Below are 137,951 nucleotides of genomic sequence, written 5' to 3'. Positions count from 1 at the left end.
CTTGTGGTCCTCACCCCTTCCTCCCACCAGGCTTAGTCCCAGAAAGTTCTTGTGACTTCTAAGCTTTGTTCTCCTTGTCATTCTCTCTCTGACTTTACTCATAGTATCACAATGGGAATGGCAGGTTTATGAAAATCACTCTGTTTCCCATTTTAAGGCTCTGTGGTCGGGGAAGGACTGGCCAGTCCCTGTGGATGTGACGCGGAGGCTCTGGCTGTCCCTGGACCTGGCCGTTCAGCCTGATTATCTGACTCCTCTTTGCCCAGGGGCATCACCATGGGTTTTAGAAATTGCCCAGCCTCGGGCCCGGCGCGGTGGCGCAAGTGGTTAAGGTCCTCGCCTTGAACGCCCGGGATCCCATATGGGCGCCGGTTCTAATCCCGGCAGCCCCGCTTCCCTTCCAGCTCCCTGCCTGTGGCCTGGGAAAGCAGTCGAGGACAGCCCAAAGCTTTGGGAACCTGCACCCGCGTGGGAGACCCGGAAGAGGCTCCTGGCTTCGGATCGGCATAGTATCGGCCCGTTGCGGCTCACTTGGGGAGTGAATCATCGGACGGAAGATCTTCCTCTCTGTCTCTCCTCTCTCTGTATATCCGCCTTTCCAATGAAAAAATAATAAAAATAAATCTTTAAAAAAAAAAATAAAAGAAATTGCCCAGCCTCCACCTAAGCTGCCCCATAGAGCTTTTCCTGTCTTTTTGGTGCACACTGATTGCCGACCATCCTTCTGAACCATGGAGATGGCACCTCAGCCTGTACAGTTGTCCAGGTTCTGGCTGAACTGACTCAGGTAGAAAGATCTGGAAGGTTTCACATCTGCCAAACAAAAATTAGCACTTGGTGGAGAAGAGGGAATCGCATGATTTATGGAGGTGTATGTTGTTTTACTGTAGCTGTTTTAGCTGTTTGAAAGGCAGATAGAGAAAAGGAGCAAGAGCTGCATCCGTGGTTTCCCCTTCAGGCCCTCGTGAGCTGGGGGCTGGGCCGGCTCTTTCTCTCTCCATATTTTTGTAAACCTGCCTTTCCAATAAAAATAAATAAATCTTTTTAAAAATCTTGAAATTTATCGTGCACAGCTGAGTCCCATTCTAGGCCTGGCCCTCCAATGTCCAACGTTGGTTAAAACAAGGCGCTCGCTGCCTGTATACGGGAGCAGGTTTTGCGTCCCTCATCACACACCCAGTCATTTCTGTTTCTCTGATTGTTAGGCACATTGCTTTTAGAGACTTTAACGTTCCCCCTTGCAAAATTTTAAAATCAGTTTCATCAACTTGTAGATCCCTTGGTTCCTGTCAGGGAACTGTGTTAATTAATTAATAACCTCATTAATTAATGCATCCAATAATTAATATAACCCAAAGCTCCTGTGGAGAGGCAAGCAGGCGAGTCAGCCCTGCCAGTCCAAGGCTGGGGCCCTTGGCCTGAGCGTTGGCCCTGCTGCCAGCTGCTGCCACGTGCTACCACCTGCCACGCACTGAACTTCAGAACTCAGAGTGGGCTGGCCAGCAGCTGCTGCAGATATTGGCTCATGTTGCCTCTATGGAGGTGTGTGGATTGCTGCCGCCCTCATCACGGACTTGTGTTCCATTGCGTGGGTGATTTTGTTTGCCCAGTCACCTGTGGAAGGACCTCGTGGCTGTGTAGTTTGTAGAGTTAAGGAGGAGGCTGCACTAAGACTGGCATGCAGGCCAGGAGATGTGCTTGTTCAGATTAACTGACATCACCATGCGTCCCAGATTGCCTGGGAAGACAGCCTTTAGCTTCTTAGGAAATCCCTACCTCTACTCCATCTTCCAAAGGGATCTGTGAGTGAGAGCTGGTGCCGGCCAGCAATGGGGATTTTGTCTGATTTTTGGACTTGAGACATTCTAAAAGGCACCTAATTAATGCTTTCATTGGCCTTTCTGTAACGATAAACGACTGCATCTTTTCACATGTCTTTTCCAGATCCTTTGCCCTTTGATTGCTTACGATTGCACGTTAAGAGTTCTCTACGCAGAAGTCAGGGGTGTGGGTCACAGCATCTTCCAGTCCAGGACTGGTGTCTTCTCCCTCCTAAATGCCTTTCACAGCTTTCTGAACATTTCAATGAAGTCCAAGCTATTAAGTGAGAACTCATCACCCAAACCAAGGAAGTTTCCTTGTAGAATTTTCACAGCTTTGTATTGTTTGTTAGGCCTATATGAGGATACAATACAGTATGCATCTCTACTTCCAGATCAAAGATGGACTCCCAATGAGACTGTTTACTGTATCTTGACAACAGGATGCTGGACCCTCTGCCATTGTCCATGCCTGCAATGATGGACATGTGACTGTTTATGAAGAACTATATTATAGTAATAATATAGGGAAACTCAGTGGTGGGGGAGACTTAAGGAGGGGGAAGAGAAATCCTAGGGCCTATGGAATTGTATTATAAAATGATAATGATAATAATAATAATAATGAAGTAATATATATATGAACCATTACATCGATTATATGTTCAATGAGATGTGATTTTGCTTTTTAAAAAGTCTTTTAAATTTTTTATTTGGTTGAAAAGGCTGGAGGGAACTGGACCTTCCATTTGCCAGTTCACTCCCCAAATGCCTGCACATACCAAGTCTAGGCCAGGCCAAGTCGGGGACCGGGAACTCCGTGTGGGTCTGTCGCATACATGGACCATCGCCTGCTGCCTCCTGGGGGTGTGCCTTAGCAGTGCTGGATCAGAAGGGGCAGGTGGGACTTGGCCCTCTGCACTGCCTGTATGGGCTGTGGGCATCACAGCCAGTACCTTCCTTGCCTTTGGTTCACCTCACTGCACAGGCACCAATGGGTGAACGCTGGCCCTGCCACCCTGAGCTGCTTGTCTTCTGAGTCAATTCTGCTCCCATGTGAGTCAGTGCCCTCTTCTGCAGTGCGGCTATGCTGACCTTGACCCAGGGAAGAGTTCTGATGACCTGTTCTGCTTGCCTTACAGCCAGACCGCTGGTGCAGACCCTGCCTCTCAGAACCACCATCAACAATGGTGCTGTGCTACCAAAGAAACCAAGTGGCTCCCTGCCGTCACCCTCGGGCGCCAGGAAGGACCCCGCTGTGCCAGCAACCAAAAGGTGGGCCGAGGGAAGAGCCTACAGACAGCCCTCTGCGACTGACTGTGCAGGAAGCATTGCCTGCTTACCTGACCTCTCCTGGTTTTTAATCTGCGTGAAAGCTTGCTAAAGTCCCACATTGCTATGTTGCCATGCTGGGAGCTATATTCATTTGTTATGCTTCTGTGTTGCCTTTGAAATCTCCTGGGCTCCAAGCGCCTTGTGCTGTTTCAGAGTTAAGCTGTACTTTGCAGTGGAGTTCTGGGTGCTGCTGTTGTGCAGTGGACAAAGCTTAGGTAGCAAACGCTTCACTTCTCAGTGGGTTTCCCAGTTGTTCTATTGGCATGTTTATGTTTTATAGCCACTAAGGGTTTAGGCACTGGAAAATGGGAACCCCAAGAGTCTTAAGGAAACTCTACAGCTGCTCCTCAGGAGCTGGTTAAAGAACACGGCAGGCCCTGTGGGGTCGAGACGCTGCCCACCATCTGTGTGTTGGGAAGGCCGGCTGTGTGTGCAGAAGAGCCCACAGGGCTCAGGGGTTACTGCTCTTCCCAGGGTTGGTATAGCATCCAGCCACCACACCTTTCTCTGCTGTGGCATTTTTCCTCTGCTTTGGTCTTGGGTTCCCTCTCTGGAACGCCACCACCAGCTGCAGCCCTGCCCACTGGGTATGTTTGAGGTGGTACACGGCATTTCTTTATCTGGGCAGTCAGCCCAACACCCAGGTGTCCCTCCTGTGTCATCCCCAGGACGCTGGCTAATACTGGCACATACTGTGGTTCTGGTCTAACCTGTACCGGTTTGTTCTGACCACAGTCTCTAGGCGCCATGGCAAGAGGAGAGTGGGCACAGGTGCGTGGGTCAGGTAAGATGCAGAGGAGACCACTGGGCAAGGCACAGGCCAGCACAGAACTTCTTCCCACCTCTGGATCCCACAGAGAAGAGCAGCAGGTGGAGAGTGAGCAGAAAGGAGAGGACTGGAGGGGCCCTGGGTGCTGTTGCTTGGGTGGTCCCAAGGTGGCTGTGCATTGACTGATTCGAAGCAAACACGGCCAAGGTAGGAAACTCTTCGGTGTGATTCTGTCATTAACCGTGAGGTTCCCTCTGGGCAGCTGGGTGGTGTGCGGGGCTCAGGATCCACGGGCCGAGGAGTAGGCATGGCCATAGTGCATGGGGAAGATTGAACCAGGCCAGAGGCGAGGGCTGCAGCTGGCTTTGACACCACTTTTGTCAGGCCTAAAAATAGGTGCAGAGTTAGTCACCACATCAAACAAATTCCCAGCGTATTTTAAATATGTTCAGCATTTATTCGGAAGAGTCTACCCTTCACCAAGTCTATCCTTCACTGCGCTTCACCAGGTAAGAGGTTTATGGATTCACCATTTATGGCTCTAGGGAATTTTGCTTTAGGGCGGTTGTTCAAACCTGAGATGCACTTGCTGGCCTTGCTTCCTATTGGTCAGTTCTGGTATAAATTGTTTGTATTCATGATCACAGTAAATGACCATCTGAATTCCAACGGTCAGCAGTAGCTGTGACTTTCATTCATCTGGGTCCTCCAAGGCTGCCGAGCTGGACCGGCTTCCGTCTGTTCGGGTTGTGTCACACTGTACCTCATGCCATCTCCGTGTGCACAGGGGCCACTTGTGTAGTATCTTCTTCGGAGAAAGGCCTGTTTAAGCCCTCGCCCATTTCCGGTTGTTGTTGAGTTGCAGGTGTTCCTCTGAGTTCTGGAGAAGTGCTCGTCAGATGGTGATTTCTGCTTCTCCTCTCTTTGTCCAGGTCGCTTTCTCAGTCTGTTGCGTGTCTTCTGCGACACCCAGGAGCCTTTAAATTCGATGCAGTCCCCTTTGTTTATTTCTACTTTTATTTTTGTTTCTGCTTTTCTCATCATGGTCTTGCCCCCTCTGAACACTGTGGCCCACAGATGTGACGGTTTGTCTCGGGGCCCTGTGCCGTTGGGCTTGCATCTTCCGTGCTGTCACGCGGAATCACACCCTCTTGCTTGCTGGTGCTGGGCAGTGTGGTTTGTCACCAGGACTCCAAGGCCTCCTGCCACACACTTCTTTTCCAGGATGATTCCAACTCTGCAATCCCTTCAGATGCCATAGGAGTATTAGGATTTATTTTCTGTTAAAAAAAATCCCATTTTATTTTTATTGGAGAGTCAGATATACCAAGAGGAAGAGAGACAGAGAGGAAGATCTTCCATCCATTGATTCACTCCCCAAGCGGCCGCAATAGCTGGAGCTGTGCCGATGGGAAGCCAGGAGCCTGGAGCCTCTTCTGGGTGCAGGGTCCCAAGGCTTTGGGCCGTCCTCCACTGCTTTTCCAGGCCACAGGCAGGGAACTGGATGGGAAGCAGACAGCCAGGACATAAAGCAGCATGCACATGGGACCCCAGGGCTTGCAAGGGGAGGATGTTAGCTGATTGAACCATTGCATCCCTGGTATAAGTTACGTGAAGTCATCTTTTCCTGCTTTTTTTTTCCCCTTTGGTGGAAGGTTTTACAAATTGATTTAAAGTAATTACTTGCTGTAGATCTGCTGTTACTATCTTTTGCTTCTGTATCATTCAGCCTTGGTAGGTTATGTATTTCTAGAAGTTGGTCTGTTTCCTCTAGTTTGTCTAATCTGTTGCTGTATAATTATCCGTAGTGGTGCGTTACAGTCCTCAGTATTTTAAAGCAGCAGTTTTTGCCTTTTTAAAATTTATTTGAAAGGCAGAGAGAAGAGCGAGACCTTCAGCCATTGGTTCACTCCCTGAACGTCCACAGGCTGAGGACTGGCCACCAGAGCCAGGAACTCCCTGCAGGTGTCCCGCTTGGGGACAGGGCCCAAGCACTTGGCCCTTGCTCTGCCGCCTCCTGGGGTGCTGGACGGGAAGCCAAAGACTCATTTCAGAGCTGTGGGTGTCCTAGGCGGTGGCTTAAACCACTGCCCCACATCCACCCTCATTTCTAGTTAAATAGTCTCAGGTGTTTTTTCTTTGCGCATCTAGCTAAGGGTTTTTTCAATTGTGTTGATCATTTTCTTTAAAAAGCTCAACATGTGGCTTTATTTGTTTTTAGTCCCAGTGATTTCGTTTTGTCTGCTGTAATCTTTGTTATTTCCTTCTGAAAGCTTCTGGTTTCATTTGTTCTTCTCCCTGTGGGTTCCTGAGGTGTGGCCAGGCGATTGGAGATCTCTCCTTATGCAGGCTCTTACCACTGCTGAGCGCCTTTCTGGTTCTGCATACTCTGACCTGCAAGGTCGGGTATATTGTATTTCCTTTTCATTTGTCTTCAGATATTTTATTTATTTTTAAAAGATATTTATTTGTAAGGCAATGTTGCCAAGAGAGAGAGCATGATCTTCTGTCCTATGGTTCATCTCCTAGGTGGCTACCAACAGCAAGGGCTAGGCAGACCAAGGCCAGGAGCCAGGAGCTTCTTCCAGGTCTCCCAGATGGGTTACAGGGACTCAAGAACCCCCAGGCCACGGTCGGGAAGTGGAGCAGCTGGGGCTCGCCCAGGAGCCCGTAGGAGACACTGGTGCCACCTGTGGGGCTTTGGCGGCCATGCAGGGCCCTCCTTCCTTCACCGGAGTGTCTGTTGTGGGAGCGTCCCTTTGTGGCGCAGGGTAACTGACGGGGCTCGCCATGCTCCGAAGTCAGCCCACAGCCTGTGGTGTCCTTGGAGAGCCTAGGTGCTCAGTGACTGCAGGGGCTGCACTGCAAGACAGAGCTTGTGCTGTGTGCTGTGGTCAGGGGCCTGGGGCTTCTGCCCCAAGCCCCATCTCCCTTGGAGGGAAGGCACCTGGGCCCTGGTTCCTCTCAGGAGCAAGCAAAAGGAGCCAAAATTATAGTCAGTAGCCATCAGGTTATCTGTGTGCACAAGCGCTTTCAACAGGAAATCTCCTTCCGGTAGCATCCTAGGCTTCCCTAGACTTACAAAGCGCTGTCCTCAGTTGGTCTAACCAGCTCCCGCGAGCTCGTCACCGCCATCCAGGAATCCATGGCCTCCCGCCTGGGGGCCTGAGATGCCAGGCTGGACGCATCTATAGAGCCAAACCCTGGCTTTGTTTCCTCTATTTTGGAGCTTTGGGGGATGGGAAGTCGGAAACCTCACTGTGACTTGCAGAGGGAAGGCTCTGCAGAGCTCTCCACTCGAGAGTTTTGAAAACACAACAGCAGGCCGGGAGTTCTGAATATTAGGATTAAAATAACTTCCAAGTCATTTCGATTCTGTGGTAATTCTTGTGCTGAGTTCCCAATGAGTGGGGTGTCTGGGGTGTGTGGATGCCTCTCTGTTTGTTTTCTTCTCTTGGGGTCTTTCAGTCTGGTGCTGAAGAACAAAATCCCCCCTGGAAACGGTCCAGCACCCAGCGCTTGTGCTTTGTGCTGCCAATTAAGACTTCGTTTGGGATGGAGGTTCAATCTGGAGTCCTTGGAAAAGCTTTGTTCCCACCCGTCAAAGAAAAAAAGACAGCAAATCCAGGGAAGACATTGTAGGTCACACCTTGCTCAGTGGGATGCTGCCTGTGACAACAGAGGGACATTTGCACAGCCCCCAAGCCGGACAATCCTCCTTCTCTCAGCACACAAGTGGAGCAGCACAATGGGGAGAGACCAAAAGAACAAAACCAGCACGAAAAGCACGACTGTGGGGGTGCCCTTGCCAAGCGCAGCGGCCCCTCGGAAAAATAGCTCCACTTGTCGGTTGGTCTGCACCGGCAGGGGCTCCGAAGCCAGGGCCAGGCACAATTTGGTTTAAAGTCCAGAAAACACAGGATCTGACCCGACGTGATTTTTATTCAGATCCACGCCATGCAGGCTCCCTGGCACGAGGGCATTCTTGGTAGCGGCTACAGCTGGAATCTGATGCTGTGCAGCCAAGAAGGCCTGTGGACACTGGCCCTGTTAACACAAGTGTCATGGCTCCAGGACCAGGGAGCTGTCCCTCTGGAATTCACCCAGAGTCTTCAAGACCAGCAGCCTGGGAAGCGACCTGGATCTCGGCACAAGGACGTGTTTGAGACAGTGGTAGACGAGTGCATTTCTTAGTTACTGATGTCTGCCGTGCTCTGTCCTTTCACTGGTGTTATCTGTCTTGTAATTTGCAGGACTAAAGCCATTTGGGTTGTGAGCCCCTGTTGACTCCCAGAGCACAGGGATGGGTGATATCTGCTCGGTATTTGCTGAGTGGCTGTCATGACGAATGAGATCTCTGATTATGCATTAGAGCAACCAGTTGGGCTTCTGGGATTTTTTTTTGGTAGGATCTCTCTGCCAGAGTTTTGAAAAACAAGTTTTGAAAAACAAGTCCTTGACCCCAAATCAATACCACTCCTCTGCACACACTAGCTTCCATGAGATGTTGAGTATAAGCCCCAGTCTCCCAGCCTCCCGCCTTCAACGTAAACTATCCTTACCCAGCAAATCAACCTATTCCCAAAATGAACTCATTGAACTGAATAAGCAATGCCGCCGACCCTGCTGTGCCCCAGATCAAGAGCCTCACCAGGTCACTCCACTCCCCTGTGGGTGCGATCTTGATGCTTTGTCCTGTCTTGAGGGTTTCCTTTCTGGGGACCCCAGATCCTGAACAAAATGTAGTTACCCCCTGCACCTGGCCCCCAGACTGGCTGGAACCCACTTTGCAATTATCGTAACTCCCTAAGGCTCAGGATATTCCAACATGGCAGAGGAGGTCCCCGAGCACTGAGGACCAGCAGGGACTTGGCACAGATCCTTCAGTCTGCAAGAACCCTCACCCTCACCTCAGGAACTTGGGCACCAGGGATCATGCCAGCTCCATGATGAACCCCTCTTTTCTCCCAGTTCCCCAGAGCCTGGGACTGGCTGGCTGCACAGTGGGAGAGCATGTCCAGTTTTGGGGTGTTCTAGCCCACCAGATGAAAGGAGGGCTCAATGCTCATTTCTTGACGTTGTTATCTAACCGGGAGAAGATACGCTGCTATTGGTCAGCAGACTCCCCGTTGAAATGTCGTGCTGCAGAGCTAGGGTTTCTAATGCATAGCTCTCAGGCGCATGCCTAACAAGATGCAAGGACCTGCTTTATTTTCAGAACAGTGAAGGTCTGAGACTGGAGTGTGGGAGCAGAGAACAGAAGGGGGAAGCAGAACTGATGGTGCCCGTGTGTTTCTGAACCAGAAATCCAGCTCCTGCGCTCAGCTGTGCTGTGCTGCTGTGCAGCCTCTTGAGGTCCCCAGTGGCCTCTATGCAGCCCCCCACTTGCTGTCCCAGGCTGCCCAGCCTCGTCGGAGGGTCTGACTGCCTGGCTGCCCCTATCGCTGCATGTGTCTTATCCTGGAGCTTTGTTTGCTGTCCTTCGCACAGATGGAGTCCTTAGTAAATCCTCTTTAATTAGTAAGGACTCTCAGGCTCTCAAAAGAAAACATCTTTTTTTTTTTTTTCCTTCAGTGCCCAGAGACAGCAATAGGAATTTTTTTTCATTTAACATTTTTATGCAAACATGGGAAAGACAGACTTGTTGAGGAGCAGTGAGAGATTAGCCCCAAGTTTGGACGCAAACCATGGGGCCGCTTCAGTGCATCCCTTCTTGCCCTCTGTGACCTCATGCCTGCCTCCTGCCTGTGCGTGCCTCGGGTGGCGAGGCTTCTCAGTGCTGACTGACTGAACACAGCAGCACCGTGCCGAGGGAACTCGGATTTCCTTCAGCAGCTTCGGCACCCTTTGAAAGAAATTGTTGATCTGTTTGAAATGCATTGGGAGTTCCCATCCATCACTTCACTCCCTAGTTGCGCACAATGGCCAGGGCTGGACTGGGATGAAGCCAGGATCCCAGAACTCAACCCAGGCCTCTGTGGGAGTAACAGCAGTCTGATTGCTTGAGCCAAACCCCATGCCTCCCCAGGCGTGCACTAACAGGGACCTGGAGCTGAGAGCAAGACCTGGATTGGAAGCCAGGCACTTACATGGGATGCACGCATTCCACCTGGTGTGGGATACCAGTGGTCATCCCTGCTTGACAGCCACTCCTTGCCTCTCTTTGAATACGGTAGCTTCAAGCTATTGTCCAGTGCCTACCACTGCTCAAATCCTACACCACAGTCACATTAATTATCAACATTTATCAAATGATAACAACATACTCAATATACTCAAATCAAGTTAGTGTTCTTGGGTATTTCATAAATTGCTGATTGTCTTAATTAGGTGACCCAGTGAGGAGAGCAAGGGCTGACATCATGAGCCTGACCCCTGGCCATGGCCTCAGATCACTTGCTTCCTGTCCCTAAGCATGTCACTTTACCTGGAAAATGAAGATAACAGTATTTTCTGGGAGCACTCATCAGGCTCAGATGAACTCCTGTTGCGACCACTGCCGTCACCTCCAGCCCTAGGCCGAGAGCTGATGTTAAGGTCGGTTCATGTTTGCTGGAATCCATCAAGAGCTGTGGCTTTCCAGCTCTGGAAGGATGCCCTGTGCAGTTCCTCCCACAGCCATGACCTTGCTATGACTTGCCCCCAGGGCACATGGTAGGCAGAGCTGTGGAAGTCCCAGGGCCCCAGCCCTGGGTGGGCACGGGGTACTGGCTGCTCGCCAGGGCGGGTGGCGCTGGTGAAATGAGCCTGGTGTATTTCATCACTGGGACCTCGAGCACAAACAGTATGTGGACTTTGTTCCGCATTGCAGACACGCTGCTCTCCTGAGGTGTGTCAGCTCCTTGCCCTAATAGGAGCCCAGGGAAGATCCTTGGGCTGCAGGTCCACTTCCGTGGTCACTGGGCTGGCCGTGCAGGGAACGTGCTCGAATCCAGTGGCTGAGCTCGGGTCTTTGCTCATGCTTGCTGGGAGAGCCAGGTGGTTTTCAGAGTTCTTAGTAGACCCACTGGAAGTCACAGAGAAAATGAACTGAAGATCTGGCTGAGGGCAGAGAAGAGAAGGGGGCTTGGAAGGGGTGGGGCTTGTGCTTGGCTGCGGAAAGCCAGGTGGTAGCCATGGTCTTGCTGTCCTGGTGCCTCAGTTCCCGTGCACTGCTGTGGGGACTTGCTCCCTGCCCCACCCTGGGATTCTGTACTCCTTGTAGCTGCAGAAATGACCTTGCCTTCCCTGGCACCCCATGCCCATTGCCAGCCCTGCACAGCTCCCCGACCTCTGCCCACTGCTCTCTCACTCCCTGCTGGCATCTCTCTGCCCTCCCACTTCTCAGCCAGTATGTGTCCAGCCCACCCAGCCCTTGGCCTGTCACGGCCCCCTCCCTGGCCCTTCCTCCTGGCTGTGGCTGTAACCAGGCCCACGTGTGAGGCCTCCATTGTGCCAGGCTCCTGGAGGAAGTTCGGGGAAACGTCCTACAAGACGTGAAGTGACATCTCAAGAAACGTGTGGCCTGAGGGTGATGATGGTGATGGTGTTTGGACGCTGTACTGGCTTAGGTCTTGGCCAGTTTGGGGCTTCTGCCACCCAGCATTGAGTGACCAAGGGACTCATAATCAACAGAAACATCTCTTGAGGTTCTGGAAGGCCAAAGTCCAGGAGCAGGCTGCCAGCGGGCGCCAGGTACAGGCTGCACAGACTGTGTCTTCTGTCCTTCTGTGGCAGAACAAGAGTGGGAGAGCCACCCGGGGTCCCCTGTAGGAGGATGCCAAAAGAACAGAATCCAGGTGTCCCCCACATGACTGGCAGGGGCCCCAGTCACTTGAGCCATGCCCCGTTGCCTCCCAAGATACACATTAATGGGAAGCTGGATTAGACGTGGAAGAGCCATCCTGGCAACAGATACACTTAGCTCTGGCCTTTGTGGCCATTTGGGGAGTGTGCCAGTGAATGGAAGGTCTTTCTCTCTGTCTCTTTTCATAAATCTGCCTTTTCAATTAATTTAAACAAACAAATAAAAGAAGTGGAGGAGCCAGAAACTCTGGGCCAGGATTCAGGGGTCCCAACAGGGGACTAACCACCATACCTCGACGCCTGCCCGGTAGCTAGGATTTTAGAGTCTTTAAACCCCATGAGGACGTGTGGTGTCCTGGGCATGCGCATGCCAGCGGAGTTAAAGCGGCATTAAGCATTGCCTTGTGGTCTGCCTCCCACTTTCAGCACCATCAAGAGGACTAGCTCCTCCGAGCGCGTGTCTCCGGGCGGCCGGCGGGAGAGCTACGGGGATTCCAGAGGCAACCGGAATCGCACGGGTTCCACCAGCAGCTCCTCCAGCGGCAAGAAGAACAGTGAAAGGTAAGGCCACCTCCGGCCGCGGTGACCGCTGCGCAGGCGCCTGGTTTCCGGAGATGGAGCCCTCCCTGCAGGCCAGCCAGCAGCGCGCGAGGCACCCCGGGTCCCTCAGCCCATGGCCAGAGCGGCTGCCCAAGCCTCTGGGCCCAGCTGCAGCCCCGACGTGCAGGAAGGCAGCTCCTGGGAGCCGGCATGCTGCCGGCCGCCCCACCACGTCCAGCTGGGCTTCGCTGGGGGAAACCCAAGGGAGCACCACGCCATGATAAAGTGGGTTCTAGTGAACTTCATTCCACCCGTCAGTAGTATTTCCTGACAAAATTGTCATTTTATGATTCATCAGAGGCTTTTCAATACCGAGCTAGCGTCCCTAAAGTGAAGCGTCCTCTCTAGTTCTGTGGTGTACTCTCACTCGTGTTGAATTGTTCTAGAAGGTTCATTGACACGGGTTTGGCATAAATGCCCGTGGCGCTCCGGTGGGTAGAGGGGGTGAGTTGGGTTCTTGTCTCCACACGAGAAGTCCAAATATGGGACGCGCGAGCTGCAGGCAGCGAGGGTCTGATGGGGTATGGCACCTCTCCAGACAGTGTGAGAGAGAATGCCCACTCACTCACTCCGGGGTAAGCGAAGTGCCATGGTGTCAAGGAGAGAAGACACCTGCCAGGCCGGCAGCACTGCCAGAGGGGGCTCAGATCGTGGGGCTGGCAGGGGGTGGGGTCCAGTTCTTCCCCTCCCCTCTCTCCTGGGTGGGAATAGGCTACACTGCTCCCCCAGGGCTGTTGGCTGGGCGCCTCCCCCTAGGGTGACCCGGGTGAAGGGGCCTGCCCTGGGTGGTGGGGATGAGGCTGGGCGCCTCCCCCTAGGGTGACCCGGGTGAAGGGACCTGCCCTGGGTGGTGGGGATGAGGCTGGGAGCCTCTCCCTAGGGTGACCCGGGTGAAGGGGTCCCTGGGTGGTGGGGATGAGGCTGAGTGCCTCCCCCTAGGGTGACCCGGGTGAAGGGACCTGCCCTGGGTGGTGGGGATGAAGCTGGGTGCCTCCCCCTAGGGTGACCCGGGTGAAGGGGCCTGCCCTGGGTGGTGGGGATGAAGCTGGGTGCCTCCCCCTAGGGTGACCCGGGTGAAGGGGTCCCTGGGTGGTGGGGGGGAAGGCCATTGTGCTGTCAGGTACTGGTTTTTGCCTGTGTTCCTCGCACACTAACTTCTAACTTCGGACCTTCCACCAAGAGTCACATTTTACCAAAGCTTCATGGGAGAGCTCCCTTCCAGTGCTTCAACAGCCTGTTGCAGGGTTGAGTGTATTACTCAGGCGCATTTCTCTGTGTGTCTTTACCCAGCAGGGTCCTTTATTCTAGCCTTAAGCATGGCACCTTTCTCTAACCTGCTCCTACCCCGGTGCTGGTGGGGCGGGGTGGGGGAGGCTTAGTCATAAGACACCCCCAAGGCATTGTGGCAGTTCCAGGTCCCTAAATCCTGCCCCTCAGCTATGCGGGATTCCTTTTTTCCATTTTACTCCTAAAAGATGCCTTTTGTGGAAGTGGTCTGGTTCCGGGTCACCTCCCCAAAGCAGGTCAAGTTCTTAGTCAATTAACACTTCCAAAGCCTTGCTTGTGGGTTCTGGCTTCTCATTTCAGCAGTGGGTGCTTCTTATCACGAGATTATGCTAATTGGGTGATAATATCTTGGAAATCGGGCGAGGCAGTTACAGTGGCAGCAAAGTGTATGTGTGCCCCTGTGCACAGTGTGTGCGTGGGGGGTGGGTGCCACAGGGCCCACAACCCTGGGCTTCTCCGCATTCAGGGCGAGCTTGGAAGTGTCTGGATCTTGGCAGCTCTTCAACCCACGGCTCCTCCTCTGCACATCTGATTTCTATTAAGAATTTCCAGAAAGAATCCGCATTGTGTCAACTCCAGTTCTGCGTTATCTCCTCGGTCTCACAGCTTGAATAACGTGCTGGGGAAAGACTTCATCAAGGATGTTTACAGGGGGTTTGTGAAAAATGCCGTGGTAGGAAACTTTGATAAGGAAGAGGGAAATCCACTAATCATTTTCTAAAAATAATGCAGGCCACTAAGTCTTTCCGTTTGGGAGTAAATCCTTGTCTCCCTGGAACCTGGGGTGGTGGCGGGGGCGTCCTGCTCCTGGGGTTCCCATGGAACGTGGCTGCCTTTATAAGGGGAAGTGCTGGTGCTGACCCCTCTAGCAGCGGTCACCAGCAAGCAGCCACGGTCAGAGCCAAGGTTGTTGCTGGTGCTGGCACAGCCTGGACCCTCTATTCTATTCTTTCCTCCTTCCTGCGGGAGCACTAACGTGTTTCAGGCACTTGCACGTGAGGGAGAAGCTTTGGAGAGGCCCCTCTCTCCCCCGGGCTCCTTCTATTGCATGCCGCCTGTGTTCGGTGGTTTTCCCGGGTCACTGGCTGGCTGGCATTCGCCGTTCCCATGCGGTCTCCATCAGGAGCTGGGGGTGTTCAGCTCTGCGCATGGCTGGACTGCAGAGAGAGGAGCACTGGGAGGATCTGGCTTGTCCGCAGCCCTGACTTCCAGTCTCCTCTGTACAAAGGGCTGTTTTTAGCTGGTTCCCTGGAAGTTGCCAGCTCAGCTGCCAGAAGGCCTGAGCACGGTGCTGGGCAAGTGCGGCATGGACGTCGCAGTGATGCTGGGCACAGTGACTGTGCAGAGCACAGGAAAATCCTCTGTGCGTTTGCTGAACTCCGAGCTACGTGTTCCTCACCTGCGGAGTGAGGGTGCCCCGTGACTCCTGCAGTCGCTAGCATGTTTGCTGGTCTGATGCACGCTGAGTTAGGTCCACCTGAAGGTCACGGTCCTTGGCGTGCCCCAGTCCTGACAACACTTAGGGAAGTAAAGCACCACCATTCCTTCGTCCCTGCGGCTTCCACACCCACGGGCAAAGCTGTCTGCAGAGCAGAGCCCTCTGTGCTGGTATGCTAGTGAAGTGCCCACTCTTTTCTCATCATAATCCCTCAAATCGTGCAGTGTCACAACTGTTTTCATCGCAGTCACAGCATGCTGGGCATTGTAGTCCACAGACGACTTGCATAGTCATTTCTTCTTGAATTTTACTTATGTATTTGAAAGGCAGAGGGAGAAATATTCCATTCACTGTTGCACTTCCCCAAAGCCCGTAATAGCCAGGGCTGGGCCAGTCTGGATTGATTCCAAGAACTCTGAAATGGGACAAAGGTAACAGCTTAACCCACATGCTCACCCCTGGAGGTGACTTAAGGTATATGGGGTGTGTGTGTGTGTGGGCCTTGTGATATAAAGGACTTCACATTGTGGTCGCACACATTTGTGGCTGTCTTGGAACAAGTCCCCCAGCATCCTTGAGGACAATTGAACCCATTATAAACCTCACGAGGCTGAAGACAGCAGCAGGCCACACTGCTTCCCAGCCTGCCTCTGCTATGGGAGGAATCCTTTCTTGCCGTTGGGGGCTCCTCAGCATGCGAGCAGCGCACACCGACATCACAGCTCTGGGCCGCCTCCAGATGGGCCCTGGTGTGCAGAGGCAGCAGGTCGTCCCTCCACAGAGCGCTTGCACGGTGCCAGCTGTGGGTCGCGGCTCCCCAGGGCACCCCTGTCCCCACCGTGGGCGAAGCTGCTGGCTGCTGCACAAAGGCACAAGGAGCCGCCCTTGCCCACAAGAAGCAGTGCACTCCAGCGTGTGCAGAAAACTCCCGCAGAGCACCAACCCCAGGAAGCAGTGTCATTTTGTACTTTTGTTGTTATTGATTGTAAATGAATATTAACAATCATAGTGATTCGTATCATCATGAAGTAGTTATTTAAATATGGGGCCGGCAACAATCTTGCAAGGATTGTTTTGTGTGATATAGCCACCATACTAGTCCTTTAGAGGATCTTTCTATATTAAAAAAAAAAAGAACTGTTGGTGTTGGACAAAGACATGGCTCATTAACAGCACAGTTTGTGTTAGCTGTTGCTGGCTGGTGGGACGTTCCGGTTTTTAACGGCCGTTCCGTGCCCTCCCCTCAACACCACCCCTGCTGCCCCACAGTCCTGGGGAGCCCAGGCAACCCCGGTTCTGTAAAGGAGACACTGACTTGTGATGGGCTGGTCTGTTGGCACAAACAACCTTTCCACTGGCTTTAGCGGGGCTTTGTTGTGACCCGCAGAAATGCCCATATGTTTTCACACCAAAAGAAACTTGGCTTTTAATCTCATTTCCCACAAACTTTTGAAGTGCCCAGTCCTGACCCTTGTGCCAGTCGGGGTCCCAGGGGCTGAGCTCTAAGTGCCTGCCTCTCTGGAGCCCTGGCCTTCCCCGACTGTGGCCCTGGGCTCCTGGAGGCTGGGCCCATGTGGCTGCCTGCATCCAATCCTCAGTCCAGGGGTCCTGGGCCTCCGCCCGCCCCGTGCCTGTCCCCAGCGAGAGCACGTCCGATTTTGTAGGTTCTGGTTATGGAAGGAGGTACTCCAGGGAGCAGAGCCTCCTGCGACCTCCCTGCCTGGCTGCCATGCCTGTCGGTGTGACCCCCCACGTGACTGTGACCCCCGTTGCTCTGGTCTGTGTGATCACGTCCCTGGCTCGGCCACTGCACTCCCACAGTGACCATCCACAGGCTGCCTCTCTGCGTCCACCTCTCCCTAGACTTGCAGTACCAGCTGCTCGGGGTAACTTAGGCTCCCCCTACTTGAAAAAGGAGGAACAAGAAACTCAGGACATTTCTGGAACCTGCCTCGTGTCACCGCCCTGCTCATCTCCCCGAGCGCCTGCAGGCACACAGCACAGCAGAGGCATGGCGGGAGGAACAGGAGGGAGGTAGGTAGAAAGATCCCACTGCCAGCAGCAGGTGTCAGGCCCACAAGGCTCAGCAGTCATCCTGAGGCATTCAGTAAGGGGAGGGCGCCCCTCCCCAGTGACAGAGTGTCTGGAATCTGGGGGTTGATCGAGTGAACTCCTACGCACCCTTCAAGACCCAGCCTGAGCCGCCCTGTCCCTCTCATCCCAGAGAGCTGCTTTCTTACACCTCACCCCTGCCTCCCCGTATCGTCCCACCGACCCTGTGCCCGCCCCAAAACTGACAGGTGCACACTTTGTAACTTCTCATTCTTTATATCTCCAGCACTTTCCAGGGGCATTGGTATACAGAAACGGAGCAAATATTTCTTGAATGAAGGGATAGTACATAGTGACATGCGGCCAATTAGGAACTAAGTAAACAGCACCACCTATGGGTAGATAGTTTAAACACCGCCTCTCCGATGGAAATAGTTTACACTAGAAATGAAGCGATTTCAGCCAAGCATCTTTTTTTTTTTAAGATTTATTTTATTTTTATTGCAAAGCCAGATATACAGAAAGGAGGAGAAACAGAAAGGAAGATCTTCCGTCCTTTGATTCACTCCCTAAGTGACCACAACGGCCGGTGCTGCGTGGATGCGAAGCCTGGAGCCATGAACCCCCTCCAGGTCTCCCACGCGGGTGCAGCGTCCCAAGGCTTTGGGACGTCCTTGACTGTTTCCCAGGGCACAAGCAGGGAGCTGGATGGGAAGTGGAGCCGCTGGGATTAGAACCGGTGCCTGTAGGGGATTTCAGCGTGTACAAGGCAAGGACTCTAGCCACTATGCCATGGTGCCAGGCCCCCAGTCAAGCATCTTTTTTTGCCAAACATATTGTATTACTTATCTCTATTCATCTTTTTAATGAACAGGGTAATTACCTTTATTTTATTTTTGATTTATTTATTTTACTTTGAAAATCATAGTTTATAGGGAAAGAGGAAGAGACAGAAATAAAGATGCATCTGCTGGTTCCCTCCCCAAACGGCTGCCGTGGTCAAGGCAGAGCCGGTCCAAAGACAGGAGCCAGGAGCCAGGAGCCAGGAGCTTCTTCCTGGCCTCCCAAGGCCATGGGTCCTCTTATGCTGCTTTCCAAGGTCATGGAGCAGGAAGCTGGGTGGGAAATGGCGCATGTGGGACACAGCCCAGTGCCCTTATGGGATGGCGGCAGCGCAGGGGGAGGGGTGGTGCGATGTGCTGCACCGGCACTCGGCCATTTTTATCTTAATAAATGTAAATGCAAACGTTCTTTGTTTATTTGAGACTACTGAGTGAGTAGCTCAGAAACGCGTTAGTTCTTTGTAAAACAGGAGGAAGCGGGAAGCAGTGTGGCTGAGTAGGGCCGGGTTGGGCATCTTATTACAAGTGTCAGATGTTTTCAATGTTCAGACTTTATGTGTATTCACTCCCCAAATGGCAGATTTTCCAGTGGGGTGCTTGCCCCCAGGAATGGCCTTGAAGCCACTGGGGCTTTGATTTCCTAGGTGCAGAGTGCCTGGCGTGGCACCTGGGGCCCCAAGGTCAGCGGCAGTGTCCCCACGTGTCTGGGGGGATGGAGACCCTGCTCCGTGTCTTGCCCTCCCTTCCCGCCTGCCTGCCACTAGGGGTGTAGCACGCGGGGAGCCCACCCACCTTGCGGCAGTGGGTAGGTTGAGTAAGTTGTTACCATAACTCGCTGGAACAGTTTTCTCCTGAGCACATGGCTTCTTTTCCTTGTACACGCGTGACGCGCAGTACTGTGCCCGGGGTACGCTCTAACTGCTGTTTCTGGTTTCTTTTCACAGCAAACCCAAGGAGCCCGTGTTCAGTGCAGGTAAGCCCAACTGCGTTCTCGGATGGGGCCCCGGGGCCAGCTCTGTGTGGGGAGGGCTCCTGCTGCTGGCACATGGAGCTAGATGGCTTGGGTGGCAGCAAGGAGGTGCCCGCCAAGCAGTGGCAAGGGAACTCAGCCGTCTCCTTCCCCTTCCGAAACTCGCTGCAGATAGAGAGGGGAGGTTTCTCTTGCCTTTGTTGCTCCTCCCTCCTTTCTTGGACTTGTGCCACTAACGTGTGCGTTTCTCTTAAAGGGGCACTCTCTGATACATCCAGTTCCTTAACTTCCTCTAAAACGGGCTCGTCTTCCTCTGCCGACAGCATCCTAAACCACTCGCGAGTAGTTCAGCCACCTTCCCATAGCTCTACTCAAATAGAGCGCAGCAAGGAAGATGCTGTTTTTAACTGCATTAGCTGTATTTTTAAGTGCATTGGAAATACAAATTAAAAAAAAAAAAGGCAGGGCAACTGTGGAATTAGTTTCACAAATTCACTTAAATGTTAGTTTTTCCATTTTTCCTCCTTAAATATGCAATCGGGGTTTAAGAGTTGTAGTGCTGTGTGAGCATGCGCTGTTGTGTTCATTTCACGTTCGGGGAATGGGACGTGAGGCCCAGTGCTCAGTCAGGAGCGCCCTGGGGGCCCTGGAGCGTGTCCAGGCCTGGGGTGGCAAGTCCAGGGTGGCATCCCGGGCAGGCCAGCCACACCCACGCCGCAGTCCTTGCCGTGTCTTTATCTAGCCCTTCTGTCTCTGTCTCCGAAATCCCAAGGGAAGCGGCGCGTGACGCACTGCAAAGGTAGGCGGAGCGTCAGGAGCAAAGCGCAGCAGCCCCAGGGGACCTGGAGCCCCGCCCGGTCCTCCTCCGCTTCTGCGCAGACGAGCTTTGATTCTAGAACCCCCGCGAGCCCCTGAGAGCTGTCCTCTGCTCCTGGACGCCCCACTGCCTGCCGTGGTCCCTGCACTGCTGCTGGCCTGTCCCCGTTCCTGCCATTACTCTAACACGCCTGTGAAGACACCACTTTCCCTAGCTGTTGCTTAGATTTTAGGTGCCGGGGCTAAATTCAGTCCTTTTTTATTTTCAACCAAATCATGGAACCTTTTACTTTAAATTTAAAACTCTGCCGTGATAACCAGCACCCAACTGTGAGGTACTTGGGTGGTGCTGCCGCCCCGCCCGCTGGCTGTATCCTCCCGCTGTGGATGCTATGGACATGACCTTCCTTAGATGGAGTTCCTGGCCTGCGTGCTGTGAGCTTGAAGCCTGCCCGCTTCCCATTGATGCTGGCCTGCCCACACAGCTCCTCTGCAGTGTCCACCACCCAGTCTGAGGAGCCAGAGCTGGGGGAGGGGCCAGTGTGAGTAGAGGTGCAGGGACAGGGCGCAATGTGGAGTGGTAAAGGCAGTCTGGCTGCAGAGGGCTACTCCTCAGGCTGCGCGAGGGAGATGAGGCTGTCAGGCGAGAGCCCAGCAGGGCAGTTAGACCTGCTGGGCCAGGGAAGTCAGGGGGAAAGGCAGGGAGAGAGGCAGGGGGAGGAGAAGAATTTTCTGTAGAGGAATGACTCCCTGACATCCACTTGGGGCCTGAGGGTCCTGGCCACGATACTGGAGCAGGTGCACCAGGGGAGCCATCGGAGGGCTCAGGGATGGCCTGGGTGGACCAAGCCCTGCGCAGCTGGGAGCAGTGGCGACCCCCAGAAACATTGTAGCAGGAAGACTAGCAGGAAGCAGAGGCTGCCCGGAGGTGCCGGATGAGTGTGTGCGTGGCCTTGTCTCGAGGTGCAGAGTGAAGAGTGTGTTACCTGCATGCCTTGAAGGATGGGGTGCATGCTGCAGTGACAGACCATCGGGCTGACCTCTTGATGTGTGAGCAAAACCGCATGTGGCGTTGTTTGAGAATCCTTAGGAATGAGACTAACTCTTAGATATGACACAGCGCTGTGCTTATCTCACACCTGTCCCTCACCACTGTCCCCTCTGTCAAGCGGTGACTAGATGCACCTGTTCCCCAGTGCCCAGTGTAGAGCCCGTTCAGGCCAGCCCCTTGGATCCACAGTGAAGCCTCGGAATTCAGCAAGCTCCGGGCTTGAAGGGACCCACGGGAGTGTACCAGCTGCTCTCTTTGCCCTGGCAGACCGAGGCCTCGAGGCTCAGCACCCCACACTGGTTTTGTTCAAGTTTAGGAAGCTCCATGTGTCACTGTATTTTGTCCTTCTAGTTTGTGAAAAACTCAGAAGTCATTTTATTAAAGAAGTGTTTCTTGCAGAGTGTTGGTGCCTGCTTCTCTCTCTTGGGTCTTTGTTCTTGTAGTCTCGATTCCTGGGCATCCCTCGAGCGTTTTCCTTTTTGCGCACATCCTAGCCGGTGCATGTGCACTTTACGCTCTACATTTGAAAGACTTGTTCAATTTAAAAGATAGAAATATGTATTTTTAATTGCGATATAAGAAGTCAGCTTAAATATTAAAGCTATATGAATTTTGCTATTGAAACTGTGCAATGAATTCAATTAAAAAAAAATCAAGTGGGTTTCCTGTCTTAGTTGCAGTGTTTTGGGGTGCTAGATTTCCCTCCTCCTGCTAGCACAGGAAGCATGAGCATGGACTCTCCTGGAGGGGAGTTGCTGCAATCCAAAGCCTGCCTGCCTCTCCGCCACTGGGTGCCCTCCAGTCAGCGGGGTGCCAGAGGTAAACAGGAGGCCACAGTTTGCTTCAAACTAACTTTAGGCTAGTTATTCTCTCCCAGGATAGTGTGCACCTGTTCATTACAGAGGGTGTGCCAGCCACCGAGGGATCCTGCTGACTTCTCTGTTCTTTTTCTAGAGGAAGGATACGTAAAGATGTTTCTTCGCGGGCGCCCGGTGACCATGTACATGCCCAAAGAGCAAGTGGACTCCTACAGTTTGGAAGCCAAAGTGGAACTGCCGGCCAAGAGACTCAAGCTGGAGTGGGTGTATCCTTCGGCCTCACAGTGCCTGACAGCTTCAAGGGTCCATTACGTTAAAGATTTGTTTCCTTTATTTCAAGGTGATAAAGAGGGAAGGATGGAAAGAGAGGGAGAGGGAGAAATCTCCCAGCTGCTGGTTCACTCCCCAGAGGGCCACGACAGCCCGGACTGGGCAAGTGGAAGACAGCAGCACAGAATTCCATCTGGGGCTTTCACATGCATGGCAAGGACCCAAGCACTTGAGCCATCCTCTGTTGATTTCACAGGCCCTTTAGCAGGGAGCTAGATCAGAAGTGGAGTGGCAAGGATTCAAATAGACATTCCATGTTAATCCACTGTGCCACAATGCTAGTCCCTGCATGTTGAAAATTTAAAACAAAAACAAAATGATAAAACTTCAGTCCCAGGCTCGGTGCGGTGGCCTAGTGGCTAAAGTCCTTGCCTTGCATGTGTCCAGATCCCATATGGGTGCCAGTTCTAATCCTGGCAGCTCCACTTCCCATCCTGCTCCCTGCTTGTGGCCTGCGAAAGCAGTTGAGGATGGCCCAAAGCCTTGGGACCCTGCACCCATGTGGGAGACCTGGAGGGGGTTCCTGGCTCTAGGCTTCAGATCAACACAGCACTGGCTGTTGTGGTCATTTCAGGAGTGAATCATCAGACAGAAAATCTTCCTCTCTATTTCTCCTCCTTTCTGTATATCTGGCTTTGCAATAAAAATAAATAAATCTTTTAAAAATTTTTCAGTGCTTTAAACATTTATGAAGCAAATTATTTTGCTCCTTTAAAAAATTTTGCTATTGAGTGATCTGAGAGATAGAAACGGGCGGGCAGACAGAGCCCTGTCCACTGGCTAACTCAGACACCTGCAGCAGCCAGGGTTGACATGGGTCAGACTGCAGCTGAGGGCCAGGAACTTCGTGCAGGTCTCCTTCGTGGATGATACGGAACCAAGGACTTGAACCATCACCGGCTGCCTCCCAGGGTGCATAGCACCGGGAAGCCGGAGTGGGGAGCAGAGCTGGAACCTGGCCGCAGGACTCCCATCCAGTGGAATAATGGGTTGGCCAAACACCTGTGCCATTCTCACTGTTTAAAAGATTAACTTAAGCAAGTGGCCAAACTGTAGAAGCCAGTACTGTATCCTAGGAAAGAAGGTATTCGAAAGACCTGTGATCGTGAAGCAAAGCAGCCCATGCTTCCTTCCTGGGCGAGAGACCAGGGGCTCTCCAAATACTTACGTGGCAGTGTCCTGAGCAGAAAATATTAGTGTCAGAGAATTGGGTGACTTTTTAAGGTTGGGGAAAAGCAGTTGCCATTTCTGACCTGAATTTCAGTCTTTCCAAAAGGACAAAATCAGGTAAAAAGTGGCTGTTTCCGACATGACTGCTCAGGTGCAAGCCAGGTCGGGGCTGAAGAGGTCAGATGTATTTGGCATTGAATATGCAACTTAATGTAGTTTAAATTCATGAAATTCATGGCAAGGGGTCCTAGGCCTCTCACTGCTTGTGTCTATTGAATGAAGCTAATGTCTTGTTAGCTCTTAAAGGAAAAGTGTTACCTTGACTTGCACAAAGCTACGGGTACCGAGGTCGAGACTGTCGGAATAACCTCTACCTGCTGCCGACGGGGGAGACTGTGTACTTCATCGCATCTGTGGTGGTGCTGTACAACGTGGAGGAGCAGCTGCAGAGGCACTACGCTGGCCACAACGATGATGTGAAGTGGTAAGGCCCGGGACTGGCATGCCAGCAGGCCAGGACACAGGTGCAGTCATGAACACGAGGAAGTCCATGCTGGGACAGGATGAAAAGAAAAGTGGGATAGTTGGAAAAGCCCTCCTCATCTTCTCTGGGCTGTCTGCCAGCTCCCTGCCCCGTAGGACCACTCTCCCCTCTGGTTTTCCATGCTCACGACCTGCAGGGACAGCGCCAAGACAAGCCTCCTTGGAGGGTATCTTAACATGTTACCTGCTGAAGGCGTCTAGCTTGGGTCTTTTATTTTTCTGTTATGAGGAATATATTTTGCCTTGTGTTAATGGCTGGGTCTGCTAAGCTCATCATTTGGTTACAGCTTTTGGCAAGGGATTTGGGGAGAAGAGATAAAAACCCTGCTAGTAAAGGTTTGGTCTTTGCTGCCCCTACATTATGGGCTTAGTGCATCTGCGGGCCAAGTGGCTTCTCGGATGGAAAGCGTGTTCTCTCAGCATTATATGTTGCTCATCCTTAAACGTGAAACTCTGGGAGAAATAAGGGGCTTGAGGTGAAATGAAGTGGGGATTGCGAGAAGCAGGAAGTTGTATCGTCGTGGCTTGGGAAGACGCTAGCTTCATGTCATATGTGTCGGTGTTTTGCTCAATGGTGTTTGCTTGAGGGAGAAATACAGCTCACCTTCGAAGTGTGGGCGTTGATCTGCGCCCTTGCTTGCAGCCTCGCAGTTCATCCCGATAGGATCACGATAGCCACGGGTCAAGTCGCGGGCACGTCTAAGGACGGAAAGGTGAGTAGTGTTATTTTCTTGAATTTTTGTCCATTTTTTTAGCTTGTATCTTTATTATCATTTTATGATACATTTCCACAGGCCCTGGGATTTCCCTTATCCTCCTCCCAAGTTCCCTTCCTCCCCCACTGAGTTCCCCTATATTAGAACCATAGTATAGTATAGTATAGTATAGTATGGTATGGTATGGTATGGTATGGTATGGTATAGTATAGTATAGTATGGTATGGTATAGTATAGTGTAGTATAGTATGGTATAGTATAGTATAGTATGCTATAGTATAGTATAGTATAGTATAGTATAGTATAGTATAGTATAGTATAGTATGGTATAGTATAGTATAGTATAGTATAGTATAGTATAGTATAGTATGGTATAGTATAGTATAGTATAGTATAGTATAGTATAGTATAGTATGGTATGGTATAGTATAGTATAGTATGGTATAGTATAGTATAGTATAGTATAGTATAGTATAGTATGGTATAGTATAGTATAGTATAGTATAGTATGGTATAGTATAGTATAGTATAGTATAGTATAGTTCTTCATACACAGTCACATGCCCATCATTGCGGGCATGGACACTGGCAGAGAGTCCAGCATCCTATTGTCACAATAGAGTAAACAGTTTCATTGGGAGTCCATCTTTGTCTGGAAGCAGAGGCGCATACTGCACTGTATCCTCACATCTGGATATGACAGTCTCCATGACACAGTTACTGTACATTCACTGAAATGAGAAGCCACAAAACAAAATCAGCAGGAAGAAAAGAAGTTAAAAAACGCAGTGAAGTTAAATAACATGCCGCTGAATGACTAATGTGTCACTGAAGAAATGAAAAAGCAAACAAGAACCTTCTTGAAGAAAATAATGCTACTGTATGATCTATGAGTCACTGAAGAATTTAATCAGAAAGTGTTTTGAAGAGATGAAACTAAAAATGTATATATATATAAACGAACATCAAGATCCATGAGATATAGTTTTTGCTGATTTGTTGGTGAGATTTCTCCTGTAGGCAACTAAGAGATGGATTTTGTTTTTCTAATCCAGTCTACTAATATATGATGTTTGATTGATGAGTTTAAGCCGTTTACATTCAGGGTTAATATGAATGGGTGGTAATTTGGTCCTGTCATTTTAGCAATGGGTTATTCATTGATTTAGTCTTCTGTTGTCATTTTACTGGGATGTTCTTCACATTTGCCTTTGGTTTTGGTGGATGGCCATACAGCTTTTTCAAAGTAGCTTTTCAAAATTCAAAACTTGGGTAGATGGCTCATTTAGCCACAGAGCCCATGACCTTGCACAGCTGTTGGGAAAGGACACAGCTCCAAATCACGGAAACAGGCTGTTTGGACCGAATTGAAGCTCTTGCCCAAGTTGTGGCCCCCAGGGAAAGGTGAATGCCGGTGGCTGTCCCAACCGCCTCCTCCTCGGGTTTCTCCCAACAGCAGCTGCCGCCACACGTGCGCATCTGGGACTCTGTGACGTTGAACACTCTGCACGTCATTGGAGTTGGCTTCTTTGACCGTGCTGTCACCTGCATCGCGTTCTCCAAGTCCGTAAGTGCGAGCCTGCCAGGTGGGGCAGAGGGATGGAAAAGATGAGCTCAAGGTGAGGGGGAGAATACCAACGAGCCTGCCACTGCCTGGTGCACCTGTGGCTTGGGGCACCATGTGTCTCCTGGTCCCCTGGTTCCCTTCCAGAGGTCAGGGATGAACCCTGCCTATTGAGAGCCCCCCCCATCCCCTACCCCAAGCTCACCTGCTGTTCCTGTGGGACAGAAAAGTGAGAGTCAAAGCCACCGGTGGCTATTCCTTAAATACCATGTTGAACGCTCTTGTTGAGAAGCTAAGTCATTGCTCATTTTGGAGCCTGCTCAGCCTGTTCTACCCTCAGATACAGTCTTCCCATGCATCCCTTGTGCTTTCCAGAACGGAGGAGGCCATCTCTGTGCGGTGGATGACTCCAACGACCACGTGCTGTCCGTGTGGGACTGGCAGAAGGAGGAGAGGCTAGCCGACGTGAAGGTCTTGCCCTCACCCCACCTGCCCGGAGCCATTCCCTCCAACCCCCCAATTCTCCTGATTTCCCATGGGCGGAAGCCCTGCCCTTTAGAGCACTGGGGCCCCATACCCTCCCAGTCCTGTCAGGGTACTCCCTTCTCTGCACACAGTCTGTAAGGTCCTGTTTGCTGTCCTTACCATGTAGCTGCAACCCTTTTAATTCAGCCATGTGTCTGTTCACTTTCTCTTTCACTCACTCTGGGCTTGCACGGCCAGATGTGGAGAGGCACTGGTGGTGTGGGTGGTGAGGATGGAGGGGTACTGGCTATCCAGGAGCCGCTAAGTTGTGTGTGTGGTAAGGAGGGGGAGGGAGGTGCAGGGTGGCAGGTGCAGAGTGGGTGCAGGGCAGGTACAGGGGGGCAGGTGCAGGGCAGGTGCAGGGTGGGTGTAGAGCAGGTGCAGGGCAGGTGCAGGGGGTTTGCAGGGCGAGTACTGGAAAGGAGCCAGAACCGGTGCTGAGGCACTGCTGCAAATGCAGGGACTCGCCCAAGCAGACACACCTGGGGAAGAGCCACAAGTGCGACATTCCTGGTCTGACATCCCTTCCCTGGGGCATCTTCATACACTTCTTTTACTCCCCGGAATCTGTTTCGCACAAAATGTCAAATTGACCCTGAAGGCTTTCCCATTCTGTTTAGTCATCATTAGGATTCCTGTTTTTGCAGAACTGACAAGGGGTTTCAGTCAAGGACAGGTGGAAGCTGGGGTGGATTACCAGGCCACAGGCGAAGTCCCTGGAAGTCCACCCAGCAAGGACTCTTAGGGGAAACGGACAGGATCAAAGAGGCTGTAGAAAATGCAGATTCTTGGGCCTCTTCCTCAAGTTTCTGATCGTGGATAGTGGGGAAAAGGGTGTGGTGAGAAGACTTAGAGATATACATTTTAACCTGTGGTTGATCATGGCTGGGAACCCAGGACCAGAAGGGCGAATACTGGCAGGTGCCAAGTTCCCACTGCTCCTGGCTGGCCCCTCATGCAGAGCCTGCAGAAGGCCTGCTGCCTGTTGGCCAAGCGGGGCCTCCAAGGAGCCCCTGGGCTCTTGGGAACAGACAAGAAAGGAAAGCTAGGGCCGGAGCCAGCTTGCAGCGTGAGTGAGCACAGCAATGGGAGGCACAGGGGCCCTGAATGAGGTGCAGGCAGAGCTCAGGTCACACACCTCGGTGATACTGCTTCTTGTGCTCTGTTGAAGTGCTCCAACGAGGCCGTGTTCGCCGCGGATTTCCACCCCACTGACACCAACGTCATTGTTACCTGTGGGAAGTCGCACCTCTACTTTTGGACTCTCGAGGGTGGCTCCCTCATTAAGAAGCAGGGGTTGTTTGAGGTAAAGCTCCCCTGACTCCGGGAGGTGTAGGCGGTGGGTGAGGTTTTCTCGGAGCGCGACGGTAGCCCAGCCTTAACCTGTCTTTCTGGCACAAGTAGGGGCTGCAGTGAGGACAGTGAGCCCCGGGGTTTCTCACACGCTTGAGGAATCCCTCTGTCAATAAGGCGGTCAGGGAGGGAAAAGAAAGGGACAGGGTATGAGGTGGGGGGCTCCCATCTTTGCCAGGACTCAGCGCGGAGGCCGCAGCCACCCTAACCCAGCACCCACTAGCCTCCCAACACGCTGCTCTGCCACAGACTTCCGGATGTCTGTCCGTGGACTTCCTGGCACGGGTTATAGGATGGTAGACAAAGGCGGGAAAGGCTTCCAGGGTGTTTTGGAAGCTAGTCCAGCACAGGGCTGCTTGGCTTCCAGCTCCAACTCAGATACGTTTAATATAAAGGCGCGTGCCTCTGTGTGCTGTGTTCTGCAGAAACAAGAAAAGCCAAAGTTTGTCCTCTGTGTGACGTTTTCTGAAAATGGTGACACCATCACTGGAGATTCGAGCGGCAACATCCTAGTGTGGGGAAAAGGTAACTACGAGAAGATTCTGGGTGATCTGACGTGCGTGTTATCACGGCAGGAACACCATGACAGCCGGGTCACGTGGGTCACATGAACATCTGTCACTTGAAGCACAAAATGAGCAGGAGACTGGTGCATGGGGGCGTGGCCAATGTCACATCCTCCATAAGGCTCCTACAGCCCAGGTCCTGGAGGTGGGCTCCGTGGTACATGGGGGCGTGGTTGGTGTCACATCCTCCACAAGGCTCCTACAGCCCAGATGATGTGGGCTCCGTGGTGCATGGTCAGGGGGCATGGCCAATGTCACATGCTCCTGGAGCCTGGGGTGGGCTCCGTGGCTGCACCAGGAGTTTAGAACAGCACGTGGTGCAGTTATCACTGGCTGTGCAGCTCTAATGCATTTCCTTAGGCACCCTTCCTGCTCCACATGGCACGTAGCACATATTTGCCTGTGCTGGCATATGCTCGATGCCGCAAGCTTTCCCATGAGTCCACTCCAAGCACCACCCCCATCCTCTGTCGGAGAGCAGGAAGTCTGGCAGTTGGTTAGGGAGACTCTCCACTCAGCACATGTGTCCTGGGGGCCATGACAGAAAGGGGGAGATAGCCCTTCCCTGTCCTCAGGGTCTCAGAGTATGGACTGAAGCTAAGGATGGAGACAGAGCCACCAGTATCATTTCAGGATGGCAGGGTGACCTGTCACCTTCCTCCTCTGCTCTGGTGCCTTCTCCAGGGCAGCAGCTCCATGCCAGGAAGTGGGCAGTGGACAGACAGAGCACCTGAGGCTTTGGCCCAGCGAGCTGCATACTTCCATCAGCTGCCGTGGCCTGGGTTTGCTCCGCAGCTGCCCCGTGGACAGTCAGGAATTGGGTCCTTCACACATCCATCTCCCATGACGTCCTGCCCAGCCACATGGTCTTTAAAAACAAGCATGAGGTGTGAGTTGAAAATGGGCAGGGATGAGCCTTCAGATCATGTGCCAGTCCCGATTTCCCCCTGGTGTTTAGGTACCAACCGGATAAGCTACGCAGTTCAGGGTGCCCACGAAGGCGGCATTTTTGCACTCTGTATGCTAAGAGATGGCACCCTGGTGTCTGGAGGAGGCAAAGACCGGAAGCTCATTTCTTGGAATGCAAACTATCAGAAACTTCACAAAACAGAGGTGAGGTAACAGACACCACTCCAGGACTCTGCTGTGACCCCACTTTCCTCGCCCTTAGCCCCATGGGTCTGAATGCCTGAGGCGGCAGTGGTGAAATCCACTGGCATGAGACTGTGCTCTGTGGGAGCCCTGCAGGTGTAAGGGACGCACCTGTGGAGGCAGCCAACCTCAGGATGAAACACTTTTTTTTTATAGTTGTATTTCTGCTGCCCACATAGGGCTTCTTATTCCCTGGACAACATGGCATGGCAATGTCCTGCATAGCATTACATTGTGTTCAGTGTTCTAAGCCACCTGAAAGGGATCCCAGGGGCTGAGAGGCCATGCCTAGGTTATGAGCAAACCCCATGCTATTCATACAAAGGCCCGAGTGTCCTCCAGCCACGGTGTCCTCCAGCCACGGTGTCCATGACAGGTCCTGGAATTCGTCAGTACCAAGAAACAACTGAGCCAACCACAGAATGGCATCTTAAATGTCTTCTTTTTCTGTGACTTTTTCATGCAGATTCCAGAACAGTTTGGCCCGATACGGACAGTGGCCAAGGGAAAGGGGGACATTATCCTGATAGGCACAACTAGGAACTTCGTGCTCCAGGGCACACTGGCTGGGGATTTTGCACCCATCACTCAGGTACGGTGAGCCCTGCTCCTGTCCTCCCTCCCTGCCACCCCAACATGCTGTGCTGTGTCCGATCCCTCCAGCAGGTACTGACCCCTCTGGCAAGTGCTGACCCTCCGCTGGCCCACACTGAGCCAACCTCCACCAACCTGGTGGGGAAGGGGAGGCGCCGATTGGGACGATGACAAAGTTACCCCAGCTGTGTGGACCTTCGGCGGTCCCGGTGTGTTGGTCAGGGTCTCAGAGAACTCCCACCTGTCTCGTTCATGCAGGGCCACACAGATGAGCTGTGGGGACTGGCCATCCATGCATCCAAGCCTCAGTTCTTGACCTGTGGGCACGACAAGCATGCCATTCTCTGGGACGCTATTGGTCACCGGCCTGTGTGGGACAAGACCATAGAGGTAACCGTGCCTGTGATGCTTCCGTCCTCCTGAATAATTCATCTGGAGCCAAGTCTGCTTGCTTGTGTGTGCCGTGGGTTCCAAAATGGCCCTGAAGCAGGTGTCTCTTTAGAACCACTTCACCTGGGGTGGCCTCATGCACAGAGAACCCAAGTTCTGTGCCGAGCTCGCTGAGCTCTCCGAGCTGGAGCTGAGCTGTGTCTCGGCACCGGCTGCAGCGCTAAGAAGGACGTAGAAGCTGCCTCCTCTTGAGGGTTCCTTCCCAGTGAGGATGGAGAGGCTGTGTGTGATGCAGGCCACAGTGGGCAGCATTAGTATGAGAGTGGCGCCCAGTGCCCTTAGAGTGCTGGGCTGTTCCCACACCACATACAGACAGCCGCACTTCTCTGCATGTTAGCTCAGCAGCCTGGAGCAGGGCTACAACACCTCCCGTCTCACTGATCAGGAAGATGAGGCTTAGAGAAGCTGAACGGCATGGCAGGGTTCCCCAGATGGTGACAGGCTGTGCGCTGTACCCTGCCTTACATGTGCATGTGGTCCCAACAGCCCCCTTGGAGGAAATAGCACCCCACAAAGCCGGCTGCTGCCAGCTGCCCTTGCCCCCACCTCCCACCCCCAGGTGTGCATTGTATTTCCTCTGCTTCCACAGGGGCCACTGGGGCCAGCCAGCTGGTACGGCCTCAAAGAATGTTGTTGTGTAGGTCTTGATATAGGGCACGGTACCACAAAGAGAGTTTGTGTCATGCCTGTCACCCAGCGAGTGCCAGAGATCAATGGGACCAGGGAATATGCAGGGTGTGTGGCAGAAGTGACCGTAGCCAGCAAGCCCAGCAGGGTGCCAGTGGCTGGGAGGACAGCCCCACTGGCATCAGTGCCTGGCCCTCCTGCACTTAGCCCCCATGTCTCCTGTTCCATTCTGCCATGGGTCTTGTTGTACCCAGTCTCCTCGTGCTCCAGTCCATTCCAAATTACTGCACTGAGTGAGCTCCATGGAAAACACAGATCCCACCAGCTCGCCTTCTTGATAGGAGAGGCCTCCCTGGCTCTCCCTCCCAGCGGTCACACCTCGAGCGCCAGTGCGGCACCCACCGGCCCCGTTTGCTGTCCATACACTCCCTGGTATGAAGCCATAGTCCTGGCGCCTTGCTCCGTGCACTCAGCTGGGCTGCAGCCTGCCCTCTGATTCCATTGGAGGGTCCTGTAACCTGTGAGCCACAAACCTGCCACCCATGCCACCATCAACAGGGCTCTGCACTGGGAAGAGCCTGACCCGGGGCTCCTCGTGCTTTTGTGTGTCACCTCCGGTGTGTGTCGGAATCTGTGCTCCCAGGACTTGCAACAAATCCCCTATGTCTACATCCCGTGCTGATGTGGGGATCTTATTTCCGAACACAGCAGACACGCTTATGTGAGTCAGTGCCAGGGCTGGATTGTGTGAACCCCAGCTTGGAACTAGAGCCTTCTGTTGGTCTCGCAGCTGCTTATGGCAGGTAGGCAAGGATGTAAGAGAAAACCTCTTAAAAAGAAACTTGAGTATTTTTGAAACACAACATGTAGGAAAGCGTGGAGAGGAAAGAGATTTTGCAAACAGCCGGTCGCCCTGAGGAGTCAGAGCTGGTGTGTGTGTGTATGTGTGTTTTTGCTTCAGTTTGGATCTGGCCATCAATTTACACTTCCTTTACAACATTTTAGGATCCAGCTCAGTCTTCTGGTTTTCATCCTTCAGGGTCTGTGGTTGCCGTTGGAACGCTGACTGGGAGGTAAGTCCTGCCCTGGCAGGTGCTCACGCAGCACCCTGGGCAAGAGGCCTTGCTTGGGTTGGGTTTCTCTGGGGACAGGCACAGCCTCTAGTGACTTAGAAGAATAAATGACTCAAGGAATAAACATAAAGCAGTGGTCCTTGCCATTCTGAATACTGAGAAAAACCCAAGCAATGCTGTAGACCATTCTATGAAAGTAATCCCCCCAACACGCACACACACACACACACACACGCACACACACACACGCACGCACACACACACGCACACACACAAACGCACGCACGCACAACTCTGCCAGCATGCTGATCTTGAACTGAGCAGGGCTGCACCCAGTTTCCCTTCACTACTGCCTGCCCGCCCCCAGCCCAAGGCTGCCACTTGCTGAGATCCACTCTGAGAGCACCTGCAGCATACCAGGCAGGAGAGCCCCGTCTGCATCCCAGCTTCCCCCGCGGCCGCTGTGTGTCCTGAGCCAGGGACACACATCCTCTGGGGTCACTGTGCTACACGTTGATATTATAGAGCATTGGCCTGGCCACATGGCGTGAAGCTTGGAGGAGGGCTGCCTGGTGGGCAACGGCGGAGGCATTCTCACCCACTGCCATGCCCTTTTTGATCAGACTTTATGTTGAGGCTGTTGTGGTGCAGCAGCACCCCACTTATCTTGAGGGGGTACATCCCGAGGACCCTGGTGAATGCCTGAGTCCATTGTACCCCATGTTCCTGCCCATACATGCACACCTGTGATGAAGGTTAACTTGTCAGCTAGGCATGGAAGGAGATTAGCAAAAGCTATTAATAGCATGGAACAACCCTAACCCTGCACTGTGTAAAGGTGCTGTGGGGGCAGCCTCTCCCAAGGCCTCACTGCACTGTCCTCACCCTCCTCCGTGTGTGACACAAGATGACACAGTGCCTGCCTGAGCAGAGGGAGAGAGGCGGATGGTGGAGACAGAACATGTGATTCAAAACCGGGAACTGCTTGCTGTGGAACTTAGGGCGTGGCTGCCTGCCGGTGTCTGACACTGCAGGAAGCGAAGCTATGCAGAAAGCAGGGCCACTCCCTCCCCTGACGACAGCGTGCCACCAGGATGCCAGCTCCCCTCCCATCCCTTCTCCCCCCAAATTGTGTCATTTCCACTGGGACAGCAGAGGAGGCGGAAGGAGGTGGGTCTGAGGCCACAGTGTCTCTGGAACTGGCCCAGGCTTTCCCCTCCTGTGGCCGTGTGGTGGGGAGGTGGGGAGAGGTGGGGAGGTGGGGAGAGCTCTGTGGTGTTCTGCTGGAAGAGACGTCCCACCAGCTGACACAGTGCCATGTGACTGCCTGCCTTCCCTGCAAGAGCCTGACTGCTCTTGTCACCTTTGCACAGGTGGTTTGTGCTTGATACAGAAACCAAGGACCTGGTGACCGTGCACACGGATGGGAACGAGCAGCTGTCTGTCATGCGTTACTCACCAGGTTAGAATTCCCACCACATCTCTTGGGCATGCACGCTCCCAGGATGTGCAGTGCTTTACAGGAACCATTACAAGCCTCCCTGGAGTGAGGTTTAGTGCTGGGGGTTCTCCTCCCTGGGGTCACTCTGCTCAGGTGGTTTTTAAATGTGCATTCTGGAAAATTCCACATGTAGAAAGAATGAGCATAATGAAGCCCACCCCGGACTCATCTTCCCAATGCAGCCAGGACGAGCCACTGGCCAGCCCGTGTCCCCTCCTGTGCTGTGCTGAAGCCCACCCGGACTCATCTCTCCAGTGCAGGGAGGACGAGCCACAGGCCAGCCCCGTGCTGCGTCCCAGAGGCGCAGTCTTTCACCTGCTGATGCTGTTGTCTGCATCTCAGAAGTGTGGGGATTCGTTTCTGATAGCGCTGTTGAGCTCTACCTGATGCACGGTGGTTTACCTAGTACCCTTGTTTGACTTAACTTCCACAACAAGCTTCAGAACCACACTCTGTCACTTCTTAGAGTCACAGAATTGGATGCATGCCTAGCATGGACCAGGGGGTGTGCGGTGGCATCACCTGAGTGGGGATCCTGGCAGCTTAGAGTCTGAGGCCATCTGGTATCCATCAGCTGTGTTTTATTAGCATTTTTTTTTACTTATGAAATGTGTTACATCAGAGCGTCTTATGCTCGCCAGCTACTGTTCTGTGGGTTTTTATTGAAACCACAGTCAATTATGACTGTTGGCAAAACACCAACCCCTTGCAGGTTCATCGAACACAAGAGTGTGGCAGTGCTGATTCTACTTACCACAGCCATCAAGAAACTGCTAGAGCCCTTTGTGGTTGGACCAAACACAATTTTTGCTAATTTAAAATTGTATGGCTTTTTCAGAAAAGAAATAAAAGGCAGGCACAGTGGGTCAACAGGCTAATCTTTCACCTTGTGGCACCAGCATTCCATATGGGCATCGATTTATGTCCCAGCTGTTCCACTTCCCGTCCAGCACCCTGCTTGTGTGCTTGTGGCCTGGGAAAGCAGTGGAGGATGGCTCAAAGCCTTGGGTTCTTATACCCGTGTGGGAGATCTGGAGGAGGCGCCTGGCTCCTGGCTTCAGAGCAGCTCAGCTTTGATGACTGTGGCTACTTGGAGAGTGAACCAGCATTGGAAGACCTCTCTCTCTCTACCCGCCCCCCTTTCTCTTTTTTCTGTCTGTAAAATCTTCCTTTAAGATAAGTAAATATGAAAAAGAAGAAGAAATAGAAGAAGATAGTTTCATATTCATGAAATCCAGCTTTAAAAAAAAATGCCCAAGAGACTAGGATAAGGCTCCACACGGGAAAGGAGAGACCTGTGGGCCAGGGCAGCAGGCTGGGCCCTGACGTCTGATCATTCTCTCATCCACGTCACAGTTGGAGATCTGGATGTTTTCTGTGCAGACCACAATGAAGCAGACCCTGGTGCCCACTCGTGTGAATGCTGGCATCACATCCTGCCCACCAGCCTGCCTCCTGCCCCTGCCACGTGGTGTCACACTCCCTGGGCTGTCCCCCGTGCGTGCCGGTCTGAGCTGTCAGCTGCCAGTCCCAGGGGCCACTGGAAACAGGCAGCACAGCTTGTGCCGATGCCATGCACAGCCTCAGAAAGTTGAAGTTTGGTCAGCAGAGCCGTCTGGGGACTGCATGCGTGAATACAGGTGGAAGGGTCTGGATTTGGACTGAAACTGCCTGACCTTAAAAGCCCACGTTCTTGGCTGACTTCCTGGGTAGTTGTTGTGGCAGGAAGTGGCTGTCCATGGGGAGGGTCACTGCGAGTGGCCAAGGGCTCTGGTGATGGTGTGGCGGGGTCGCCAGCTGACCCAGGCGGCCCACAGGGAGCTGATGCCACTGAGGAGAGCTCTGCTCTCAGCAGTAACCCTAGGCACTCTGTCTCCCAGACCTCTCAGTGCTGCGTGGCAGGGATAGAAGTCTGCCACCTGGCCACCCGGTGTCCTTTCCGATGGGCCTGGACTGCTCCCCCATCTGCTGCCTGTGGTGGGAGCTCCTTCATAGCTTTGGGCTCTGGCCCTGCTCTCCTGCCCCTGCGAGTCCCTTCCCTGTGCTGGCACACAGCCTGGTTCTTCAGGCCTGCCCGGGGCCCCACAGAAGTGGACGTCAAGTGGCAGCACATTGGGACTGAGTGGGAGGAACCTGGGGCTACTGAGGCTCACCCACTCTTCAGTGGTGGGCACGGGAGTGCCCAAGCACAGGTTCTCTGAGATGCCATGGTTGTACAGAGTCTGTGAATTGCCCAAGGTTATGCTCTGGTCAGAAGCATTTCTAGAAGATGGCTTTGGAAGGGGCGTAGGACTTCCCTGGAAGCAGAGTGACCTCTGGAGGTCATTTGGAATCCTGGTTGTGTTGTCTGAAAGGTGGATGGGGACCACCAGCGCCCTCCCCCACCCACACCCCAAAAGGAGTAATGTGAAATGCTGCTGCATGCTTTTACAGACGGAAACTTCCTGGCCATCGGCTCCCACGACAACTGCATCTACATCTACGGAGTGAGCGACAACGGCCGGAAGTACACCCGTCTCGGCAAGTGCTCGGTGAGTGTCCACTCGCCTCCCAGCCCAGCCTACCTCCCCACAGGGGCGTGGTCACTCACCTGGCTTTGCTCTTCAGGGTCACTCCAGCTTCATCACGCACCTGGACTGGTCAGTCAACTCCCAGTTCCTTGTGTCCAACTCCGGAGACTATGAAATCCTCTACTGTAAGTAGCCGCCATGCCCCCAACCTGTTGCGCCACCAGCGCCAGCTCGAGGCCCCTCTCCGTCCTCGGAGGGTCCTGCAGAGCCTTCCCCAAACCTCCCCACCGTGCCTGGCTCCTTCAGGTGCCTTTCAGATATGGGAGTTGGAAGTGGACTCTCAGACACAGGCCCCAGGTCCCTGCCAGTGGGCAGGGAGGTCACGCATATGGGATGGGAGGGGCAGAATTGCAGGTACCAGGGAGGAAGGGGGCCTCCTTCCCTCGTCCACCTCTCCAAGAGTGATGGTTTTCAGGGACATCTCTAGAATCTTCCCACAGTCTTGCCTCCACCAGTAGGAGCTCAGTTGGGAAACATTGTGGGGAGTGCTGGGGCGTGCGTGCATTTTGAGGTCACTAGCCTGTTTGCCTTCACCAGGGGTCCCCTCTGCTTGCAAGCAAGTCGTCAGTGTGGAGACCACGAGGGACATCGAGTGGGCCACGTATACCTGCACCCTGGGCTTCCACGTGTTCGGTAGGCCCCTTGCCAGCAGTGCTGCTCAGCACTGTGAGCACCTGCTCTTGGGGCACCACCCTGGTCAATCCCCGTGGAAGCCCCACAAAGTGTCCCCCATGCTTCTCAGGCAGAGCCAGGCGCGCCTAGTGGCCTGCCTAGGACAGAGCTGGCTCCGGCTCCCTTTCCGTGCACAGATGGGCCTTGAGAGAAGTCCTCAGCTCGGCCAGCATGATCTCGATGGGTCAGATGTGCTCGGCCCCTTACAGAGCTTGTCAGCGTCTTAGAACTGTCTGGCCCCTCCATGAGATATTTCACTTCTTTTCAAGTTCAGCCAAGGAATCTACTCATAACTGGCTTCCAATGAAAGCAGACTTTAGTGGAACCAAAAGAGAAGGCAGAGTGTGGAATTTCTGTGTGGGAGGCCACGTATCCTTCAACTGGTGCCAGCTCACAGGTCCTCATGGATCCAGGTCGTCCCTGTTGCCATTTGTGCTATGTGAGACCCCCCCAACTCTGTCCCAGGGTGGCCAGTAGAGCACCTGCTGTGCCCTCCACTCACTCTCAGCCAAAGCTGGGGCCAGTGGCTTTCCTGCAGCCACAGAGCCAGCCCTCCACTGCCCAGCCAGCACTCTAGGCCACCCTGGACACAGCATCACAGAGACTGCCAGGAGCAGGTGTCATAGCCAGTGGTGGCAGCAGCTTCAGGCAACCCCTGGTGAACAAGTCCTTTAGAAGAGCTCTGACATGTAATGAGTTACCAAAAACAAACAAAAAGAAACACACATTAGGAGATGGGTGGCCTGGGGTTCTGGGAGCGACCCCCCAGATGCTCCAGGGACAGGTGGAGGCTCCAAGTTCATGACCAGGGCCTCCTACACACTGGGCTGGAGCAGACAAAGGGGCCCCCAAGGAAGAAGACAGCCCAGAGAGCTGTGGCCACCGTTCTTTTGCTGAGCAAGGGTTGACTTACCAAGAATGGCTGCAAGGGTGGGTGAAGTGGCCAAGGCCAACAGCTTTCTTTGGGCCCGCTTCTGAAGTCTGGAACTTCAGGTCATTGGTTTTCGCGGCTGGAGCTTGCGGCACGTCCAGTGGTGTCCATGGTCTCTGTTGCAGGAGTGTGGCCAGAAGGCTCAGATGGAACCGACATCAACGCCGTCTGCCGGGCACGCGAGAAAAACCTGCTGGCAACGGGCGATGACTTTGGCAAAGTGCATCTCTTCTCCTACCCCTGCTCACAGTTCAGGGTAACAGACCTGCCTTCTCCCCCAGACTGAGCCCTACCCAGACTAGGTCCTTGGGGACTGGTCATGAGTGAATATGCCAGCTGCAAGCACCCACGTGACCCCAGTACCCATGATTTCAGCTCTCGTGGGCCTCCCCCTGCCTTCGGGAAACCCCTCGCCTGGCTTGACCTGCTGGGTCTGGCCTGTGTTCCTCGGTAGCTCCTAGGGCCTCTCTCCTTTGCTCTGTGCTGCAGGCCCACCTCTGGGCCTGTAACACAACCTCCCTCCCCTGGACTGCCAGTCCCCAGCCCCTGGTTAGAGCCATCCTTGGGCCACCCTGAGCCTGGCACAGTCCTCCAGTACTGAGCATACCCAGTCTGAGAGCAGATCCCCGCCCCTCACCCCGCCAGGCAATGCGATCCTCTGTACCCTGTGCACAGAGCAGGTGCACAGCTGGGAGCTGTGGTGTACCCAGAAGGGTTAAAAGCGCACCTGCTCTGCGACTCCTCACAGCTGGCAGTGCAGTAAGCTCCCCCCGCCTGTCATTCTTTAGGCTCCAAGCCACATATACAGCGGGCACAGCAGCCATGTCACCAACGTGGATTTCCTCTGCGAAGACAGCCACCTCATCTCCACGGGTGGAAAGGACACGAGCATCATGCAGTGGCGGGTCATCTAGTCCCTGTGCACGGACGAGGGCCACGGAGCTTGTCCCAGAAGGCACGGACCCACGTTGTACTTGGTCACTGTGATTTCTGTTTTGTTTAAAAAGAAATAATCTTACAAACCTCAGGAAAGCCATGCCCTCTGCCAGTTACCTTAGCCTAGGGAGTGTGCATGGCATCGGAGCAGCCGAGCTGTTGCGCTGTTCTAGTCCCCGCTGTGAAGCAGGTGCGTGTCGGACGTGGGAACGGTTCCAGTGCGTTGTGGTGACATCAACAGGAGGAACTGGTGTATCCTTGGGAACTTTTCTATGAACTCTTCAAAAATGGTCACAGAATGCCTTCAAAACATTGTATATACTCTTTCCTATTGTACCACCTAGCTTCCAAGGTCCAGTATTTATGATAATGATGATGAGGTACTGCCCGGTGAGCACCATGGAGGATCTATCACTCAAGACACAGAATTGCTGATTTGCACAGCTGAATCAGGAAATACAAATAAGAGACTTCCTCTGGCTAATTTTTTTTTTCAAAGGCTTCTTAAATCCTCTCCTTGGGAGACTGGCGGGTAAGGGGTCATAGCTGGGTAGATGCTACTCCCGGTTAGCGCCAGCACTGTAGCAGGTGGGGGCGTCTTGGAGCTTCAGCCTCCACACACACAGCCAGCGTCTTGCCTTTGGCCTCTCCGCCGCTTGCTGATCATGTGCTGGACAGAGCCATGAGCCACTTGGCCACTTCCTTGTGTTTATTCACGGGCATGCTATGGTATTGTGCTTGTATAGGATCTTAGCAATTCATAATAAACGCATAGGGCCAGGCATCGCCACTGCACGCAGCAAGCACTGGACGTTGTATCTTACAACCAACAGGCTGAGTCAGAACGGTCTCGGCCGCCTCCGCCATGGACTCAGGACAACTGCCCGCCCCGTCCATGGCGTGGATGGCCCCTTACAGCATTGAGCAAGGCTGTGCGCCCGGGAGCAAACGTCGGGCTTCAGCTGGCCAATGGCCTTTCCCACGCTGTGACAGATTTAGATGTATTGTTTACGTTGGAGAGCGTATCTTGGGCTTGTAAGTAGCAGAGTAACAGTTCAAGAACACACGTGAAGACGTTTGCTCACTCTAGGCAGTCCGTGCGGTGGACTGTCCGAACTCTGCGGCCATGGCAGCTTAGCAGCTGATGTCAGACCCCCGCCACCTCCTGTGGGCTGCAGAAGCGCGGGGCCCCTGGAGATGAGGCGCGTTGACGCGGGAGCTGTTGGTGTACATCGTTATACAATATGTGCTGTAATGAAAATCTGCAAAATGCATTTCTTATGGACCTATATTCACGAGAGTATATAAATTAAACTATTTAAAAGTACACGAGTCACACTTTACTCTGTTTCCTTTACAGGACTTTTTTTTTTCACACCTGGATCTTTTTGCAAAGCAAGTCTAATTTGCTTATGATAGGGGAGCATTCAAAAGATGACTTAGCTGGACAAAGTTTGGCTCACTGGCCAGGCATTATGAGTGGGCTTGGCTGCTTAAAAAGTGCCTGAAACAATCATTTTTAAATTACGAATTGAGGGAAAAACAAGACCAGGAAGGGAAAGAGACTTGCTACTGACGGATGAGTCCATGAGCTCTTTTCCTCTGTGTGGAGTGTTCATGTATGTGGCTACCTCTCGACACCCTGCATGGAAATTCAGCCATTTCAGTTCGTAGTGTTCTTCCATGAATGTTAGCTAACATCTTACCAAGGACAGCAACAGCAATTTGAACACACACCTGCGCAGGAGACATCTTCACAAAGTCCATGAAGACTAGTTCTATGAAAAATCTAGCCATAGATGTTAAAGTTTCTACACCCTAAATGTTTAGGAGCCACCAGCTAATTTCTGCCAGAACAGTAGCTGGGATTTTGGACCTTGACATGCTGCATTTACAGGTGAATCGGGGGCATCTTCCGCCAGTTCGATGGGATTCAGTCTGTTTTCTCTGTGTCCTCAGGTGGCTGTGCGAGCTCCAGATTCCTCTTGCAGCCCCGTGTTCCTCCCCCTCACGTCCTGAGCCTTTCTGATTGTTGAGCGTGGCAGAAGAGGGCACCCTGCAGGGCAGGCAGGACACCAAGCCAAAGCCCCCAGCCTCCGTGATATGTCTGCTCATGAAGACAGGCCCAGACCCCAGCCCTGTTGTAGGTGCCAGCTCCCTGGGCTCCTGTGGAGACCTAGCTGGCCAAGATAGCTGCGAGCTGTGAATGGCAGGCTGGGTGCCCCTGCTGACTGGCCAGGAAGGAGGGGCATCCCCGACTCCCACAGAGGCAAACTGGGTGGGCCTTCTACAACACTCTGCCCCTCCCCCGGGGCCGTGTCTCCCGCACAAGGGCACTGCCAGGGAGTCCAGCTGGCTTTTTAATCTCTTTGATGTTGCTGTCTGGAGGCTGAGAAGCCCAAGGCCGCCCCACCCCCACCCCGAGCTGGTGAGGGACTTCCAGCTGCACCACCCCCTCCCTGGCAGCAAGCAGGCCAAGAGAGGTGTACACATGAGGGCTGTGAGGGACAGAACTTGAGCTCTGTGCAATCAGCACCAATCTTTTCCAGGACCCAGGCACCTCCCAGGGAGGGGTCCCTGGAATGGTGACACACTGGAGATCAAGTTCAAACCACAGTGAGGCCTCTCCAGGGCTGCTGCCTGGGCTGCCCCAAGGAGGAACATGGGCTAGTTGTCTGGGCTTCTGTCTCTGGCCCCGCCCCGGGCCCGCCCCTCGCCGCCGGCCCCGCCCTCCCCGCCGCCCTGACCGCAGGGATCCTGCCTCTGGCCCCGCCCCGGACCCGCCCCTCGCCTCCCGGACCGCAGGGGCCCTGCCTCTGGCCCCGCCCCTCGCCGCCGGCCCCGCCCTCCCCGCCGCCCGGACCGCAGGGATCCTGTCTCTGGCCCCGCCCCGGGCCCGCCCCTCGCCGCCGGCCCCGCCCTCCTCGCCGCGCGGGCCGCGGGGACCCCGCGCCTTTTGTGTCTGGCACCGATCGCCGCGCGCGCCCCTGGGCCCCGGCGGCCGCGGGCGCAGAGACGCGGGCCGAGGGGCGCCCGGCCGCACGTGCACCCCAGGCCTCGGTGCGAGCCGCGCCCCGACTCCCCGGCGGCCCCACGCGCGCACGCGCCCCCGCGGACCCCCGGCGGGCTGCTCCCCGCCCCCGCCGGCGGACGACCGGGCGCGCGCTCCCGCCGGCCCGGGCACGCGCGCCCGCCAAGATGGCAGGGTTCGGGGCCCGGCGGTCCGCCGCCGCCGCCGCAGCGCTTCCCCGCAGCTAGCGGCCCCCCGACGCCCGCCCCGAGAAGATGAGCCCGCGCTGCCGCTGCCCGCAGCCCAGCCAGACGCGGAGCCGCCGTGATCCGGGCCGGCTCCCCCGCTAGCGCCCGCCCCGGCAGCGACCATGAGGTGAGTCGGGGCCTGGGCGCGAGGCCCGGGCGTGCGCGGGGCCTGGGCGTGCGCGGGGGGCTGCGGGGCCTGGGCGCAAGGTCCCGGGGTGCGCGGGGGGCTGCGGGGCCTGGGCGCAAGGTCCGGGGGTGCGCGGGGCCTGGGCGTGCGCGGGGGCTGCGGGGCCCGGGAGTGCGCGGGGCGGGGCCTGGGCGTGCGCGAGGCCCGGGCGTGGACGGGGGCCGCGCTCGTGGCCGGCCAGGTGTGCGCCGGCTGCGGGGCCCGGGCGTGCGCGAGGTCCGGGCTGAGGGGCCTGGGCGTGGACGGGGGCCGCGCTCGTGGCCGGCCAGGTGTGCGCCGGCTGCCCTCTGAGCTCGTCTCCCGGTGCAGCTGCAGCGCCTGCGCTCCCCGCTGCAGACCGTGCTTCGGGGTCCGGGTTTATCACAGCGTATCCATGCGTGAAGGAAGCCACTGGCGTCGGCGGAGCTTTTGCCTGTTGCTAGGATCCTGGTTCTCTCTCTCTCTCTCTCTCTCTCTCTCTCTCTCTCTCTCCTCTGGGTCTGTATCTCCCAGTAGAATTCTCAGAGGCTGAAGATAAACATTCCAAGTTTTCAAAGTTGTGCCGTTTATGCTGCAGTGAGCAAGTGTGTGAGGGTTCTGGTTGCTTTCTGGCCTGCTCTGTCAACATTTGGTTTCGCGTGTCCCACTGTGGCTTCCACGTGCCATTTTCTGTTGACCACTGAGGGCAGACACCTGCCATCCTTGAACTAGAGTCTGGGTTGTGCAACTGAGGTAGACAGTGAGGTGGTGGGGGGCAAAGAGGACCCCAGGTTGCCAGCCCTGCCTGCAGCCCCGCCTGCACCTCCCAAACTGCCCACCCCCTCTTTTCCTGGCAGCGGGCTCACAACAGGACACAGCCTGGATGCGGGCTGATGACTGCTGAGTGTGACGGTAAGATGACCGTGACCTGGCCGTCACACCTTCTGTGGTCCTGCAGCTGTTGGCAAGTGAATGACACTTCCTGTCCTAAAGCGCTTAAGAGACGCTGTGCACTGGCCCCGCCCAACCTCTGAGTCTTTGCATATGCAAGTAAGCTCCACCCCCCGCGCCACGTCCAGGTGACACCTTGCCCGGATGCTAACACAGGGATGCCCTGCCCCCTCTGCCTGTGCCAGCCTGGTCACTCAGCATCACCCCAGCCCAGGCTTACGACTGCTGCTCCATCCCTGAAGGCTCTTCTGGACCCGTTGTTTTTTTGGCAGCATTTTCAAGCTGTCTGTTTCTCAGACTGACTTTTTTGTGTTGCGAAGTTGTTTGTGAGCCGGCTGTCCCTTCAGGCGCTCCCTGGGGTGGAGTTCTCGTGTAGGCTTGGGGATCTTCGGAGGCCTTAAGTCTGTGGCTTTGTAGCTTTCGCTAGTCCCCGCATTCTCTGTCTTCTCCTTCTGGAACCGCAGTCTACTGATGTGGCAATAAGTGTGTCTACCACTCAGGGCTCCTGCACCCCCAGCGGAGTGCTGGGTCCGTGTCCTCCAGTGGCCTGCTGCTGTGTGACCCGGCACTGGCGGCCGAGGCACCTGTGTGCTTGCCACCGTGGGGGAGACCTGGGTCGTGGCTTCAGGACTCAGCCTGGCCCAAGCTTTCTATTGCAAGTGCTGGAGGAGTGAAACGACAGATGGAGGGCACCTCTCTCTCAAATAAAATGAGAATTAATGCATTTAAGATTTATTTATTTATTTGAAAGTCAGAGTTACAGAGAGAAAGGTAACAACACAGAGACGTTCCATCTGTGGGTTCCCTCCCCAGGTGTTGCTGAGCCCGGGCTGGGCCAGTTCAAAGCCACGGGCCAGGAGGGTCATCTTGGTGTGCCGTGTGGGCGCAGGGGCCCATGCACTTGAGCCATTTTCCACTGCTTTCCTGCACATTAGCAGGAAGCTGGATTGGAAGTGGAGCCGCAGGATTGCACCGGCATCGGTGAGGGGGGCCAGCCCTGCAGACGCCGCAGCGCCAGCTCCTGTTGGAGCGGACGTCTTGAACGGCGAGGCCCGAGTGTGACGCCGAGGGCTGGGGGAGGCAGTGTCCACTCCGCCGGCCGTTGCTGTCTCCTGTCCTTATTCTTTCCTGTGGATCAGACTGGCGTGAGTGCCCCGCTGGAGCAGGCTTGTTTGAACAGCGTCGTAGCATCCTCTGATCGCATTCTGGAGCTGGGAAAGGCATGAGTGCAGACGTGCGAGCTCTCCGCTTTAACATTCCATTCTAGACGTCAGATTTTTGATCTGTGTGCATATAGCACTCCTCCGCTCGTGGCAGAGGGTGAAGACCAGCGATGTTTCCTCTAAGGGTTCCGCTCAGACCTTGCTTGTGGTAGTGGTTTATGTGGGGAGAAGCCACCTGTGTTCCAGGGCACGTGGCTGCGCAGGCGTCTGGACCCCAGGCTCGGGGTGGGGGCTCCCGCAGCGGTGTCTGGACTAGGGTGGCCATCTATGTGCTGTAAGCTCGCCTGGCCCTGTGGGGGCAGCCTCGTGGCCGAGCGGTGGCCAGGGCACAGGCCGCGGGTCCACGCCCTCTGGGCCACGGCCCCTCACCAGCCTTGCAGTTCCACACCACAGCGGGATCACAGGCTGTAACGCAGGACACACACAGGGACATGGCTGTGTCACCAAACACAGGCAAAGCCACGTCCGTGTGCGAGAGTCGTGCAGGAGACAGGCGCCCGAGGAACGCTCTCTGGACAGCCGCGGACGTGACATGAAGACAGCCAGCTCTCGGGGCTATAGGACCGTGTGCTCCGTGCCTTTCTAGAATCTTCTGTCTGCCTGTTTTGGGGCAGCACTGTATTTATTTGTGTATTGCGTGTATTTATGGATGAGCACGTTAGTCTGAGCGGCTTTTCTTACAGTAATGTTTTGAGCAATGCCGGTGTAGTGGAAATGGTGGCAGCACTAATAAAACTGGCGTATCTAGTCCCAGTACACGTCAGGCTTGTTGGCTTGCTTGTTTATTTGTATTGGAAAGGCAGCTAGAATACGGATCGCGCCCGTACGGGATCCCAGCACTTGAAGGGGCAGAGTTAGGACTGGCTTTTACCCCTGGCTCTGTAGCCGTACACATACAGGCTGCGTGAAAATGAACAGATGCGTGTTCACGTTAGGGTTCTCCGTTTGGAGGGAACCTGTGTCCCCGTGACCTGGAGGAAAGGGGTGGGAGGCAGCTTGCCTGGTTAACGGGCAGTGGTCGTTGAGTGTAAGAAGTTGCCAGCAGAAGAGTAGAGAGCCTGCGCCTGTGTCTGGGCCCGCCGCTTCCCCGCAGGTGTCTCTGTGAGCGGCAGGTGTCTCTGTGAGCGGCAGGTGTCTCTGTGAGCGGCAGGTGTCTCTGTGAGCGGCAGGTGTCTCTGTGAGCGTCTGGGATGGATGAAGAGTCTGTGGGGTGGTGGGCTGCGGCGCATTGAGATAACACGCCCACGGGAAGACACTGCTTTCATTCTCATCTTACTTTGCTGTGGCAATTCCGGCTGCATCTCGGTTCCCTCGGGGTGAGTTCTCAAGTGGGATTACTGCGCCCCAAGGCCACCGCGCTCCAAAGGCTTTCAGGATGTGCTTACCGAATGTTAGTTTTAAGCAGCGACCAGCGGAAGAAGGTGAATGAAGGAAGTGGGACACAGGAAGTTTAACTTGAACCTCCAACGGAGGGCTGGAAAAGCCCCGGAGAGGCGCGTAGTTCCACGGCTCACCGCTGGAGGGAGCCCTGCTCCCTCCCGTCCGCTGCCTGCATGTGCTTTGTCTAAAGGGCTGGCGCTCTCCGTGTGTGCATGTGTCGCGCCCACGTGTCTTACCGCCCAGCAATAAGACGCAGACGCGAGTGAAGCCTCCTGCGGTAAAATTTATTGTGCACACCAACATGAGGAGGGAAAAAGGGGGGGGAATCCCAGCAGGCTTCTGCTCTTATGTGCTGTCTGGCCCCGCCTCTGCCGATGATAGGTCGGCGACATGATTACGCAGGGTTCTGGGCGACTGGATTCGTCAGTCCCAGTGTTTACGTGCCTGCCGCGCCGCAGCTCACTGCGCATGCGCTAGGCACGTGCGCAGTACTGTGAAAGCTACGTGACTTTCCACCAGGCACCAAGATCTAGCCTCTCTGGCCGGCGCCATTTTGGGTACGGCATGTAGCCAGTACATACAGATATGGCTGGCAACATCTCCCTCCTTCTTATACAATAGAAAAATAAGCTGGTATGGGCCTGTCTTAGGTTGTAGACTCAAGGCGCACGATCCGTCATAGGGAGGCTGCGTAGCTTGACGTAGTCCCTGTCTTAGACCGATAATTGTCTGGGTCTATCTTACCCGTCATGGGCTACAACCGCGGTGGTTGTAAAGAGCAATGTCTCGACATGGCAGTTATAAGAGTGACTACCCTCTCGCGTGCAATGGATAAGTCCTGCGAGGTGCAAGGGCTAGTCGGGTGCATCATGCTCGAACTCAGTGCAATGCCATAATGGCCTGAGGTGCAGGAGCCATAATGTCCATGCTCTTAACTAAACCCGTTGAAGCATGCTCAACCATACCATGGGGGAGTCACCATACTGCATGGCTAGTAGGGCTTGATGTATTGTCACACAATCTCGCTGAGCGCGGTGTCTCAGACGACACAGGCAAAAAGGCATAAGGCACAGCCTGCACATAAGAGCAGAATCAGCACAACCACTCCCACCCATTCCTTAATATGGGAAGTGATGTTCCAAATCCAAGTGGCTAGGGTTTCAGCAACAACAGGATCCACCCGTGTAAAATTAATCTGGACGATGGCAATTCTCAACTCCGACTGTAAAGTATCAAATTCTCTCGTCCAATTTCCTAAAAGATAAGAAGAAAGCTGGCAAGAAAGATTAGCAGCCGTTGAAACATTTTGAAAAGGAATAGAAGTAACACATAAACCTTGACACTAAAATTCTCAGGAAATGCTTGAAAACAAAGCGTGTCCTGTAGGGGGAATAAAAAATTACTCACATTCTCCTTAATATCATCATAAGGGAGAAAAGGCAAATCCAAAGAAGAAAAAATCAAGGAAACACTCGGGCTGAGTGGGCGACCGGTAAGGGTCATGGAAAAACACTCAAAACTCCTCATCGTGGCTCAGCAATCACGATCCTCACAAGCGCCATACAGACCATTAGTTGCACTATCAGCCGTGTTTGCACTGGGTGGGGCACCATTGTCCTGTGGGATTGTAGGAGGAGTTTCTGATTGCGGGTCTGCATGAATCTTCCCCAAGTCAGATCCTCGTGCAAGCGCTCCAGCAGTTGCAGAAACGTCAGAAGGCGGTGATGGACAGGAACGAGTCAATCGAGCTGGAACCCAAACCGGAACTGGGGCGTCCTGTGGAAACACACAAATGGCTCCTCGAGCCTGCCTAATAACTGGGTCTGGGCCCTTCCATTTGGACTCCAGAACATCCTTCCACTTGACCCAAGATTGCTCTTGCGCCGTGTTAAGGGAATGACGATCTGCAGCACTAAGGCCTTGCTCATCCAGCTGTAAAAAATTGATGGTGAAGAGAGCCAGGGCTAGGGTGGCCCAAGGGCTCTGACTGGCGAGGCCAAGCGATTCCCAGGTGGTTTTTTGTTTTTGTAACAATTCCTTAATAGAGCGATGAGCACGTTCGATTATCCCCTGACCTTGTGGATTATAAGGGATGCCAGTCACTAATTTGACGCCCATCTTCATGCAAAAATCACGAAATTTGGCTGAAGTATAGGCGGGACCATTATCAGTCTTAATACATTCAGGTTTACCCCACTCGGCCCATGCCTCCAAGCAGTGTTGGATTACCTGCGGGGCAGATGGCTTCACAGCAGGAGGAGCCATTAGTGTAATGGCTCCAGAGCCCTGAGGCCATGGGCCGAGCGTGGCCGGCGCAGTAGCACCGCCATTCTCTTTCTTCTCCTTTTCTGATCCTCCTCTGATTCCTGCGGGTTGTTTGCGTTCTAAGCGCCTATGCCGCCTATCCCGCTTGTACCCTTCCTCCGCGTCGGACGTCTCCGAACTTGATGAGGAAGATACTGCTTTCAATTTCACCTCTATTTTTTGCTTCAAACCGGTTCTCCTCTCCCGCTCTGTTTCTGAGAGACTATCCTGGGCAGACTGAAGGGCTTTGTCACTCTCTCTGACCGCTCCCTTACGGAGGGCATAAACCCTCTGCAAAAATTTCACCAGAGAGAACCGTGCGCCCATGTCTATAACCAGAAGCGGTGGTTCCTATACCTCCGATTTATGCTCCTAGTCACCCGAAAGTTCTCCCTCTCAGAGCTCCTTACCTGTCTTTTGGCCGCAGTTCTGACTTCCACCCGTTCGAAACGGGAGGCCCCCTCCAGGTCCCGGGTTCCCGGCACCAGTTGTCGCGCCCACGTGTCTTACCGCCCAGCAATAAGACGCAGACGCGAGTGAAGCCTCCTGCGGTAAAATTTATTGTGCACACCAACATGAGGAGGGAAAAAGGGGGGGGAATCCCAGCAGGCTTCTGCTCTTATGTGCTGTCTGGCCCCGCCTCTGCCGATGATAGGTCGGCGACATGATTACGCAGGGTTCTGGGCGACTGGATTCGTCAGTCCCAGTGTTTACGTGCCTGCCGCGCCGCAGCTCACTGCGCATGCGCTAGGCACGTGCGCAGTACTGTGAAAGCTACGTGACTTTCCACCAGGCACCAAGATCTAGCCTCTCTGGCCGGCGCCATTTTGGGTACGGCATGTAGCCAGTACATACAGATATGGCTGGCAACATGCATGAACTCGCTTTTCCTTCTTTCTCTTTTTTTTTTAAGGTTTAAAAAAGTGAGTCGGCTCCAGCTGTGTCTGTGAGGAGGACAGAGCCTGGGAAAGCCCAGGCGAGTCTGGTCTTGCCCAGCCTGCCCTTTGGTGGCCCACTCTCTAACTGACCTGCAGCTGCATGGTTGGGGGTTTAGGACCCACAGTTGCCGTTGCTGGGTCAGCTTCCAGAGAACGTCCAGAACTGTGGGAGTCGCAGGCTGGACCCAGGGAGGCGAGGCCAAGACGAGAGAGCGTGGCAGCCAGCCTTCGTGAGCCAGCATACGCCTTCCCCACCCCACCGGCCTGCTGCTGGGTTCCCCCAGGCCAGCTTCTTACTGTATCTTTATGTGCTGAGAGGCAGAAAGCGAGAGAATGAAGAGAGAGCCAGTGATGTGAGAGCTGCCATCTCCGACGGCTGCCTCACTGCCCAGATGCCTCCAGTTGGCAGGCCCAGAGCTGGGGTCCAGGAGCACAGTGTGGGTCCCCTACATGGGTGGCAGGCTCCCCGTCCAGGGAGCCCTCACCACTGCTTCTCAGAGCCTGCACCTGCCGGAGGCCGGAGGCTGGAGCCTGAACTGGGGGAGCCCAGGCAGCTCCTGTGCCTCCCCAGGGTGCCAGCACCTCGGGCCCCCACGGCACTGCCAGCCACTCCCCTGCTCTGTGGCGCTGCTGATCTAGTCACAGTTTGATCCGAGGGGAGCCTCACAACTTCTGGGCCCTGGGGTCTGGATGGAAATGCCTGGCTTTAAGCCACTGTCCATTGTCTCTGCGGTGTTGGGAGCCGGCCTGTTCACAATGAGCTCGGTGTTCCCTGCTGTGCGGGGAGCCTCTGGGGGCCCAGTTACACCTGCTCTGCTCCCAGGGGGCTGCCAGGGGGGCTGGAATGAGGATGAGGCCCCGGGGGGGGGGGGGGAGGCGTTTCTTGCTCTGTTTGGTTTTATTGTTATATTATTAGTAGTATTATGGAAAGGCGGATTAGATTTACTGAGTGCAAGAGAGACAGAAAGATCTTCTATCCTCTGATTCACTCCCCAGGTGGCCGCAATGGCCAGTGCTGCACTGATCCAAAGCCAGGAGCCAGGAGCTTCTTCTGGGTCTCCCACACAGGTGCAGGGTCCCAAGGCCCTAGGCCGTCCTCGACTGCTTCCCCAGGCCACAAGCAGGGAGCTGGATGGAAAGTGGAGCAGCCGGGATTAGAACTGGTGGCCGTGTTGGATTCTGGCACGTACTGGGTGAGGATTTTTCCACTGAACCGTTGCACCAGGCCCTCCTGCTCTTTCTTTGTGAATATCCGACTCCCCAGCCTTCCAGATGCTTCTCAGACCCCCCACAGGAGAGGGCTGTGTGTTCCCGAGAGGCAAACCCCATGCCCGTTCCCTAGGGGAAACGACACGATTTGTCCCAGCGCTCCGTGTTCATGCGATTCCCTGCAGTGCGCGGTTTATCCCTTGCCAGGGCTTTCCTGCTGTTAAGTTGGGCCCCTGAGCAGGACGTGCTGCTGACTAGAGAAGGCAGTCCGCCTTTCCACGGTGAGTGGGCTGGTGGCTGTGGGCTTCTCATCGTGGCTTGTTAAAGATTTATTCATTTGGGAGCTAGAGACAAACACACAGAGAATTATGTCTTTGCTGGTTCCTGCCCTGTGTGAACAGAGCTGGCCCAGAGGTCAGGAACCTGGAACTCCATCTGGGTCTCCCAGGTCGGTCACAGGGACCCAGGGACTCAAACCGTCTCCCACTGCTTTCCCAGGCGCAGGAACAGGAAGCTGGATTGGAAGCAGAGCAGCTGGGACCCCAGCTGGCACTGCAGCGTAAGATGCTGGCACCTTTTTATTGCAAAGTCAAATGTACAGGGAGGAGGAGAGACAGAGAGGAAGACCTTCCACCCATTGATTCATTCCCCAGGTAACTGCAATGGCCAGTGCCGTGCCCATCCGAAGCCAGAGCCTCTTCCAGGTCTCCACGCGGGTGCAGGGTCCCAAGGCTTTGGCCCGTCCTCGACTGCTTTCCCAAGCCACAAGCAGGGAGCTGGATGGGAAGCAGGGCCACCAGAATTAGAACCAACTCCCATATGGGATCCCAGCATGTTCAAGGTGAGGACTCTAACCTCTAGGCTTCCAGGTCGGGCCCTGTTTTGCTAACTTTTGATATGGTCTGTTCCTTTTTGTTGGCCTGTAGCTCACTTCTTTTTAATGTCCATCTGCTGTTACGGATCTCCCCTTCAGGGCTCCAGTCGCCGAGTCAGTGTCGGGCATATTGTCATTTTCATCTATGCCCACGCTCCATGTCTTCTCGGTTCCCTCTGATTTCCTCTGGTTAGTAAACACTGTTACTGAACTACAGAGTCAGACCTTGCCGCTGTCCGTCAGCTCCTGCTGTCTGCGCTGGGTCCGGGGTGCCTGGGTTGGCACCGTGTGTAGCTGCTGTGTCCTGTGGCCCCGGTGGTCCCAGGTGCAGCTGGGAGAGCGTGGGAGCCGCTGGGACAAGGTCTGTGGCACACACACACGCTCGGAGCAGATGCATTGCTCATACACAGAAAGTCTAGGCCTCTTTGCAAGCCAGTCTTCCAGCGCCTGGGAAGTCTGCCTGGTCCCAGGGAAATTCTGTCGGGGCGTGCCAGGAGCCGCTGTCGCCACCCACCCCCAACCCGGGCATCAGGGCTGACGACCGCAAGGGCTAGTCCCAAGCCAAGGACTTGTCCCTGCATCGTGGCCCTGGGGTCTTTCTCATGTCTGTCCATCTGTCCTCCGTTTTGATTCAACAAGCACCCGTGGGATCGGATGAATTCTCTGTGTATCTGGGCTGGGCCAGGGCCTGTACTCATTTCTGTGTCCCTCATTCCCCTTTGCTGGACTGGACCGGTGAAGGTGGTGAGCTTTCTGGGTCTGTTGCAGGGAGGGGAGACCCCTGGGTCCTTTGCCAGGTGGAGGTCCTCTCTGGGATTCCCTAACTTGGTTTGCCTGTTTCTACTCAGCTCTGCCCTCCCCAGGACAGCTGTGGAGCTGCAGCTCACCGCAGCTGCCCAAGCCATGGTACTCGAGCTCCTCCTGGTGTCCATCTCTGGAACCGCAAGTCTTCCCAGAAGCGGGAGCCAGCTCTGCCTCTGGCTTGTTTGTTCCCCTGGCCCCACCTGGTGCACGTGCCTGTCCACTTAGATTAAATAAGGCAGACATTTTCCCTGACTGCCAAATTAGGCACATCGGACACAGGTTCCGCTCTGCTTTCTGTTCTCCATGATGAGAAGCTGGGACTTGAGGCTGTTCTGCCAGGAGCACTTGCTATGCCATGGACAATAAACAGAGCCTGGACAGCATAAGCCATTGGCTTGTGGGTTCCTCCTGAAGCAGCTGGTCTGGCTGTTGCTGTCCGTGGGTCTCCGTGGGGACGGAGTTCCTAGGCTCCTCTTGTCACTGGCCGCCAGCCTCCCAATGCTGTCTGCTGTGCAACTGGCTGGGGTTTCTAGGGAACCGTCGAATCCCTCTCTGCAGTTTGAGCTCCAGCTGTAGCTTGCTGAGACCTCAGCCTTGTTTCTCAGGACAATGACAAAAGTCTCTAGAGTGTCATGCGTTGTCAGCCTTGTACTGGCCACCTGCTACATGTGATGTCATTTACTCACCTGCCCATTCGGTCTGGAGGTGGGCTCCAGCAGTGCCAAGCTCAGGGGTCTGGCGCTGCCCCCTGCACGTCCTAGCCAGGAGCTGCATCCATTGCTTCCGCTGTGACATGACCTCACTGTGTCCTGAGGATTGGCAGGAGCAGGCTGTCCATGGAGATGGGCGGGAAGGCGGGAGAGCGCCGGGCGTGGGCTCAGGCAGGTGCCTGCGGCCTGGCTCTGCTCAGCACCTTGGTGATGGTGGTGATTTCCTAACTTCCCATGAGCCCCAGGCCAGATGCCTCAGGATGCAGCAGGTCACGGGGGGCAGTCCAGGCACTGGGCAGCATGAAATGGGGATCAGGGTGCAGTGGCCTTGGTCGCTTGCCACCGTCAGAAGAAGTGACTTGGGTGACTGGCCCACCTTGTCTTGCCTGGGCTGGGGGGACTGTTTGGGCCACTTGCTGAAGGGGAGCACCACCTCCTGAAGGGGAGCACTGCCTCCTGAGGGGAGCACCACCTCCTGAAAGGGAGCACTGCCTCCACATCCTCTCCCTTCCCGTGGCCAAGCGTGGCAGCGACAGGTCACCAAGCCTCATAGGTCTGTCGCGTCTGTGTTTGAAATAAGGGCGTCAATGCCTGTCCTGCCTCATGGGTCCTCCCACGTCCTGGGAGACGGCACCCACGGGTCCTTTCCCTGTGGCAGGGAGCAGCTGTGTGAGGCACCTGGCCGTTCCCAGCCCGTCAGATTTTTAGCTGGTGACATGACACTCAAGAAGGTTGGGAGTAAAGGGGTATTGAGAGGGCAAGCCGTCTCCCAGCTTCCTCCCGGCAGCTGCTGGGCGCCATCCTGCGTGCCAGCCAGCATGCTCTGCCCCTGGGCACCGTGGGCTGAGCTGGCTGGCTTCCAAGGGGAGGCTCTGGCACTGGGGTTCTTGTAGGCAGCCCAGTCTGAACCCGTCAGGGTCCCACCACACACCAAATGGGGACAGGAACTGGTCTGCCAAGGACCCAGTTCTCATAACGTCACTGCTCAGTGCTGACCGGACGGAAGGGTTCAAGGTTAACAGCTGGGGGGTTACACAGCCGATGCCAGGCCCAACACCTCGTCGAGTCCTGCCCCCCAGAAGGTCCCTGAGTGTCATGTTGCAGAGGGATGTGGTCAGTTGGCATGGGTGACACCTTTCGAGCCGCACGTGGAACGTGGTCAGTGCTCAGTGAGTGTGGCCTCAGTGGCAAGGGGGGGATCAAGATGGTGTGGACGTGGAGATGGCCTTGCACTTGGGCCTGACTATGAAAGTGCCCCTGGGGCCCACAGAGGCTGTAGGCTCTAGGGGAGCCTGGTTTTCTGTTCCGTTCCAGCCTGGTGGTCCCAGGCCACATGGCAGCACAGGACGCCTCCGGATGCATTTTTAATCATTTCTGGCTGCTGCAGGCTGACATGCTGGGAGCGTGGATGTGAAAAGCCTAGCCGACCATTGCTGGAGGCGGAGAGCCACCCTGACTGTAAGAGCTGTGCTGCTTGGCTGACATGCTGGGGAACTGGAGGGAGGGAGTGGCCTCCAGAGCCTAGGGCTGTGCCCTCCCTGGCAGGTGCCATCAGGTGGTCACCCACGAGGGTCCTGGCTTTGCAGGATGTGTTGATCCCAGTGTAACCACAACAGCGTCCCTGCTCCTTTGCCTCCCGGCTGCTGCGGGGCACCGTCCTGTGCAAAGGATGTCTGGCACCCCTCTCCCATCTCAGCCCCTGCAGACTCCTCCCGCTGAGCCCCCACAGCTGGTGGCACTCAGTCCCCTGGTGGACGCTCGTCCCGGCTCCGCTCTGTGGCAGTTCTTCCCTTCTGCCCGTGCTTCCCTTCCCTCTGCCTTCCAAGTAAGCAAACGTGAAATAGAACACAGGAACTTCTTTCCCCCCAATTTTGTAGTTGACAACGGCAGAACAAGCCCTACGCGCTGGTCCATTCCTTAGACACGCAGCAGCCAGGCACCCACCCCACCTCCTAATGCCATCCGAGCTGGCAGTTCCCTGGGCACGGTGCTGCACGTTTACCGCTCCTTGGTCCGGTTGGCAAGCAGGAGCCTCGCGGCCAGCATCACTGGGACGCCCTGCAGCTGAGGAGCCAGCCCAGCTCTCCGAGTCACCGCTTGCCTTGGGCCCCAAGGACGAGTTCAGTGGTTTGAAGAAGGAAACTCCGAAAGTAAGCAGGTGCTGCACTTACCCCCGTATCCGTGAGAATCCATCCTGGGAGAAACACCGCAGCTCCCAGAGCCCAGCCCAGTGCAGGTGACCATGCAGGGTGCTCTCACCCTCAAGCCTGGGAGCTTCCACGCTGCGGCCGGGGCTGGGCGTGGGTGTTTGCGAGAAGCGATGGCAGCATGAGCTGGGACGAGCAGAGCTCCGTGGAGGAAGTGAAGAAGTGTGCTATTTTAGAAAAGGAAAAGCACGTGCATCCCGGCAGGAAGTCGGAAGGCGAGCAGGCCTGGTCTGCAGAGGTGGAGTGCGAGCGAGAAAAGCCGGCTCCCGGAGGGGCCTTCTCCGGGGCGTCTGCCTCGCCCGGGCTGCACAGGACGTCCTGTGGGTCTTAGCTCATCTGCATTCCAGTGCCCCAGGATCGGTGGAAAGCACTAGAGTACCCCGAGGCATGGGCAGCTGTGGACACACGCGTGCTGGAGCCCACGAGGGTCCGGCAAGCCTGTGGGGGAGCGTGGCAGCCCCCCGTGATGCGCTGGGGAGAAGCTTTGGCTTTGTGTAAAGTTGGGTCTGCATGGTGAGCATGTCTTGCCACTTAACTTGCGTGCCTACTGCTTGGGAGGCAGACTCGCGTCTCAGGGCTCCTTCCCTAGGGACTGTCACCTCGTGAGACACCTGAGACCCCTACCAGACTGAGTCACCCAGCAGGAGACTGTGCGAGGCGTTAGGAAGTGACTGCTGAGCGTTGGGTCAGAACTGCGCCCATGGTGGGCTTGATCGGCACATGGAATCTGCCTAAGCGCTCAGCACTGACCTGGCCGCGCGTCCCCTGGCGGCTGTGTGCTGCGGCCTGGGGCGCCGAGTCCCAGGACCGCTCCCTGCAAGGAGACACGTTCACGCGGTAGGCGAAGGACGCATGTGGCAGATGCGTCCTCCTTACTTCTCCAGACGGTCAGGGCTCGGGGCCATCCTGCTGGGGCTGGTGTGCATGTATGGGGGCACAGCATCCTCACATGGGCCCCAGTCCAGCTGCTGCAGCAACGCACACTGCCCTTTCTGGAAAGCAGACAGAGGAGCCGTGGCGCGTGAGTGTGCGTGTGTGTGTGAGCGTCTGTGTCTGGACCTCGCCCTGGGCACTGCCAGCGTCTGTCGGGCGAATGTTGTCGGTGGCAGAAGTGAATCTCCCAGCCCCGCCCTCAAGCAGCTCCTGGAAGCCTGGAGCAAGTGGGCAGAATCTGTCGTGCTGTGGGCAGCGGGGGTGGCAGCAGGGCACGGGGCCACAGCTGTCCTGGGCTGCTCTAGGAGCCTGGTGAGAGCCACTGAGGCAGCAAGGCTGGCAGCCAGTGGTCTGGTTGGTCCGGAACACGTCCCTGCCTGAGCCCTGCTGTCTGCATGGTTCTGACGGAATGGGAGAGACTTTAGTCTTGCAGGCACCGAGGGGCTGGCGCAAGGTTAAAATAGGGACATCCAAGTCAAGACGCAGAAAGTTAGCTCTGACAGAGTTTCAGAGACGGGATGCCTGGAAGAAGGTCGGGCAGACTGATGCAAGTGCTGGACTGGGGACGAGGCCGTGGCGCTTGGCCCAGGCAGCCTGTCCGGTGGCGTCCCCGTCGGCGTCTGGCAGGAAGGCAGCGTGTCTGACAGAGCGCCAGGCGTGAGCGCCGTCTCCCTTAGTTTCCCCAGCTCCTCAGTGCGAATGCCGAAGTTTCTGGGGAGTCCCTGCAGGCTATGATTGCCACATCCTGCCAGCTCAGGCGATGCAAACCAGTAAATACCTTGATTTTTTTTTTTTTTTTTTTGCTTCTGTTCTGAATTATCAAGTGATTTTCACACTCCAAAGCATCGATGAGCACCTGAGATGTGCTAGCATCAGGTAAAGAGTTAGTGAATCATCAGCTAAGGGAGGTTATTGCTTGTGATTGGCATACAAGGTCACTTAGTCGTGGTACCATGGCGGGCATGAAGGGTGACTGGGCATTCCGAGCAGTGCATGCCTTTGTACTAGAAGACCGTCTGGCAGCTGAATGCTAAATGCACAGTCTGGAAGAATGTTCTAGCATCCCGGCATCTGCAAGGTGCAGCTCACGTGTGATGGTCGGCTGTGCTTACAGCATGGGTCACGCCTAGCGTTGCAGCCGTGTGGGCAGCTAGGCCCGCCAGGTGGGTCGCGGAGGGCCAGGTTGCGTGCTGTGCCTTTCCCCGACCCCAGCCTGCGCCGTGGTGGCTAGTGGCGCAGGGAGGGGGCGCACGTTGCGTGATTTACCCAGGATCCCGGGCGAGCCCAGGGTTCGACTTCTTCCTCAGCGCCAGCCCTGCTGGCGTGGTCACATGGCTCGCTAGCTGTCTCCCCTGGTAGCTGCCGCTCGGCAGCAGCTGGCGGAGGGAACCGGAGGCTGCTGGCCCCTGCCTCAGAGCCGTTTCCTTCAGAATATTGGGGGTGTGCAAGCCCCGCCTTTTTTTTTTTTTTTGCAGCACTTTGCACTGTCTGGCTGACTAGATGGTTACCCTCGGCCCCAAGCAAGCTCTCGTAGCATTCAAGGAGATAGACTAGGTCATGTTTGCTCTTGAAGAATTCAGGTACGTGCTGGGTTTGCTGCATGGCCGTGCCACTGGGGTTTGTTCTCGCTGGAGGGTTTTTTGTTTTTTTCCTGTGTAACAGCAGCTCAGGCTGGCTGGTTCTCATGCACGGAGAGCTCAGCCATGGCTGTGTGGGGTTCACGCCGGCCGCAGGGGGTGGGCGGTGCCGCGGCCACGCTGCGGGCCAGGGGTGTTGGCTGGCTGCGGCGGCGGGCGGCGTGGATAATGGCTCCGAGCCCACCTTGCGCCTCCCCGCAGCGGCCACCGGCACAGGGCTGCAGCGCAGGGGCCAGGCTTCCAGAATGGGTGCATCTCTCTCTTTTGTTTTTCTTCCTTTGTCAAACTCACGCGGTCTGCTGCTCTTAAAAAATAATAATAAAGCGCCCACTGTTAGCACTGGAGGCGGAGAGCCGCGCCAGCCCGGCTGCGTTGTCGAGGGGATTTTTGGTTCCAGATCTCCTCCTCCCTGCTGTGGGTGGCAGTCCTGCAGCCAGGCTGCCCTCGGGCAGCGTCCTGATGATGTAGTGTTACGGGGACTCTGTCTTCACTGTCGCCAGCCTTCCAGGCGCTGTGACGATGGATGCTCGTGCACCCGCCACCTTTTCTTTCTTCTGCCTCTTCTTGCGGAATGCGCCCCCCGGGTAGGACTGTGGGAAGGGTCGTTCCAAGAAATGACAAGAAAGGCGGGGTAAGAGCCTGGTGCATTTTGCTGCCACTGTGGGACAAATGGGACTGCCCGTGTGTGTGTGTGAGAGAGAGAGAGAAACCTCCGACAGCTTCTTGTTTCTCCAGTCGAATGTCTGCGTGTTTTAGAGCAAGCATAAAAACCGCATGGGCAGAGAGCCCACGTGCGGGACCCTCGGCTCTTCCTCCCAGCCATATTTTTACATTGTTCCCTCCAGTTGTTGGTAGGAGGTTTGTAGGAAATGCCGGCCGTGAGCATCCCCGCCTTACTGTTTGCAGGAGAACCCAGAGCATTCTTGGCCCTTGTGTAGCGGGGGCTTGGAGGTAGATCAAGAGGCTAGCTAGATTCCACGCAGGAAATCCGCCTGTCCAGGCAGTCCCCCCACTCACTGCCCGGGCTCCAGGAAGTTGTCCTGCTCGGGACAGGAGACAGGGAACTTCTTCCCGCGAGGCTCTGGGGCCGCACTTAACACTGGGGATGTTGCCTGCAAATCCCCAGCCGGAACACGCCTGATGCCTGGCCTGTCAGCCCAGACACCCTCAGAGGGTCAGGACAGCACTGTGGCTCGTCGGCAGTGGTCCACCTGGGGAGGTGTGTACGTCTTGGTTGGCGTTTATAAAGTGTGGGGTCACCCTTAACTCTGCCCCTGAGTGCGTCAGACCCAGTCCTCTGTGAGCTGAGCCAAGGGCTGGGTCTGCTGGGAGAGGGAGGGGCTGAGTGGAAGGTGTCTGCACACTGGGGGCAGTGTTGGCACAGTGGGGTAAGCTACTGCCTGGGGTACCTGTATCCCATATCTGCGCTGATTTGAGACCTGATGGCTCCCACTTTTAACCCAGCTCCCTGCTAATGTGCCTGGCAAAGCAGCAGAGGAGGGCCTAAATACCTGGGCCTCTGCCACCCACACGGGACACCTACATGGTGCTCCTGGCCCCTGACCACGCTGAGTAACCGGGAATGTGGGTTGCCGTTGTGGAAGGGGTCCAGAGTGAGGAGCCCGCCTCCTTGGCCCTGGAGACGTTGGCTGCGTTTGGCCCCTAAAGGCCTGCTTCTGCCAGCTTGCAGGGGGTCGTGTCGGGGGGGCCCAGAGGGGCTTAGGCTTGTGCTTGCCTGCTGGAGGGTGTCATAGAGCTCATCCCTGCCCCGCTCCAGGAAAGGCTGCCTCGGAGGGCCCACGGGTGGGGTGCGGGATGGTTGTCTCTCACAAGCTGCAGGTGACTCCAATGCTTAGAGAACCGTCGGCTGAGGAGAAGCTGTCGGGCAAGCTGCATTGGCGATGCCAAGTGGCAGGGAGGGCAGAGCGCGGGCACGAGTGGGAAAGAAACGGAGCGGGAGGAAGCGATTCCGGCAGGAGCAGGGGGACTGGAGCATTTGCTGGTGGATTTTCGGCACCCCTCAAAGGAGAACATACCCCTCTCTGATTCCTGGTCCTCGTCCTGACCCAGCCCCAGCCCCGAGATCGACAGGGGCGGGGACCAGTCTGGACCAGTCTGGATCAGTTTGGCTGTTCTGTTGCACCTGAGTGTTTGAATAGTGTGTTTGCTCATCCTCTTGGGAGCTAGATCTGCTGGGCAAGGGCGGGGCTGGCCCCGGGACACAGAAGAGGCCACTGGAAAGCTTTTTGGGGTGACTGTGACAGGTTGTCAGTGGGGAGTCCACACAGTGCATGGGTACCCGGCCTCTCCTGAGTCAGGCAGGCAGTGTTTCCAGGCCAGCGAGTGAGACCCTGGGGAGAGCCTGGGCCTGGGAACCAGAACCCCAGGATCCTACAGGTACTGGCGGGGTACTCGAGGTGAGTCACTGATTTGCAGAGAGAATAGCCACCCGCGAGCTTGGGAAGTCAGGACCCCTAGAAAATGAGAGGTGCCTTTACATGTGCATGCATTTCTGCCGCCAGCACCTGATTGAACTCAGGCGTGGATCAGCCAGGACTCCTGCCGGCCGTGCCTCCGCCCCGGCTGCCACCTGCCAGGGTGTCACTATGTTCTTTGGACTAGCCCACCCTCCATCTTCATCAGCCACACCTGCTTTCACCTGCTGGTCGCACTGGAGGAAACTTGCAGTTCCGCCCATTCTCTCAGCTCTGAGGATGCTGCTGCCGCAGCTGCTCAGGATGTACACCAGGATACAGCACCCAGAGGCAGGTGGCGGGTGCCCCCTTGCAGACTGCCTGCCTTGCCATTTTTGTGTTATATTTCACTGCAGTTGGTAGTCAGTCTGTACCCCTTTGGCGGGACCTGGTGTGGGACGACAGAATGTGTGTGGTTGGGTGTGTTTTTCCAGCAGGACAGCAGCTTTGTCATGGAAGGACATGTCCATGCTTGGAGGCAAGCTCCCACTCCTGCAGAGCGGATGCCTTCAGGGTCAGGCGCACCTGGGGTAGGAGATGCCTGTTGGAGAGGGGCACGGAGCGCTGGGATAGCCAGCTGAGCAGGTACATTTGGCTCGCACTGGTGGCAGCACTGCTCTGTCTTGAGCCATCTGCATCTGCCACAGAGGAAGGTCAGGGGAGAGGCACAGAGCCGGGCTCCTGGGCACCGTGTAGCAGGTTGTGGCTTGGACTCTGTCCACTGCCCGTGCAGCCTCGCACTGGGACCAGCACAATGGCCTTGTGGCTAAATCCTTGCCTTGCATGTGCCAGGATCCCATACAGGCACCAGTGTCCTGGCCGCTTCATTTTCCATCCAGCTCCCTGCTGTGACCTGGGAGAGCAGTGAAGGACAGCCCAAAGCCTTGGGACCCTGTGCCCGTGTGGGAGACCCAGAAGAAACTCCTGGCTCTTGGCTTCAGATTGGTTCAGCTCCGGCTGTTGGGGCCACTTGGGGAGTGAATCAGTGAACAGAAGCTCTTTATGTCTCTCTGTAAATCTACCTTTTCAATTAAAAAAAAAGAGCGTCTTCCAAAAATCAATGCAGACAATGCATCGAGTGGCAGAGCTGGCAGAGCGCCGAGGACTCCCCAGGCTGAGCCGGAGAGTGGGTGTCCATGTTGAGGAGACAGCCGTGGTCCTCTTTCCACCCCAGAAGTGGACTTGGGGTGCTGGAGGTGGTTCTTCCACTTGTGGTGGACACCTGTTTTCCAGCTGTGGCTTGTGGAGCGTCGTCCTGGTATCTGATCTGCGATTTAATTAACAGCACAGTCAGAGATGCAGATCTAGAAAGAACGTGGTCGCCATTCCCAGGCTGGTTAGTGGCAGCACCGGGACTGGCACTCGGTCTTCCTGACACCTACCTTGTCACTTCTTTCCCCTGGCCCTGTGGCACAGGGAGGCTGCTCTGCGGGGAGGAGCCCCAGCCAGCAGCTCGCCCAGCACCGTGCCAGCCAGCCGGGCCCTGTGGGGTTAGGAGGGAGCTTAAATCTGTGCAGACGGCGGCGATGACCAGGCACAGGCAAGGCCAGCGTGGTGTGTCTCTCCAGACAGGCTGCCCTGCCCTGTGGGGCTGTCCCATGTCGGACAACAGGAGTCATGACCTTCCTGGCAGGTGCACTGTCCAGCATCCCGCTCTGTGCCACCCCATCTGGCCCCAACGGGCCATCAGTCCCCAGTCGGTCTCATCTTAACGTGCTGGGTGTGGCTTGGCTGTGTCCACCTTTGCCTTCCTGTTTTGTAAACTGCATGAATGAGTTGAAAACTGCTCGTGACAGTAATTGCCAAGAGAATGAAGCTGGCACTTCACCGTGTTCTGTAACTCAGCCAAGGCCGCAGTGGCGGATGGGAGGCAGCCTGGGTGGTTGGGAGGCAGCCTGGGTGGTTGGGAGGCAGCCTGGGCGGGTGGGAGGCAGCCTGGGTGGGGGCGGGTTTCTCAGGAGCCTGGGGTCCATCTCCAGGGGACCGACGTCCCTGGTGCTCATGGGGCTGCGTTTCTGTCTGCAAGCTCTGCCTTCCTTGGGTGGGGCCGACTGTATGGCTCCCCATCTTCCCCCTCTCCTTTTCGATCTGCCTCCTGGCTGGTCTCCACGCTGACCGTGCCGTCTCTGGATTGAGATTCGTTTTCCATCACCGTCTCCCCTTGCTTCTCTCTTCAGCATCAGGGCCGAGAGAGGGATCGTGGCTGGTCACGTGTTCCTCGGGGAACCTGACACGTGGACAGTGAACCAGCCCAGGCCAAGGCCCTCTGGGGGCTCTCTCTGTCTGCTGGCTTTTTGGATTTCCCAAGGCTACAGCAAAGATTTGTCCATCAGGCCGGCACGCACTGCCCTGGGCTGCAGCAGGCCTGGAGGACGGGGTCTCCCTCAGGGCTTCTTCGCTTCACACTTCACTGCATTTGCCGCCTGTGTTTTCACTTTTCAAGTTTCACTTCTTTTTTTTTTTTTAAGATTTATTTATTTTTATTGGAAAGTCAAATATACAGAGAGGAGGAGAGACAGAGAAGATCTTCTGTCCGATGATTCACTCCCCAAGTGACCACAACAGCCAGTGCTGTGCCAATGCGAAGCCAGGAGCCAAGAATCTCCTCCAGGTCTCCCACGCGGGTGCAGGGTCCCAAGGCTCTGGGCCATCCTCAACTGCTTTCCCAGGCCACAGGCAGGGAGCTGGATGGGAAGTGGAGCTGCCGGGACCAGAACCGGTGCCCATATGGGATCCTGGTGCGTTCAAGGTGAGGACTTTAGCCACCAGGCCACGGTGCCAGGCCCTCAAGCTTCACTCCCCAGATGAGACCATCAGGGCTAGGACAGGCCAAAGTCGAAAGCCAGGAATTTGCTGCAGGTCTCCCATGCAGATGGCAGGTGCCCAGGCACTCGGCCCCCGCCCCCACCTTCCTAGCTATATTAGCGGGAAGCTGGATCGGAAGCAGAGATAGGTGCCTAGTACAGGTGTCCCAGGCTGCAGTTTAAACGGCTGTGCTTCAGCACCTGTCCTCCTGACTTGGATCTGTTGGACACATAGTAGTGATGAGAGCTTTCCTAAAGGTCACCTGACCCGAGTCTCCACCTCTTCCTGTAGATGCAGCAGAGTAGGTGACGTAGTAATGCGAATACATGGGCTGTGCCAACACCCGGGGCAGGCCTCGTGGCTCTGCAGGTTATGTCACTGCTCGCAACGCCTGGGAGTCGGGGGGTGCTGGTCCAGTGCTGGGTCCCTGCCGTGGGAGACCAAGCAGGAGTTCCCAACGCTGCCTTCAGCCCAGCCCAGCCCTGGCCCTTGGACACATTTAGGAAGTGAACCAGGAAAGGAAGACTCATTGTCTTCTTCCTCCTTCCCCCCAAATCTGGGACTCTGCTTTTCAAATAAAACAAATCAGTCTTTCACTATCACATCATACGCAGGCATATGTGTTTAGTTAGTGTTGGTCCAACATGATTGTTAACAGTGACTGTCCCGCTTCCATGTGTCCATTCATTCTAAGCCAAGTAAAGCCATCAGAACTCGTCCACCAGAGCCCCTTAGACACACCTGCAGGGCTCCTCCCATCCCCAGTCCTTGGTGGGGCTGACACCTAGACGAGCCCGCGCACCCACAGTCTGGTGGTACGTGCAGCTCATGAGCCTCATGCACCATCTGTGAGGGCTGGGTTGGGGTCCCGCACACCCACCCACCCACCCATCGTGTGCAGCAGCTGTAAAGGAACAGAAGTGAGCTCATGACCTCAGCTGCCTCCAGGGGGCGCTAGGACAAGAGGGAACAAGTTCATACTTCTGTTTTCCAATATTTAAACCTTTCATTGCTTGCAGCAATTTTTAAGCAAATTTTGGTTTAAACACCGAACAGCAGTGACGCGGCGACAAGCCCTTCCTCCAGGATGACTTGGCTAGGAAGCTCCCAGCCCAAGGCTGCGGGGAGACGAGCTTGCAGGATGCCAGGGAAGACAGCTGAGTCAGGCTTGCTGTCCGCCCGCCTGCGCCACCCCCAGCGTGCACAGTGGGAACACAGACCCAGAAATAAACCCTGGCGCTGGCAGCCAGAGCATGAGGGCCACAGACCCTGTGGCACCTGTGGCCTCAGCTTCTCGAGGTACTGCTGCATGAGCAGAGGATGCCCTGTGCTCTGGAATCAGGCAGAGCTAAGACTCCAGCTGAGACCCTCTGGCACAGAATGGAGGACACCATGCCAGGCGGCAGCTTAGCCACCCCAGAGCCCTCATTCTGTAGGTGAGGAGGTGAAGGCCCCGAGAGGGCGGGGGCTCGGCCCAAGCTCCTGAAACAAGCTCAGCTTGTGGCCAGCCTCGGTGCTGCCACCCCGCTGTACAAGGGTCCCCAGCGCCTACAGCGCCCGGGGCACCCTGACATGACTGGAGCTGGGTCAGCCACCAGCTTGGAGCAGCGTTTGAAACTAAGTTCATTCACACGGCAAATACAGACAGAGGACCTGAGCTGTACCGACTGCCCTCCTGGCAGCAGCTCCTGAGGGACAGAGTGGTTTAACATGGATGGGGCTCCATTCTTACAGCACTGGTGCCCTGTGGTCCCTCACTGTCAGGAAGGTGGGCGTCCACGGCCAGATGGCCAGCCCCAGACTACACCCCTCGGCCCAGCTTCTGGTCAGCTCCGCAGACACCGCAGGACACCTGCCCCTGCCTTGTTCACAGGGGTCCACCCTGCTCACCCCTGGCAGGGTCTGTCCTGGAGGCTTGTCCACCAGGTGCAGGGATAGCCACGCCCCGCCCACAGAGGGCAGTCATGAAGGGTGACCCAGGCTGCTCAAATGCAGAGTCCTGCAGGTGTCAGAGCTGCCTGCTGCTTTTCTCGCAAGGCTGCTCAGCAGCTCCTAGAACCCCACTCAGGTCCCGTGCTGCTCCCACCCTGCCCTGAGACCTGCCCATCTTTCTGTGGCCTCTGAGCAGGCTGCCCTCGCATAGGCCCTGCTTCCAGGCTCCGCTCCAGCAGCTCTGGGAGCCTGGCGCTCACTGTGAGGCGGCCATCCTGTGCCTTCAACATGTTTAACAGCATCCCTGTGCCTTCCGTGCTGTGGCAGCCAGGACACACACACACACACACACACACACACACACACACACACACACGTGGTCAGGTGGAAGCACTGCCTGGCAGCAGCCCAGGACAAGGCACAAGAATAGTGCCCACTTGTGAGAGTCTGCTGAATGGTAGGAAGTGAGCGGAATGTTCTAGAAGCTAATGCATAACCCCTGGGCTGGCCAGCCTCGATCCTCTGCTCTTGCAAGCTGTACACAGACCCCTTCCTCACCATCCGCACCTCCCTGAGCTTGCACAGCGCCTCGCCACAGCGTGTTAGGTATCTGGCTGTGTTACATACTTGGCGTGGAGCACGGAGATGTGGTTTAGTGGACACCAACGCATGTGTGTTAGGTGTTAGACTGCTCATGGAGGTTACAGTGCTCTCATGTGGGTAAACCATGGTTCACCTCCCTCACCCATTGGGGTCTGAAGGCTTCTAAGTAGGAAGGCTGGAATAGGAGTAGCTGTTTGACCTTGTAGGGGGCCGCATTCGGAGAGGCAGTGCAGGGCTGTGGCCTGGGCCTGCTGGCCTGCACTGTCCCACGCTGCCTGGTGGAGGGGCCCCAGTCAACCACGATGCCAGCGTTTGTCTGATCTCTGTCCATCCCGCGCTGGGTAGATGAACAAAACCAAACCCACTGGGGCGTCTGTTGGTGTGCATTGGCAGAATGAATCAATGAATTCTTGGAACTCATTGTATGGGCACCAATGATCTTAAATCAGCTTGACAGCTATTTCCTGCAGCCGCAGCCTGGATCTCATGAATGCCAGGCTTACGTCCAGCCTAATGAGGACAGTAGGTCACCCGGACCCACCCCTGGCAGGGACACACTGCAGAAGGCCTGGTGGAAGCCCCATTTTTGACATTGAATGAAAGTGCTGAAGTTTCCACTTGAAGGGTTGCTTTTCATTGGAAGTCCTGTGAGCATGGCAGTGTGGCAGGTGAGCCTGGAAGAAGCAGTATTGGGTCATTGACTCAAGCAGACCAAGTGCTGATGGACTCGGGGGGCAGGAGAAGCAGCCCTGAGTTCAGCCGCTGGGGCTTGTTGCCCAGCTCGGGTGGCTGCGACTGTGAGTCCTCGGGCAGATCTCTGTTCTGTGATTCATGGATGCTAAACGCAAGGTCAGGAGCAGCGTGACCGGGCCCCCTTGGTGGCCATGCCCACTTGGACGGAGGCTGTGGCCTCTCTGTGGCCATCCCAAGCCTGGACGGAGGCTGTGCTCTGACAGACGTAAACCTGACAGGGAAAGCGATGTTTCTGCTGTGTCTCCAGGCCTGGCACACAGGACCTGCTCTCTGAAACACGGACAGTACCAGAGAGGAGTTCATGAGGTAGCGTGGGCGGTAAGCAGCACTCTGGTCAAACGCTACAGCTTACCTGGAACCCGCAAGCGTCAAGTTCACAGGCATACACCACTGACGCCTTTTCTCACCTTCTCACCCTCCAGCTGCTTTTAGCAACAACCTGTGCCAACCAGTGTGCCCCCATCCCCCTACTTCCTGATGAGCTCACCGCCTTCTGATGGACCTAGGGCAGCTCCCTGGGCAGAGTGTATCTGTGTGGCCCGTCTTTGGAGATCTTGATTTCAACAGTTTTCACACTGATTCTTTTTTTTCAGCAAAGATACTCTTTTTTTTTTTCTTTTAACATATTTTATTTTGTTTATTTTGTTTTATGGTCTAGTTCCATAAGCTCTGGGGTTGCCCATGTCCTTGCCCAAGGTCCCTCCCCCACCATTGATTTCCCCTCTAGTTTTACAATGGATGTCCTTCATCAACGGCCACAAGTCCATCGTGCTGTTATCGGAGCGCTTCCCGACAGTGTAGGCAGGGACATTGTCAGAGTCCATCATCCTACAGTTAGGACGTATTCAGTTCTTTCCCTGGGAGTCCATCTCTGGTCTGGATGCACAAAGACACACGCACAGCACTTCGTCTCAGTAGCTGAGCATCAGAGCCGCCACACTTCCACTGTCTCGTCCCTGAAATGCAGAACCAGTGAGCAGTCCGCATCGCAGTAAAGCTAACAGACATGTTATAGAAATAAAAATACATCACAAGAGTGGTGAAAACAGGAATCAAAAACCTTTGTGTAGGAATAGGTGCCAGTGTGTGACTCCTGAGGCAGTGAAGGCTTTGCAGTTAATAACTGCAACTTCATTATTCATGGTATGTAGCAAAACAAACGGACATTTACAATCTCAAATGTTTATAAGCAATTCATTCTTGTGGATGATCAATTAATGAATCACAAAAACTTATTGGGAGAGATACATATAACTAGGAATTGCGAAAAGATAAGATTCACCACAAAAACAGTTAAATTTGACTCTACAGTACTGCAAGTTGGAACCAGCAAGAGCCATTCCGTAAGAAGAGGAGCAAAGCAGCCCCCAGCCCTCCCAGCATTGGGACTTCTGATGGAAGTTATCTGTCAGAGCAGACATGTGCTATCTGACCTTTTGGGATTGGTTCATTTCCATTAGCAGTGTCATCTCCAAGTGGGCCCATTTGGCTGCAAAGGAATGTATTTGATTCTTTTCAATAGCTGAGTAGTACTCCATAGAACAGACGGACCAGTTTCTTCACCCAGTCCTGTGTCAATGGGCATCTAGGTTGTTTCCGAGTTTTTGCAATTGTTGATTGTGCTGCAGTGAGTACAGGGGTGCACGTTGTTTTTCATGCATCAAGCCCCAGGCTCCCAGGACCACAATTACTGGGTCACATGGTAGGTGAATTTTCAGTTTCCTGGGTATTCTCCATACTGACTTCCACAGTGGCTGTACCAGCCTGCATTCCCAACAGCAAACACTGGAAAAAATTTTAATCGCTGATTCTCCTTCCACCGTGCTTATCCCCATGTCATGTGTCCATCTTGCTTCTCCACTTGTTAGTAAAATCCGTGGACTGTGGGCGTGTGCCGTGGACTGTGGGCGTGTGCCATGGAGGAGCGTGGCCATGTGCCGTGGACTGTGGGCATGTGCCGTGGACTGTGGACATGTGCTGTGGACTGTGGACGTGGGCCGTGGAGGAGCGTGGGCATGTGCCGTGGAGGAGCGTGGCCATGTGCCGTGGACTGTGGACATGTGCCGTGGACTGTGGACGTGGGCCGTGGACTGTGGACGTGTGCTGTGGAGGAGCGTGGGCGTGGGCCGTGGAGGAGCGTGGCTGGGAGATGCACCTGTAGGTAGGGTACCTCGTACTGCAGGTGAGGCTGGGCTGCACTCCCCCTCCGTGAACCACCCTGAACTGTGTGGGACACAATCGATGGTGAAAGATAAGTGGTGAGCAATGGGACCTCCCCACACTGTGATGGGGTGTGGTGTGCAGCCAAAATGAGAGCACTGCAAAACAAAGAGGTCGCGGCAGCTCCATAGTGGCTGCTGGAGAGGCCTCACGACTTGAGGGGCCAGCCCAGTGTGACTGCAGATTTGGGGGAGGAGGGGAAGGGCTGTTTCAGGGGTGGGAACTGCCTGAGCCACCAGGTTGTGTGCCCCCTAGGCACCTCCTGGACTTTCACCTCTCCCTGCTACTTCACCATCTCCCGCCTGTCTGTGTCTACAGAAAGGCGATTGCATGGCGCCCTCGTGGCCAGAGTCCGTGGCAGCCTGAGGTTGCAGGTGGCGGCAGCTCCAACCACAGCATGAGCCTGTCTCTGGCCGGCCACCCTTCCTTTCCTGGCCCTGAGCTTCCGGGAAGAGAAGCAGACAGATCCTTGGGTCCTCTTACACAGCAGCGCATGTGGCAGGGCCATCCTCTGTGGGGATCCCACGGGGCAGGTGCCCTCAGGCAGGGCCAGGTGGGGACAGCAGGAACCATTCCATGTGCATTCTACAAGGAAGAGACGGCTGAGCTGTGTATGTGGACGCCTTTCAGGAAGCTCCCTGGCCACGCCGTGCAGAACGCCAGCAGCTCTGGCCGATCCAGTTTCCCTTTCCGTCTTCGGAGCAGCCTGCAGTTGAGGCTCAGACTCGGCTCACGGTGGCCCAGGGATCACATTAAAAAGGCCTAGTGCAAGCCCGCTGGTAGGATTCCATGCTGACCCCAATCCTTCCATTCTGTGCTCTGAGTCAGAGGGCCTCCTACCCAGGACACCTGCCTTCCTCATGCAAGTGCTGAGACGCCAGCAGCGGGCAGGCACAACTCGTTTCCGTATTTCCTGGTCACAGCCCCTTTTATGGCCAACATCCTCCTCAGCAAGTGGGGAAGAGCGATTTTGTTCACAGGAAAGGAAACCAAGATCGCAGAAGTGGGATGACTTTCCCAGGCCACACCGCATGTCTGCCCACTCGAGCTGTGGGCAGAATGGCCAGGGGGTGCCCCCAGGCTCACTTCTAGCCCCCTCTGCTATGTTGTTTTGGAAGGGGGCTAGGTCTGTGGGAAGCACCTCTTTGAGTTGAAGCCAGTACTGCTGTCTGTTGAGGATTTAGTGTGTGTCTGAGGGTCCGATGCCCATTGTGTGTGTTGGAGCCCTTGCTCTGGACCTGCTCACTGACCTGCTCGCCCGCATTCATTCCTGCCATCGCTGTTTGCCCTGTTTATCAGCGTGCTGTGTGCCGAGCCTTAAACAGGAAGCGGGGTTCTCCACCTCACTAAATCGCCTCTCAAGGGTCCACTTCTCCTGTCTCTCCAACGTTCTCCATGACAGGTCATGACTGACCTAGCAGCACTGTCCCTGCAGGGCCGTCGCTTCCCCGCCTCGCAGCAGAGGAAGGGGGATGGTGAAGATACCTGTGACGGACGCACAGCAGGCCAGGACCAAGGAGAGATGGGGGTCCTGTCTCAGCCCAGCCTACTTGGACATCTGTCTGCGTCTTTGAGCTGCCCTGGTCTGCCCTCGCCTTATTGGAACTGGCTGGTAGGGTTACAGGAACACCTCCTGGGGTTCATTCATGCTGCCCACTTAGCAAAACCAGTAGCAGACAGTGATGACATGTGAGGACAGAAGGGTGAGACTGAAAGGCACGTCTCAAGGTGAAGGTGTCTGTGCTTAGGCAGACATCATTAGGAAATGAAAAGGAGCACCCTGGGGTCCCTTCCTGTTAGCCATCATCGGCTTCCACTTCTCCCCCGATAAAGTCACAGGAGTGATCTCTCATGGCAAATGAAATCACAGTGAAACCGATGGAGTCCTCGACGGATGTTGGCTGCTCACCTCCCTCGGCATTGCGCACACGGCATGGGTCTCCAGCTGGGGAGAGAGGAGGAGTGCCCAGCGTGGCCCACCATGGTCCGTGCCTCCCATGACTGTCCAGTCTTGGAGCACACGGTCAGGCTGCAGCTGAGAGGTCTCAGAGAGCTCAAGAAGCAGGTGCCAGAACTCGAGAACACCAAACCGCTGGACTCAACAGGGCAGGGGCCTGAAGAAGATGCAGCTCCAAGGTGGGTGTGTGGAGGCACGCCAGGCTGCCAGTGAGCGCTCGTGGTGCAGGTGTGTGGGGACAGAAGGCCCAGCAGAATTGGCCAGCAGCGGGCCTTAGAAGAATGTGACCCGGAGGCAAGGCCATGCCGGGAGCTGCTGGAGACCCAGGGTAACCACAGACAAAGACGCCTCACCGAGCTGCCCAGCCTTCGGTGGAACAGCCTCACCACAGCCCCAAGACTGCGCCCGGAGGAAGGAGGTCATGTCCTAGGGCCAAGTTCAAAATCAAAACAGAACTGGAAAGCTAAACCAAGCTTGATAGAGCCTAGAGCACCTGCCAGTGAATCTACCTGCCTGCCAGGGAGCCAGTGTAACCCACATCTCCACACTGTGCTGACAGTGCCCAGCACATGGCCATTGCTCAGAGGCCACGTCGAAAGTGAGCCGACTCTGCAGAGACGTGAGGCCCCAAGGTGACCCCGGCTTGGAAAGAGCAGGAACGTCATCCGGTGCTTCCAGAAGACAGGAAGAGTGAGCAGATGGGAGATCATTGTGGAGCAATGAGCATCTTACCACGTGAAACAAAATGAGAAATTCATCGAGTGAGAATGCTAATTTTTAAAAATGTACTCTATGAGATTAAAAGTGATCAGAGGAGGAGGTGTTTGGCCCCGCAGTTAAGATCTCAAGATGGCCATGTTCATTATCAGGGCACTGGCCCTACCTGGTCCTGCTTCTGATGCCAGCTTCCTGATTGTGTGCCCCCTTGCAGGAAGCAGCCATGGCCCAACTCACTGGGTTCCCAGCACTCAGCTCCAGCCAAGCACAGCCTTAGCCACTGCCCACATTTGGAGAGTAAACCAGCAGTGAGAGCTCGCTCTCTTTCATTCCTCTCTCTCTGGTTCAGTGCGAAATCAAGATTTTCAGTGAGCCAGCAGGACGAGCACAGGATCGGCTGCACCTGAGCCCCAGGAAAGGAACCGGACAAGGAGGTGAGCGCGATGGCAGTCCGAGGGGTGCGGCTGCTGGACGGGCAAGCTGGCTGACCTGTGCGAATCCAGGAGATGCAGCAAGCCCGTGGAGCCGCTGCTCACAGTGCCTCGGGCCTGAGGACAAGCAAGCTGTTCTTCAGGATGAACCTGGATATGTTGCTGATAGAGCTGCTGGACAAGGCATGCCAAAGCAGCTTCCTCAGCCTGAGGGGACACCAGAAAACCGAGGGCATCAGGATGGGGGTCAAGGAGAACAGAAGAGAAGCACGGAAGTCGTGCAGAAGGCCTGGATCTTCATGTCCTTATGTATGCATCGAGGCCGGCACTATGCAACAGCTGGTAAGGTTACTGCCTGCAGTGCCAATAGCCCATATGTGCACCATTTGAGTCTTGGCTGCTCCACTTCCAATCCAGGTCCCTACTTGTGGCCTGGAAAACCAACAAAGAATGACCCAAGTGCTTAGGCCTTTGCGCCTGTGTGGGAGACCTGATGAAGCTCCTGGCTCCTGGCTGTTGTGGCCATTTGGGGAGTGAACCTGCAGATGAAAGATCTCTTTGTAAATACTACCTTTCAAATTAACAAATAAATCTTATATGTATACATATATGTGCATCTCCATGTAAGAGAGCCATGGTTGATTCGTGTGTGCCATGTCACAGGAATGACCATGACAGCGTGGTCCTGCAGCTGCAATGCTGTGCCCTTCCCACTTGGTGCAGTCCAGCACCTTCAATCCGTAGAGAGACCCCTACGTGCTGAAGAGGGGCAGAAGCTCAGGACGAACTCACATGAAATTTGGAAAAGGGGTTCATAGCCCCCAAGACAGGTGGGAAAGAAACAGGAAGCAGGGAGAAAAACCGTGGCACCGAGTCCTGTTGCGTCAGAGACGTGAACTGTTACCCAGACAAAGCAGGATCATCAGACAGGATGGAGATGCGAGTGGCAATCACGCCGTCTACAAAGATGCTCTTCAGTACAAGGTGTGGCTGGCCTGACAGCAAAAGGAAGGGCTACAGACAGCGTGGGGCCACCCCCCAGGTCCTCAGAACCCGTGACCAGGCGACCTGGCATACCACACGCATCCGAAAACAAGAACATGTCCTGGCTGTGGCCAGGAGGGCCAGTGTGAGGCACCACTGGCCGCTTCTTTTGAAGATGGAGGAAGCAGCCAGAAGCCAGAGAATGTGGGCGACACGTGGCAGCTGGGAAAGGTTGGGGGAGAGTCCTGCTCCCTCCTGGCAACGTCTCACCAGGTGAGACCCAGGAGATCACCTGTCATCCTGTGCTGTATGCAGTGACAGATGCGTTCTCCCCAGCAGCTAGCTTGTGATAACTTGTTACAATAGCACGCAAGCTAGGAGGGTGGAGAAAATGCCCCCAACAGCTTGGAAAGCCATGACAAGTCCGCAGCCGTGGCTGGTTGCTTAAGGCCCATCTCTTGGCAACTGGGAGACAGTTGGACAGAAGCAGACATGGCGGAGTAGTGCCTAGAAGTTCTGGACAGCAGCTCGGAACCAGGGCCAGCGCAGAAGTTGTCAGTAGAACGTGCTTTCTGACGACGGAAGAACGAAGTCGGACATAAACAGCAGGTGAAGGAGCACGCCAGACATTCCAGAATCACACAGAACACTTCTGGGTAATCCACGAGAAAAGAAGCCACCACCACAAGGACATGAAAAACATTGTGAACACAAAGGCAAGATTTGCAGCCAGGACCGTCTTTAGAGGGACACATGCATGTGTTTAGGAATCACCCAAAGGTGTTTGCAACATTGAGAGTGTGTTGGTCCCCGACGAGCTCTGGCCGTCTGCAACAGCCCGAAACCAGCGGTGCTGAGCTTGCCTTTTCCTTTGGAACTGCTGCCCCTCACTTCATAGCCTGGACTCCAGCAGCAGGAGTGCCTCCTCGTTGGGATTTCAGGGCTTCTGAGGCGAAAGCTTGGGAATGGGAGGGCCCTGTGGGGATAGGCAGCACAGGCCTTACTAGCCCCAGTGGATGCGTGAACGGCAGTGCCAGCCTCCATCGCTTGTCAGGGCCACAGCTGCGGCTTCGCTGTCAGAGAATCATGTCAGCTCCGTGGAAGTGCAGATGTGGCCCCAGAGATGTGACCACTTAGCCTTCCCCCTCTGCCCACGAAGCTTCCTGCTCCCACCCTGCACATGCCGTGGCACAGGACCACCTGCTCCCTGAGCCCTCTGCATCTGGCTCGGAGCTACAGCCAGCCCCCGGCCTGCCCCATCCCTGCCCCACCCTGCCCATGTCGCCCAGGTTCCACTGCCCTCACAGTGCTCCAGGCTGAGGTCGCAGGCCCTGCTCCGGCTTCCCAGCCGCCCACACGGCCCAGCTCCGCGCGCCAGCCTCTTGCTTCTCTATTTTTTACCTGGGTTTCAGTTTTTAACTTGGGCTTGTTTCCCCTTTGTCTCTGGTTCAACTTCCTTTTCCTGTCTGGTTTTGAGCAGAGTCTCAAAGTCAGTCGCTGTGCTCAGTGAGTCCATCGTTCTCGGGTCAACCCTGCCTGGTCCCGTGGGACGCCTCCACGTGCAGCCTTCCCGCCATGGCCACAGTGTGAGTAGGGGAGCAGTTGGGGCAGGGGACCCGACTGGTGGAGCCTGCTGGTGCACCAGCTGAGAGCTGCAGGACCAAAGGGCCAGGGGCCACATGCACCTACACTCCTGCCAGTTGAGGACCGAGTCCCCCAGCACTGGCCTCAGGGGCTTCCACGCTCCCAGCCAGTGTCTGTCGCTTCTGGAACAACAGGCCTCAGAAGGTAGCAGGCTGCTCAGTCTGCAGGGGGGTGGGGACCCCATGAGGGCAGCTGACCAGCCCAGGCATGCTGGGCGCATTGCTGACTCGCTGCAACTTGAGGAGGCTCTGGAGCCTGGGGATTCGTGCCGTAGGCCATTGCCACTTGGCCCAAGGACAAGCCATCCTGTGTATGGCCTGTGCCGCCTGCTGGGGACCTTGTGGCCCCAAGGAGCCTGCAGGGTACAGGACGCTGTTTGTCCTCTGCGGGGTGGGCAGTTCTTAGCCGGATTCCTTACAGCTTGCCTTGCGACTTGGCACACAGCAATAACCAGCCCCTCGCCTTAAACCTCACTGCACAGTTCCCCAGGTGCTGTGTTGCCACTTTATTTGGTTCTTTCAAACTCCCAATCCCTCCTGCCCCCACCCTGGGGTTAATGAAAAAGGGATCCCCACTTTGCTGGGTAGCTGGGAAACTTGAGGGCATGCTTGCCCAGGGCTGCGAGACTGGTTACCGGATGCCTGTAACCAGAACTCAGCCCAGCTGCCCTCCGAGACTGTGAGTTGGGAATACAGCATGAGAGGCGCAGGCAGTGACACCGTCAGGACACCTGTGTCTGTGCTCAAGGTCGGCTGTGGCTCCTCGCTTCAGCCTCCTTGTGACTGCTGTCCGGGAGGCAGCAGGTGGTGGGCCGAGCTGGGCACAGGGAGGCAGGGATTGAGGGCTGCCTCCTCGCTCATGCTCATTCGCTCTCTCCTTCCGTCCCTGTCTCTCAAGCCAAAATTGAGAGTTGGCCCGTTCTGGACACGGGTCCAACTCGGTGCACAGCCTCTGGGCCAGGTCGGTTTGCTGTGGGCCTGCTTTCTGCCCCTTGGCAGCCAGTTTTCTGTCACTGCAGCAATTTTCCTTTTGCTTGAAAGGCCCTGCGGGTGGAACAGAGGCACAGCAAACACTTTCTATTTCCAAGTCTGTCTCAGTTGCCCATTCTCTTACGCGACATTCCCACAGCTCACGCCACCCCGGCCGTTCACGGTGGCAAACCCAGTCAGGAGTAACAGGACGGAGCACGGGCGGGGTGTCTGTGAAAGGCTGTTGAGAGTGTGGGCATCGTTCAAGTTTTCCGTCATGCGAGACCCACTAGTGGTGCGTGGGTATCCCGTCCCCTGCCTCTTTCTGCCTGACGCTTGTCTTACTGTGTTACTGAGGACAAAGACGGGTGCTGGTGACCTTGAGCTCTGCAGCCCACAGCTCTGGTTCCCACCCCCAAGTACACGGATGAGGAGGTGGGCCGGGTCGGTGGTGGGTGGGTCAGTGGCCACACCTGCTGTGAGGTGGGCTGCACTGCACGGGCACTTTGCCCTTTTTCTCCCACTGACAGGTAGGGATGTAACTCCTGGGTCCCTGGCCCGCTGTGGTGCCAGGGTAAGGCCCTCCAGCGGCCTTAATGTCTTCACATCCCTCACTCCAGTTCTGACCACCTGTCAGTCAGGAGCCCCTTCTCTGTAACTCTGCCTTTTGAATAAATAATTTCATCTTTTAAAAAAATCACAAGCCCCAGGGACCCAGAATTTGCAACAGAGGCACGTGTTAGGATGTGTAAGTTGTGTAAGGGTTGAGTAGACCGTATGCCAGTGTTCTAGCAGACAGTTCCCCAAGGATGGCCCTGGGGAACTCCATGGTGGCCCTGGCAGAGTGTGGGAAGTGCTGGGGGGCCAGGTTTGGACTGGCAGCAGCTGGATGGAGGGCTGGAGGGCTGGCCCCATCCCTCTGGACTGCATAGGGAGTCAGCTGCCACACACATGGGACACAGAGGAGAGAAGAGACACTTTGCCCGAGACCCACCAGCTGGAGTGGAGAGAGGGCCAGGACAGACAGGAGGGCTTGGGCCCAACCCTGAAGATAGGCCTTGCCGGCCCGAACTGGCCCTAACACTGCCATGTCCAGTGTCACCTGTGCAAATCCTTGGCCCAGCCCACTGTTTACAGTCCCTTAACCCAGCAGCTTCCAAAACGTGGTCAGGATGCTGACCCGCTCAGGGCTCTGTGTGACAAAGCCTGCTGCTAACAGTACCGACACGCTTGCCTCTTTGCCCCTTGTCTCCTGAGGGCACAGGGCAACTCCCCAGGGCGGCGTGTCACCGAGCCAGCTAATGTGCGCATCCTGCTTTCTGCACGTGTTTTCACCTTGCTAGGTTGGAATGGCCCTGGCATCCTCCACATAGCTCATGGGGATCGTGCCCACAGTGTGCAACAAGTCACTGCTAGGCTCGGCTGGCACTGGGGAGTGCGTGGGCACAAAAGAGCTGCCTCAGGGCCCCTGCTCACCCAGCAGTTCTGTGGGGTGGAGCCGCTTCCTGGTCTGAACCGTGGGAACCTTCTTCCCCCGGGCCTGAGAAGCAGCACAGCAAAAGTTTAAGTCAGCTATGAAGAGCAGAGCTCTTGAACGCCTGTAACCCTTAAAAAAATAAATAAAGTAGGTGATCATCCTGGAGTGGCTTTCCTAATCCCCAGGGGGAAAAGGAACCTCCCCAGAGCACCCAGTGCAGCACCCTTGACCACCCATGCCTGGTCTGGCAGCCTGATATTGCATGCTCCTGTGTGCCATCACACCTGAATTCAGTCACACAGAACAGTCCAGAGCAGGCCTGGATTCTTCACCAAGAAACACCACCAATAAGTAACAGCAAGGCCTAGTTTCAAGGAGAGGAACGGAGCCAGGAGTGCCGACGGGGTCCTCAGATCCCACACGGCAGAGACACTGTTTCAGAGCAGTGTAGAGTCCTCGTTAGGGTGATTGGGAAACACTGACGGTGATAATACTGGGCTGTAATAATACTGCATCAGCGGGCTGTTTAGAGCCCTTACTTCACAGGAACATGTGCTGGTCCCCCTGGGATTAGAGCTCAGTGGGTAACTGGGTGGCAAGGGTGCACATGGAGGAGGTTTGTGCGTTGGAAGCTTTCCAGAGTGGGCAGCTGGAGAGGAGAGCCATGTCACAACAGCATGAGAAAGTGGACGTGGACTGCTCTGCCTTGCCGAGGGCAGGACGTCCACTGCAGGGCGAGACACAAGGACTGGGGGCAAGCCCAGGCATCTCCTACTCTGCGCGGGACACTGGGCAGGTCACTAGCCTAATCAGCTCCAGCAAGCCTGTGGCTCCAGGTCTATGTGTCTCAGCCGCTGAGTGGGGACTTAGTGGGGCAGGCATTGGCGACAAGTGGCCAGGCCTGGGCAATGACAAGGCTGCTGAAGCTCTGCCTCCCACAGTTCATTCCTCGCTCTCCCTGTGGTCGCACCCTGTGATCCTTGGTAACAGTAAGCAGGCCCTCTTCGCTGCACACTTGGGATGCAGTGCCTGCGACAGGGCTGTGCGGGCATCTGTCCCTTCCCTTGGGGACGGAGGATGGACCCTCCAGCGCACCGCACAGATGGCAGTGGGCGGCTGTTGGAGAGCAGGGCCAGGCCCAGCGTGTCCTTCACTGATGGTCAGGGAGTCAGTGATGGGTGAGCAGGTGCACGCAAGGCGTGGAGGTTCTCCATGGTGAGGTCCAGTGGGCTCTGCATCCTCAGCCACACTGCCCATGGACAGGGACACCCCACCAAGGCAGGGTCACAGCCTAGCCCTGCCGAAGGTGCTGTGGTCCCAGGTATGTCTCCAAGCCATGGTAAGGAACCTACTATCTTGTTTTTCTCCTTGGAGGCCTGTAGGAATACAGTAATGCTGGCACCGTGCGTGGACACGCAGGCAACTTCACAGCAGCTCCACCTGCAGTCTGCCTGGCCAGTCTACTGTCCCTTCCAGCCAGCAGGACCATGTGCAGTGGTGCCTGCTGGCTGGGGATGGGCTTCGATAATCCACTCTTCCTTTGTAACTTCCTTTGTCTCACTTGATCTCCTGCACATTTAAGAGGTGGCTTGGAGCTCCCTGCTGGTGGCCTGGGAATGCGGCCGAGGATGTGGGAGACCTAGCAGTTCCTGGCTTCGGATCGGCTTTGGATCTGGCTGCTGTGGTCACTTAGGGAATGAATCAGCAAACGAAAGATTTTTCTTTCTCTGTCTTTCCTTTCCATATGTTTCTGCCTTTCCAATTTAAAAAAAGTTTTTTTAAGAGATGGCTTGAAAAGATCCTCTCCCTGGTGCAGCAGAGCCACCCACTTGTCTCCCTGCAGTCACAGGGCTCACGGATGCCCAGCCCGGAGCCTGCTGACTGGTGGCTCTCAGCTGGCCTGGGACTTCTACACTCATCACTCATATTGAAGGGAAATGCGTCGGGACTGTGCCAGTGGATCTGGAGTCTGGTCCTGTTCTGTTCGGTGCCCTTGCCAGTGTCCCCACCACCACGCTGTTCAGCCCCCACTCACCAACTCATCCATGCAGCGGGCCCGCCAAATCAGGGCTCCAGGTGGGCCGAGAAGAGCTGAAGGGGTTCAGGAATAGGCCTGTCCTCCAGGCACCCCTGGTGCAGGGAAAGGAGGAGCTCTAAGCAGTTAACAGTCCTGGGTCATAGGTTGGGCTGTGTCAGTGGGTAGCCCATTCTCCCTGAAGTGTCCCAGGCAGGACAGCCTCGGTTCCCTAGGACCAGCTGAGCAGCTTGCCCTGTCTGAAAGCTCAGAAGGGACCTTCGAGCAGCCGCTTTGGAGGGACACACGGAGTAAGACTGCCTGAAGAAGCAGCCCTTGCCCGTCGAGCAGAGGGACCACAAAAGTGCCGTGGTGGCAAGTACGGGACAGGCTTCCGAGGCCGGAGAGGGCCCTGAGCCTGGATCCAGGCTGGGAGGGGAACTTCTGGGCGGAGTAATGCTTGGCTGCTGTCTCCAGGGAAACATGAGGGTATGGGGTCACCCAGGCTGGAGAGGCACTTGAGGTAGGCCATGGAGAGGCGGTGGGTACGTCGGGACCAGGATGGCATCCACTGAAGACAGGAGGGAACAGGGCCCCGAGGGCCTGCCCAGGTGGTGGCTGGAGCCGGAGCTGGCTCGCACCCAGCCTGGCCCTGCTCCTTGAGGCTCACACCGTCACCCCCTTGTAATTCCCAGGAAGGGCATGGGAGGGCAGGACCCTTGGGGGTCACAGAGCTGTAATGGCGGAAGAGCCAGGACTGCTGTTGGCTGGAGCACTGGCGGGGCGTAAGAGGCGCCGACCTGGGCGTGGAAGGGAGGCTAAATAGACACCCATGAGCACAGGGAGGTGTCCCAGAGATGCTCAGGCCTCTAGCTCCAGACCCGAGTTGGGGCCCTCTTGGTTTGGACCTCGTGGAACCCCGCGTCTCAGTCATGTCCCAGGGCAGGAAATAGGGTCCCGGAGCTGGAAGAGGCTCAGTGTGAGAGATGTGCCAGCATGGGAGCATCAGGGCACCAGTGATGGCACAAGCCCCAGCCCAGGTGGGTGTGAGAGCTCCACCCGGTCCACTTCAGAGACATGTATTCTGACAGTAACTCTGGAGACCCCTGAGGCTTCATGACCACCGTGCCTGATTCTTCAAATACACAGAGCTCTATCAGAGAGCCATGGACGTAGAATGACAGGAGAGGAAATTGTGGGTGATTCACCCTGGAGAACATCAGGCAAGCCAGGCATACTGACTGCTGTCTGGCACTTCCAGCAGGTTGACTGCCTTCCCTTGGGCCCCAGCTCCAGGAGCCCTGGGCAGAGGGAAGCAGGCAAGATGCTGGAGGAGGTGGGGAGGGGGACGCTGGAGAGGAGGGAGCCAGCGACAGAGCTGGGAGGCAGCCCCGGACTGTCCAGATGGATTCCCAGGGCCCGAAGGCAGGCTCCAGGGCAAGCTCCCAGTGGTGGGAGGCAGACGAGGCCAGAGGACAGCAGGTCCCTGGTGCTCCCCTAGACACCATCTCTGTAGTGAGAGTGGGAAAAGGGGCAGTCCCCAGGGTGTGGCACTTGGTAGCCCCTCTGGGAAGCCCCTTGGTCATGGGCCAAGACAGAGGCGGGTGAGCTGTGTCTGAAGGGCATTGCCAGTTCTGGGAGTGGCTTCATGGCTGACAGCACAGGGACCATGGGTCCGGCCTCTCCCTGGGCCTGGGCCTGCAGAGGTGGCGTCAGGGGCAGCAGGTGGCCACCCTCAGGGCTGCCGTCTCCCTGCATGCAGTCCCAGGCCACGGGGAGGCAGGGAACACACAGGTCACCCGTGTTGGCTGCCCCTGCTGGTGGTAGTGCATCCTCGGAGATGAGGCATAGCAGGTGATGGATGAGACATGTCCGTGGGCACCCAGTCCCCACATGCCCGGCTTCACAGCCATAGGGCCATGTGTTCACCAGGCAAGGACTGGGGGTCTACAGCGATGGCGTTTATGATGGGGGATCAAGGAGCCCGCAGGCATGGCATGCAGTGCTGTGCCGGAGACAAGTGAGCATGGTGCTGCCTGCAGGCCAGGCCCTTGCCTGGCTGGTCTGAGGCCCCGTTCTCCTTGGGCCTGGGCCCACGGTTAGTCCTGCCCCATGCTGGGTACACTGCTTTTCTTGCCTTTTGTGAAAGTGTGTTCTCTCCTTTCTGGTTTTGTAGTGGATGCCAGGAGCAGCCTGAAGGAGATTTGAACGTTGGGCAGAATTCCAAGATGACTTCCCCTTACCCTTGAGATCAGAGCTAGGAGGAGCAAGGGGGTGCAGAGGCTCTGGACCTGACAGCTGGCAGCCGTGGGCCTCGCAGGTCCCTGCGGGTGGGTGAGCGTGAGATGGAGCTGATCTCAGGCCACAGGTGGGCGGGGCCGTGAGCTTCTCTTGCAGTCAGCTTTGTCTTCAGCTGCATCCGTATTTTCTTACCTGGCACCCAGGAAGCTCCTTGATGAGGTCTGAGGGTTGTAAGCAGGAAACTGGGGGGCCAAGGAGGGGTGCTGTGCTCCTTTGTAGCAAGAGAGCTCAGCTCAGTCTCGGAAGTGCTCAAAGTCCCCTGCCCAGCGTGCAGTGGGACAGCCCCGGGCCTCCCACCTCCCACCTGTGCTGGAAGGCTCACACAGCCCATCACTTTTTAAAAAAAACAGCTTGCTTACTCAGTAAATGACACTTTTAAAATATTATTTGGAAGAGTTACAGAGAGGTGATAGAAAGAGGGCCTGGTGCAGTGGCTCAAATAGTGAAATCCTCCCCTTGCAAGCACTGGGATCCCATATGGATGCCATTTCATGTCCCAGCTGCTCCACTTCCATTCCAGCTCCCTGCTGTGGCCTGGGAAAGCAGTGGAGGCTGGCCCCAAAGCCTTAGGACCCAGCACCTACGTGGGCGACCCAGAAGAGCTCCTGGCTCCTGGCTTAGGATAGGCTCAGCTCCAGCCATTGCGACCACTTGGGGAGTGAACCAACAGACGGATGATCTCTCTCTGTCTCTTTCTCTCCATCAATCTGATCTGCCTTTCCAATGGAAATAAAATCTTTTAAAATGAAAATAAAAGAATTATTAAAAAAAAAAAAAAAGAAGAAGAGAAACAGACAACCTTGCATTTATCGGCTCACTCCCCAAATAACCACAGTGGCCAGACCTGAGCCAGACCTGAGCCAGGACTGAGCCAGGAGCTTCTGAGCTCCCCATGTGCCTGGGCCGTCCTGCACTGCTTTCCCGGGCCACTATCAGGGGGCTGGAGCAGAAGTGGAGCAGCCAGAACAGGGCCCACAGGGATGCCGGCATTGCGGCCTTGCGTGCACATTTGCCAGCACCAATTGATACTTTTTAAAAAGAAAACGCTTGCCTAGTTTAAATAGCAGATGCTCAGCCCAGCCAGCCGGCCGTAGGACACTCATCAGGGATCCCATGTGTGGGGTCCTGCATTTTGATCTTGTGACAGCAAAATAAGCAGAGAGCGACATGTCCTGTGCACGTGGGGGAAGGCAGGGGTTTTGGTTAACCGTGAGCTTAATTAAAACCTGATATGTTAAAAACAAAAACGGAGACGTGGGAGCGGCCATGGCTGTCATTATGATAAGAATAGTGACTGTGTGTCAGTGTGGGCTCAGGGCTCACTCTGTCACCTGCTCCCTCTGCTGACTCAAACCACAACCGCCCCGCAGGGTGCTCTGTGCGTACCTCTCAAACCTGCTGTCCCTCACCCCAAATCCCATGTCCCCTCCCTGCCTTGGTCTGCGGCAGGAAGACTTTGCACACGGCCTTCTCTTGAGAACAGCGTCCTCGGCGCCCCTGCCCTCCAGGCTGGCCAGGCCTAGCTGTGCGACTCTAAGCCAGTGCCCACCCCCGCATCCAGACGAGGACCACACAGGATCAAAAGTTGTGTCCAGGGGCCTGGCGCAGTATCCTAGTGGTTAAAGTTGTCGCCTTGCATGCTGCAGGATCCCATATGAGCACTGGTTCGTATCCTAGCTTCTCCACTTCCCATCCAAGCTCCGTGCTTGTGACCTGGGAAACAGTCAACAGTCCAAAGATGTGTGCCCTGCCACCTGCATGGGACACCCAGAAGAAACTCATGGCTCCTGGGTTCAGATCAGCTCAGTTCCAGCCATTGCAGTCCCTTGGGGAGTAAACCAGTGGACAGAAGATCTTCCTGTCTCTCCTCTGTATAAATCTGACTTTCTAATAAAAATAAATACATCATTTAAAAAAGAAGAAATTTTAAGAACGATAAGGCTGTGTCCATGTGTGGCCACTGCCCAGGCACCAGAGAAAGCAAGGGCCTCTGACACAGCGGCTGCTGATGCCCGCCAAGGTCCTCTAGCCGGACTGTGCTCCCACCCAGTCCTCTGGGGTTCGAGTGCTGCCCCATTTCCCCTGCCTCCTGGCTGGGATCTGGAGCACGCAGCACATGCCCAGCACTGTCACAGCGTGCACCGAGCAGCCGGTGGCCAGGTGGCGATGCAGTGGGTGTGGGTGCTTGGGGCCGCTGTGAGCAAGCACAGGGCGTCATGTAAGACATGTGAGGGCAAAGCCGGATGGCAGGGCACTTTCAGAAAGTTTGCGGGGAGATGAAAATGCTTATTTTAGTATAAAATCTTTTTTAAATCCATACCTAATGCTGGTTAGCTCCCCAGAAGGTGCAGTGGCCAGGGCTGGCCAGGCTGAAGGCAGAACCTTCGTCTGGCTCTTCCTCGTGGGTTCCCAGACCCCTTGGATCATCTGCTGGCGCGGCCCCAGGCACACTGGCAAGGAGCTGGATTGGAAGTGGAGCAGCTGGAACTCCACGTTTCAAGTAGCAGCTTGACCCACTACATCACACAGTCCCTCGGCAGCAGGGGCAGATCCTGGGGCTGTCCCACCCTCTGGAACGCTTCGTAGCTTGATCGTGTTGCTCAAGTTGAGGTGTCTGGGGCCGTGGGGCCGACGTTGGAAAACCACCGCAGTTGGCGCCCTGGTGGGTCCCAGAGCTGAGAGGGTCCTTCTCAGATCCTTTGTTGTGATAAAGTGAGTGAATTGTGACTTTGTCGTGGGGTCACCGTGACCCCCAGGCTGTCGCCACCTCCTCCCGTATGCCTCCCTTGCCTGAGTCAGCCGCACTGTGGCCGTCCTGAGGTTGGGCTTGTATGTAAACGAGGTGCTGGCGGCTCACGGACTCCTCTGGGTTTTGCCATATTAACTTGAGCGATGACGTTTTCTCTCTCCAGGGCCGCCTCTGCGTCTTCCCTGGTTTTCTGTCGCATTCTGAGCAGGTGAGGTGCCCTGCGGGGCCAGGGCATGCAGATGCAGCCGTGTGTGTTCTGTGACCTGTGCTGCTGTGTGCGTCAGGTCAGCTGGCCACTTCACCGTCCCCAGGGTTTGTGTCATGCCATCTTGTCGCGATGCATCACTTGGGCACTTTGTTGGATGTTGCAACGATAGCCTCTGCTGTGTTCTCGTGCGGGACAGAGGACCCGGGTTTCGTCCCTGACTGCCTACATCACGTGGCACCAGCATTTTCCCATCTCTGAGTTGCTCTCTCTTCCTCTGTGGTGAGCTCATGACAGCTCCTTCCGAAGTGCCAAGGCTCCGCTTCCTCCCTGCATGATCTCGTTTGACTGTTAGGACGCGGTACCTGCAGCTGAGAGCCGGCGGCAGACAGGAGCCCTCGCTCACCAGAGCGCCTCTCCCCTCTCCCCCAAGAACAAAGCGAGGCCTTTGCCAAGCCATGGAAGTGTGGGCACAGAGCCTCCTTGGCCTCACCAGGCAGGCGGAAGGCCTGGCAGCAAGGAGTGGTCTGCGGGCCAGCTGCAGCTGGCCTCCCTTCCTCGTGCCCCGTGGCAGAGGCTGACCCCTGAGTTTTCTCTCGTCCTGCAGTGAACAGAGCATCTGCCAAGCCCGGGCCTCCGTGATGGTGTATGATGACAGCAGCAAGAAGTGGGTGCCGCTCAAGCCGGGCCAGCAGGGCTTCAGCCGGATCAGCATGTATCACAACACTGCCAGCAACACTTTCCGTGTGGTGGGGGTCAAGCTGCAGGATCAGCAGGTGAGCGCTCGAGGCACAGGTGCTGTGACCTGTGCACGCTACGGGCACACACAGACACACGTGCATACACACACACATATGGCAAGGTGGGGGGGCTGGCGCGATAGCCTCACAATTAGGATCCTTGCCTTGAATGCACCAGGATTCCATATGGGCACTGGTTCTGGTCCCGGCAGTCCTGCTTCCCATCTAGCTTTCTGCTTGTGGCCGGGGGTGGGGGGCAGTCGAGGATAGCCTAAGGCATTGGGACCTTGCACCTGTGTGGGAGCCATGGGGGAGGCTCCAGGCTTCTGGTTTTGGATCGGCGCAGCTCTGGCTGTTGTAGCTGCTTGGGGAGTGAATCAGCGTATCAAAGATCTTCCTCTCTGTCTCTCCTCTCTGTAAATAAATAAATGAATGAATGAATAAAGGGGAGTGGGGATCTGAATCTACACTGAGCAAGACTTTCAACCAACTATTTTTTTCTGAGTTCCACTAGTGCCCATGTCACCTGGAGTCGGGGATCTTACGCCTGGTCTACCTCTCTGCATTATTGTCAGGTTAGAGGTTAGCAAACCCGGGGCAAATGCATTGTGTGGATGTTAGCCAGATGCAGCACCTGCCCATCTATGCAAGGCGGCACTTCGGGCTCACAGCCTCCCAAGGCCTCATTTGGGGAGAGCACCAACATGGTTTGAAGAGAGTATAGGATCGCTCCTCTCCCGGTAAACCCTGGGCATCCACCCGCTCGGGGCTTAGGGAGCTGCTCAGGGCATAGGGAGCTAGGCACACGGCGGGCCTTGCCACAGGAACACTCATCCGGCCAGGCCACAGTGTCTTGGGTCGCCGCCTCAGTCGCTTTTGCTCTAGCCCTGTTTTTGGAGAGCAACAAGGCCATTTTTAGCAATGACCTTAAGAGGACTGTAGCCACAGTGTCTCCCAGCAGCCTTCACCGGCCAGATCTCAGCGAGGTTCCGAAGCAGGCTGGCTGCTCTTTCCGGAAGAATGAGTGTGCTGACGGTGAGACGAGAGCAGAGCTTGGGGTGTTTTTGTTTTTTCAACCTGTTGCCTCTTTGGGTTTCTGCTTTGGCTGAAAGCACCTTTACCGACTTTCAGGGCCTTGTGACCAACAAGAGCCCCGGCCCAGGGTCCCCTACTCAGGGCGTCTGTATAACCACGAGCTCCTGGTACCTAGAGGCAACCCCTTCCCGTGGACGGGCCACCATTCCATGGAGACTTCCCTGGAGAACAACTGGAAGCCGCTTCCCTGTTCTAGATGTGCCCCTGAGACACACAGTACAGCCTAGCTAGCACCCTGGCTCCAATTACACCAGCATCCCAAAGCAGCTCCCAAGATTCCAGAATAATCCAATCTGGCCAAGAACCTCTAGTGGAAGGGTCGCTTCCCTCCGCGGTTCCTGAATCGCCATGAGTGATCCCCCAAGCAGCCACTTCCATTGTGATCCAGCCTCAACCCAGGGCAGCTGGGATGACAGCCTGGGCCATTGGAAAGCAGGGACACCTGTTCGCAGAGCCGTGCCCCGCAGGGCATCCTTCAAAGGAAACTTCCCGGGAGCGGAGGTGGGGGTGGCAGCAGCATTGGGGACCACCTCTGTCAGCACTGAAAGTCCTGGTTGATTGTGGAAAACAGTACTCGCCCTGTGTCATCACCATCAGCTGAGCTCTAACCTGTTCCCTTCGAGAGTCAGAGTTGATCGTGAGCTATGGCCACCAAAACTCTATGTGACCTCACAGGCTGAGTCAACAACAGCAGGGCGAGGAAAAATGAACTCACAGGAGCAAAACAAACCAGTGTGCAGAGAGCACATCCACAAAAGTAGCAGGTGCAGAAGGGGCATTCTCGTCCTTCTGCCCCAACACTGCTCACTCTTCACCCAGAGCACTGGGCTACCCCTATGTGTCCAGAGCGATGGGCTACCCCCATGTATCCAGAGTGGTGGGCTATCCCCATGTGTCCAGAGCACTGGGCTACCCCCACGTGCTCAGAGCACTGGGCTACCCCACGTGTCCAGAGCACTGGGCTACCCCCGCGTGTCCAGAGCACTGGGCTACCCCCATGTGTCCAGAGTGGTGGGCTACCCCCATGTATCCAGAGCGGTGGGCTATCCCCATGTGTCCAGAGCACTGGGCTACCCCCGTGTGCTCAGAGCACTGGGCTACCCCCGTGTGTCCAGAGCACTGGGCTACCCCCGTGTGCTCAGAGCACTGGGCTACCCCCGTGTGTCCAGAGCGATGGGCTACCCCCGCGTGCCCAGAGCGATGGGCTACCCCACGTGCCCAGAGCGATGGGCTACCTCCACGTGCCCCACGCTGCAGTCTCCCAGCAGATCTGTGTGCTGTCGGTAGGTCTGAGGCAGAGCAGCAGCTGGAGCAGGTGGCGGGGAGGCCCCACCCACTTGCAGACTCTGAGGGGCTGTTGCCCAGAGACAGTTCTCAGTCTCTAATTTATTTAGAAGTTGGGGTGGGGCCGTTTCCTGTCCACGGCTTCGTGCGTGCTCGGATGTCCACAGCTGTCAGGCTGCGGCCAGGAGCTGGGCACCCCATGTGGGCCTTTCATGTGGGTGGCAAGTGCATGGAGCCTGCTGGCCAGCACTGAGGCTGTGGCAGGGACATCATGTCAGAAGTTGATGACAGGAGGCCTTGGCCACCCATGGATTCCGTGGTTTCAGATGCACACCAGCGCACGGGGCAGGAGGACCATTTTCCGCTGCCAAGCTGCCTTTTGGGAAAAGACTGCTGTTTTTACTCCATGGGCATTTGGAGTTGCAAGACCTGCCTGTAAAGGAACAGAAATGGCACTTTCCACACCCACTCTCCCTAGAATAAAACAGTACAGATGCTATCATTATGGACCCACAATGAGTGCCTCATGTTAAAATAGTCTGTCCGCCAGCCATGCCCGGATCAGTCGTGCCAACGCTTGGTGAGTTACAATTTGGAAAGCAAGTCGATCAGCACCAGGCTAAGAAGTCAAGATTGGGGGCCAGCGCAGTAGCCTAGCAGCTAAAGTCCTCACCTTGAACACGCAAGGATCCCATATGGGTGCTGGTTCTAATCCCAGTGGATCCACTTCCCATCCAGCTCCCTGCTTGTGGCCTGGGAAGCAGTTGAGGACGATCCAAAGCTTGGGACCCTGTACCTGTGTGGGAAACCCAGAGAAGAGTCCTGGCTCGTGGCTTCGGATCATCTCAGCTCCGATCGTTGCGATCATTTGGGGAGTGAACCAGCAGATGGAAGATCTTCCTCTCTGTCTCTCTTCTTCTCTATATATCTGACTTTGCAATAAAAATAAATAAATAAGAATTCTAATTGGAATGAGAGCAGAGACACTGATGTGGCTGCACTCATACTAGGTAGAGTCGTGGTAAGGCAGCAAGTGCGCTTAGCTCTGCCTTCCTCCTGGCGAGGGAACCCAGTGAACAAAGTCACGGTAGCCCTGAGTGGGGAGACGCCTGAGAGCTATGTTCAGTGTATGTGCAGCAAAGATGGGCAGATCTAAAGGGGTGAATGGAACCATCCAGAAGCATGGTGGCGATGCCGGTATACCTCCAGGTGGCAGAGCCAGCGTGCAGACAGAGCAGGGGAGATGGAGAACCGGACCTGACGATTAACCCACTTGGCCTAAGTCATAGCTGCACGGCACAGCATCCGCTCCAGGGCGCATGAAGCAGCTACCGAAGAAGCCCACGGGCTGGGTCATAAAGCAAGCCTCGGGTGAAGGTGGCTTAAACTCGAGCAGAGGAGCCTGCTGCTATGAGACTGTGGCCTAAGCCGCCACCTGCAGCAGCCACATCCCATCTGGGGTTCAAGTCCGGCTGCTGCACGATTCCGTTTCCTGCTAACGCCCCTGGGAAAGCAGCCCGAGTTCTTGGGTCCCTCGCATGTGGGACATCTGGATGGAGTGCCAGGCTCCTGGCGCCAGCCTGAACAGGCCATCGCAGTTATGTGACAATAGATCTCTCTCTGTCACTCTGCCTTTCAAATAAAGAATTCCTTCCCCAAAATCAGCGCATGTTCTGTGAGCACCAATTGAACCATCAGTCAGTAACACAGTAACTAAAAAGTCCCCAAATGTTTGAACATTAAGTAGTGTATTACTTAATGAACTATAGGTCAGATAAAGGATTGCAGTGTAAATTGGAGAACATTTTGGACTGGACACAGTGCAAAAACAGCACATGGAACGAAGGTTATTTTGAGAAAAGAAGACCGAAAATCAGTCGTCTATACTGCTTCAAGAAGCTAGAGGGAAAAGGCCAATTATTCCCAACAAAGTAGGGGGGAAAAATTCAAAACAGAAATTGCTCTGGAATGGCTGGGTCAGACTGTTGTCTCTGACAAAAGCAAGCATTTGTGGCCACGGTTGGGGCGAGGCCGGCAGAGCAGCGAGGTTGTCTGCAGGCTTCGTGAGGACCGGGCCCACCAGCAATGTGCTCCGCAGGCCCAGGCACGGTCTGGACAAGGTGTGGGTCAGGGCTTGAGCAGCCCCCTCTCCTTGTCCTCTTGTGGGATGTGACGAAGTGTGACAGCGTCAAGTGCATGATGGGCATGGTCACTTTATTATAACGACCTTGTTGTGAACGGACAGCTCCCCATGGAGAGTTGGCCACGCTGGTTACTTTTGGCCAGCACCGGCGCTCAGGGCTGCAGGCAGGGGCTGGTGACCACCCCTCCACCGTCCCTGCTAGCCACCCTGCTGTCCTCAGCAAAAAGAGAAGCATGATGCTTTGAAGCAAAATGTTGGTTGATTAAAAAATAATAAGACTGATGTAGGGGAAAAATAAGAAAAAACACAATTTGGCCATGTCAGAAAAGAAGGGGTGGCCATCGCCAGAGAGCCTTCCTTGGCAAGCACTGCAGCCATTCCAAGGGGTATTACAAGGGACTTACACCAATAAATTAGTCAGCTTTGCTGACGCGTACATATTACTTCAAAAACAATTTCCCTGGCCCAGCGTGGTGGGGTGCTGGGTGAAGCCGCGACTCTGTAATCCCCTTTCCTTTCTTCCCTCTCTGTCAGTCTACCTTCCAAATAGACAAAAAAGCAGCTAAATATTTAAATATGTATATATTGACAACGGACACAAGGAGGAAGCAGAACAGTAGTCCTACATCTGCCGAAGAGGCTCGGTGTGTAATGACACACCTGACCGTCTCCGGAGACGCATGCAGGCCCGTGACTTCACAGGTGACTTCTTCCTGACGCCAGGGAAGGACAGGCCCGGCGGCCCTGACCGCCGCAGACCGCGGACGCGAGGGCCAGTCCCTCTGGCGCCTTACTGAGACCGCGTAACCGCGATACGGAAGCTGCGCGGAACACGGCGAGAGAATTTGTGATGGCCAATGATGCAAAACAAGATTAATGACTTGAATCTAACATTAAAAATAACATCCTGAATTCCAGGAATGCAAGACCCATGTAATAACGTAAAAGCAAACACCCTACGGTCTTAGAAACAGACAAAAGTGCCTGGTGTGGTAGCCTGGTGGCTAAAGTGCTCGCCTTGCATGCGCTGAGATCCCATATGGGCACCGGTTCGTATCCCAGCTGCTCCACTTCCCATCCAGCTCCCTGCCTGTGGCCTGGGAAAGCAGTCGAGGACAGCCCAAAGCCTTGGGACCCTGCACTCTTGTGGGAGACCCGGAAGAGCTCCAGGCTCCTGGCTCCTGGCTTCAGATCAGCTCAGCTCTGACCGTTGCAGCCACTTGGGGAGTGAATCAGCGGACAGAAAATCTTTCCTCTTTGTAAATCTGACTTTCCAATAAATAAATCTTAAAAAGAAAGAAGGAAAGAAAAGAAATACAGTCAAAAGCATTTGCTGAAATTCCAGAATGAAACAATGAGGAAATGACAGTGAAAGACAGCTGGTTCCAAACAGGCAGACCGACACGGCGCCCGGCATCTCCTCCCCCTCTGCCTTCCTGCAAGCTCAACCCAACAGACCAGGACTCCCCTTCTCTTGGATCCCAGAGTTGGAGAACCTGACGGTGCATATGGAAAACCTGAGTGTGCCCACAACCCGTTAAGAGGTTCAGAGTAATTCCACTTTAAATCTCAGAAGGTATTTTGTTAAAATTTTCCAGGCGTTTACAAAATTGATACGGAAATCAATCTACAACAGCTACAGCAATCTGGAAAAATAAGGATTGGAGGATTTCCCACGAAGCCAGTCGGCGGTTGGGGGCGGGGGGCTGGCCTGCAGGTGCAGGAGCGCCAGCTGGACCCGCCCGCGCGTGGCCACGTGACTTAGACGGCCCTTGTCCACAGGGAGAAGGTGGTCTTTTCCATAAATGAGGCTGGGATGACAAGACCTCGCTATAAAGAAAGCTCTGCTTCCCGCCGCCCCGTTCTCCTGGGTCTTCAGCCTCAATGTGTGGAGTCAGCCAGAGAAGTTTCTAGAGGAAAGTGTCTTCCGGGCAGTGCGGAGGGCAGTGAGTTTGTGGAGCAGCACACAGGCAGTGTCTGCCGTGGGGGAGAAGCTTGCGAGTCAGGAGTTTGCTCGTGGAGGGAGACCCACTAGGTGGGTTCAGAAACACAGGCGCTCCCCTGCCTCTCATGACCAGGCTCGAGATCGTGAGGAATGTTCCCGAGGGTGCTCAGCACAGGTGCCCGCCCTTCGTCGCCGTTTCCTGGGTGAGGAAACTGGCGTGAGCGGCCGTGCAGGGTCACTCAGCTGCCAAGCAACGGAGCGGGGCTGAATCCGCAGCTCCCAGGGCCCTGAACCGTCACCTTCGGGGCAGCCAGGCATGGCCGCTGCCAGCGCCACATGCTGAGCAGCCTTCTGCCCTGGGGGTTGGTGGCACAGCCCCGGGACACAGGCGGGCAGACACCCGAGCGGCCTGTGTCCTGGGAGAGGACATCTCCCCCCCACGGTCCTCTATGTCCTCCTAAAAGGAGATAGCCGACCGGAGATTTCCAGAACGTTCCCTGACACTGCGGGACACAGCAGCTGGGATGGCCACAATCCTGGTCTTGCTTTGATCATGCTCAGCCATCTTGATAGAACATTCTTTCCGGCCCCACTGAGCGTGACCGCCCCTGAGGCGCTCCACCGCCTTAGCATGGTGGCTCCAGCCCCAGCAGCTGACTTGGCCGGTGCGTGAGGGTGCACTAACGTCTCCCACACTTTCTCTGCTGACCCAGAAGCAAGCCTAACTCTCTCCCAGTCAGTTCTTCGGGTGTGAGCCTGGACTCCCAGTACCGCGAGCAAAAATCAGGGGGTACAGAGTGAGATGCGGCCTTCTGCGATTCCTCGAGGGGCGTCCGCCACCTTCACAGGGCACCTCTCCCAGCCAGGGCCTGGCAGCAGAAGAACCCCGTGCCAGGGGCCGTGCCACTGCTGGAGACGCCAGTGCACAGCGGCCTGCCTGCCACGCCTCCCGCCGGCTCACTCTCGCTTTTACTTACTGACACGTTTCTCCCCTTGGCCTCCAGGTTGTGATCAATTATTCAATCGTGAAAGGGCTGAAGTACAATCAGGCAACACCAACCTTCCACCAGTGGCGCGATGCCCGCCAGGTCTACGGCTTGAACTTCGCCAGTAAGGAAGAGGCGGCCACCTTCTCCAACGCCATGCTGTTCGCCCTCAACGTCATGAATGCCCAGGAAGGAGGTGAGCTGGTGCCCGGGGCCGCTCTGTGCTGCTCCCACCCATCCTGCTCCAGGGGCCAGCTCCACCATGCCGTGGGGCTGGCTGCATGTGGGCCCCCAAGAGCCCTGCTGTCTGCGCCGGGTGTCCAGGCGGGTTAGAGCGCCCAGGGCCTGGTGTGGAAGGGGCTCCGCGTCCAGTCGTTTTTTGTGTGTGTGTGTGTGTGTGTGTGTGTGTGTGTGTGTGTGTGTGTGTGTGTGTGTGTGTGTGTGTGTGTGTGTGTGTGTGTGTGTGTGTGTGTGTGTGTGTGTGTGTGTGTGTGTGTGACATCTGCCTGTTTGACTAAGAGAACGGCAGTCTGTTCTGAATTTGCATATTTAACAGGTGTTTATAAACACCTGCTGAGCGTGAGGCTGGCTGTGGAGATCAGTGAGAATCTGATCAGGGTTAGCAGGGTCCTGTGGGTGGGGGCAGATGGCTCCAAGCACAGGGCACACCAAGCCCTCAGGGGGCACAGCACAGCATTAGGCAGCTCTGCCCGTTGGTATCTCTGTCCCCAAGGGAGATTGTACAAGGCAGGGGGGAGGTAGAGCTGGAGACCCATGGGTAAGGCACCCTCAGTGTAGGGCCGAGGTGGGGTGGCCTCCCCAGAGGTGGGCACGGGAGGACACACATGGGCTGGGAGAAGCACAGTGCAACATCTGAGGCCTGGGGGCCAAACAGGAAGATCAGCAAGGGGCTGGGGGCAGGGTGCTTTCCCAGCCGAAGGGACCTGAATGCCGTGACAGGTGGATGGCATAAACAGCAGCGAGGAGGGAAGGGGCAAGCAGCATTGCCAGCAAAGCCGCCACCCAGGCCGAGGGGGGAGCTTCCGGTGGGGGAGGGGAGGACCGGGCCTTGCCCTGGTGGCCGAGCCCTGATGACCCTTGGCAGAGCAGGGCACTGGAGACCCACCTTGGGGTTCTACTACTCTGTTCCAGCTCTCGTTCTGCCACGTCGCAGCTGAGTCCTTGGGCAAGAGACTGTCTTTCAGAGTCTCGAGTTCCTAGTTTATCAAATGGGGCGGGAGGGGTGTTTGTTTCATGTAACTGAGCTGGGGTGGGACTGACGGGCGGGCTGTGCAGTCACTCAGCATCTGCACGCATTGTCACTGTCGCCGCCACCACTACCACCAAAACCCAGGAAGGAAGTGGAGAGACCCAGTGCTCAGAATCTTGAGGGGACTGGGTGGGGAGATGGGGTGCTCAGAGCAGGGGTGACCCCTCCTTGAGAGCCAGGGCTGGCATGTTGGCGCTTTGGACCTGGTCAGTACCCTGGAAAGTTTGAGTGAACAGACGGTGCCAGAACCAACAGACACAGCAGGTGCCTGCAGAGCACACTGCTTTCCCATCAAACGTGGCCACCGTGTGGGTAGGTGGGCTGGCTGCCCAGAACTTGCGTGGTAAGGACGCTTCCCAGACACAGCAGTGTGGAGTAGTGGCCGCCTGGGGCCTGCACATGCCAGACACAAATGTCCCTGCAGCTTTTCCGCACCCAAGAGCCTTGAGCTTGGCAGAGAAGGCCAGGTCCCTCCCCGCCCCCGTGACTGTGGTCATGTCTGGGTGCTGATTGACTGAGAGCAACTCCTGCAAGCACCTGTGTGCGTGGAGGGAGCCCACAGTACGGGGCCACCCTCGGACACCATGGCTGGCTGCATTCCCCTATCAGGTTCCCAGCCAAGGAGTCCTCTAACCGCCACTGCTTTTGTCCAAGCACTGGGCCTCAGTCCCTCGTCTGTGAGATTACAGTGCAGGCTCAGCCTCCCATCTCTGCACGTCTCTGTACGTCCTAGCTCTCAGGGCTTCTGGCAGTCTCCATGCAGGGGTGAACCCTCGGCCGCCACTTGAGGCACCGTCGCTGCGGCCTCTGGCTGAGAGCAGGTCCAGAACCTGGGACAGCATAGCATCCTCTGCTCTCCCAAAGGACTGACCCGTGCAGGGGGTTGGGGACCAGTAGCCACAGACTTCATCCCGACCAGGAAGGTGACTGTAATCCCACACCAGAGGGGCCTCTGTTGCCACTTGCAAACCTCTCCGTGTCCCTGCATGAATGCATGGCAGTGCCCACACCCTCTAAATGCTGGCCTACAGGCTGCTGTGACAGCTTGCACCCCCTCTGCTGGGAGGGACAGAAACATGCCCAGCCACCATGCGCTCCTGAGGGCGAGTCAGATGTCCGGGAGTCACCCATCCCAGTCGTCTTCAAGTCCTGGCAGCAGAGCCCTGCCCGCTGTGTGGGCGGCAGGGGATGGCTGTGGGGTGTGCTGGTGGACTCACCCTGAGCCAGTCCCTTGATCCTCTGCCTTGCAACCTGCTGACTGCCAGGAGCAGCACCAGCCAGTCACTCCTGGCTTGGCTGTGGTGGTCACTGCACAGGCTCACCATACCCCCAGTGCATGGCGACAGCTTCGCAGGACAAGCTGCACCTGCTTTTCATGTACTAGGTCACACAGCTCCCTGGAAACTGCTCCGGGCCCTCGCAGGCCCAACTCTGCCTCACCACTACAGCCCGCAGGTCTGAGGCAGCCCCCGGCCTCCTGCAGCTCTGTCTTCCACGCCCAGAAGGCAGGCCCTAGTTGTCCTCCTCTCTGGTATGGGCCCGTCCTCTGTGCCCAGCTGAGCTGCCAGTTGCTCAGGGCGTTCAGAGCCCAAGGCCACTGAGGGATGACAGGAGATCTGGTGCCAGGCCCAGCTGAGCCCTCATGGTGTGGCATCTGGGTCTTGGGCTCCTCTCAAGTCGGGGATCAGCTATGCATGAAAGCCCGGGGAGGGCCTGCAGCACACACCTGGCACAGGCCCCAGCGGCCCACAGCAGCCAGCAGCCAAGTTCTGGTATTGTGGGAGGGCTGCCGCCTCGTGTGTCCCTAAGCCAGGGAGTGGGGCCTAGCCTAAAAGGTGGGAGTCGAGGTTCAGCCTGCACCTGTCATGCCCCTGCCAGACCCAGAGTGGCAAGGCACTGCGGAGCTGAGAGGTGTCCTTGTCATTTGGGGTGCACAGGTTAGCCCTGGCTGAGTGCCCATCCTGTGTCCCACCAGACGCCTCTAGGTGCCAAGCTCGGCTTTTACCACCTGAGCCAGATCATGGCTGTCTTAGGAAAAGTGCCGTTTTGCTGTTTTCTGCTTGGGAAAGTCCCATCTCCATGTTCCCCCACCCCACCAGTGACATCCTCGCTGTCCACAAAGTGACCTATAGCACGTCCACACCTGGCAGTCTGTGGCAGGTGCCCTCCTTTGCCCCTCCCAGCACCCAGGACCCTGCCCTGTTCCAGCCCTCACCAGACGCCTGGGCCTCATTCTGATCTGCTTTTGCTTCTATGGCCGTGGGTTCCGCCTTCTGCATCTCCTGTGGCTCACACAGGACCATCACAGTGCCTGTTAGGGAAACAGGGCCACCAGGCTGAGAGGGTAGAGGGGAGGGGAGGAGCTGGGAGAGCAGACATGTCCCTGTTGTCTTAGGTGACAGGCACCCAGCGGTGCCAGGCTGGAGACTCAGGGAGAAGAAGCTGAGGCGAGACCAGCACTGCTGGTGGGGAAAGGTGGAACAGCCGTGCAGGTTGTGAGGCCAGGGATCTGCTCCGCCAGGGCTAAGCAGTGCAGTCCGTCAGTGCCTCGAGGACATGCTGTCCGCCCCCTGTGCCAGACCCCATCCTCCTTACCACCTGCCGCAGCTCCAGGGAGCAGTGTCCCACCCAAGGGGACAGAAGGGAATGCTCTGGCTGCCTCCCTCCAGCTGCACTGCCTCCCCACTGCCCTCCACTGGCCACAGTCGCCATGGGGGCCTTGTGGCCGACTCCAGCCCTCTGTTCTCACAGGAGACACCCAGAGGAAGTTGCCGGTACTGCAATCTCTGTGCCCATGGCCCATTGGTCCATGCCTGGCATGCCCTGCTCCTTTCTCCCCCATCAGTCCTTGCCACCCCAGACCTTACAGGCCCTTGCACCCCCATTCTGTGGCCACAGCAGCACTGGCTGTATGTCCTGCCACATTCAGAAATGCCCCATTCCCCTCTGGACTTCAAGACCAGAACCTGCCTAGGTGGTGCCCTCCAGGTCGCCCTGTACCACGCCACAGGTCCAGGCCCCACTCAAACATCCTCTTAAGCTGGCCCAGGCACAGGGCATGTGGGGGTGGTGCTGGGTGTGTCTGCTGCTGAGGGTGGGTCATCTCCCAGAGCCCCCTCCTTCTTAGCGTCCACTCTGACCCCGCGAAGGGAGGGAATGACACTGCCTGCTAGCCCCCTCCATTCCTGCCCTCATGCCCACACTCTGTGGGTAGCCTGGCAGCTGCCTCCCATCCCCCTCTCTCAATACCAGCCTTGCTATGTGCATCGCCCCGGGTGCCCCTCACAGCCCGAGTACACAGCCGCCATCCTGAACTGTGTGGTCGTCAGGGTAGGTGCCTGCTTCCCATGCTGTGTCTCGGGGCCCACGGTGGGTGGGTGGGGTGCTCTCCCTTGTCACCTTGCGTGCCTCACGTAGCTGCTGCCCTTCCTGCGAGGCAGACCAAGATGTCCACGCCCTGAAGCGCCCTCGCTCTCCGGCCTGAGGACTTGGGCTTGAGGGGAGGGGCGCTCTCTGTGCTTGAGGGACATGGCAATGGAACTGTCTCACACAGACATCGCACCCTCCCCTCTGCCCGCTCAGCACCACGGCCCCAAGGCACGCCCCGCCAGCCCGCAGCTGCCAGCGCTTCAATCCCTGGAGCATGTGGACTGCCGTCAGGCCGGGAGCACAGCCTCCAGCAAGCCACTGCCCTTCTGAGCCTCTCTACCTCCCATCTGTGAAATGGGCTTAGCCACGTACCTACCTCACGGGGTTGTCGTGAGGGTAACCAGAAGTAGCTTCACGCAGGTCACCTAGCAGCTTGCAGCCACTTTTGTTGGAAACAGCTATTTGCAAAGGCAGCCAGCAGCGTCAGCACCCATGGCAGGGCAATACCTGTACCCGGGGTGGCAGAGAGGCTGGGCATCTCAAGGTGTGGCACCTGGTGAAAGGGGCCTGGACGGGCATTGAAGGCTCTGGGGTCAGCACAAGACCTGCAGACGGGCCGGGGCTCAGCTGTGGAGATGCCCTGCATGCCCTTGCTGCCGCCCCACCCTCCTTGATGGAGCTGGAGCAGGTTCCCAGCTGACAGGCAGGGAAGCCGGGCAGCTGCCTCAAGCAGCCCTGGACAACACCCCGTGCCTGGACTCAGCCTGCCAGGACAGGAGATGCTGTTAGCCCGGCACTTGCAGGAAGGGCGGGGCTCTGGGGTGGGGACAGTGCCAAGGCCAGCCACCCCACTCCCATGGAGCCTGGAGCAGGGCCACTTCCTGTTTGGAAGTGTTTGTTTCCTTTGCAAGGCTCAGGTGCTGGAGTGAATAGGAATGGGATTCATGAGCCGCAGAGCCTAGTGGGAACAGACATTGGCGCTGCGCCCCTCCTCAGTGCCAGGTGCTGGCACTCCCTCCTCCTTCATCGTGTCTCCTTGCAGGACCAAGAAATTAAAGTCCTTTAAACACTTTTTTGAAACTAAGATTTATTTTTATTGGAAAGGCAGATTTACAGAGCAAAGATGGAAAGATCTTCCCATCCAGGAAGGGCAAAGCTGAGCTGATCTGAAGCCAGGAGCTTCTTCTTGGTCTTCCATGCAGGTGCAGGGTCCCAAGGCCTTGAGATGTCCTCCACTGCTTTCCCAGACCACAAGCAGGAAGCTGGATGGGAAGTGGAGCAGTTGGGACACAAACTGGCGCCCATATGGGGTGCTGACACTCGCAGGCAAAGTATTAGGCATTTGAACTGGTGTGCTGACCCCTGTTTAAGCTCTTAACTTGTCCCGGGCCACGCTTGCGAGTGACAGGCCCCTTGTTCCAAGTCTGATACGTACCTGCCTCCCCAGCCAGTGGCCCCGTAGCTTTCTAAGTCGTCACTCATGAAGTCAGACATTTGACCTCAGTAGGAACTTCAGCAGGTCAAGGTGACAGCTGGGGCTCAGCGTCCTCTCAGATCAGCTTCCGGTCCACGCGCTCGGAACACAGTGAGCTCTTACGAGGGGTGGGTGCTGTCTCCCTCCTCTTCCTCCACCTTTTCCCTAGCCTCTGTAGGGGCAGACCAAATCCCGAAGGGAGAAGCTGAGTGGCTAGTCCAAAGCCACGGGCCCCCAGAAGTGATGTTAGTCTTGGGGTTGGGCAGGAAGGGAGGACACGGAGGAGCCAAGGGGCCAGGCCAGATGCATCGGGGCAGCGAGCCTTCGGGAGGGGGCTTCCTTTATGTTTCAGGGTGGTGTGAGGTCTGCATGTTTTGAGGGAGGGAAAAGGGCAGAAGGGCAGCAGTGGACTGAGTCCATTCCAGGAGTTGAGATGCCTACTGCCACTGCCTGGTCCCAGCAGGGCCACAGTGGGCAAGAGGAAGGCTGCAGGAGTTGGGGTGCCAGGCCAGGCCAGTAGGGGCTGAAGAGGCCTCCAGCTCCCAGCAATGCCTTCCCGGCAGAAGAGCAGCCCAGAGGAGCCACACGTAGTGCTTCTGAATCCAGGAGCGGGGCTCAGGGGGCTGAGCCTGGGCCTGCGAGGCCCTGGGACATGGCCAGAAACCCCTACCCCACGTCTTGGCTCTAGAGAGGTCTGCGAATAGCTGGACAGAGCGATTCCTGGGGACATTGAGAGAGGTGCCAGCTCAGGCTCTCCTTCCAGAGAATTTGAGGTGATGCCAAGTTTGAGCACATCCCACGGGAGCCCTCTGCCCTCTTTGCCTATGCCAGGTGCTAGGTGCAGAGAGGCAGCTGGTGGGGCAAACAGAAGGGCACAGTGCCAGGAACAGGTCATGTGTTGAGGCCTGCAATGGGAAACAGCGTCTGCTACCCGCTGTGGAGAGGGCAGGCACGCCCGATTACCGGCTTTCTGGACTCTAGGCCTTGGCCTGCACAGGCTGCAGTCACTGAGGTCAGCCAGGGCAGCCTGGTATTGGCAGGGCGGTCACTCTTGAGTCCAGGGAGATCCCGGGGCTAGGAAGGAAAGCAGGAGTGTGAGGAAGAGGTCTGTGGAATGGGCAGGTGTGACTGGTGGCATGGGACAGCCTGGAGGGCAGCTGGCGAGCCACTCGGAGCTGGGAGCTCTGAGCCTGCACCTGCCTGTCCTGTCCCATGTCCTGGGACTCAGAGCAGCATGGGCGGCCCCCCTCTGACACACCCCAGGTGTCCCCGAGGCCCACAGGCTGAGCCCACACAGGGCCTGGGCAGTCTTGCAGGACTCCCGGGAATTGCTGGAATCAGGTGCACAGGAGGATTCTGATAGGTGAGCTGGGATGTCTCATTAAAGATTGATGTGGCGAAGCCCATTTGACGGCTGGACGGTGTATCCGTTACCCACTGCACCAGCCAGGAGCCCGAGGGAGAAGAGGTAAGTGGCCTGGGTGCGACAGGCGCCTCCCGACCGTGCCAAGGAGCCCTAGCCGCAATGGTGAGCAGGGAGTGGACCTTCCACTGTTTCTGCTTCTGCCACTGTGACTGCACCGTGCTTTGCAGAGTGAACTGTAGGTGACAGGGGCGCCTTCCCTCCTTCCTGCTGCTCCGGGGCTCTCCTGACACTCCCACTGCTCCTGGGGGAAGGGGCCGGGGTGGGGACGGAGGAGCGGGAGCGGCGGTGGGGGACAAGAACCCGTGTGACCCACCGGAGGGTTCCTGTTGAGATCTCGCTACAGAAGTGTGGGGAGGGGTCTGGGGAAGTGGTGGCAACCACAGGCGACCTAGGACAAGCCATGCCCCCTTTCTAAGCCTTGTTTTCCCCCTCCTATAAAATATAGGTTCATAAGCGCAGCCCTGGATGGCTAGGCAGATTAATCACTTGCTTTAAAAAGTAGGGATGCAGAGTTGGTTTGTGAACAGCTTGTTCGGTTTAAGGCGCACTGCGAGGCTAGTTTGTGTCCTGACATACACTTACTAGCAAAGGGTGAAAACATTTGTAGGAAAATGACCAGCCTGAGAAGCAAGCCTGGGGTACCTAGCTGCCCCCACTTTGCCTCTGCTGTGGTTGTGGCCTTGGGCAGCCTGCCTAGCCCCTGGGCCCCAATACCCTCTACAGGAGGAAGGATGTGGGGGTGGGGGGAAGGATGCTGTTCATTGGTACCAGGGGTGCCCCAGGCCTGCCACCATGTTGTCACAGTTCAAGGAGACCTATGTCCTGGGCATGTGGCTCTCGAAGCCCCATAGCCAGGGCTGTTGAATTGTGCTCCACCCTGAGGGGCACCCACTCCACCAGATGTAGGAGGCAGATGTGGGCGTGAGGCAGGAATGCCAACTGGGCCAGGGCCCTGAGTCAGGCCCGTCAACCCCTACGAGCAGAGCTGGCAGAGCAGGACCGGCAAAGGAGCCTGGAATCTTCGCCCTGTGAAAGGTGTTGAGACGGGAGGCCGGCAGCCTGGTGTCCATTCACTGCTGAGCCAGTCTGGGAAAGGGGCTGGGACAGGCTGCCTTAGTCCTCTGAGCATGGGGAAAGTGATGAGGGCTGGGCATCTATGAGCTGTGCTTGGCAGAGCCCTGGGCATGGGTCCCAGCCTTGCCACCAACCCATTTGTTGGTTTTGGCCAGGTAACTCAACACGGTGACCAGGCCAGCAGGACTTTGCCCCCGCCACAAGCTCCACTCCCATATATGCACTTACTTGCCTATTGGTCAGTTAGAGCCAGGAAGAAATTGGCATACCAGGGAACCCCTGGGAGGGCTATTTCGTGCCCACCCAACATCGGTGCTGGGGCAGAATCTGTGAGGGGGAAGGGAGCTGTCAAGGAGGGGTTGGCAGGACTTGGGGCTCTGCCCAGCTCCAAGCAGGTGGCCGCCACAGGCTGGCCAGAAATTCCATCAAGCGTCACCGCAGGCGCTGGATCCTTTGTCCCTGGCACTCCTCGAATCTCAGGTTCCACCTCTCCAGGAGGCCCAAGGGATGCCTTTCCTGCGCAGGGGAGTGTGGGCAGGGCCTCGCCTGACCGCCCACCTGAGCTGCAGGAATTAAAATGCAGCTTCTGGGATGAGAGCCAGACCTAGTCGGGGGGCAGGGATGGAGCCCCAGGGCAAAGCCTTCCTCCGCTGCCACCCCCCCAGCCCACTGCCCCTTTCATGTTGCTCATGCACCATTGGCAACTCAACAAGAGGAAAATATTCCGGACCCCAACGACAGGGGCGAGTTCCTGCTTTGTCCTTGAAGCGTAGAGATTGGCACCTGGCCCACAGTGAGTTTAAGTAAATGCCCACCTTCCTCCTCCCCCACCCTCTGCCTGCCAGCTGGCCGTGTGTTCTTAGAGCCACCGCTGTTGGCCGCCTCCCACGGCTCCCCCGCCTGTGGGCACAGTGCCCGGCCCAGCCCCTGATTGCATGGGTCGTGAGAGCCCTTGGGCTGTCAGCTTCTGACCTCTTTCTAAGAATGTGTGTCCTGCTCCGGCAGGAGACTGGCAGCATGAACGCCAAACGTTGCGATTAAGTGCTGGAAACGTGGAGGTGAACAAAGCTGCAGTGCAGATGCTCTGTCTGCCAGAGCTCTCTCCCAGCTTTCTGGCCCGCACAGCACGTACATGGGCACCAGCACAGGGCCTGGCATCACCCAAGCCTCGCGAGGATGTGTGCTCTGCACAGCCAGCCATGCATGGCCCTGGTGCATCCTGACTCCGCAAGGCTTGGTGGCACAGAAGTGCCGTGTGGTCTATGTGCCGCTCTCCCTGGAGTCATCACTATGTGCCCTGCACTTCCCCTCATCTGCCCTGCTAGCCCTTCCCACTTCACAGGGAGCATGCTGAGGGCTGCACCTGTCCCTTATCAGCCCTGAGTCGGAAGCAGGCAGGTGTAGTTACAGGTGCAGGCTGTAAGCTCGGAGCAGCCCAGTCGGGAACGTGGTAGTTCATTAACAACCCTCCCGACAGGGCGCCATGGCACGTGTCCTGCCTCGTCCCTGGCTCCCCTCATTCCTGCAGCCCCACAGGCCCCTGCCCCCACCAGCAGGCTCCTCCACACCCTCCTAGGTCCCCACCTCCTTTCGTAATGCCCAGGATTCAGAGCCCTCCACAGTACTTGGAAGACATGGGCAGGGACGTGAGCTGGGAAGTGCCCCACCTCGCACCCCCGGACTGCAGGAAGTGGGACCCCCTCCACGCCCCCAAGAGGCATCAGATCCTGGGGGACAGAAGAGAAGGGTTGGGTTTCACATCCAGTCTGGGGCCCAGCCACTATCCCGCACTACCCCCAGGGCATGCCCTACTGCCGAGCCCCAGGACACCAGTGACTCAGGACTCATTTGCTGTCCTGCCTTTAAGGTTGCTGTCCCTGTTAGTGCTTCGCCTGGAGCCTGGGAAACTGGGTCTGAGTGGAATTGGAGAGGGTGGTCTCTGTGGACCCCCTGGTGGTTCAGCTAGACCCCTGCCTCTGGGTAAGCTCAGCTGCCACACCTAATGTACCTAGATTTTGAGATTCCCCAGAAACCATCAGGAGTCTGAAGTTGGTGCAAACGCATAAGGGTGGTTTATTCAGACTAGCCTAGGCTTCCAGCGCCACCCAGCCCAGCGGGATTGGGCGAGAGAGAGAGGGCCCCAAGGTTGGACAGCACAAGGTTTTTATACACTTCAAGCCAATTCCACAAGTCATGATTGGTCAGTTTTACTGTTAACTTTTAAAAAGAGCAAATTGGCAGGCTTCTATTGGTGGGTTTGAAGCAAGCAACTTTCAAAAAGTGCAAACTGGTGGGCTATGGGGTAGTGAGCAAGTCTTATCTAAAAAGCACACCAGGGGGCCTCCTTCCTGAGGCCTGGCCTGCCAGGGGTCACGTAGGCTGTCAGACCTGGGGTTCACCAGCCCCCCGGCCAAGCAAGCAAGGCAGAAACCACAAAAGCAGAAAATACTGAGGTTCCTCACTAACAAGCTTGGGACTTCAAGCCAGCATCACGGGCTCTGTGGTTTTAGGCAAGTCCCCTCGCCTCCGAGCCATCACTGGTCGTCCTGTGGCCTGCATGGGGCCATGGTGGGCCTGGCGGGGCGCAGGGGACACTGGGAAGAGAGGCTGCCTGAGAGGGAGCTGGTGCCACTCTCATGCCCCCAGTCAGCCTGGCAGGGTGGAGGGCCTCTTACACTGGCAGATTCCTGGGTAGTTCCACAGTGGACTTTGGTGGCAGTGACAGCCAGTGTCTTTCAGGGCCTGTGGCTTTCTGATGGTTTTTATTCCTGCATTTGGTTCCCCCATAGGAGCCTCCCCTGGGTGCCATGTCCTATGCTGTCGCCAGGGACCCAGGTGTATGACCCAAGAGAACAGACTTGCAGGTGTAGGATGGGATGCCAGCCAGGCTGGCTTCCGCTGCCCACCTAGGCTCACCTATGGGAACAAAGCGGTCGCCATGAGATCCTTGACAGGCGTCCACCTAGCACCTGCTGCCCTCCACAGAGTGACTCCGATGCGGACCGAGAGCCCAGTGTCAGCAGTGTGGAGCTGGTACTGCCAGGGGCTTGCTGGCTGACCACTTCCCCTTGATCAGCCTCCCATCTGAGTGTGCAGGAATTGTAGTGGTCGCTGCTGTCCTGGTATCCCTGAGCCCAGTTTGTTCTGAACAGAGATGGTAAATGAATCAACTCAGAGCGCTGGAAGGCAGTGCAAGGTGGACAGGCAGGAGCAGGCTGCATTTGCCCTGTCCTCCCAGGAGGGTGGAACCTCAGGTCGCCTGCTCCGGGTCCGCGCCCTTAGCCCTGCTGCCGTCCACAGCACCTACCGGGCCTGGTGTTTCTGGGCGCACCCTTCAACCTGTCTTGATGGCCTCCTGGGCCAGCTCAGCCCAGCTCTGTCTCCTGGGCTTTTCCCCCAGTGCTTAGGAGTCTCCACCATCACGTGCAGCATACCTACAGTGGCCAGGCTTTGCCCACAACGACGTCCTTCGCCGCTCCACAAAGCTTGAGCTGTGGTACAGCTGCGAGTGGCTGTGGGCTTCACCTGAGAGCCTGTGGCAGGAGTGAGGGGCATGAGGCTTAGGGAAGAGGCAACCAAGAAGTGGGGCCAGGAAGCCGTGGCAGGAGGTGATAGTCAGATGCAGTCAGTGACCACGAAGATCCGTGGAAGTGGGAAGTGCAGAGCAACGCCAGGGGTCAGCTGGCATTGCAGAAGGCTCTATTGAGGAGAGGCACTCTGGGGCCGGACTGGGGCGGGACTGGAGAGCCTTGCATTATAGCACGTGGGCTTGGGCCTGACCCTTTAAGAACCCATTCTGTTTCCCAGAGATCACTTGGGCTACAGCATGGACAGAGAAGACAGGGAAGGGGGAGTGTGGGTCCAGGAGGCAGCTGGGCGTGGACAGAGAGGCTGGCAGTGCCATTGGGGGGCTGGGGCAGAGAATGAGTGGTGGGGCCCCGTCTTGCCCCTCACCCTAGAGCCTGTGGGCTCCGGGCACAGCTCCGGAGAAGGGAACAGGCTATACCTGTCCACCCTGGCTGCTGGTCGTGACTCAGGGCAAGTGGGAGTTGACGCACCAGCACCAGGGCCCAGGAAGCTCCCACCATGGGAGACAGCCCCTGTCGCTACAGGGACACCTGCGATCACTGTCACTGGGGGTTGCCACAGGTCACCAGCCAGGCTGCTGTGGGGAGAAGTGGGGGAGCAAGGGGATTCTCATGTCAACACAGACGCCCAGGGTGGTACCGCACAGACCCTGTGCCCTCAGCCGCCATGCCTGGCATAAAGAGATTGTGCTTCGCAACCTGGAGGGCTTTGTAGCTCCGGCAACCTAATGTTTTGTCCATTCTAGAACAGAAAGGTGGGTATTTGGCGCCATGGTTGACTTTGCCTGGAATGCCCACGTCCATAGTGGGGTCACAGTGCCACCCCCAGCTCCAGCTCCAGCTCCTTGTTCTGGCTCTTCCTAGGAAGCAGTAGGTGACACATGGCTCAGGTGCTTGGGTCCCTGGCTTCTGTGCAGGAAGGCCAGAATAAATTCCCAGCCCCTGCCTTCGGCTGGCCCGGGCTCCGCTACTGCAGGCTTCTGGGGAGGGGGCGGGGGAGGGGGGCTTCCGTTCTCTGCCTTTCAAAGAAATTAAATTGCTTAAAAATAAGAGGAACAAAAGGGTTTTTGCAATCAACTGTGATCTTTCCCTTCTCTGTAATGGTTAAGACTCCAACTAATATTGAGGTCTTTATATGTCCCTCTTTTTTGTTTTTAAATTGCATGTTTGACGGTCACAGTTACAGAGAGAGAAAGAGACAGACACATTTCTCATCTACTGGTTCATTCCCCAAATGCCTGAAATGGCCAGAGCTAGGCTGCAGCTGGAAGCAGGGACTTTTTCCAGATATCCCACATGGGCGCAAGAACCCAAGGACTTGAGCCATCCTCCACTGCTTTCCAGACCATAAGCATGGAGCTGGATGGGAAGTGGAGTAACCAGGACATGAACTTGCATTCATTTTGTATGCCAGTGTCTCAGGTGGTGGCTTTACCCTCTATGCCACAATGCCAGCCCCTCCTTATACAGAGGGACAGGCATGTGCACAGCAGTCCACTATGTGGGCACCTGACTCTCCTGGACAGAGGGCAGGAGGCCTGGCCAGATTGGTGGGTGCAGAAGCACTTTGCAGCCACCAGCGGGGCCCCAGCATTGCAAGGCTGCCCTCTGCGAGTGCTGTCTTCAGAGGACGGGCTAGACAGGGATGGGGTACGGGCCCAGGGGGAAGGTGGGACCCAGACTCAAGAGCGGGCTCAACAACTGACAGCAACTTCTAGAGCAAAGCAGTAGTCTGGTTGTCTGAGCTACAGCCCAAGCCTGGGCCAAGCTGGCAGCCAGCAGCTAGCTGGGACTGAGGCATCAGGGACCCCCACGGGGCTGGCAGGACGAGTGTGGGGCTCGGTGCCTCCCACTTCAGGCCAGTCTCAGTTGGACACCACAGCGATGAAACGGAAGGAAGGAAGTGGCACTTAGCAGGTGGTGTGAGAGGAGCTGGCCGTGGGATACAGAGGAAACCTTCAGGCAGCCCTGTCACCACGTGACCATGTTGACTGCTCACTGGCTCGGGGAAGAGCCGAAAGAGGAGAGAGACTTGGTGGGAGCGCCAGTGTCGGCGCTGCAGCCCTGGGTTGAGGCCGTCGGCGCTGTCTGTCACAGCCCCCACTTTTCTCGCACTAACCTCCCGGCTCCTGTGCTTCTCTGCCCTGCAGGCCCCTCCACCCAGCGGCAGGTGCAGAATGGCCCCTCTCCTGATGAGATGGACATCCAGCGAAGGTACCCTCCCCCGTCACCCACTGTAGGTCAGAAGGGAGGCGAATTCAAGGTGGTGCTGTCCCCAGAGGCCGAGGTCAGCAGCCAAGAGGAGGCTTCCTGTGTCCCCAGTCGCTAGGAGGAAGCCACTACCAGGAGGGGTGAAGCCTGGGCAGGAGGCCGCTCCCTTGGGCCATAGGAGGTTCTGAAGTGTTGGCACTGGGAGGGAGGGAGAGCCTGGGCTGTTAGAGGTCACCAAGGCCTCCCCGAGGGGCAGCCTTCCCATGGCCGCATCACCAGGGACCAGCAGTGCCAGGATCTGAGCAGACCCAGGCCCGCCAGAGCAGGTGTTCTGTGCCCAGCACTGAGCCGTGAACGTGGGCAGGCTGGGTGTCCCCACTTCTCCATGTCTGACCTCCACTTTGTTACGCAGGCAGTGTGCCTGCCACCCTTGCCCCCCGCTACCCCTGGGGCCCTGCTCTGTGTTGGGAACACTCCACTAGGGGTGGGAATGCACTCGCCCGTTCCCACGTGCAGCCAGCGTATCCTGTCACATCCTGGTCCTCACGCTGGCCCTTCGGAGCTGACATGGCTGCCGCCTCCCTCATGAGCTACGGAAGCTCGGATGATGGAGTGGCTCACCCACGGAGGAAGGACCTATGATGGCACAACAGGGATGGCCAACACGACCCGGTCTACAGGAGACCTTCGCTCAGAGCAGGGCAGAGGACAGGGGAGTGAGCCCCCCACCAGGCCGCCCCATGGGGCTTCCTAAGCGGACATACCTCATAGGAAAGGCTGCGGCCTGAGAAGGATAAAGGCCAATGCCAGAGCCACCGGGAGCTTTTCATTCATGCTGTTCCTCGCAGGAACCCCTGGCAACTCACGGACAGGGTCCTGAGGCCAGCAAAGGAGTGGCTCACCTGTGACCCCACAGCGTGATCCCTGCAACAGGTGCCGGACGGGCCGAGCCTTTGTGAGGCACACACCTGTCTCCCCACAGCACTTGCCAAGCACCCACTGTGTGGCCGGCTCGGGGTCCAGCCCTGGAGACCCATGAGGTCATCACGGGTTATCACAGGCCCCGCCGTGCTGACTGTCCTCTCCCAGACATGGCCACCCCCAATGCAGGCAGCCCCGGGATCTCCTCCCGCCATGTGCCAGGACTGTGTAGACGGATTGGTGGGTCAGCGTTCTCTGCCTGCCTTTCGGAGCAACCTCTGGCATCCTGCCACTCGGAGCCAGGGTATCTCCTGCCACACAGCCCACCAAAGAGCCGCTTCAGTGGGAGCCGGGCGGGGCTGTGCTAGGCTCTGCCAGGGAGAACACCTGGTCCCTAACGTGTGTTTCACCTGCACAGTAAGGCCAGGTACCCTGAGACCAGGCTGGGCGAGGTGAGCCCACGCAGCCCAGGGAAAACCCAGGCACTCTGGGGGAATGGATCCAGGTGGCAGACAGCCTGCCCGGGCAGGAGTTTGCCCGTGCCCCACCCCCGTTCAGGAACCCGACCCTTCCGTGTCCCCTCCAGTTAAGCGGAGACAGCTGGTGCGTGGCGGTTCTCAGGGAGGGTGGGAGACACAGTGCACTGTGGCCCCTGGGACGCTGAGCATGCCGCTGCCCGTTGCCTTGCAGGCAAGTGATGGAACAGCACCAGCACCGCCAGGAGTCTCTGGAGAGGAGAGCATCGGCCGCAGGTGAGTGCCAACGTGCCTTGCCCACTGCCCCCTGTACCCGCCTGCCCAGCTGCTGTGTCCACTGCCCTCTGCATCCACCCCCAGGAGGAGGCATTGGCCCCCGCAGGTCACTCCTACCCGCCACCCAGTGCTCATGTCCTCAGTGGACATCCAGTGGGTCTCCGCCACAGAGCCAAGGACTGGGGGTAGGGCGGGCACAGGTGCTCTGCCGTTGTCCAGTAAGGAGTCACACTCGGAGGTCAAGTCCAGGCCAGGATGTGGCCAGTGTCCACGGGAGGTCCCTTGCACCCCGGGGTCAGAGGTGACATTCCAGGGAGGTGGGCTAGCCCATAGCACAGAGGGCGAAGCTTCTGGGGAAGGTACAGCGGTCACGGGCAGGCGCGGGGTGTCGTGGCTCCCCCAGTGCTGTCCTGCCCTTTGGTGTCATTCTTTCCACTGCCCTAGGAGGTAAGCAGGTGGCTAGCATCCCGACCCCCGTGGCCTGCCCCTCAGGTCCACCCTGTGTTCCAGCGCAGGCCAGATCCCGCTGTCGGGACAGCCTTCCTGTTACCTTCCTAGCCACCGGCTCCTCCTCGCTGCAGCCATGGCCACCGCGCCAGTCCTCTGGCATCCACTTCCTCACCCTTGCATCCTGTACCTGACTCCTGCATGGTCACTGTCCTCAGGAAGTTTCAGTGAGCTTCCGCCCAGCACAGCAGTTGGAAGCTCCTGCAGCCAGTGGCTTGCCACAGCCCTGCTGGCTGTTTGCACTCCAGGCCATGAGCCCCAAGGGCAGGGCCTGCTGCTGTTCCCAGTGTGTGCCCCGCAGGGGTGTGACATGGGGGTCCCTCCAGGATCCACCAGCCAAGGAGGTCCAAGTCAGGACACACTGCAGCAGAGAGAGCTCACCCCACCCCGGGGCCTGGGCCCCAGCTAGGAGCTGCAGACCCACGGAGTGCCCTGTTCTATTCCAGGGCCCCTTCTGCCAGCGGGGCACCCATCATCTGCAGCCAGCGCCCCACTCACGTGCAGCGGGCCTCCACCCCCGCCCCCACCACCCGTGCCACCTCCCCCAACTGGAGCCACCCCACCGCCCCCGCCCCCACTGCCAGCCGGAGGAGCCCAGGGGGCCAGCCACGACGAGAGCTCTGTATCGGGACTGGCCGCTGCGCTGGCTGGGGCCAAGCTGAGGCGAGTGCAGCGGGTAAGAGGGCCTGGCCGGCCAGGGGTGGGCGGCAGTGTGGACCTGGGGCTGGGCAGCCAGGCACTTCTTCCCGGCCCTCCAGTGTGTTCTGAACGTAGCCACTCATGGCTGTGTGTGAGAGGAGTCCGTGCTGCAGCTCTCCCCCACCCCACAGATCTGCTCACAGCTGGTCATGACCATGGTCCAGGTCTTGTCCCCCATGGGGTCGGATCCTGAGGCCTTTTGTGGCTCAGCCATCGTGGGATTCCTGGGCACATATATGGTCCCCTGACTCCCCTCGACTGACTCCCCTGCCCTGGGCAACCCCGCTAACACCTGGCACCTCTGCCCTCAGCCAGAAGATGTGCCTGGAGCCTCCAGTCCCAGCGGAACCTCCAAGTCAGATGCCAACCGGGCGAGCAGCGGGGGTGGGGGCGGAGGCCTCATGGAGGAGATGAACAAACTGCTGGCCAAGAGGTGGGTCCTGTATCTGCCCGGGCTCGCTGCTCCCAGGGCCCCTGGCAGGACCTCGTGCTCCCAGAAGCCTTTGCTACCTGGGCTCAGGCAGCTGAACTGCAACCAGCGTGTCCTTGGGCGTCAGCCTAACGAATGATGCCTAAAGGAGTGGCCTGCACATTAACCCCTCCCGGTTTTGGCTCAGCAAGTATTGACGAGGGCTTCCACAGGCAGCGCCCCATGCTGAAGGAGGCACCTGGAGATGCGTTCGAGGGAAAGGTGGACAGGGCCTGCAGGTGGGAGTCCTGCAGAGGGTCCCCAGTGGGTGACACGACAGGGTCTAGGAGGCAGACCGGAACCCAGAGGGTGGCGGCTCCCTCCTATCCGGCGAGGCCCTTCTCCAGCCGCGCCAGCAGGGGGCTCCCGCCTGCCCAGGCCATCACCTGCCCACAGGAAGCTGAGCAGCCGTGGCGGAGGGAATACAGAGCCTGGATTTCAGTTTTCAGATGTGCCGAGACAAGGTGCCCACTGCCGCAGCCGACTAAGCCCGAGAGGGACGGGAGCACATTGCTCCAGCTGTTCCTTTCCAGGATCCCACACAGATGAGCATGACAGGCCCTGATCACTCGTGCCTTCCCTCGCTGTGCCCTCCCATCTCATCCCATGCTGCGCTGTGAGGACGCGGTGAGGAACGAAGGCCCACCCAGGGCAGGCAGCTGACCTGGCGGAGACAGACCAGGTCTGCTGCTAAAGGCCACTTCCTCAGGTGGCAGGGACAGCTTAGCATGACTTCTGCAGGTGGTGAGACAGATGTGCTGAGTCCCCAAGGCCTAGGTGCAGTAGCAGACGCCAGGGAGGCATGCAGAGCCAGCCTGTGGGACAAAGGTGGGCACAGCCAGCTCACAGAGAGCCAGGAAGGCTTCCCAAAGGAGGTTCTCCCTGCAGTGGGTCTTGAAGGGTGAGGAGGAGCCGCAGGGGTGCAGCCAGTGGGGTTTAAGAAGCTGGGAAGCCCGAGAACCCCCCTGTGCCAGGAGAGCCAGCTTAGGACAGAGGAACTGGGAAACACAGACGGCCTTGCTGCACACAGATGTGGGTTCGTGGCAGCGCTGACGGGCGAACTGCACTCACAGGAAAACAGGTTCCTGGGGAAAGGTTATGGTCCCAAAGTCTAAAACCAGAGAGAGCTAGGCCTGGATGACAGAGGCCAGACTGAGAGGCAGCTGCTCCAGGAGAGCAGGAAGAGGCCAGTGTGACCACAGCTGGGCGATGCCAGATGCAGCTTCTCGCAGCCTCTACTCCTGCCTCCATGACAGGGGACGATGGGATGCAGAAGTAGAGCGTGAGGTAGTGTCCTGGCCGTGAACTGGCCCGTGATCTGGCACGGGCAGGAAGAGGGGTCTGCCTTAACGCGGCAGTGGGGAAGGCTCCAGCTCACAGCCAGGATACCGCGGTGTGGCTCCTGGCCACAGGGGTGCCTGCCGAGGCTGCCTGCTTCACCCAGACAGGTGACGTGAGTTCACCTGAGGACTGGGCGGGGCTTGCACACTGGAAGCAGAGGTGCCCTGGGTAGTGTGGGCACCTGCACAGGCTGATGTGTCTTCTTCTCTGTGTGCAGGAGGAAAGCAGCCTCGCAGACAGACAAGCCCGTGGACAGAAGGGAGGACGAGAGCCAGACGGTAGGCAGGCACCACTGGCACCCGCACATCACGCCGAAGGCTCCGGGGCCCAAGCCGGTCCTCAAAGGCGCAGGGTGTGCCCCTTCTGCACACACTGTGGGGTGCTCCTTCCCCAAGTAACTGACAGGAGCAGGTTGTTGGGCTCCTGCAGGGCAGCCCAGAGCCCAGCCCCTGGCCTCGGCAGCTTGCTAGAGCCGATTCCTGCAGGTGAAGCTTTTCCTGTATTAGCAGAGCCCCTCCCAGTGTTACACACAGGCTTCGTAAGAGGCTACACCTTGGAGACTAAGGGACAAGGAACCCAGCTGCCGGGGGCCAGGGCACACTCGCTACCTCAGCTTCCCCATCAACGCAGGGGGCAGCTGGGGCTTCCTGTGGACTCCAGCCCACCCCACTGCCCTGCTCCACACAGCTGCATCTACCAGCCCGGGTGTGTGCTATGTCCCTCCTCACCCAGCACACAGCTGCATAAGCCCTGCTCCAGACACAGCAGCATCGCAGGCCTGGGCTTCATGCAGTGTGTCTGCCTGCACATGCGCTCTCTGTGCCCGGGTCATGAAGCTGGCAGGGCCCGGCTGCCTTCAGTGCAGCTTTGTGCCCTGGACTTCACTCCAAGCTTTGTGGGCGGCTTCCAGGGCTTCCCAGCATCTGCCTGGCTCTTTGCACTCCAGGAGTGAATGTGTTCACAGAGGCCCAATCCCCGGGAGCTCCTGTTTGTCCAGGCTCCTTCTGGTACCTGAGACAGTCTGCACCCAGAGCAACCTCTGGGAGAAACACTGGCAGGCACTTTACTTTCCTTTTGGGGCCTTTCGATCTTTTCTAACTCTTCAGTGAGCACTGCTGGGGTTCTGGTGAATGGGGAAAAAGTGTTAAGAGCCAGGTGCCTCGAGAGCCACCTGCTGGCCAGGGGCCGGTTGCGTCATCATGCTAAGGACTGGTCCTGCTGCCCACACACAACAGGCCCACAGCAGCCGTCATGGCTGCCTCCCTTTCCGGCAGGGAAGAGCCGCATGTCTCTGCCTGTCTCTCAGCACTGTGCTAGCTCAGAGTTGCCGCTGATGGATTCCACCCGGAGCAGCTCTTGTCCTTGCGTGTTTATCAGCCGCAGGGCACCAGGCCAGCACGCTGACTTCCAGCATACTTGTTCCTTCCTGTCTGCCTGGCGAGACTGCTCCCAGCCTGTTCTTGTGTACCTGGACCAGAGTCTCCCAGAATTCCCTGCCCCACACGTAGATGGCCAGCCAGTGACAGCGCGGCCATGAGTGTCTGTGCTGCATTGGGGCTCCCGCGTGGTCCCCGGAGGCTGCCCGGCTGAGAGCATTCATATGACGTCTGCCCAGGACACGTGCTCCCATCCCGTTGGGCAATCCCCAGCCATCACTTGAGCCTCAGTGCAGGGCGGCCAGGGTCCACGGGACATAGAGCCTCTGTCCTGGAGAGAATTTTCAGCCTGTTGAGGAGACAGTCTGGCTGTGGCATCCAGGGGAGCAGCCCCGATGCCAGGAGGAGGAGGCTGGTGTGGGCTGCCAGGAGCCTTGGAGAAGGAGCTGGGTTAGCGGGGCTAGGGCAGGAGCAAGCGCAGAACCTACTGGGCCTGCAGTAACAAAGAAGCCGAAAGAGCAAGAAGCTGGGGAGGGGAGCAGATCAAGTAGGGGTGGCCAGACCATACCACCAGAGCTGCACCTGTCCCTGGCAAGCCTCCTCCACAGGTTCCAGGCCCCTTCAGAGCATGGTCACCGCCACATTGTTGAGCCTGGAGGTGGCCTGGAGAGAGGCAGATGAGAAGAGACCCTGACCGTGTCTTCTGGCAAGAGAACCAGTCATCTCCCATGAGCAGGGCCCTAGAGGTCGGCTGTGTCTCTGCCGCTGGATTTCTGCAGCCCTCGCTGGTCCCATGACACACAGCACAAGGCCAACCACAGCCACAGCAGCCAGTGGAGCAGTGATCCTGCCTCGCGCCCCCAGGAGTGAGCCAGGTCCCAGAAACAACAAGTCGCCAGCACAGGCTCCAGAGCCAGAGGGGTCAGGAGGGGCAGGGGACAGAGCTGCTATGAGCAGCGCATGTGCAGGAGTGGGTCACTGCACACAGCGCTGGCCAGAGGTCAGCAGCAGGTGCATGTGAGGCGGCCAGCCAGTGCTGGCTGGTGAGGGCCCGCCCTGCCCTGGTCAGAGCAGCTCTGCTCCAGCTCAGGGTCCTCCTTGCGCTTGCTCTTTGACCAGCTATAAAAGCACGAGCCCTTCAAGGTCAGACCGTCCAGTACCCACCCAACCCACACAGCTTGCCAGCACACTAATGGAAGGGCCTTTCTTGTCTTGCCCCATAGGAAGATCCAAGTAGCTCCCCATCTCTGGGGACCCGAGCATCCAGCCAGCCGTCCAACTCCTCAGGTAAGCGGGCACCCCCCACTGACCCCAGCCTTGCCCCAGGCCAGAGCGTGGGTGGGAGGGACTCCTGGAAGCAGGCCAGCTGGCTCAGCACCATCCCTAGGTGTGGAGAGCTGGGAAGCCCGGCTCCTGCCAATTCCTGCCAGGCGGCATCTGCCTGTGGCGGTGTCCCAGCTGGGCAGGCCGGCGCTCGTGTGCCCTGGACCCGAGTCCCAGCTGAGGGAGGCTGCTGTCCCTGACAGCTCAGACCCAGGCTGCAGCCCGTGTTCCTCAGAGGAGCCTTAGCTCCCAGCTGCTGGCCGGCTGGACAATGGACGCTACAGATAATGCCAGTCCCTCCGCTGCTCGAGTCGCTCCCAGTCTGAGCTGGGCCTGAGGATGTGTGATGACAACAGCGGGAGGCAGCTTCCTGTGGGCTGGTGGTTGAGTCGTCTGACAGAACCAGGTCCAGCATCTGGCCTGTGCCAGGCTGAGGGAAGCCTGCCCCCTGCTCAACCCACCTGCCCACCCTTTGGTGGCACAGCTGCCTCTTGGTGGGCCTTCCCAGAGGAGGTGATTAGCTGAGAGCCACAGGTTCATGGCCAACAACTGGAAACAGTGTCCACACCTTTCCTGGCATGTTAGAATAGCCCCGTGCATGGGTTAAATGGCTTTCTGGTATGGGCAGGCAGGGTTCCATGTGGTTGAGTGAGTTGTGCACCCAGGACCTGCTCCCAGCTGCAGGGTCCCGGTACTCCCCACTGCCTCAGCACTCTGTTCCCACCTGTATTCATCCTGCAAAGTTGGAGAGTCCAGTTCTACACACTTCTGGAAGCAGCGGCTAGCGTGGTGGCACAGTGGGCTAGCATCCCATAGCGGGATGCTGGGTCAACCTCTGGCTCCTCCCATTCCAACCCAGCTTCCTGTTCATGAGTTTTGGGAGCCAGCAGAAGACCACTGAAGTGCTTGGGCCTCTGCTGCCCACACGAGACTCAGATGGAGGTCTGGGTTTCTGGCCTCGACCTGGCCCAGATGGTCATATGGCTGAGACCCTCCAAAGCCAGGAGCTTCTCGCAGGTCTCCTGCATGCGTGCTGGGAACCAAGGATTTAGGCCATCTTCCACTGCTTTCTCAGGCCACAAGCAGGGAGCTGGATGGGAAATGGAGCAACCAGGACTTGAACAGGTACCCATATGGGTTGCCCAGAGCCACAGACAGAGGCTTAATGTGCCATACCACCACACTTGCCCCCTACCCCACATTTTGAAGGCATTTGGGGCATGAACCAGTAGATAGAAGACTGCATGTATGTCTCTCTCTCTCTCTCTCTCTCTCTGCACCTTTCAAGTCAATTCCTAAATATTGGGGTGTGGGGTGGGATGCAAACCAGCTTTGCAGCCTGGCAAGGGGCAGAGGAGGCACAGCGTGGGAGACAGCCAAAGGAGTGGCAGGTGATGCCATGCAAATGGGGTTAGCTGTCCCCCACAGCCAGGCACGTCAGGCTCTCCTGGTGACTGGACAGACTGCTGCTGGTTCAGAGCATTGCCCAGCCCTGGTGACCAAGCTTGAAACCAAGGCACCGGAGTAAGGGAGACAGGGTGACAACCTGTGGAGTGGAGCTGTGTCCTCCCAGCTCTGAGCGTCCTCATCCTCCTGGTTGACAGAGGCGAGCAGGAAGCCCTGGGAACGGAGTAACTCAGTGGAGAAGCCCGTGTCCTCGCTCCTGTCCAGGTGAGCTGCCAGGGGAGGTCGGCGCGCAGCCCTGGGCCCTGCGGGCGCGCGCCGGTTCACCCATCTCTCATTCCGTTGCCGTAGAACCCCGTCTGTGGCCAAGAGCCCTGAAGCTAAGAGTCCCCTTCAGGCGCAGCCTCACTCTAGGTACCGGACAACCCTCCCACCCACACATCCCGTGACTAACACCCCTGAGCTCCGTCTCCGTCCTGGCATCTAACAGCTTGCTTGGGAAGGGTGGTCTGTTCTTGCAGAGTGGGCAGGCGTGGGGAGTCGGGTGCGGGCAGCTCCAAGGGGGTGCTGCGGATGGAGGACGTGACCTGCCCCAGAGAGGAAGCCCCAGCAGGAAGCAGGGCAGATGAGACAACCTGACCAAGCTCCACTGTCACCCACACAGTGAGGTCTGAGTCCCAGCTGCACCGGGCAGGGATGGCGACGGCAGGGTGAAGGACAGCAGTGGACACAGCAAGTGCCACAAGCCCTGGCCACCCTGCAATGGCTTCCTGGGCCCAGGCTGCCCAGGTCCCAGCATGTGTCCAGCACAAGGCCCAACCCCAACAAGCACACCAACCACATTTCCCAAACCAAAGGCCCATGGGACAGCCAGTCAGCCCTGCGATAACCATGGAATCACTACCACCGCCCAGCACAGTTCAGAGGGGACGGCCATTGTCACAGAGCAGGTGACATCGGAAACCCCATGCACAGTGAGATAGGTTGACGAGCAGAGCAGGGAAGGCTGTAGCTGCAGGCAGAGGAGGTCTGGGCAGACAGGCAGGTTCTGTGCTGGCAACGGTCCTGTGTTCACACAGTGACAGGGACAAGGTGCTTTGGGGAGGCAGGGCAAGGTCGACTGCACAGATCACAGGGGCCACTTCCAGGAGGAAGAAGGCTAAACCCAGGCCCTGGTTCCACGCTGCAAGGTGGACGACCAGTGAGCAGGAAGTGCTGCTAGGAGCATGGAAGTGGAAGGGACATGAGAGGCTCCAGGCGTGCCAGTGGGGCAAATTCCCAGCAGGGCCTGGCACAGGTCAGGCAGCCGGGGCAGGTGGATTAAGGATCTGTGGCCAGGTGTCCGCCAGCCAGAGGATGCTGTGGAGGCCATTCCCACTTGGCATGGGGTCTCCCCCATGTTGTGCTCTGCTGTGCAGGGGGCAGCTCTGAGTCCTGGACAGCAGGAGTGGGTGACCCAGGTACCCAACAGCCACTGCCACAGCGGGGCTGGAGCCAGCAGGGGAGGTCTGGGGAGCCCAGTAGTAACCTCCTGCCAGGCCTGTTTGCTGGCCTCTGCCTGGAGTCCGTGCAGATAGGACATGGCCACACTCCTTTTCCGTCCTGGCTCCTGTAGCTGCAGACAGCGTCAGTCCTCCATCTTATCGGCTGGCCAGGGCTGGCCCTGCCATGCCAGTGCACTTGCCAGCTGCCAGCCACCACCTCCTCACCTGGCTGGACCAAGGCAGGACATGACCCGTTCCCATGTTTCCCTCAGTGCATGGTCACACCCACCTAGAACATGAGCACCACCAGGACTTTGCCCCCATGAGACTACTGAAACAAGTCACTCAGTGTCCATTCCACACCATCCCACAGGGGCACAGTCCCCAGAAAGCATCTTGGCAGAGCAGAGGGCGTCCAAGGGTGCCGCACACCCTAGCCAGCCCCAGCACAGGGAACAGGGTCTTGCTGGGGTGGCAGGCGTGCTGCCTGCGCTACTGCCACAGGCTTTCCCAGGGTGACCAGGAGCAGAGCACGTGACCAAGCTCGTGTCCCTCTCTGGCAAGCTGGAGGCAGTGACACCTCTGCCTGACCCCTCCCAACTCATCCCAGACCAGCTCCTCTGCAGGCCCCAGTCCTGACTCAGGCTGGGAGCAGGAGCATGGGGTCCAGGAGGCACTCTTGGGGCTCAGCTGGGAGAGGTGACTGGAGGTAAAAGCAGGGCAGGGGGTCTGGCCCCAGTCCCGGGGAGAGGACACCCTGGGCCCTGCCTTCCACTCTCCCACACCCTGCCTTCCTCCCCAGGATGAAGCCTGCAGGCAGCGTGAATGACGTGGCCCTGGACGCCTTAGATCTGGACCGGATGAAGCAGGTGAGCGGGTCCACTTGTTCAGCATGGCCAGCGGGCCCACAGGCAGCCGGCAAGCTGTCCGAGGAGACACAGGGGGCCCATCCTGCCGCCCTCCCACCTAGCTGGCACTCTCTGTAGTCTGCTTTCGTGCATTCCCCTTGAGCAACCGTGGTAGGACCACTGTGGACCCGAAGGGGAGAAGCCGCACTCACTTCCCCAGCGTGCGGGTCTGCACGCCACAGCATCCTGGAGCCACCTCTGCCCCTGCCTGCGCCTCTTCCCTCATCTGTTTCTCTCCCTGCTGCCCTCTCTCCCCGCCCGTGTCTCCGTCCACCTGCATCGCCACCCCCACCTTCGTCTGCCCACAGGAGATCCTGGAGGAGGTGGTGCGTGAGCTGCACAAGGTGAAGGAAGAGATTATTGATGGTGAGTGGGTGCCCGGCGGGCAGGGCCAGCATGCGGTCCCCATGGGAGGACAGGGCTCGGCACGGAGACTTGGCCAGGCTGGCCCTCAGAATCAGGGCCCACAGTTTTCCTATGAACAAAATGTTTTATTTATGTATGTATTTGAAAAGCAGAGTTACACAGAGAGAGAACTCTTCCATCTGCTGGTTCCCTCCCCAAGTGGCCACAACAGCCAGGGCTTGACCATCCTGGAGCCTGGCACTTCAGCCAGGTCTCCCACTCAGACACAGGAGCCCAAGCACTTGGGCTGTCTCCTGTGGCTTGCTTGCTTGCTTGCTTTCCTTCTTTCTTTCCTTCTTTCCCTTTTTCTTTCTTTCTTCCTTCCTTCCTTCCTTTTCTTTCTTTTCTTTCTTTGAGATTTTACTTATTATATTGGAAAGGAAAAGCAGAGAGACAGACGTTCCATCCACTGGCTCACTCCCAAATGGATGCAGCAACCAGAGCTGAGCAGATCTGAAACCAGAAGCCAGGAACTTCCTCCAGGTCTCCCATGCGAGTACAGGGTCCCAAAGCTTTGAGCCATCTTCTGCTTTCCCAGGACACAAGCAGGGGGCCGGATAGGAAATGGAGCAGCCAGGATGCAAGTGGAGCCCATATGGAATGCCAGCACCTACAGGCAGGCTAGCCAATTGAGCCATCATGCCAGCCTTCTTCCAGTTACTTTCCCAGGCGTGTTAGCAGGAAGCTAAATCAGATGTGGAGCAGTGGGGATTTGAACTGATATACCAGCACTGCAAGGGAGTGCTAGCCCTAGGGAGCTACGGTTTGAGCCAGGCCTGGGGCTGTGCCTGGGAGAGCTCCATGCCCGCCAGCCCCCAAGGTTCTGGCTGAGCCACTGGAGGCCGGAGAGTTGTCCCAAGTAACCCCCAGTGGTGTGGGCACCTCTGCTGCTGAAGCTCCACTCCCTGGGTATCGTGCAGGCTTGGCCCACTGCAGGGAAGGCCCAAGGATCAGCTTGGGGCCATCTGCTGTCCCGGCTGGGCCCGGAGGGGGACAGGGCTCCAGGGGCACAGACACCACTACCACTCTGCTTTCCCTGGGCTGCTGCCTGGCACGTCTGGCTTTGGCCCGGGGACCAGACATGGTGCCCTCCCAAAGGTGCCTCAGGAAGAACTCCAGAAAGCGATTCTGGCTCCCACCAGGGTTGCAGGGGAAGAAGGGCACAGCCTGGACCTGTTACCCAGGCAGTCAAGTCTCCCTGCTGACTTGCTCTGGCCCCAGACGTCAGCTGTGATCTGAGCAGATGAAGGACCCAGGGGCTCCAAAGGGCAGAGGCTGAGGGCAGGGGGCCCAGGGCATGGGGCCTTGGCAGAAGGAGGAGGGGCTAGGACAGAGCTGGGTAGCTGGAGTCCCCACAGAGTAACTCTCAGCCCAGAGCTGGTGCAAGGCTGCAGGCCAACCTGTGTACTGGGCTCCTGGACACAGCCTACCTACCTACAGCTACCCTGGAAAGTCTTGTGTGAGCCAGGGGCAGTGCTGCCCAGTGAGTCACCCTCAGTACTCAGGAGGTGGCCCTTCTGTAGCTGGCATGGACCAGGGCTGCCTGGAGGGAAGACCCTGCAGGTGTGGAGCGGGTTGGAAAGAGAAGGTGGAACTAAAAGGGAGGCAGGAAGTCCCAAGCTGGCAAGAGCCAAGGGTGGGAGCCAGACAGGCTTGCCTTCCTGGTGGGGACCGAGAGCTGGGAGAGGTAAGTTGCAACCCTGCGGGCAGAGCCCCCACATCCTCCCAACAAACCTGGACCCCCACCAGCCTAAACTTAAACCAAGACCCGGGGGCTCAGTGGCAGCACGGAGCAGGGTCCCCATGCCCACACTCTGTGGACAGCTCTGAGGCCCAGCAACTCGCCGACCAACTCCGCATCCCTAGGGCATCATGAGGCTGCTGTGTCGCCACCCCCAAGGTCATACCAAAGCTACTATACACGCCATCCTCCCCCAGCTGTGCCTATGACCTTGGGGGGAGCCAGGATGGGGTAGACCCCAGGGACATGGGTCCCTTGCAGGCAAGACCAGGCCTGGGCCACACCCTCTGAGTCCTAAATCCCTGTTCTGTCTGCAGCCATCAGGCAGGAGCTAAGCGGGATCAGCACCACGTGAGGCGGCAGCAGCGTGGCGCTGAGACGGCGGGCACGCCAGGGGAACCCCGTGGGAGTCTCCGGCTGGGTCGACTCTGCCGCCCCCAGACCACGGGGCAGCCACTGAACTGCCTGCTCCGGTCAGCAGAGCCCCAGGCCACTTGTCCTTTTTGTACTTTCTATTTGCTTATTTAAGTGTACGTTCCTTTCGGTTTATAGACAAGACACCCCTCAATCACCTGCTTCATTAGATGGTTTCCGAGTCCTCTCATTGGGGGTGCCCTCAGCGCCCCTGGCCGGCAGAGCCGGTTCAGCGCCTCTGTGTTCCCGACCATCATGGTGTTGAAACGGTCTGTCCATACACCAGTGTCTGTGCTCACGTTAATAAACTCACTGTCTACACTGCTGGCTCGGCTCCATCTCCCACAGCTGCATCTGGTGCCAGCTCTGCTCTGACCAGGAGGGACGGGCATGGGATGGGCTTTGGGGGACAATGCAGCCTCTCCAGCCAGTGTCCTGGAGCAGCTGGGTCCCTGGAGCAGCTCCCTCCCTGCACCTGTCCTGGTGGAGCAGCAGGGAGCTGGGGCTGCCTGTTTCATCTCTGCTGCTCTCTCTGGCCTGTGGTGGTCAGACCCACATCCTTACCTAGTGGCCACATGGGCCTCGAACGGACATGTGCATTCCCCATTGAGGCCAGAAGAAGGGTCTGACCCTGGCCTCAGGGACTGCGGTCCCCAGAGCCAGCTGCACAGCCCCAGCCAGACCTCAGGTGCCTTGGCCTTTCGCTTTGCCATGTGAGCCACAGCATGGTGTGACAGCCACCTTCTGGGACTGGGGGAGGGGTTGAGGTGTGGCTCTCCTCTACAGAGGCACTGGTCTCTGCCCTGGTCCTCAGAGTCCCCGGATGTCCTGAGCGGTTGTCCTGCCCATGCCACTAGGCTCTCCAGGTGATCCAGCCTGGGATGGGGGCAGCTGCAACCCAAGGCCCACACACCCCTAACTGAAAGCTTCTCTCCGTGCCTGCCAACTGCCTTCCTGGTCCCAGAGTCCTAAGGGCTCAGTGTGGGGGCTGGACCATCAGGTGCCACCAGAGAGTGTGTGATGGCCCTGGGTACCTCGCAGAAAGGCCCAGTCAGAATCCGAGGCCTGGTTGGCAGCTGGGCGAGGCTTGAATGTGGCCCCGAGTTGCAGCTGCAGCAGGGCAGGGCCCTGAACTTCCCCAGTCCCCTAGGCAGGCCTGTGTGCACAGGCAGGGGTGTGCCCAAGCTCAAAGTCCTTGTGGGCAGAACAAGCCCCGGGGCCTACGTATTGTGTCCATCACATCCCCTAGGGACTGTGGTGCCTGGCTCCATGGCTAGCAGAGATGGGCCTCCACCACCCAGCCTGTGGGGAGTGGTCCTTGGCCCTACCCTGCGCCTGGCTGCCACCTGCTCAGACCACAGAGCCTCCTCCATCCCAACCCCTGGCCTCAGGGCCCTGGCCAGCCCTGGACTAGGTCTCGCCTATGCCCCCAGCACACAACCAGCTTGCTTTCCTTGGTGCCTGTCCCTCCAAACTGGTTGAGGGGACAGTGCCCACACTTTCAGACCTGCTCCTTAGCCTGGAATAGGCTTCACCGGTGGTACAAGTGGAAGCTAGGCAGGTACAGGTGAAGGTGGCAGGATCAGGTGGGGTGCAGGGCTCAACCAGGACAAGGAGCAGCTGCTGATGGGACCCTCAGACATGCAGAGGCCTCAACTGCCACAGCCTGGAGGCCACCCTCATCCCCCACAGTGACAGGCCCTGGGGACACACCATCCAGTCTGTAGTTGCCCCCTCCTTAGGAATCAGAGTGGAGACCTTGGCCTCCACCTGCCGGCACCTGGGGTCTGCCCCTGCGGGCCCAGGCTCAGATCCAGTCCACACCCTCGGGGGCGCAATCTGTGCGCAGTGAAAACAAACACTGGGTTTAATTTACGGCATGGGAACAGCTGAGAAGTCAGCTCCATGGAGACCATGGGCACAGAGCAGGCAGGGCAGCATGGGGTGAGCCTCACCTCGCCAGGCCCAGGAAGCTGCCGAGAGTCTCCGTGCAGAGGGTCCTCTTCAGGTGCTGCCTGCAGGGCTCCGTGGGGGACCGAAGCAGCCCCCCAGGGTGGGGTTCTGATGCAGCTCACCCTGGGCTGGGGCTGTGGGGCACGAGGCGGCAGCCAGCAGTGCGTGGGGCAGGAGCAGCCCAGGGTCTGCTCAGGACGAAGCCCTCTGGGAGGAGGCGGGGTCCTCTGCCAGCTTGCATACCCGCTTCACCCTGGCATAGGGCCCCAGGGAGTCCTCCATCACAAAGTCCCAGAGCACCTTCACCCACGAGTAGTGCTGCGGCAGGTGGTCGTAGTACTCGGGCGCGATCTTCCGCACCTGTGGAGAGGGCCATGTCAGGACACACATGCGCATGGGACAGGGTGCTCACCGGGGCCTGCCTGTGGGCACATCTGTGTTCCTGGGGACCGCTGGGCACATGCAGTGGACACACACACATACACACACCACACTTAACACATGCCCACCCGCCCACCTCCTTGAGGAGGCACTCCTGGCCTCTGCTGCTGCAGCACCACCACAGCCCCATCCTGAGGACGCTCTCTGGCTGCCGTGGAGGGCGCTGCTAGGGGCTGCTAGGGCAGTGGGCTCAGGACAGCAGGGCCCTGACTCAGGCCCTGCCTATTGCAGCCTCTGTGAGCCTCAGCCCTTGCAGCTGTGAGATGGGTAAAACAAGAAACACGGCACTGGCTTCACAGGTGGAGGATCCGGGTAGGGGTGGCCAGGAAGAGGCCCCTGACCCCAGACACTAAGAGGCAGAGGGGCAAGAGAGTCCTTCACGGCACTGGCACCAATGCTGTCACAGCGGGCACAGAGAAGGTGAGCAGCCAGCCCAGGGACACACAGCCAGCAATGGTGCAGCTGAATCCCATCACTTTTCTTAACCCACATGGCACAAGCTGGGAAGAGACTGATCTGTGTGCTCACTCCCCAGCTGAGCCATTGCCTGAGGCCTTCCCTGCCAGGACCTCAGGCAGCCCGAGTGTGGCCTGAGACCACACACACACACACACACACAGAGGAAAGCACGTACCAGGGGCAGGTAGCAGCCGGGGATGCTGGGGAAGTCGTGATGCTCCATGTGGTAGCCCACGTTGAAGGTGATGCAGTTGAGGGGCCCGTAGTACGAGTAGGTCTCGTGGCCCTTGAGGAACATGTAGTGTTCCGCCACGAAGTGACCTGAGATGGGGTGCAGGCCCAGGCCCAGGAAGGTGCTGGCTAGCAGGTAGGCCATGGGCTTGACACCCCAGAGGGCAAGGATGGCGGCGTCCACGGCCAACTGCACCAGCGCATTGAACACCTCCATGCGTGTCATGGCCTTGGGGTGCACGCAGAGTGGCCGCAGCGAGTAGAACAGGGGCTGCAGCAGCAGCCAGAGCAGCTTGCGGGCCGGCGTGCAGAAGAGCCGGGCTTCCAGGCGTGTGGGCACATCCACGTCCAGCCCGTCACCCCCCAGGTAACGGTGATGGTCCACGTGGTACTTCTTGAAGGAGGCCGAGTAGGGCACGCCGATGGGCAGGTTGGCGAAGACAGCAAACCAGCGATTGTGAGCAGCGGCGCCCGTGCCGAAGGCTGTGTTGTGCGAGATGTCGTGGATGGCCAGTGTGAGCGAGTGGTTCACGCAGCCACCAAAGGTGTAGGCCCAGAAGAGAAGCCAGCGCCAGGCCAGTCCCCGCACCAGCCAGCAGGCCAGCAGCTGCACCAGGACCATCCCCAGCACTGTCCACTTGAGGTGGGGATCTGGCCTCATCAGGGCCTTAATGGCCGGGTACTTGGCTGTGGGAAGGACAAGGGGAGATGCCTGAGGCGGGGTGACCCATCTGGAGGGCAACCCCCACCCCACCCTTGTGCTTCCTTGACTTTGAAGTCCCCTGGACAGCAGTGTGGACTTGAACTCCATCCCTGCCTAGCCTGGCCGCGCGAAGGCAACAGGCTCCTGCTGTGCATCAGCAGAGGTTCAGAAGGTGGCTCCACCATCTGGACACCCCCAATGACTGGCTGCTGGGGGCAGCAGGAACAGCCCAGGAGGGTTTAGGAGGGGTCCTCAGGCATGCCCGAAAGGGCTTTTAGTTCTTAAAACAAACAAAACCTGCAGGAAATGGGCTAAACCGTGCTGAATGCATTTGTTAGGGTTTCTTTTGTTCTCTGTATTTTGTTTTACAGAAAAGGAAAAAACAACGTGAATAGGAGGTGGCCAAGCCGAGGCCTCCCCCCAGAGGAGTGGCCAGAGAGCCGGTGGAGCAGGGGCAGGTGCCGGCTCCCCCGCCCCACTACACCCAGAGGAGTGGGGGCCTGCGAGGCCCCTCTGTGCATCCCCCACCTGCCCGCCCCCCGCTGGTGCCCTGGGAGCAACACAGTGACCCACCCCGCTCTCTCCCAGTGGCCTGGGCTCTCCCACTTGCCCCTGCACACAGGAAGGAGGGAGGCTCAGGCAGCCCCACCCACACCCAAGGCCACCTCCTCCTGCCACACTGGCCCACCACGTGTCTGCAGGCCTCCAGTGACCCAGATGACACAGTGTGTCCATCCGAGAAAGGCATGCAGTAGGCAAGTGACCAGCTCAACTGAGCACTGCCAAGCACCCACCTTGGGGGAAGGGAGGCTGGGAGGGAAGTTAATTTCCTGGGCCTCTAACCGCAGCACTGCATGGGAAAGCACGGCCTCCCTGACCAGAGCCCTGTTCTCTGCTCCCTGCATGCAGCTCCATGCTTGTGCCTTGAACCAAGTGGGCAATGTCCTGGTGAGCCTCTCTCCTCTGTAGGGAGGACAGGGCTCCAAGGCCCTTCCTGGCCCACAGGCACCATTCCAGATGCTTCAAGCCCAACCCTGGGCTGCTGCATTTGGGGCTGGGCCTCAAGCTCCACAGAACCTTCTAGAACCCTTTGGTCCCAGTTCACTAAGGAAGCCTCCCATGGAGAAAGGCACAGCATAGAAGTGAATGCCAGCTTACAGGAAAAGTGGATGCGCTGCCAGCCGGGAGGCAGGAGGGCAACCATGACAAGCAGAGGCCACACTCCCTCCCTGGCACAGAGCAAATGCCTGTGTACGGAACATCAAGCATTGCCAAATCCATGGACAGAGGCAGGGCAGAGCAAGCAGGCTGGCAAGGAGCTTCTGTTTGGGGACAGAACATGGTGATTCTCCTGAATGAATGCCAGCCAACTGCACACTGCAAGACAGTAAACATGGGACCAGCATGGTGGCACAACAGGTTAAGCCACCTCTTACAACACCAGCGTCTCACAGGAGGGCATGAATTCCAGTCCCAGCTGCTCCACCACTGATCCAGCTCCTGCTACTGCACTCGGAAGGAAGCACCCAATGGCTCAAGTCCTTGGGCCCCTGCCACCCAAAGGGGAGAACCAAATGGAACGCCTGGGTCCTGGGCTTCAGTCTGGCCCATCCGCAGCCATGGGAGCCATTTGGGGAGTAAACTAGCAGGTGGGAGGTCTCTGTCTCTCTGTCTCTATGTCACACTGTGAAATAAATAAAGCAAATATTAAAAAAAATAAATAGAAAAGTGGTAAGTTGCACTCCACATGTATCCCAGCACCCAAGGATGGACAAAGATTAGAAACACACATCACAGCTGACATTGCCCTGAAAGCCACATTGCTGAGCTCACCAGAGAATGCTGGTGATAAGGTACAAAGTTGCCCAGGCCAGCAGGGCAGGTGCGCTGACATAAGGAAGCAGCAGAGGCGGGGCTGGGAGCCAGGCTGTCAGAAAGTGGTGGACATCGCCGCAGTGTCAGTACTGAGCAGCCACCAAGCACTGGGCTGGGCCTGAGCAGGAGGAGGGGACCTGGCCAGGCACCCAGCTGGGCCCTAGAAACACTCCCAGCCTCTAGAGAAGCTCCCGGGCAGGTGGGCACTGAGTCAGTTCCCTGGAAAGGGACTCAGGCACTCAGAGACGGCCACGCCCTATCCCCTCATCTGTAGTCCCAGGAGGAAGAATGCCCGAGCTCAGAGACTGGGATGCAGGCCCCCCCGTGTCAGCAGCAGAGTCCCCAGGAGAGGGACACAGGAGGAGGTCACAAAACCGGACAGAACACTTTCTGGGCCTGACCCGGCAGAGGCTGATAGGGAAGCATTCTCCCCCAGGGCTTCTGGAAGGGCCCAGTTCCAATGACCTTGACCACATCACAACTCCATCCGGCTGTGATGCCTGGAACTGTAAGATCGCAACATGTTGCTGGAAGCCACCAGGCCAGCAGCAACTGACAGGAAATTCTGACCACTGCGACCGGAAGGAGCAACACCCCATCTGCATTCTGCCCTGCCCCTCTCGCTGCCCAAGCTTGCACACATGCACACACACACACACATGCTTACATATACACACATATACCCATGCACACACACATTTGCCCAGCATCATTCCACTGCTCCAGATAAGAGACCCAAGGATGCGGGTGACCTGGCTGGGCGTGGCATGCGGGCCACTCCCTGAGCTTCCAGTCATGAGCAAATGAAAACATTCATGCATGCATGTGTGTGAAGGGCTCCCCGGGCTGCTGGTGGGGCACCTAGTTCCTCCCACCCCTGGGGGAGGCCATGGCCAGGGTGGGGGCTGGACACTGGACACTTCCAAGGGACCTCACATTCCAGGAAAGACAGGTGCTTCCGGCAGGGACCAGGACCTCAGGACATGGGTCTCTCGGCCAGGGGGCAGAGAAGGGCATGCCAGTCACCCACTCCTCAGGCACTGTGCCAGGCAATCAAAGGTCTAGTCCCTCAACCCCTTGTACCCGAGATCACAGCCTCCCTCCCACGCAGGGATCTCTGTACCCCCGCGGGGGCCTCGGAGTGGCAGTCGGCACACACCTGCTTCCTGGGACTTAGTGGCCCCTACTTCCTCTTGGAAGGAGGCCAAGCCTTGGGGTAAGAGGGTGGGGCAGACCACAACTGTGCCAGGTGAACAACAGGCAGGAGAGCCCCAGATCCAGGCTCCTGGTCTTTGGATCCAGCCATGGGGGCCCTCCACCCCAGCAGCACCAGAGAGCAGTGACCTTGGCCAGGGCATGGGGCGGTCTCTTCCTTTGTCAATAAAGACCAGATCCCACCTGCACAGTTGGGGTGGGGAGGGCAAGGCAGGGAAGCTGGAGGGGAGCACGGGAGGTCTTTGCACTACCCTGCTCGGCTTCCCCCAGTCCCATTCAGCAGGATTGAGCCCCTCCCTCCTTGAAGACCCCGACTGTCCCCTCAAGTCTTCTCATCTCAGAGGCTTCACCCAAGGTTTCTTGAGAGAGGAGGATGACACAGCAGAGAGGAAACGAGGCCCACCATAGTCCTCCGGGCAGCCAGGGCCTATGCCACCTGCTCCACAGCTACCATGGCATCTGGGACCCACAGAGCCCCTGGCATCTCCAGGACAGGTACGGCCCCTCCCAACTACTTTCAAGCCAGCCCTAGTGTGGGCTTGTGTGGCCAAAGGCCTGGGGTGCCTCCTCTCCCCCTCCTCCAAGCCACCAGCAGGTGCCAGGAATCCTAGCCCTTCCACTAGCCCTCATGGCTGTGGGGAGGCCACATGCTCCAGGAACAGCGCTGACCTATGTGCTTAGGAAAAGCTCCTGCGGTAGCACTGGGTCTAGCAGTGACTTGGACTGGCTGTAGAGGTCCTACTGAGTACCCTGGTCCCCAATGGGATGCCCAGAAAGGGCTCCTCAGGCTAGGGCCACCCTGAACTGTCCCAGATACCCCTTGGGAGGAGCAGCAGCCAGCAGATGGCCCACCTGGCTGACTGCCACCAGAGAAAACTCGACCTTTGATCCAGAAAATGTGCCAACACCCACCACCTGCAACCCTGACTGCCAGGCATGGAGGGAGAAGGAGGCCTGGCTGGCATCCCAGAGCGTGCCAAGGACCACCAGCCACATACACTGGAAGTGCAGGTGAGAGGTGTGGCTGAGGTCACATTGAATTTGAGAGTTTGGTTTGGGCGTGTCTAGCTGTCAGGGACCCATGGGCCTGAGTAAGAACAGGGCATCTTAGCAAAAGCCACTACATAACAGTGAGAGGAAGGTGGCAGAGAAGAGCACTGGCTGGAGCAGGGCATACAGAGAGGCCGGGGGAAAAAAACGTGGGTTGGTTGGGGATTGGCTGAAGGGTTAGGGCCAGATGGGTGGGTTGGTGGGTGGTTGGGTTGGTGGGCGTGTTGGTGAATAAATGGGTTGGTGAGTGGATGGGTGGGTTGGTGGGTGAATGGGTGCATTTGTGGGTTGGTGTGTTGGTGAGTGAGTGGGTGTGTTGGTGGGTTGGTGTTTTGGTGAGTGGGTTCATGCGTAGGTGGGTGTGTTGGTGAGTGGGTGTGTTGGTAAGTGAGTGGGTGTGTTGGTGAGTGGATTGGTGGGTGGTTGGGTGTGTTGGTGAGTGAGTGTGTTGGTGGGTGGGTTGGTATGTTGATGGGTGGGTGTGTTGGTGAGTGGGTTCATGGGTAGGTGGGTATGTTAATGAGTGGGTATGTTGGTGAGTGAGTGGGTGTGTCGGTGGGTGGGTTGGTGTGTTGGTGGGTGAGTGGGTGGGTAGGTGGGTGTGTTGGTGAATGAGTGGGTGTGTTGGTGAGTGGGTTGGTGGGTAGGTGGGTGTGTTGGTGAATGAGTGGGTGTGTAGGTGAGTGGGTTGGTGGGTAGGTTTGTGGGTGGGTGGGTGTGTTGGTAGGTGGGTGGATTGGTTTTTGATTGATGAGAAAGAGAAGGAAGCCCCAGGGCAAGAATCAGAGAAGCTCAGCAGGTGCTGACCCACCAGGGGATAGCCTCATTCAAGAACTTGAACAAAATTAAACAGGAGAGTGCTTAGCCTGGGCTCCATCTTCACTGAGCACCAAGAGGTGGGAGGCTGGGAAGGAGTGGGTCAGGCACCAGCCAGGAGGACTAGACGCGTGAACCTGCTCAGCTGGGCTGCTGTACGAGACCAGCAACCTGGGCCGCAACCCTGCCCGCTCTGGCCCCCAGAGCTGGCAGCAGTAACCAGGCTCCATGCCAGCCTGCCGCCCTCTCCACTCCATGGGGCAGCGTGGAGTTCAGGGTGCGAGCCACCTGGAACCGAAGCTAAAGACCCACACAGACAGCTTTCCAGCAGCAGCTCCAGGTGAGGCCCACGGAGGCTGGGCAGCAAGCCAAGGACAACAGCCACCCTGCCCACGTCCGACACAGAAAGGAGGGCCAGGGGGTATGAGGAAAGGCCCAATAAGGCACAGCCAGGCTGCCTGAGCCAGGTACTGGACTTGGGCCCCTCCACCTGGGGCTGCACACCACTGAGCCCAAGTGGGCAACAGTCAGGCTCAGCTACCTGCCTGCCAGATGAGGAAGCAAGGCCTCCACTCTAAGGTGCGAAGGCTTGCCTTGTCTCCGTGGGCCTTCCAGAGTGGAGGAAGGGGGCCCCTCTTTAGGCTGCTGCCTGGAGCACAGTTCTGTGTAACCAAGTGCTCAAAATGCTGGGTCAGGCCCCATCGATTTACCATGTGCCCACTCCAAGCCCCTGACCCTCTGCAAACCGGCCACCTTATCCCCTCGGCTGCTCCGACAGCTCCCCCAGGCTGTGTGCAGGTCTTGGAGCGCCCTTCCTGAGGTCTCAGACTGGGACTCGAGAGAAGGAGAAGGCAGCAGATCTGTGCTGCAGCGAGTTCCAGGCAGAGGGAGGAGGTGGGAGGTCTGTACTGCTATGCCAGGCTCGGATGGGGCAGACTCAGAGCAGGCTGGGGCCGGGGCCACTGCAAGGACGCCCTGAGGAAGTGTGGCTTTGCCTAACATAGATCTCGATGGGTCTGCTGTGCCATCGGGGTGGGGACCAAGGCAGGGGCAGGCAATGGAGCAGGGAGGCTGTCAGGCCTTTATCCTCCACAGCCGACACACAAGGGCCCAGCTGCAGGGCATGCCCCCGCCTCTGTGCCTGTTGACAACATAGGACTCCCTCTGTCCCCTGTTGGCTTCCAGACCCTGGCCCTGACCAGCATTAGGACTGGATGCTCCTGTCACTTTCCCAAGAAGGCCAAATATCATCCCAAGAAGGAGTCCCTGGCCCAGAGTCGATGGTCTTAGTATCCATCTAAACGCCCTTCCAAGCTCTGACATCCCAGCCCCTGCCACAAAGCTGCTCAACATTGATAGCACCCCCTGGCGGTCAGGGTGGGAAGTGCTGAGACAGCGGCCTGTGGCTGCTTGTCCTCCTTGCCCCCCCCTGGCTGCAGGCCTTGACCCCTGACCAGTCGCTCCTCCCAAAGGCACCAAACCTACTTACTCCGCCTTCCTGCCAGCTCCACCTCCAGCTCAAAACTTCCACCTCCCCACCTCCATGGGCAAAGACAAGCCCTGTCCAGTCAGCAAGAGGCTCTCAGGTGAGCTGGTATGACATGGAAAATGTGGAAAGTGGCCCAAAGTACCTCTCACAGCCAGTCACCTCACCCTATCTCCTTGCTAGTCACTGCCATTGCCAAACCTGCTTTTCATCCTGTGACAAAACTGTGTCGAAGGTCTGCAGGGTGCAGGCCCCAGAGCAGAGCAGGGAGGAGTGCTGGGGCCCACACGGCGCCTGCAGGCTAAGGACAAGGGGACCTCTTGGAAGAGGTCCCAGTTTCTGGAGCCATGAAAATAGTCTACAGTTGTGTCAGAAAACTTCTCCGGAAAGTGCCCTCAGACAGATAGACTTTATGGCATGCCAATTATCCTGCAATAAAGCTGTTACAAAAACAAAGTCGACACAAGTTGGAGTTACCGGGGACACACAGGGGTGTTACAGAGGGGACAGTGGGACCGGACCCAGCAGGTCCAGGGCAGCAGCGAGGGCTTTGGTGGGGAGGGGACCTCAGGGGACACTGCCGCTTTGGTCACAGCTGCCAGCGGGAAGCCTGGCCTTACTGCAGCCAGCTGGACTTCACTGGGCTGAAATGCAGACCGGAAATGGGAAATGTCCACAGGGCAGGAAGAGGAGAAATGACTGCAAGCTAAAGAACAGGGTCAATCAGGTGGTCTGGTCTGTGTCCCCTAGATTCACACCTGCCCTGGCCCCCTAACCCTGTGGGTAGGCGTGGAAGGACTCTGGCCCAGGTGGCCGTCCACCCAGCCCTGCAGCAGCAGAAGGAAGGCGCCGTGGGCTGTGACTCCGACAGGCGTTTGATGAAGGGTGGCTATGGCGCTGGGAAGGTGCCAACGCTATGCCAGGCACACTGGGTAAAGAGCCTGTCCCTACCCTGGCGAAGGAAACTCAAGGGAAGTGGGAGTTGGCGCTTCCTGCACCACCCTCAACCCAAGGCAGAATCACACCTGGGAACAAAGGCACGGGCTTACCCTCCAGAGCAAGGTGAGGGGCGGGGACAGGCAGAGGCTGTGTCTGCACCCTGCAGCCAGCCACACGCCCTTGACCATGGTGGAGACATTGGCAGAAACGGTACATGCTGTGAATAAAATCACGGCTTACTTCCAGGGTAGCAGTTATTGCACACGTATCAGCAGGTCTGCACTTGTGTGTGTGTGTGTGTGTGTGCGTGTGCTGCAGATGGCTTCTGGGGACACAGCACTTAGGTTGAAACCTACAGGAAGCTCAGAAAGCCAGCAGATTTGGAAGGGAAGAGCGTTCTTGCCACACGGTGCAGAGGGACCCTGGGAAGATGATGGCCCATCTGGCTGAAGACCATGTGGAGAGAAGGCAGGCTCAGAGTTCGTGGGAGGCGGGTAGACCAGAGCAGAGGCTAGGGCCAGAGCCCCTGGAGGATATGAGCAGGGCGGGCAGTCAGGTTAGTGACAGCAGGGCCCAGCCCAGGCCCCTGACCAGGGCCAGCCTCAGCCTCTAGGCTCCAAGGCCGGGAGGAGCCCTTGCAGCCACCTTGCAGAGCCCTTCCGCCCCTGTGAGCTCTGCAGCCTCAGCCAGTTCCCTTCTGGATCTCACTGTTTGCCACCCAGAGTCCCAGCCAGGGCTGTCGCAAAGCAAATAGTCCCACAACTGCCAAGTCCCACTTCCTGTGTTTTTTTTTTGTTTTGTTTCTCTTTGATTTGATTTTTTAAAAACCTTGTGAGTCTTGTTTTCATAATTAAAAAAAAATGCAGAGCTCTTTGTTTTCAAACAAAACAGATCCGAAGGCTGCTTCCACAGCCACACCTGGTGTGGCTTACTGACGGTAGGCCACCCTCAGCCTCGGGCCCGAGTTGGGAGCTGTGGTTCTTGGGGGGCTGTGAGGGAAGTCCCTGGGCAGCCAACCCCTTCCCAGGCCAGAGGCAGGAAGGTGGACTTGGGCCCCATCTGCAGAGCACCTTGGAAAGGACTTCCTGGGCCCTGACTCAGCGATTGAGATCTTCATGGAGCATCTGCAGTGCCTGCTGCCTTAGCCGGGCAGGCCAGGGCAGCAGTGGCCTGAGTGCCCTCCCGCCTCCCTGTGACCCCAGGCCAGCTGCCTCTCCTCTCTCTTCTGTTCTGTTTCCTCCTCCAGCAGGAGACACAGACAGGATCATGTACAGGCTTCCCCAGGCCGGGAACCGCATTCTGCTGAGGGGGACATCCTGGCTGGGGGCACATCGCCGGCAGCCGTCCTCACCAAGAGAGGGTACGCACCTCACCCCCGCCCCCCTGCACGGCAGGTGCGGGGGTCCACCCACCCACCTTGTCCCAGCCTCATTTACCCTATACTGTTCACCAACTGGCCCATGGCCCTACGTGTAGTCCTCGCTAGGAGACAGCTAAGTTCCTGACCTCTGCCCCCAGAGTGACCACAGCTTGATGGGCTGTGGCCACAGAGTTGAGCCCCGGAGGAGAGGTCCCTCTCAGCTGGCCAGGGCCCCCCGCCTCCACCCCAAGAACAGTCGGGGGGGCCTCCCGCAGAAAGAAGGCCTGAACAGTACTAGGCAAGGCTAAACCAGAGAGGCCGGCAGAGCAGGGAGCAGGACATTCAAGCAAGAGAAATGCCTGGGAGGGAGCGAACACCACATTCCAAGTTCATGAACTCAAACATGGGTGGGAGAAGAAAAGCCCCTTCTGGAAAAGGGGGTAAAGCAAAACTCTGGACAGGGGGTCCTCAGCCCACCACCTCCCTCCCCTGCAAGTCTAGGGAGGGGCAGCCAAGGCGCCCCTGGACACCTTCCCTTCAGAGACCTCCCTTCACACCCCCTCAGCCAGCCAGTGTGACTGTGTCCATTCTGCAGACTGGACTACTGAGGTTGCAGTCCTGGGTGCCTGGATTGCTCCCAGCTCTTGGTTTGTGGCCTGTGAGTACCAGTGGCCGCTCCTGGCCTTTCCTGCATGGGGCCAGGTGCCTGACGCATGCTGGGGGACAGAGCAGCAGGGCCCTGTGCAGCCCCAGCCGGCCTTGGAGGTGCCACACACCCCGACAGGACGCCCCACAGATGCAGCACTCTGCCCTCTCCTGCTCCTCCCTTACTCCCCGCCTAGGGCTGTGGCTAAGATGCCCGCCCTTGTCAGGGAGAGCAGCTGCTCACGCCCAAGCCCAGCCCCTCCAGCTGCTGCCAGCCGGTGCACAGGTGTGAGGAGGACACTGGGAAACCACCACGAGTGCCCCGCTCACTGTCAAGTTCCTGGAGAAGCCCACCCAGGTCTGAGCTTTTTGATTTCAAATCGAACAAAACGCAGCCTCAAGCCCATGCTGGGGCCTCCCGGCTCTGAGCTCCTACCTCAGCAGGTCACAGGACGCTGATTCCAGAGTGTGGCAGGGGCAGGAAGACAGCAAGGGGAGAAGGTAGTGAAGGGCCAATCAGTTCAAAGCGTCTACATCTCTGCTATTGCTGTTCAAATTAATACCATGTCATCTCATAGATCAATCATACCATGTAGAAAACAATCTTTTTAATGAGGACAGGCATTTGGAGTGGTGGCTGTGCTGCTAGCACTCCAAGCCTGGTCCTGGCTCCTGACCACGGCTGCTTGCTGACCCACTCCCTGGGAGGCGGTGGGTGACGGCTCAGGCCCTGAGACCTGGGGGAGTCCCCTGCTCCTGGCATCTCTCTCTTTCTCCTTTCTCAAATAAATCAAAAAGAAACCCATGTCAAACGCTTTCGCCATAGCAAGACAACCTACAAACATTTACAATGTCTGCAACAGCTAGGACGCATGGAGGGCTAATAACCTGTGCAGACTCCTTACACTTTAAGCAGAAACTCAATTCCAAGAGAAAGAGAAAAGAAATGGCCCATTTTTGAAACCAAGCCCCAGATAAACGCACCTTATGCCACCACGAATTACTACTGTTCTACCCATCTGATTGGCAGAACATAAGAAAGATTAAAAAGTGCCCAGTTCCGGTGTAGGGAAAACTGTGTATGAATAGCCTGCTGGGGAGGGTGGCAGGGGACCCCAGTCCTACCAGCCCCTTGACAGAAGTCGCTCAGGGCGGATGGCGCCCTGCGTAGGCGTGGGCCATCACCCAGAGAGCCGCCAGCTCCAAGGCTCCACGGTCCCCTGGGGCGGGCCGCGGGGAGCAGTTTCGGTGCAATCTCTACTTTTTTTTCAAAGACAGTATGGGTCCTCACCCGCCGCCTCTCCAGCGCAGGTCTGCCCTGAGCGCCCTCACTCGCGGCGGGTTGGGTGACACCTGAGGCGCCGCGGGTCCCAGGGCGCACTGCAGGTGGCCCACGGACGGCTCGCAGCCGGTCAGCGGTAATGACGACAGGGTCCCCTGGGACCACCCTGCGCCATTGTGTTCCCTCCGGTCCAGAGCCGCGGAGACCTCTGTCTGGCGGGGAACCCAGGCTAGGGTCCTCGGGGTCCTGGGGTTTCCAAGACCAAGGCAGAGGCGTCAGCGGGAAACTCGGAGCCCAGTTGGGGACCTGGGGTGGACTGGGCGGCAGCGGCTTTTCCACCCTCCCCGTGCGGGAACGCTGGCGCCGGCTGGTATCCCGATCGGCCCTGGGATGCCCCACCCCCGGTGGCACCCGTTCCCTGCGCTCACCCAACATCTCCTTGCGCCTCTGCGTGTGCGGCTGGTCGGTGTAGACCCACTCAAAGTCGGTGCGGCTCACGCTGTTGCCCATGGTGGCGCGGGGGAGCGCGGCTCGGAGAGCGGCACGGGGCGCGGTGCTCGGCCCCGTTCTGCTTCACCTGTCTCGGTGCCCTGACGGCCCGGGACCAGTTCAGGTGCCCGGGGCGGGGCAAGGCCACCAGCGGAGGCGGGGCCGTGGTGCCCTGCGGTGGAGGCTGCGGGAACCAGGCTAACGTCCAGCCCCGGATCCAGTCGCGGTGGCTCTGGCTGCCTAGACGGAAAACTGAGACTTGCGCCCCGAGCGTGATCCACGAAGTCCCGACCCGGCGCTGCGCCAGACCAGAGACCCTTTCCCCTTCTTCCCACTTTGGAGCAGGGATGGCCGTGCCTGCGACTGGCGGGCAGGAGGGAGCTGGGCGCCCAGGAGTTAAATGGGGCGCCAGGCTCCCGCTGCGGCTGCTTCCTGCACCCTCCCGGGCTCACTGAGCTGAGACTTTCTGCTACACCCCTCGCCAGGTGAGTCAGACCCGCCCCCTATCTCCAGGAACTAGAGGTCTGGCGGGGAGGCAGGTAGGGGCGTGATTCAGAGTGGAAGCTGCCATAGCTGGTCCTGCCGGCTGGGGGCCACACAGGGGACTTCGGTGTTTTGGCCTTGACCGCTGAGTGAATAGAGGAGGGGCTGTAGTAGCAGAGGGCAAAGCCACCGCAGGGGAGGGCTGGCTGTGCCCAGCATAGTCACCCCCCTTTCTCCTGCTCCTCCGGATTTTTCCGACTCAGTCCTGGGGGTTCCAGAAGACCTGATTCCTGCTGGCAGCCACCTCAGACCTGGGGCAAACCCAGGCTGGCTCCTGCTGCTGCCAAGTCCATAGCCCAAGGGTGTGGCAAACTTGGCAGGCCTCCCTGAGCCTGCAGCCAAAGACAATCCTGGCATGAGCTGGGAAGGAGGACAGAGGCATTTCATGGCGACAGGTGCCAGCCCCTGTGTTAGCAGTGAGAGAGTTGGAGGGCAGAGAGACTGCCCACCCCAGGAGGAGACACTCAGAGCCCAGCATTGTCGCTGGTCCCTGCTGTAGTGCCCTGCAGGGGTACCCACCCTGGCTGGCACTGATCTGAAGACAGGAAGCTCACGTCCCCCAAGGCAGAATGCCATTTCTGTGCCCAGTTGAAAGGGCCTTTGGAAGCCTCTCCACCAGCCACCACTTCACAGAGGTGGAAACGGGGCTCACAGATGGGAGTGGGGGGCAAGACTGGATGGGACTGCAGCCCGAGTTGAGGCACATCTGAGACCAGGGCCTTCGGCTTGGGGACCCGCCCTCCTGACACCACGGGGGCTTACCCGAGATGGCATCTGAAGCCTTACCCAGCTTGCCCCCAGGCTGCTGCCCGTGCAAAGCTTGCCCCATGCCCTCACTTTACCTATGAGGGACTGGGGCCTACCCTGGAACGACCGAAGCGCCCAGGAGTGCTCCATGGGGACACAAGCGCTCACACGCACAGCTCCTAATTCAGGGCCCCTCGAGGCCGGCAGAGACCAAGGCGTTAAGGCCCTGCACGGACGCCGGAGTGTGGGGGTCGTGATATGGAACCAGCCGAGGTGTCCCTCATGAGATCCGGGGGTAGAGACACGTGTTGGAATACTACTCTGTCATAAGACAGAATAAACTCTGTCGTCTGCAACAAAATGGATGGGACACAGAAAGAAATATTCGCATTCTCCCTGACATGTGGAAGACCTGCTGAGTTTGAAAGCTCAGTGGTGACAAGTGGTGCCTGAGATGGCGAGGAAGGATGGAGAGAGGGGATGAATCAAGTGAGGGAACTGGGAGTGGCCCATCAGTCGCGACTAATACAAGATGTACTAATCGAGGAAGTTAGGTGTGGCTTATAGATTGTGACAAATAAAGCTTATTAATAAATGTTGCTATTTAACAATGAGGAAGTGGCGTGTGGGTGTATAGGAACTTTTTGTACTGCTTCATATTTGTCATTTGGTGAACATAAAACTATTCTGATATGAAAAGATTTTTAAAAATCTAAAACTGTTCTTAGAAACAATTCATTGAAAAGATAACACTGTTGTTTTATGAAAGATTTATTTTGGGCCCTGTGTAGTAGCCTAGTGGCCAAAGTTCTCACCTTGCATGCTCAGATCCCATATGGGCACCGGTTCGTGTCCCAACTGCTCCACTTTCCATACAGCTCCCCGACTATGGCGTGGGAAAAGTCGAGGATGGTCCAAAGCCTCAGGACCCTGGGACCCGCGTGGGAGACCCACAGGAGTCTTGCTCCTGGCGTCGGATCGGCTCAGCTCTGGCCATGGTTACTTAGGGAGTGAACCAGCTGATGGAAATCTGTCTCTCCTTCACTCTGTGGATCTGACTTTCCAATGAAAATAAATTCCTCAACTGCTTTCCCAGGCCACAAGCACGGAACTGGAAGGGAAGTGGAGCAGCCAGGACACGAACTGGCTCCATATGGGATCCTGGCAAGGCAAGGACTTTCGCCACTAGGATTCTATACCAAGCTCAAGATAACCCTTTTTAAAGAGATGTATTTGTTTTTGTTTGAAAAGCAGATTTACAAGGTAAAGAGATCTTCCATCCACTGTTCCTTTTCCCAGTGGCCGCAGCTGAGCCAGTCCAAAGCCGGAGCCGGAAGCTTCCTCCAGGTCTCCCCCTGGATGCGGGGGCCCAGGGACTCCATCCTCGCTACTTTCCCAGGTAACAGGCAGGGAGCTGGGTCAGGAGAGAAGCCGGGACAGGACCCAGTACAGAATGCTGGTGCTACAGGCACAGGATCAGCCTGGAACAACCACACTGGCCCTACCCTTTCCTTCTAATTTTTTTTCTTTAAGGATTATTATTATTTTTTTATTTGAAAGGCAGAATTACAGAGAGAAGAAACAGAAAGATCTTCCACTCACTGGTTCACTCGCCAAAAGGCCGCACCGGCCAGAGCTACACCAACCGGAAGCCAGAGGCCAGGAGCCTCCTCCAGGTCTCTCACACAGGATTAGGTCCCCAAGGC

General features: G+C 57.1%; 4 protein-coding genes across 9 annotated transcripts in view; 3 read left to right on the top strand and 1 right to left on the bottom strand.

The window, feature by feature from the left end:
* The window catches only part of EML1 (EMAP like 1), a 74,077-nt gene extending 35,243 nt beyond the window's left edge, over positions 1-38,834 (top strand). The window contains exons 2-22 of one of the 5 annotated variants that reach the window (XM_040975551.1): positions 2,963-3,095; positions 12,136-12,270; positions 18,873-18,901; positions 19,641-19,697; positions 21,720-21,849; positions 23,418-23,567; positions 24,270-24,339; positions 25,799-25,909; positions 26,282-26,377; positions 27,603-27,737; positions 28,210-28,309; positions 29,309-29,463; positions 29,969-30,094; positions 30,355-30,486; positions 32,179-32,246; positions 33,620-33,708; positions 36,181-36,278; positions 36,355-36,442; positions 36,855-36,950; positions 38,046-38,176; positions 38,709-38,834. In XM_040975551.1, coding sequence (XP_040831485.1) covers positions 2,963-3,095; positions 12,136-12,270; positions 18,873-18,901; positions 19,641-19,697; positions 21,720-21,849; positions 23,418-23,567; positions 24,270-24,339; positions 25,799-25,909; positions 26,282-26,377; positions 27,603-27,737; positions 28,210-28,309; positions 29,309-29,463; positions 29,969-30,094; positions 30,355-30,486; positions 32,179-32,246; positions 33,620-33,708; positions 36,181-36,278; positions 36,355-36,442; positions 36,855-36,950; positions 38,046-38,176; positions 38,709-38,834 — 2,255 coding nt within the window. Of the gene's footprint in view, positions 1-2,962; positions 3,096-12,135; positions 12,271-18,872; positions 18,902-19,640; positions 19,698-21,719; positions 21,850-23,417; positions 23,568-24,269; positions 24,340-25,798; positions 25,910-26,281; positions 26,378-27,602; positions 27,738-28,209; positions 28,310-29,308; positions 29,464-29,968; positions 30,095-30,354; positions 30,487-32,178; positions 32,247-33,619; positions 33,709-36,180; positions 36,279-36,354; positions 36,443-36,854; positions 36,951-38,045; positions 38,177-38,708 lie in introns of those variants that run through there. The other 4 variants (XM_040975548.1, XM_040975549.1, XM_040975550.1 and 1 more) reach the window with 4 other exon arrangements.
* An 18,425-nt stretch (positions 38,835-57,259) lies between these two features.
* On the top strand, positions 57,260-120,337 carry EVL (Enah/Vasp-like). Of its 2 annotated transcripts, none has more exons than XM_040975066.1 (14): positions 57,260-57,372; positions 84,271-84,439; positions 91,875-92,052; positions 106,207-106,270; positions 107,879-107,940; positions 108,894-109,123; positions 109,458-109,579; positions 111,174-111,234; positions 113,556-113,619; positions 115,260-115,326; positions 115,411-115,473; positions 117,346-117,412; positions 117,760-117,817; positions 119,915-120,337. In XM_040975066.1, the coding sequence occupies exons 1-14, from the start codon at positions 57,350-57,352 to the stop codon at positions 119,950-119,952; spliced, it is 1,266 nt and encodes a 421-aa protein (XP_040831000.1). In that variant the 5' UTR covers positions 57,260-57,349; the 3' UTR covers positions 119,953-120,337. The 2 variants fall into 2 exon arrangements, with proteins under 2 accessions (XP_040831000.1, XP_040831001.1); XM_040975067.1 differs by lacking the exon at positions 57,260-57,372 and adding an exon at positions 73,770-73,891.
* On the top strand, positions 73,898-94,722 carry LOC121152860. The gene is made up of 2 exons (XM_040975068.1): positions 73,898-78,024; positions 94,712-94,722. Exon 1 carries the CDS (start codon positions 74,646-74,648, stop codon positions 75,573-75,575), a length of 930 nt encoding a protein of 309 aa, XP_040831002.1. The 5' UTR covers positions 73,898-74,645; the 3' UTR covers positions 75,576-78,024; positions 94,712-94,722.
* A 1,343-nt stretch (positions 120,338-121,680) lies between the features above and the next one.
* On the bottom strand, positions 121,681-135,003 carry DEGS2 (delta 4-desaturase, sphingolipid 2). The gene is made up of 3 exons (XM_040975065.1): positions 134,895-135,003; positions 123,040-123,782; positions 121,681-122,324 (listed from the first exon to the last, which is right to left on the bottom strand). Exons 1-3 carry the CDS (start codon positions 134,974-134,976, stop codon positions 122,157-122,159), a joined length of 993 nt encoding a protein of 330 aa, XP_040830999.1. The 5' UTR covers positions 134,977-135,003; the 3' UTR covers positions 121,681-122,156.
* Positions 135,004-137,951: the final 2,948 nt, after the last annotated feature.

Source organism: Ochotona curzoniae, unplaced genomic scaffold, assembly GCF_017591425.1.
Source record: "Ochotona curzoniae isolate NIBS_2020 unplaced genomic scaffold, NIBS_Ocur_1.0 contig_2688, whole genome shotgun sequence".
Classification (NCBI taxonomy): Eukaryota; Metazoa; Chordata; class Mammalia; order Lagomorpha; family Ochotonidae; genus Ochotona; species Ochotona curzoniae.
This window is presented reverse-complemented; position numbering and strand designations above follow the sequence as displayed.

Bases quoted from the DNA above. Each gene is read 5' to 3' on its own strand.
- EVL (XM_040975066.1), top strand. From the start codon at position 57,350: ATGTTTGCTCTTGAAGAATTCAG. The intron at 92,053-106,206 runs GTGAGCTGGTGC...TCTGCCCTGCAG, and splicing joins CATGAATGCCCAGGAAGGAG to GCCCCTCCACCCAGCGGCAG. The intron at 109,580-111,173 runs GTGGGTCCTGTA...CTCTGTGTGCAG, and splicing joins AACAAACTGCTGGCCAAGAG to GAGGAAAGCAGCCTCGCAGA.
- LOC121152860 (XM_040975068.1), top strand. From the start codon at position 74,646: ATGAGAGGCGCAGGCAGTGACACCGTCAGGACACCTGTGTCTGTGCTC.
- DEGS2 (XM_040975065.1), bottom strand. From the start codon at position 134,976: ATGGGCAACAGCGTGAGCCGCACCGACTTTGAGTGGGTCTACACCGAC. The intron at 123,783-134,894 runs GTGAGCGCAGGG...TCCTTCCCACAG, and splicing joins GAGGCGCAAGGAGATGTTGG to CCAAGTACCCGGCCATTAAG. The intron at 122,325-123,039 runs GTACGTGCTTTC...CCCTCTCCACAG, and splicing joins CCGGCTGCTACCTGCCCCTG to GTGCGGAAGATCGCGCCCGA.